This window comes from Myiozetetes cayanensis, unplaced genomic scaffold, assembly GCF_022539395.1.
Source record: "Myiozetetes cayanensis isolate MyiCay16 unplaced genomic scaffold, myiCay2020 scf5-8, whole genome shotgun sequence".
Lineage (NCBI taxonomy): Eukaryota > Metazoa > Chordata > Aves > Passeriformes > Tyrannidae > Myiozetetes > Myiozetetes cayanensis.
In genome coordinates, this window is record NW_026087742.1 from 115,729,296 (window position 1) to 115,870,216 (window position 140,921).

General features: G+C 49.8%; 5 protein-coding genes across 7 annotated transcripts; 1 reads left to right on the forward strand and 4 right to left on the reverse strand.

Moving 5' to 3' along the window:
* The first annotated feature begins 2,529 nt into the window (after nucleotides 1-2,529).
* On the forward strand, nucleotides 2,530-11,217 carry TMEM50B (transmembrane protein 50B). Its single transcript, XM_050332893.1, has 7 exons — nucleotides 2,530-2,633; nucleotides 6,301-6,471; nucleotides 7,381-7,493; nucleotides 8,024-8,091; nucleotides 8,773-8,865; nucleotides 9,073-9,130; nucleotides 10,550-11,217. Exons 2-7 carry the CDS (start codon nucleotides 6,373-6,375, stop codon nucleotides 10,593-10,595), a joined length of 477 nt encoding a protein of 158 aa, XP_050188850.1. The 5' UTR covers nucleotides 2,530-2,633; nucleotides 6,301-6,372; the 3' UTR covers nucleotides 10,596-11,217.
* An 863-nt stretch (nucleotides 11,218-12,080) lies between these two features.
* Nucleotides 12,081-26,968, reverse strand: IFNGR2 (interferon gamma receptor 2). Its single transcript, XM_050332862.1, is given in 8 exon segments — nucleotides 12,081-13,395; nucleotides 13,397-13,492; nucleotides 18,172-18,326; nucleotides 19,054-19,216; nucleotides 20,214-20,362; nucleotides 21,823-22,001; nucleotides 22,456-22,576; nucleotides 26,765-26,968. Coding segments are annotated over 8 exon segments (1,095 nt in total). The 5' UTR covers nucleotides 26,853-26,968; the 3' UTR covers nucleotides 12,081-13,251.
* A 9,055-nt stretch (nucleotides 26,969-36,023) lies between these two features.
* On the reverse strand, nucleotides 36,024-54,886 carry IFNAR1 (interferon alpha and beta receptor subunit 1). 2 transcript variants are annotated; one of them, XM_050332822.1, is made up of 11 exons: nucleotides 54,630-54,886; nucleotides 49,152-49,272; nucleotides 47,429-47,613; nucleotides 46,041-46,198; nucleotides 43,912-44,059; nucleotides 42,638-42,752; nucleotides 41,405-41,604; nucleotides 40,849-41,003; nucleotides 39,919-40,072; nucleotides 38,686-38,813; nucleotides 36,024-37,641 (listed from the first exon to the last, which is right to left on the reverse strand). In XM_050332822.1, exons 1-11 carry the CDS (start codon nucleotides 54,871-54,873, stop codon nucleotides 37,414-37,416), a joined length of 1,836 nt encoding a protein of 611 aa, XP_050188779.1. In that variant the 5' UTR covers nucleotides 54,874-54,886; the 3' UTR covers nucleotides 36,024-37,413. The 2 variants fall into 2 exon arrangements, with proteins under 2 accessions (XP_050188779.1, XP_050188778.1); XM_050332821.1 differs by having other exon boundaries at nucleotides 38,686-38,840.
* A 5,728-nt stretch (nucleotides 54,887-60,614) lies between these two features.
* Nucleotides 60,615-73,279, reverse strand: IL10RB (interleukin 10 receptor subunit beta). Of its 2 annotated transcripts, XM_050332867.1 has the most exons (7): nucleotides 72,992-73,279; nucleotides 70,788-70,911; nucleotides 69,309-69,478; nucleotides 66,427-66,605; nucleotides 64,471-64,621; nucleotides 64,073-64,230; nucleotides 60,615-61,612 (listed from the first exon to the last, which is right to left on the reverse strand). In XM_050332867.1, exons 1-7 carry the CDS (start codon nucleotides 73,038-73,040, stop codon nucleotides 61,406-61,408), a joined length of 1,038 nt encoding a protein of 345 aa, XP_050188824.1. In that variant the 5' UTR covers nucleotides 73,041-73,279; the 3' UTR covers nucleotides 60,615-61,405. The 2 variants fall into 2 exon arrangements, with proteins under 2 accessions (XP_050188824.1, XP_050188825.1); XM_050332868.1 differs by lacking the exons at nucleotides 70,788-70,911; nucleotides 72,992-73,279 and adding an exon at nucleotides 69,605-70,350 and having other exon boundaries at nucleotides 60,616-61,612.
* Nucleotides 73,280-74,464: 1,185 nt separating this feature from the next.
* On the reverse strand, nucleotides 74,465-87,276 carry IFNAR2 (interferon alpha and beta receptor subunit 2). The gene is given in 11 exon segments (XM_050332833.1): nucleotides 74,465-75,299; nucleotides 75,301-75,848; nucleotides 77,398-77,516; nucleotides 78,212-78,374; nucleotides 78,600-78,772; nucleotides 79,906-80,075; nucleotides 80,394-80,523; nucleotides 80,839-80,880; nucleotides 83,487-83,583; nucleotides 84,758-85,056; nucleotides 87,141-87,276. Coding segments are annotated over 9 exon segments (1,521 nt in total). The 5' UTR covers nucleotides 83,530-83,583; nucleotides 84,758-85,056; nucleotides 87,141-87,276; the 3' UTR covers nucleotides 74,465-75,166.
* Between the last annotated feature and the right edge of the window lie 53,645 nt (nucleotides 87,277-140,921).

The window sequence follows — 140,921 nt, forward strand, 5'->3', positions numbered from 1 at the left end:
TTGTTGGTGAACACTCTGGGTCTTTTAAGCCTCTGTGTTACAGCAAATTAGTCCTGACAAGATTTAGGAAGGAATTCCTGGCTGTGGGGGTGGCTGGATGGGGCATCCAGTGCCACCCCTGCCATGGGCAGGGACACCTTCCACCAGCCCAGGCTGCTCCAAGCCCCATCCAACCTGGCCTTGGACACTTCCAGGGATCCAGGGGCAGCCACAGCTTCTCTGGGCAACCTGTGCCAGGGCCTGCCCACCCTCCCAGCCAGCAATTCCTTCCCAATATCCCATCTATCCCTGCCCTCTGGCAATGGGAAGCCATTCCCTGTGTCCTGTCCCTCCATCCCTTGTCCCCAGTCCCTCTCCAGCTCTCCTGGAGCCCCTTCAGGCCCTGGAAAGGTCTCCCTGGACCCTTCTCTTTTCCAGGTGAACCCCCCCAGCTCTCCCAGCCTGGCTCCAACAGCTGTGTCTGTTTATTTCAATAATTTATTTTTGTTTTGAATGAAAACTGTAAATTAAACATACTTTTCTGGAAGTCCTTTGATATAATAATCTTTAAAAGATTGCATTTAGCTTCTCATTATGACCTACAGGAATTGGATCTGAATTACTGTTTAAACCACTCCAGTGGGAGATCTAAAGAGCAAACCGAATTCATTGCACAAGATAAACAGAAACGAGTTTGCAGTAAATGCAGCCTTGCTGGAAAACAGTTTGGCTCCTGCTGAAGTGAAGCATCAGCAGTTTCAGTATTGAAGTTGGATTCAGTATTGAATGGATGAATCAGCAGAGGGGGGGATTTTTATGTTCTTATTCAGACTCCTCAGGTTTAAATGGAGGTTTAAGTGCTGACCTGACTCCAGCACTTTAAATCAGCCTGACACTGTTGTCATCAAAACTGCCAGGCACAAAAATCCACTTCTTCAACATCTACGATGAAGAGGGAAAAATAATTTACATTTCTATTTTCCCCAGGTGTGTGGAGGAGTACATTTTTTCAGGGCTGGTCTATAATTTTGTTGCTCTGAGCTCACAAAATCTTCAGAACAGTGTTTAGTAAATCCTGCTAGGACAAGTATTTAGTAAATCCTTCTAGGACAAGGAATGCTAACTGCTGTGGAAGAAGAAGCCAGGAGAGAACAGCCTTCAGAAGGAATTTTTCGAGCTGCCATAGCTTGAATTTGAATTTGAAAAGTGTTTTATCATTGACCTCAAAAGGGTGAAATCACTGCTGATTCCAGAGCCAAAGACATATTGATTGTCCCCAGAATGTGTTGGTTCAGTGACCTTAATCCTCATTCCTGGCAGTGTCCCAGGCCAGGTTGGACGGGGCTTGGAGCACCCTGGGCTGGTGGAAGGTGTCCCTGCCCATGGCAGGGGTCACGCTGGGTGAGCATTGAGGTCCCTTCCAACCAAAATCATTCCATGATTGTTTAAATTCAGTGTCTGTGAGATGTACCCTCTCATCTTTGCCAGTTGACTTCGATCCCGTTCTTTTCCTTTCCTTCTCACAAGGCTTTTATTCAGCATCCATCTTCTGTGGCGTATTTGTTTCATGGTTTTAGATGGAATATGTTCCTCAGTTAGTTTATTGATGGTTTTGTGACTCCTGTTTTGCTTGGCCCTCCCAACCCAACCCCAATGGTGGATTCTCTGTCCCTGGAGGTATTTTAGGACAAGACTGGATGTGGCACTCAGTGCCATGCTCTGGTAACCACCGGGGCAGTGGAGCAAGGGTTGGACTTGATGATCTCAGACGCCCTTCCCAACCTGGCTGATTCAATGATTCCATGATTCTTTAATCCTACCAACTGCTCATTAGTTCCGTCTGCTTTTATTAAACCAGTCACGGGGCTGAGGCGCAACGGCGTTTGGGGCGCGAAGTTTTCTCTATTTTGACACGGGAGCTGCCTGAAGATATTAATGTTGTTGGGTTTTGGGGCGGTGGCAGAGGGCGGGTTCTCTGGGGCCGTGTGGGAGGCGCTGTGGGCTCTGAGGGGCAGAGGGCGGGTTTTTTGGGGCCGTGTGGGAGCCGCTGTGGGCTCTGAGGGTTCTCTGGGGCCGTGTGGGAGCCGCTGTGGGCTCTGAGGGTTCTCTGGGGCCGCGTGGGAGCCGCTGTGGGCTCTGAGGGGCAGAGGGCGGGTTTTTTGAGGCCGTGTGGGAGCCGCTGTGGGCTCTGAGGGGCAGAGGGCGGGTTCTCTGGGGCCGTGTGGGAGGCGCTGTGGGCTCTGAGGGGCAGAGGGCGGGTTCTCTGGGGCCGTGTGGGTGGCGCTGTGGGCTCTGAGGGGCAGAGGGCGGGTTCTCTGGGGCCGTGTGGGAGGTGCTGTGGGCTCTGAGGGGCAGAGGGCGGGTTCTCTGGGGCCGTGTGGGTGGCGCTGTGGGCTCTGAGGGGCCGTGGGGGGGCGGCCATGGCGGAGGGAAAGGGGCGGGGCCTGAGGGGAAAGGCGGGAGCGCTCCGGCCCCGCCCCTTCCCGCCCCGCCCTGGGGAGAGGGGGCGGGACTCGACCTCACATTGACCAATCGCAGCGCCCCGTTCCTCCCCAGCCCCCGGCTGACGCGCGGCGCTCGCTTCTGATTGGCGGGCGGGCGCGTCAGTCACGGGGCTCGGCGGCCGCAGGCGGAAGAGTCGCGCCCAGGAGCGGGTACGGGGGCCGGGGCGAGGGGAGGGATTGGGATTGGGAATGGGAATAGGAGTGGGAATAGGAATGGGATTGGGATTGGGAGAGACAGGGAGGGAGCGGGCCCGCGAGGGCGCGGGGCCGGCCCCGCGCGTCCAGGTGTGTCACCGCCTGACCTCGGCCGGGACGCGCCGCCCGTGCCGCGCGCGGGGTTTGGGCTCTGCGGGCCGGATTTGAAGGGGGAAAAGAGGCTTGTGGTGTCTGAATGACAATTTACTGCGAGCCACCGCTCCTGGCAGGGCTCTGGCTGCGCCCGGGGTCCCGCCTGCCAGTGTCGCTGCTCCCGTGCGGGTTCACAGCGGGGTGGGCTCTGGGCAATCGCAGCGTTCAGCTGATTTCTCCTGTCCGGCCTCTCCCCAGCCTTCAAACTTTAACTGCGCTCTCAAAGAGCCCTCGCTCTGCTCCGGGGCTGAGCGTCACAGTCCTGTAAAGGGATAAATCATGGAATGCTTTGGGTTGCTTTGAGCCCATCCAGCCCCACCAGCCCAGGGTGCTCCAAACCCCGTCCAACCTGGCCTGGGACACTGCCAGGGATCCAGGGGCATCACAAAGAATGTAAATATAAATACTGTCACTTTTTAATAATTTTGACACACCCCCTTGTTTGTTTTTTTATGAATTCCTTTTTTTCCTCCTTCTATCTTTCTGTAATACTTAAAAATTCACCCAGTCCAGTGCTCTGGGGTGGGGAGAACTGAAAGTGAAACTGCAGGGAATGACTGCAATAAGTGGAAAAGCCACAGTGGACTTCAGAGAAGCTTTCACAAAAGCTCCTGAATTGCTTTTCGTCATCTGTGCATGTGGGTTAAAGCACATTCTGATGAGTTGCTCGTAGAAGATGCATCTTCTTCATGGAAAACTTGAGTTTTCTTCTTGACTTGAAATTTCTTCTCTTCCTCCTTTGTGTCTGTTTTCTGTGGGAACAGGAGGTTCTGTTCTTTCCTAACCTGATGATATTCCAGTTTTCTTTGTGCAGACTTCTTGTGTTTCCTTGCAGCTGCTTTTAATATTTTGTTGAAGTGAAATCACTTCATTCTGGGAGAGAAAAAGCTGATTTTCACTGATGAAGCTCAAATGTTGAGCTGCTGTTGTGTTCTCTGCCTGAATAACCCACAGGTGGGTTCACCCTGAGTGCTGCCACCTGCCAGGGCTGCTTTTTGCAGCTTCAGTTGTGTTCAGCCTGTGGAATGTCTGCAGTTGGCTCTTGTAAATGTGTTTTCCTTGTTGGCCACGAGTGAGGAATGTCTGCAGGGGCAGTGGGAGAACCTGTCTGTCCTTGGGAAAGGGGAGGAGGCTGATTGTGGGAAGGGCAGTGGATGCCAAGGGCTTGGCCTGTTTCCTCCTGTGGAGTGTGTGGGTGGAAGCTGAAGGCACAGAGTGGGGTTTGTAGCTTTATCCAGGTAAGAAATTCCAGCTGAAAGGATCTGCCTCCACCAGAGGTGTCTGTTTGTGGAGCAGGATGGAACTGGGCTAAAACCTGTCCCTGTGTCTGTGTTAATCCGTGTGGGGACAAACCTCAGCCTGGTCTGGTGGTCATGGTGGAGCCTCAGCTGGTTCTTCACACTGAAATACAGATTATTGTTTTCTTCCTTTGTTTCTGGGGGTGTTGGGAACTGCAGATGTGGATCTTGGAATGGTTTGGGTTGGAAGGGACCTTAAAGCCCACCCAGTCCCACCCCCTGCCATGGGCAGGGACACCTTCCACCAGCACAGGGTGCTCCAACCTGGCCTTGGACACTTCCAGGGATCCAGGGGCAGCCAGAGCTCTGTAGCTGCATAAAGGGGCTCCAGGAGAGCTGGAGAGGGACTGGGGACAAGGCATGGAGGGACAGGACACAGGGAATGGCTTCCGTGGAGAGAGGGCTAGGTTGGATGGGATATTGGGAAGGAATTGCTGGCTGGGAGGGTGGGCAGGCCCTGGCACAGGGTGCCCAGAGAAGCTGTGGCTGCCCCTGGATCCCTGGAAGCGTCCAAGGCCAGGTTGGACAGGGCTTGGAGCACCCTGTGCTGGTGGAAGGTGTCCCTGCCCATGGCAGGGGTGGCACTGGATGGGCTTTAGGGTCCCTTCCATGATCCATGTGGATCCGTATTCCATGTCTGTAGTTTTGTCCCAGATTCTGAAGTGAGCAAAACGCCTCTGGTTTGTCACTCGTGTTCAGAACCCCCCAGTAATGCAGACAGGGTTTGTGCAGCGTGGGGAGTCCACAGGACATTGCTCAGCACTGAGTGTGCAGTGGGGAGGGCTCTGCCAGGTACTCATGAGTCACTCTGGGGACTGGAAGTTGCCTTAATTACACCAACATTCTGTCCCTGCAGTGCCAAACCAAACAGTGTCTCCTTTCAGTCCCAGAAGGGAAGGGCTGGCTTTTGTGTGGTTCCAGTGCCTTTGGAGTTGGAGCAGTTCTGTACCAGTGAGAGGAGCTCTTCCCTCAGTCCCCCAGGCCTGCCCAGGTTATTCCTGGAGTGCCCCAGAGGGCTGAGGGGGGAAGGCCCCTCTGGAGAGCACCTGGTCCAGCCCCTGGTCCACAGGCTCACCCAGAGCTGCTTCCCAGGCTTTGTCCGGGTGTTCTGGGAATGCCTGCAGGCCGGGAGAGCTCCAGGGGTCGTTCTGGATGATGCAATGTGTTCCCAGGTGAGGGAATCACCTCAGCTGTGCCCAGTGGGGACAGGAAGGCACAGGAAGGGCCCAGGGGAAGGGGACAGACACATCAGTGCTGGGAGGAGGGAGAGAGTCCAGATGGAGCTGTTTGAAAACAAGGAAGGGCCAGATGGTTGAGCCCAGATACTGCACAAATGAAAAACAGGGTTGGAATTGAGGGGCTGTGTTTAAATTTTGGTGTTTAAAGCAACATCACAACTTTGGGTTTCTGGAACTGCATCCAGGAGGACAGGCTTTTTGATCCTGTCCACAGGAGGTGACCTGTGTTTGTAATTAGTCAAGCTGTTTATTTATTCATTTTTATTCCATTTCTTAGTGCAGGGTTTCTAATTGTTGATATTAGCCAGGAATATGTTCTCCATCAGCCTGGGCTGTAACATAATCCTGAAGGACATTTGTTGTTAGTCTTCAACAAATGGCTGGAAATGAATTATGGAGGCTGGCAATATTAAACCCAAATAGAATGGTGCTGAAGGAGCTGTGAATCAGTTAATTAACTTTGCTTTCCTCTTCCCATATTTAAAGTTCTCTGTGACCTTCTCTGCAGCAAGACCTTCCTTACCCTTGGTATCAGCTGATTTGCTGAGCTGGTTTCTTTTTGCCTGTGTTAGAAAGGCACTGTATTATATTATCTACCGATCTGGAGACTGGAAATGTTAGTATCGAACTCAGAATCCTTGACATGACTTTAAGCCTTAAAGTTTTGGGGTTGTGATGATTACAACAGATTTGTAATTCTGTTGAAGGTGGGTGGTTTTTAAAATGTATCTCAATAAAGCATCCATGGAGTTTGTCATGGAATGGGTTGGGTTGAGAAGGACCTTAAAATCATCTCAATCCATGGGCAGGGAACCTTCCACCAGAAGGTCCTGGATGAAAGACTCGACCCCGTGAGAACCCCCGTGCTGTAAAACCACTCAGGAGAGCTGTGGATGTCCAGATGTCACTGATTTGTGTTTGGCTGCATTCCAGGTGCTTGGGACACTGTTGATGGAAAGGTTCACGTGCCAGCACCGAAGGAGCAGGGCAGAGTAAGGGGAGGCGATGGCCGGGTTCCTGGACAACTTCCGCTGGCCCGAGTGCGAGTGCATCGACTGGAGCGAGCGCAGGAACGCCCTGGCCTCCGTCGTGGCGGGGGTGCTGGTGAGCTGGGCTGGCCAGGGCTGGGCACTTTGGCTGCACCTTTGGTGGTTTCACCCTGGGCTGCCCCCCGAGAGCGTCCACGAGGTGGGGCAGGGCCTTGATTTGTGAGGACACTGAGGGCACTTGGGGTGTTCAGCTGGAGGAGACTGAGGGGAGACCTCAGTGCAGTTCCAGCTCCCTGGGCAGGGGCAGAGGAGGGGCAGGACTGAGCTCTGCTCTGGGGGACCAGGGAATGGCTGAAGCTGTGTCAGGGCAGGCTCAGGTTGGAGCTCAGCACAAGGTTCTTCCCCCAGAGGGTGGTTGGCACTGCCCAGGCTCCCCAGGGCAGTGGGCACGGCCCCAAGGCTGCCAGAGCTCCAGGAGGGTTTGGATGATCCTCTGGGGCACAGGGTGTGACCCTTGGGGATGGGCCTGTGCAGGGCCAGGAGTTGGACTGGATGATCCCCTTCCAACTCAGCATGTTCTGGGATTTTGTCAAGTGCCATTCTGTGATTCTTTAATGTCTTGTGGGATTGTCAGCAGCGTTTTTATGAGTCCTGTGATGTTGCTGATGATAAACCATTTCTGCTCCCCTTTAAAAAAATATTCCTCATGGATTTTCTGCATAATTAGATCAGTTGGAACACCCCTGTCCTGCATCATCTGTACCTCACCTGTGTTTAGAGGATTCTCCTTCCTAAGGCTGCACAGGGAATTTCATAGGATCACAGAATGGTTTGGGTTGGAAGGGACCTCAAAGCCCATCCAGTGCCACCCCTGCCATGGGCAGGGACACCTTCCACCAGCCCAGGCTGCTCCAAGCCCCGTCCAACCTGGCCTGGGACACTTCCAGGGATCCAGGGGCAGCCACAGCTTCTCTGGGCACCCTGTGCCCTGCCAGGCTGTCACAGTGGTGTGTTTTGCTGGCAGTTTTTCACAGGCTGGTGGATCATGATCGACGCTGCCGTGGTGTACCCCAAGCCGGAGCAGCTCAACCACGCCTTCCACACCTGCGGGGTCTTCTCCACGCTGGCCTTCTTCATGTGAGTGGGGCAGGGGGGTTCTGAGCGACTCAGCACGAGCTGTCCAGCCCAGGGTGTACAGGACAGATGTCTAAGTATGGACAAATCACAGGATCATGGAATGGTTTGGGTGGGGAGGGACCTTAAAGCCCATCCAGTGCCACCCCTGCCCTGGGCAGGGACACCTTCCACCAGCCCAGGGTGCTCCAAACCCTGTCCAGGTTGGCCTTGGACATTTCCAATGCTTAATACTTAATACATTTGACTGCATTTCCCCCTGTTTTGTAGCAATTTTTACACCTGTTCCTTGCCCAGAACTCCCTCAGATGGGAGAGGTAATGGCCTGGCTCTTGTCATGGAGATGTCAATCTGGAAGCTCAGGGGAGAAGTAACAGCTTTTATTGAATCACCCAATATTGGCAAGAAAAAAGGAGGAATTGGGGTTTGTGACTATACAGAATGCCTAGGAATTTTTTTTCCAGAATTTATAACTTGGAACTTAAATTGATTTTCTAATAACCTGAAGTGTATCTACTGTTTTTTGTCCCTAGGATAAATGCTGTATCAAATGCACAGGTGAGAGGAGACAGCTACAGTGATGGATGCTTAGGAAGAACAGGTAAATTAACTCTGAAAGTCACACTGAGCTGAAGGACTGATTATTTCTGTGCTGGTTTTTTTTTACCAATTGGTGGTGAAACAAATAATCTGAAGACAAGGAGTAGGAGAGAATTCTGTGAATTAATTTCTTTACAGAATTAACCCTTGGAGATAAGGTCTGTCTTTATTAAAAAGGTGAACTTGGAAAAATTCAGCTGCTGAATATCTTGGCTTCTTAAACTTTCCTCTGCAAATCCTGGATGGCTGCTGGGAGAAGTAAATTCCTGCCTTGGGTGGGCTCTGGAGCAGACATTCCTGAGGAATGGGTCCCAGCCATCCCACTCCCTCTGTGTCACCTGCTGTGTGGTGTCCATGGGCCTGCTCTCCCCTCTGCTTCCATTCATCATTCCTGCCCTGTTTCCCATGTGGCTCCCAGCAGCCTTTTCCAGGGGATCTGTAAATGCCTCAGAGGGAACCTGGGGGGATTTACTGAGAGCTGAACTGGCCTGTGATGCTTTTCTTTGTGTGCCATTCCTGAACCAGCTCAAGACAAAAGGAGAATACTTTTCCTTTCCCGTGGGCGAGCAGGTGGATATGTTTGCCCTTGATCCAGGGTTTAACCATCAGCAGGGAGCAGCTGGGTGTCTGTCCCCATGGGTAACCACCCCCACCTTCTCAGAGCTTCTGATCTGCCCTGCAGGTGCTCGAATCTGGCTCTTCATCGGCTTCATGTTGATGTTTGGATCCCTCATTGCTTCCATGTGGATTCTCTTCGGAGCTTACGTCACACAGAGTAGGTTGGGTTCCTTTCACCTCTGGAAAAGGGCTTTTCCTGCCAGCTTTTTTGGCAGGCAGTCCCAAAGCATGGAGGTGTGTGTGGTGTCTGACAAACCCAAGCCACAGGGTGCAGGTTTCAGTCAGAGGCCACACTGTGAGCTGTGTCAGACCCCCCTCCCAGTGCTGAAGAGCTGAACATTTCCCTTTGTCCCTTCCTTTGCAGACACCAATGTGTACCCTGGCTTAGCAGTCTTCTTCCAAAATGCATTAATATTTTTCAGGTGAGTTAACTGGGCAAACTTCCCTCCTTCCAGAGGGGCTTACCTGCTTCCCAACACCGAGACTCCTGGAAAGGGAGTTCTTTTTTTTTCTACTCCCTTTGCTCCAGAGCTTAAAACCAAGGTTTGCTGTGCCCCTTCCCAGCCCATGAGGGGCTCTGCCCTCCCCTCACGCTCCTGTCAGTGCAGCTCTCTCTGCTCTCCCTGAACTTCCAGCTCTGGAATGTGGGCCCAGCCAGTTTTCTGGCTGAGATAGTGCCAGTGCCTTTGGATAATGGCAATCACGTGCTGCAAGTACCTTGGCATCTCTCCCAGCAGAACCAGGTGGGAGATTCAATTGCCCCTTCCCAGCCTATTTCACACCAGTGGCTCAGTTAGCTGATGGTTGATATTACCTGTATTTCCTTCCAGTGGCTGAGCTTTCAGTTATTGAGAGTGATAATTCCATTTTCTAAGAGCATGATGCTGTGTTTTGTAACAGCACACTGGATTTATTTCAGTTCATATTGTTAAGTCTCTCATATAACACTTTGAACTGATTTGCTATCTGTAATAACTGTTTAGATGGAGAATGCATTCTGCAATCCAGGGATTTTATTAATAAAAGGCACTGAAAACATTAAATAGTGAAAATCAGTCACTGAAAAAATTCCACATCACCTCCTTTTTTAAACTCCTGTGCTGACCCTTTTCCTTCCAGTCCCACATCCAATGCTTTGCAGGGAATGAGGTCAGTGGGCTCTGGAGCAATGCCCTGGCTGGGAAATTGGGGATGTTCCTGCAGGAAACAGCACTTCCTGAATCTCTTCTGGGATTGAAGTGGGAAATCGCTGGAGGCAGATTTTGAGAATAGTTTCACTGTGCCTGAAATCTTTTGTCTTATTTAGAGTCACAGACTGGTTTGGGCTGGGAGGGACCTTAAGGATCATCCAGTGCCATGGGCAGGGACACCTTCCACCAGCCCAGGGTGCTCCAAGCCCCGTCCAACCTGGCCTGGGACACTGCCAGGGATGGAGCTTTTGTAATTTGGATCTGCCTTCTCCCCCACAGGATCCACTTTCTTTCGGATTGGCTCATAAAAATGGAATTGCTCTGATTTTAGCCCAGCACGTGCCACGCTCAGCTTGGTTCCAGGTGCCAGGCTGAGACTTGCTGCTCTGGAGCTCTGTGGATCAGTCCCAGAATTCCATAAATACCAGTTTTTCCCTTCAGAAGGGCTGTGAAACTGGTTATTTTTTGTTTGAGCTTCAGCTGGCTCCCAAAGCTTCAGCCATGCACAGGAAACAAAACACAGATAGCAGCCCCAGCCACTGGCTGGAATGCAGGTGCTGGGCTGTTGATTTACAGGGTAAGGTTGAAGAATACTGTTAAAAGTACCTTATTTGTGGTCTGATTTTTATTCCTTTGATTTTTTCCCCTCAGTACTCTGATCTACAAGTTTGGAAGGACAGAAGAGCTGTGGGGCTGAGCTCCCCCCATCTGCTCCATAGTCACCACCTGGTTCTCTGTGTGTAGATAATTTACAGTTCCTTGGTCCTGGTTTGCTTTTGGACTGAGACAAATTCCAGGCTCTGTAAGAAGCTCCTCTTCTCCCAGGACACACTTGTGAATATGTACATAGGACTGGATCTCTTCCAAAGGGAATGGCAGCCTGCCAGGCTTTCCTGCTGGAATCTCCAGGCTTCTTCCTTCCCACCCGTGGCTTTCCATCGTTTCACCTTCCAAACCTCCTCCTGTGTCTGAGGCTTCAGTGAACTGTTAGTGAGCAAACAGGACAAAGCCCATCCCTGGAGCAGGGGCTGTGCTGGGATAAGAGCTGATTTTAAGAATTTTATATAATTGTTCAGGTAAACATAAAGTAGCTTTTTTTTTTTTTTTTTTTTTGTAAAAGGTTATGGTTTTTAAGTGAGTCCCTACACTCAGCAGGTTCTGCATGGCAAATCAAACCACTCCTGACTTGTGATGGCTCTGGCACAAAGGACATTTGCTGGCACCACAGTCCTTGGAATTAATTTCATGCTGCTCAGTGTAAGAGATAGCAGTTGGTATTTAATGTGTTTCCTGGTATTAGAATAAAAAACTCCAACAAACTGCTGCCAGTCATACTTCAGGAATATCAAGAATAACTGGGGGTCAGACCAACATCCTTCTAATCACACAGGGGTCGTTTTCTCCAGGGGAAGCTTTTTGCTCATAAATGAACAGTTTTCCTGCACTTTTCCCCTTCTTACCTAAAAGGTAAATGTTTCCAGTGGGGATATGGATTTACTTACTGTTCTCAGTCTTACCTTGAAATAATTGCCAGCTTTAGGGCTGCCCTTTGCCCCAGTTAAAATGTGCTTATCTCACGTTTGAAATGCAGTTTGTTCTGTGTGGAGAGCACAGAAGGAGGAAGAGGATGTTTTATGGCTTACACCACGGAGGAAGGACCACCAGGCTTTTGGTTTCAGCTTTGCTGGGTTTCTTCTACGGGAGCCTGGGAATGCTGGTTGGGTTTTTGCAAGGTGAGAAATGAGGGTGGCCTAAAACTAATCCCAGTGACTGGACCTTGTACCTGAAACTGGAACTTCAACAAGGCAAGGACGGGCTGGGGGAGCTGGAGGAGCTGGAGGTGCTCACCTGGAGGAGGGAAGGCAGGGTCAGATGGGAGATTGGGAAGGAATTGCTGGCTGGGAGGGTGGGCAGGCCCTGGCACAGGTTGGCCAGAGAAGCTGTGGCTGCCCCTGGATCCCTGGCAGTGTCCCAGGCCAGGTTGGACGGGGCTTGGAGCACCCTGGGCTGGTGGAAGGTGTCCCTGCCCATGGCAGGGGTGGCACTGGGATGGGCTTTGAGGTCCCTCCCAACCCAAAGCAGTCTGGGATTCTTTGTGTCTTCTTCAGTACCCCAAGCAAGTGGTTTCTGACTTTGGCCTCTTTGTGTAACAAAATTTAATAACTTGGATCCCTGACAGAAGGCCAGTGTAGGGTTTATTCAGGGACAGATAGATAGATAGATATACATATATATTATGTGTATATATATATATATTTTGCCAGGAGATGTTTAACAGTCGTGCCCTCTGCTGGGCATTGGGTTGGTGCTGCTGTGAGCTGTGGCTGCCCAGTTGTGCCCAGCCCAGCCCAGGGAACAGGGCTGGTTAAAAGCAGATGCTCTGCAGCTCCTGACAGTTCCTCCAGCCACGAATCATGACTCAGGCTTCACACAACTCCCTTGTGTCAGCAGGTTGCCTAATCCCAGGGGATTACATCAGTTCTGCAAGGAAACACCTGATAAAGCTTTTGGCCGCTGGCCTGGAGTGTCCCTGGAAAGGCTGGGATGGCATCACCTCAGTTACCCCCAGCTCTGACAGGGACTCCAAGGAGTGATTTGCAAACAGACAAGCCCATTTTCTTTTCTTTCTTTGACACAATTTCTATCAAACCCGGGAAAATCATCAATTAAACCCCATCTTTTTAGTACAGAAGTGGCTCCCTTGTTCTTTGTGCTTTATTGGACACCTCCCAGACCCCCCAGGAGGCTGAACGTGGGCCCTTCTTTAAGGCACTCCAAGCATCTCTCTCAGTCAGCTCTCCCTTTGCTGGAGGTGAACAAGAGGTTTTAGTGTCTGATAACGACTGATTCATGTTGTAAGTGTTATTTTCCAGTCTGTTTGGCTGTGCAGGACACTGGGGTGGCTGCAGGAGCAGATTAATGCTTCCAGGAGGCTGGGAGGAAGCAGACAGGAGGAGGCCTCTCTGGGAGGAGTTTCTGGCACAGCTTCATCCTGAGCAGCGGAAGGACCAACAAATCTCTTTTTAGTTTGCCACGCGCTGCAAATGATTCAGAGAAGCGGAGTGGGGTGGATATAACAAGAGTATTATTGCCAACAAAAGAAAATCCACTGTAAAAGGAATTCACATTGCAGTGATTCACTCCCTGAAAAATCCCACGTTCTCCTCCATCCTCCTGTAAAGTGCTGCTATTCCTCAAAGCTTTATTCCAACCTGGGGTGGGAATTTAACCTTTTTTAGGACTTTAGTGTTCGTTTCCCTTCCGTGTTCCTCCTTCCAGTGTCTTTGGCAGAATGAGGTGCTGGGGGAGCTCAGGAGAAGCCCCTGGAACACATCCCAGGGTCCGTGTCCTGCTCAGGATTGTCCTGGCAGCAGCCACGCCACAGGAGCAGCTGCTGGAAACCCTGGAGCAGGTGACACTCGCTGGGGTGGCTCTTCAGTGGTTTCCCTGGGCCTGGAGGTGCTGGATGAGGAGTCGTCACCCTGGGCTGCTGCTCCAGGCTCGGATTCCTTCTCCAGTTTCAACAGCCTGGGGATCATCCTCCATGGAATTGTCCAACTCCTCCAAGCCAGGCATGCCAGGGTCCCTGAGGAACTGGAAGAATCCAGAAAACAACAGTTCAGATCCCTGTCCACGTGTCAGAAATTCCAGAGACATCGAGTTGCTTCATGTCAGGATCCACAGCTACGTGAATATTCCCCCTGGACTTCCTTGGAACTACGCTGACCCAGTTAAAAATCCCTTATTTCTGGGGGGGATGGAATAAAATCCATCACACAAACATCACTCCAGTGAGTTAAAGCAGCTGCAGGTCCTGGTTGGGTGTTTTGGGGGCTTTTTTATTACATTTTGGCCAGTCTTTTCACGTTGGTTCAAGCACATCCCTCTGAGTTCTGAACCTCCAGCTGCAGGAATCCAGCAAGCGGCTGCTGGAGAAACGGGATCCCAGGGCCTGCTTTGCTCCAGGTCAGGCAGAGCTGCACCTTCCCCTGTCCCCACAAATCCCTGGTGCCATCCCTCCCTGGCTTTGGCTCCTCTCTGCTCCCCTTCCCTCCCACTCTGAGCTTTCCCAGGATAATCATCACATCCCAGATAACAATCACATCCCAGATAACAATCACATCCCAGATAACAATCACATCCCAGATAAAAATCACATCCCAGATAACAATCACATCCCAGATAATCATCACATCCCAGATAACAATCACATCCCAGATAATCATCACATCCCAGATAATAATCAAAGCACAGAGCATCAGAAAGGTGGCACAAAGTTAACTTGGTGGCTCCCAATTAAAGATCCACTTCCTCTGCACTCCCCTCAAGGCTGATGAACAAGGGGATTATTTTTCCGGGTGTGTTATGAACATATAAATAAATTAGAATAGAAACATTTTCCATGTGTGTTATAAACATATAAATAAATTAGAATATAAACATTTTCCAGGTGTGTTATGAACATATAAATAAATTAGAATAGAAACATTTTCCAGGTGTGTTAAAAACATAAACCCCCCCAAACCATCCATTTCAGCAAAGTCCAGACAGAAATGAACCTCAGGGTGGCTTTTGGGCTCCTTGGAACGGGGACCCCGAGAGCTCAGATCCTGCTGGGATCCCAAACACCTGCAGGAATCCCACGGGACTGCCCCGATCCACGGGAATTCTGCACCCCAAGAGAGGCCTCTTGGAAAGGCACAGTTGGGAAAGTCAGCACATTGCCTTGTTCTCCTTCATTTGTTCCACTATTTTATTACCCTGCACAGGGTAATAAATTTAATTTATTTAATTTTTAATATTTAATTTTTAATTAAATTATTAATTAAAATATTTAATTATTTAATATTTAATAATACACTTACAAGGATACACTTACAAATATTTACATATTTAATAATAAATTATAATACACTTGCAAATATTTAATATTTAATTTTTTAATTAAATTATTAATTAAATATTTAATTATTTAATATTTAATAATACACTTACAAGGATTTTATTTACTATTTAATACACTTACAAGGATTTTATTTACTATATTCATAATCAGTACAGGGATACTTTACTATTTAATACATTTACAGGGATATTTTTTTTTTTACTATTTTAATACCCTACAATTTTTTTTTACTGTTTTAATATCCAATTCAATTATTTTTTTTTACCATTTTAATACACTCACATGGATTTTATTTACTATTTAAATACACTTGCAAAGATTCTAGTTACTATTTTAATATACTGTGCAAGGATTTTTTTTTTTACTATTTAAATACCCTGCAGAGGAATATTTTTACTATTTTATTACCCTCTACAAGGATTTTTTACTGTTTTAATACCCTGTACAAAGATTTGTTCACTATTTTAATACACAAGGATTTTTTAAATTATTTTAACACACTTAAAAGGATTTTATTTACTATCTTAATCCATGTAAGGATTTTTTTACTATTTTATTACACTTACAAAGATATTTTTACTATTTAATACCCTGGAGAAGGATATTTTTACTATTTTAATACACTTATATGGATTTTATTCACTGTCTTAATGCCCTGTGCAAGGATTGTTTTCACATTTGAAATCATTGTACAAGGATTTTTTTACTGTTTAAAACTCTGAACAAGGATTTTCTTACTGTTTAAATATATTACACTTTTTTTTTTACTATTTCAATACCCTCTACAACTATTTTTTACTGTTTTAATACACTTATGAGGATTTGATTTACTATTTTAATACATTTTTGAGGATTTGATTTACTATTTCAATACACTTATAAGGATTTTTTACTATTTTAATACCCTGTACAGGAATTATTTTTACTATTTTAACACACAAAGATTTTATTTACTATTTTAACACCCTGCAAAAGGATATTTTTACTATTTAAATACCCTGTACAAGAATGTTTTTACTATTTAATACCCTGTACATGGAATTTTTACTATTATTTTAATACATTTACAAAGATTTTTTTATTATTTCAATACACTTACAAGGATTTTTTTTATATTTTAATATCCCTTACAAGAATTTTTTTACTTCTTTAACACACAAAGGTTTTATTTACTATTTTATCACCCTGCACAAGGGTATTTTTACTATTGTAATGCACTTAAAATTATATTTTTACTATTTTAATACTCCATACAAAGATTTTTTCACTGTTTTAATAAACTTATAAGAAATTTTAAATTATTTCAATACACTTACAAGGATTTTATTTACTATTTTAATACCCTGTACAAGAATTTTTTTACCATTTTCCTTACTATTTATCACCCTGCACAAGGGTATTTTTACTATTTTAATACCCTGTATGAGGACATTTTTACTATTTTAATACTTAAAAGGATTTTTTATTATTTTAATACCCTGTAAATAAATTTTTACTATTTTAATGCAATTGCAAGGATTTTTTTATTATTTTAATATCCTGTACAAGAATTTTTTTTACTACTTTAACACACAAAGACTTTATTTACTATTTTAAACACCCCATTACCTTCTACATGGACTTTTTACTGTTTTAATACCCCATACAAAGATTTGTTCACTATTTTAATACAAGGATTATTTTCAGTATTTTAATATACTTACAAGAAGTTTTTTATTATTTTAATACACTTTAAAGGATTTATTATTTTAATACACTTACAAGGAGTTTTATACTATTTTAATACCCTGTACAAAAATTTGTTTTACTACTTTAACACACAAAGACTTTATTTACTATTTTACCACCCAGCACAAGGGTATTTTTACTATTTAAATACCCTGTACAAGGATATTTTTCCTATTGTATTACACTTACAAGGATTTTTTACTATTTTAATACAATTATTTTATCATAATATTTTATAATATTTTATAATATTTCATAGTATAGTTATAATAAATTATAATATAATATTTATTATATTTTATATTATATTTTATAATATATTTTTATAATATTTTATAGTGGTACAATTAATTTATTATTTAAATACAATTATTATTTTTAATATTTTATATTATATAACATATTATAATATTAAAAATATTTTATCTTTAATAATATAAATTATTTTATAACATTTTATACTAGTACAATTATCTTTACTATTTAAAGACAATTATTATTTTATTATTATATTGTTATTATAATATTTACAATATTTTATATTGAATAATATAAATTATTTTATAATATTTTATACTAGTACAATTATCTTTACTATTTAAATACTATTATTTTTATAATGTTTTATATTATATAACATATTATTCTAATATTTACAATATTGTATATTGAATAATATAAATTATTTTATATTATTTTATACTAGTACAATTATCTTTACTATTTAAATACTATTATTTTTATAATGTTTTATATTTATAATGTATTATAATATTTACAATATTTTATATTGAATAATATAAATTATTTTATAATATTTTATAAGTATGATATATGTATTATATTTATTATATTTTATATTTTAGTATATAAATTATTTATAATATTTTACACTAGTACTATTGTTATTTAAATACAATTATTATTTTATAATATTTTATATTTATAATGTATTATTATGATAGTTATGATGTTTTATATTTTAGAATATATATTATTTTATAATATTTTATACTGGTACAATTACTTTTACTATTTAAATACAATTATTATTTTATAATATTTTATATTATACAACATGTTATTATAATAATTATATAAAATTTATATAAATTTATAATAATTATAATAATAATTACAATATTTTAACTTTAAAAACATCAATGATTTTATAACATTTAATACTGGTACAATTATCTTTACTGCAGGACGAAGGGGAAAAGCTCCCGGAGAGCCCCTGTTTGAGAACCGAGGGCCGAGCCAGGCCAAGGAAGGGGAAGGGGAAGCGGCTCGGGGTCAGCCTCGGGGCTGGCAGGAAAGCCCAGCGGGGTTTGTGTCAGCACAGGGTAAATGATCACCCTCAGGAACAGCAGAGCAGGAGCACCCCGAGACACAAGAGCTGTGTCAGCACAGGGTAAATGATCCCCCTCAGGAACAGCTCCAGGAACAGCAGAGCAGGAGCACCCCGAGACACAAGAGCTGTGTCAGCACAGGGTAAATGATCACCCTGCTCAGGAACAGCTCCAGAGCAGCAGAGCAGGAGCACCCCGAGACACAACAGCTGCTGTTCCTGTTGGGCAACAACTGCCCTGTTCCTCTTCCCTCTTCTAGGGCACAACCACAGAACCTCTGCACGTACCTCTTCGAAGTGTGAGGGGATTTTCAAGGGTGGCTGAGCCCACTGTTTGACTTTCTGGCGGTGTTTCCACAGGAGCAGCAAAACGGCTGTCGCCAGATTTACAAGGACTAACCCCAAGAGGCACAGCAGGGTGATGTGTCCAGCTCTGGTTGCCTCTGGAAAACGACAAAAAAATCTGTGTACCCATGGTGGGTTCATCCTTACGGAATCACAGAATGGTCTGGGTTGGGAGGGACTTAAAGGATCATCTCATCCCACCCCTGCCATGGGCAGGGACACCTTCCACCAGCACAGGCTGCTCCAAGCCCCGTCCAACCTGGCCTTGGACACTCCCAGGGATCCAGGGGCACCCACAGCTTCTCTGCCCAACCTGTGCCAGGGCCTGCCCACCCTCCCAGCCAGCAATTCCTTCCCAATATCCCATCTGTCCCTGCCCTCTGGCAGTGGGAAGCCATTCCCTGTGTCCTGGCCCTCCATCCCTTGTCCCCAGTCCCTCTCCAGCTCTCCTGGAGCCCCTTTAGGCCCTGGAAGGGACTCTCAGGTCTCCCTGGATCCTTCTCTTCTCCAGGTGAATGCCCCCAGCTCTCCCAGCCTGGCTCCAGAGCTGAGGGGCTCCAGCCCTGGGATCAGCTTCAGATTTCCAGAGGGGCCAAACTCCATTTTCCCACATTCCAGCAGGATTTATGAAGGAAAAGGACAAGGGGAAGAGCACAACACAGACCCTCAGTTCCTGACTGAGGAGTCCTGATTATTTTGCCGTTAATGACAGCTGTGAGCTCCGTGGTCCCTCGGCACTCCTGGCAGACAGGGAGCAGCTCAGGTGATCCAGGACTCACGTTCTACCTCATCCCCCTCGACACAAAACCCCCCAACCCCACATACCACTGATGGCAGTTCTGTGACACTTCGGGGCGCTTTCCTGTCCTAGCAGGTTGCCAAAGACTCCCTCAAATTCTACTTGAAGGCTAAAGCAATAAAGTGTCGATTCCTTTAGTTTTTCAATTTGCAATAGTGTCCTGTGTGCCTCTTGTTCCTGTTCAAAAGACTGAAACACAAACAGGTGTTACTGTAAACCCAGCCTTGTTCCCAACACAGACATCCTCCCTCATTTACATTTCCCATTCAAAAAACTCAGTGGGTTTTTTTATTTCCATCACTCAGCTCTCCCACACAAGAGGAGCAGTGAAATATATTCCAGCTTTCCTGGATGTTCTGATGCAGCAGCTCAGGCAAAGAGCAGAATATGGGGGAGGTGGGCAGGGAAAAATTAAACCCTGAGTGGAGCCTTCCCCATTTCTTCCCTGCCTCTCAAATGAAGGTACTGCGTGTGTGTGTCAGAAAAATAACACATGGGTGCAAAACAGGAAGGAGAGGGAGGTGACTTACTAAGGTCTTTGAAGCAAAAGGGTTTTTTTTAAATGTTGATATTTCTCTTAAATAAATTAATATTTTTCTGCTTCTGCTTTTTAAATATTTGACTTCAGAATGATGTCATCTGGAAGCTTCTTCCTCCTTTTTTTTTTAAACTTAGCACCTCCCCTGCAGCACTGACACAGTTCCCAAGGCCCCAGGCAGCAGCAGGAGCACAGGATGGGACCAAGTCTCAGGATGAACAGGGCCAGCTCATCCCAGCATGTTTCCAACAACCTTCTCTGCCCTGGGAACAGGCACATGAGGCCCCAGCAGCTGCTCCTGCAGCTCCCAGCACAGGAAAGGAGGGAGGAGATTCCAGTTTCCCACACTTCCCTAAGCAAACTCTGGAATCAAAAGTCACCTTTGACACAGATTCTCTACCCTGATCTGCCATGGGATTTAGCCTTTGTTCCTAAAGGAGGAGAGGAAGATGGGGGGTTAAGTTTGAGAATGCAGCAGCACTTGTGTCAAGGCCAAATTAACCTCCCAAGACTCCACATGGTGACACTCATTGGTAGAGACAAAATACAGGCATTTTCTTCCTCCAGTTGTCGTTTTGCCAAGAGCCACTGACTCACATCTCGGTCTCCAAGGCACGAGGAACAAAGGAAATAAGAGAGAACTCTCACCTTTCTCGTGGTACTTGTTGAGTTCTCCCAGTAGAACACACGGTACTGAAAACTGTCCCCAGGCTCGGGTGTGAAAGGGGGGCTGACACTGAGGAGCAGCGAGTCAGAGCTGGCACTCACCCTGTTCACCTTGGGGGGGCCCAGAGTGGCTGGAAACAAACACAGAGAGAGCAGTGAACCCCCAGGATGAACAGCAGCTCCTGGACTGGCTGCAGCTCCACAGGATCCCTGAGGCTGGAAAAGCCCTCCCAGCCCATGGATCCCCCTGTGCCCCATCCCCACCCTGTCCCCCAGCCCAGAGCACTGAGTGCCACGGCCAGGCCTGCCTTGGACACCTCCAGGGCTGGGCACTCCAAACCTCCCTGGGCAGCCCCTGCCAAGGCCTGACCACCCTTGCCAGCAACAAATTCCTCCTCCTGGCCAACCTGAGCCTCCCCTGGCACAGCTGGAGGCCGTTCCCTCTCCTCCTGTCCCTGTTCCCTGGGAGCAGAGCCCGACCCCCCCCGGCTCCCCCCTCCTGGCAGGGATTGCAGAGCCAGAAGGTCCCCCCTGAGCCTCCTTTTCTCCAGGCTGAGCCCCCCCAGCTCCCTCAGCCCCTCCTGCTGCTCCAGCCCCTTCCCAGCTCCCTTCCCTCCCTTGGACACTCCCAGCAAACACAATACATTTCAACAGCTTTCACTCAAGAAAGGGAAAACACTTCCTCATGTACTTAAAACATTTACAGTGTTTATCTAACTATCCCCAGTAATTTAGTAAACATTAACTAGAAAATCCCCAAGTTCATTTGAAGTTACCGGCCATTTTTTTCCCTTTGCTCAGCCTGCCACAAATTCCACGTTCCCTAAAAACCACAGTGCTTTGAGTCAATAGATTGGAAGAGAAATAACTGCTTTACCCCTCCTTGATTTGATGTCTCCATCTGACCTGCATGGTAAACATGATGGTTTCCTTTTGTGAAATACTTTTGAGGTCTAAATCATGAAAAATACTAATAGAGTACTGCCAGTGGTACTTACTAACAGCAAAATCACTCCTGGCATGGTCTAGTGGAAGGTGTCCCTGCATATGGCAGGGGGTGGGACTGGATGAACTTTAAGGTCACTCTCAAACCAAACCAATCTTGGTTTCTATAATTTAAAAAGTGTCCTTGACACCTCTACACTGCAGTCAGGACAATTTCTATTTATGAGGACAATTCACATTTATCAGACCACTGCTATTTATCAGGGCAGGGATCTGTTCAGCAGAAGCAGGTGGGTTTGCCCCAGACTGCCACGAGTCCAAGGGGTTCATGTGGGAGGAGCTCAGTGGGGAAATGAGAAAATGGAAAACCCTCCACCAAAAGAAGGTTGTGGCTCCGGGAAGGCTCAAACCCCCCCTCCAGGAAACTCATGTTTGTCTCGTGACACCTGCTGAGACAGCCCTGAGCCACCACAGCAGCACCAGGGGAGTATCAAATCCTGCTGAGACCTCGCTGTCTTTGTGGGCAAACACCTCCAACCCTCTCCCTTTGACTCTGCACGACAGAGCCAAAAATGCAGAGCGGTTTTCTCAAAGAAACCTCCTCGGAGAGAGAGAGACAGACACTGGCAGCAAACCCAGCACTCACTGTCCCTCTCTGCCACGAAGGGCGGGGTCTCCACCCAGTCGGAGCAGTCCTGGCCCTGCTCAGCCCTCACTCGCAGGAGGATCGTCCAGCGCCGCTTCCGAATCTCCAGGGGGAACTCACACTCGGTCTGGGGGATCCGGGTGCAGTTCATCTCATTCCAGACAGGAAAGGCCCCTCTGCTGTGCCAAAAAAGCACGAGTAAACCACCAGCAGAACGGTGCAAGCACCTAAAACACAACCCCTCCCGCCCAGATGATTTTGGCAAGAAAATAACACGTTACAAGACCACGGCTTTCACCTGGGCAGAACCCCACGGCCCTCTCAGCATCTCCATCTCCCCAGGGAAAATTAAATTTAAATGGGAAAATTCAAATTGAGCAGAGAGAATCAGACTAAAATTCCGCAGGGAACTGGTCGACATTTCTGGCTGCTCTTCATGACTTCAACCTTTCCTCAGCTCGGTGGACACATCACAGCCTCTCAGAAGCTGCTTTCGAAGACACATCAAAGCATCTGTGACAAAAACATACTCTCCTTTCTGTGCTTATTCATATTTACACTTTTCAGGGTTCTAAAACCAACTGTGTTACTGAACTGGGACAAAATGAGCTGCTTTCAGAACTGTTTACTCACGTTCTATAGTGCACTGTGTATAACACCGAGTCTGTCCCCCCTGGAGACCATCTCAGCACACTGTGGAAGTTGTAGGAATAAACCTCCACATTCTTTGGAGCTGCTAAATGGGGAGAAGGTTCTAAAGAAAGAAGAAGAAGAAAAATAATTATTGAAACGTTCAAGCGCACGGTGACCAAATGTTGGTGTCCATCACCGTATGCCACAGTTTCACTGCTATCATCACGTGCCACATTTGCAGTACTATCACCACACACCACCTTTCACTGCTTCTCAGGCAAAACCATTTCTCCTCCTCCTCCTCCTCACCTCGTTTCCAGCTGCTCTGGTACTGATACAATTCAGTGGGCAGGCCCTGGCACAGGTCGGGCAGAGAAGCTGTGGCTGCCCCTGGATCCCTGGAAGTGTCCAAGGCCAGGTTGGACGGGGCTTGGAGCAGCCTGGGCTGGTGGAAGGTGTCCCTGCCCATGGCAGGAGTGGCACTGGGTAATACTTAAGGTCCCTCCCAACCCAAACCAGTCTGGGATTCCCTGTTTCCATGAGCTGAACTCCCTGGTTTTATTCACTCCATGCAGAACATAATGCTGAAAGTACCAAAGTACCAAGTCCAGCACCAAACAACAAACCCCACCCAGCCCCATGAAACCATAAATTAAGCTCCCAGAATCACAGAAACAAGGCTGGAAGAGCCCTCCAGGCTCACCCAGTCCCACCCCAGCACCACCAGGATCACCCCAATCCACGTCCCCAAGGGCCACATCCAGACACCTCTGGGACACTCCCACACACAGGGACTCCACCACCTCCCTGGGACACTTCTTGCAAGGCCTGACCACTCCTGCAGGGAGAAATTGTTTCTGATCTCTTCTCTGAACCTGCCCTGGGGCACTTTGAGGCCATTTCCTCTCCTCCCTTCCCTTGGGATGTGGCAGAAGAGCCCAACCCCCCTCCCTGCCCTTCCTGTCAGGGAGTCAGAGAGAGTGAAAAGCTCCCTCCTGAGCCTCCTCTTCTCCAGGCAGGGGTGGCACTGGATGGGCTTTAAGGTCTCTCCCAACCCAAACCAGTCTGGGATTCTCCCAAAGGTTTAATTAGGTGTGTCAGTAATTTCTCAGCCTCAAGTCTGAGTGCTGCTCTCACAAACCCACAGGGCCCCAGGCCCCACTACCTCCTTCAGCACTGCAAGTCTGTTTGAGATTCCTTCCAGCCCCCGACACTGTTGGTCTCCTGGGTGCTCTAAAGGCCCCAGGAACCTTCATTCATGAGAGGTTTTCACTTCCCAGTCCCACAGATTCTCTCTCTCACTCTCACTGCTGGTGTGGCATGTGGTGAGGTATCTCACACCATCAGTCACTGTGCTCTCAGAGGTGACACTCGTGTCACCAAATCCCAGACAGCTCTGAGAACGAAACCCCAGAGGCAGCAATTCACCCCCTGTTAAACAAAGACAGAAAAGACCAATGAAGGGTGAGGGACAGATGGGATATTGGGAAGGAATTCCTGGCTGGGAGGGTGGGCAGGCCCTGGCACAGGTTGCCCAGAGAAGCTGTGGCTGCCCCTGGATCCCTGGAAGTGTCCAAGGCCAGGTTGGAGGGGGTTTGGAGCACCCTGGGCTGGTGGAAGGTGTCCCTGCCCATGGGTAATACTTAAGGTGCCTTCCCACCCAGCTCAGTCTGGGATGCCATGTCTGCACACGGGCTGCTTTGCCCCACATTAGTGTTCAGAAACACATCATTTCCCCTGCCAGCCAAAAAACCCTGACAAAGTCATCAGAACTCTGGCTGTGCAGTTGAACACGAGGATGCCTCGTGCCAGGGGACCCTCACTGCTCCCTGAGGAGCTGCTTCCACAACACACCCAGGGAACTCGTTCGGATTTCCCTCAGATCTCGCCCCCTGACAAGGGCAGTGACTTCATTGTCTGAAATCACACACTCAGCTCCTTCACCATCTCTGTTTTCCATAATTAACAAAATAACAAAATAAATTACCCAAAATAACAAAACAAACACTTCAAACCCAGCACCTACAGACCCGGGAATCCCAGAAACCCAAACTACCTCAGGCAGAGAAAGGCTGCAATGCTCCCTCCTTCCCTTCTGCCCAGAGACGGGGGGGGGTTTTCCCACACCTGATTCTTTCAGAGCAGCTGCCAAACAATGTTCAGATTGTTTTTTCCTGCTGCAGAGACTTCCTGAGGCTCACACCACAATTCAAAGCTTTCACACAGCAGAGTGTGAAGCCACAAGTTACAGTGTGTGAAAGCAGCTCAGCTCCGTCCTGTCCTCAGAGATTCCTGTGCCCTTCCCTTCTCCTCGCACCAGCCTGAGAAATCAGGGTTTTGCTAAACTGGCAAAACCAGAAATCTGTGGGTTTGGGGATTTTTTTTATGGACTTTTGCTGTTCTAGAGCACCAAATCGGCTTCTCATCTCATAACATGCTCTAGTGGAAGGTTCCCTGCCCGCGGCAGGGGGTGGAATGAGATGACCTTTAAGGTCCCTCCAAACCCAAACCAGTCTGTGATTTTATGATTCTAAGAGCTCCCTGGGAAATCCCACTGCTGCTGATGGGATCCAAGTGGTCAACACTGCCTGCAGTAGGTCCTGCCCTGGCTTGCCATAGAACAGCCAAGCAGGTCTGGAACAGCAGCTGTCCCCAGACAGCTGGAGAGCCCCACAGGGCACAGCAGTGCCAGGCTGGATGGCCAAACCTTGACCAATACCAGGAAATGGGACGGGGACGTGACGAACTCATGGAGGAACCTTTGTGCCTGAGCAAGCACCAGCCTGTGTGCACACCTCACTCAGGCCCACACTGGTTTGTGCTGGGAGTGACATGAAATATTACCCAGTGCCACCCCTGCCAAGGGCAGGGACACCTTCCACCAGCACAGGCTGCTCCAAGCCCCGTCCAACCTGGCCTGGGACACTTCCAGGGATCCAGGGGCAGCCACAGCTTCTCTGGGCACCCTGTGCCAGGGCCTGCCCACCCTCCCAGCCAGCAATTCCTTCCCAATATCCCATCTGTCCCTGCTCTCTGGTAGTGGGAAGTCATTCCCTTTTGTCCTGTGTCTCTATGTCCTTGTCCCCAGTCCCTCTCCAGCTCTCCTGGAGCCCCTTTAGGCCCTGCAAGGGGCTCTCAGGTCTCCCTGGGGCCTTCTCTTCTCCAGGTGAGCCCCCCCAGCTCTCCCAGCCTGGCTCCAGAGCAGAGGGGCTCCAGCCCTGGAACACGGCACGTCCCAGCAGCTCTTCCGCACTCCCTGGACATGCATTTGGAGCCGGGATTACCCTGCTGAGCTCCATCCCAGACCCGGCCTGCAGAGCAAACCTCCCCCACTGTGGCAAAGCATTTCCATGGAATCCAAATCCAATCCTAGCGTCGAGCCATGAAATCGGAGTTTAATGAACGACCAGGCGCCACCTCACAACCCTCAGCCGCATCACCGACACCGAATCGAGCCCCTCCAGGCTGGACCCGCACCGGTCAGCCCGGCCAACAGCGGGGTTTTTGGGAGGAGCATTCCCAGGATCGGCAAAGACATCCGGGCTCGGCCCCGCTCAGCGCTCCGGCGGGGCGAGACCCCCCGGACTGCCCCTGTCCTCATCCCCATCCCCATCCCTATCCCCGTCCCCATCCCCATCCCGGGGCCGCTCCGGGCACGGGCTGAGCCCCGGCCCCGCTGCCCCCGGCCCAGCCCCGGAAACCCGGCGGGAGGAACCGCGCGGGGAAGCCCCGGGCACGGGCACGGGCATGGGCACAGCATCGGGAACGGGCACGGCATCGGGAACGGGCACAGCATCGGGAACGGGCACGGCATCGGGAACGGGCACGGCATCGGGAACGGGTACAGCATCGGGTACGGGCACGGCATCGGGTACGGGCACAGCATCGGGTACGGGCACGGCATCGGGTACGGGCACAGCATCGGGAACAGGCACAGCATCGGGCATGGCCACGGGCATGGGCACAGCATCGGGCACGGCCCCCAGAACGGGCACGGCTCCACATCGGGCACGGCCCCGGGAAAGGGCATGGCATCGGGCACGGCCTCGGCCCCGAGCAGCTGGACCCGCCCCCCTCGCTCATCCACCCGCGCCCCGCCTCCCCCCGCGTCCCGCACCCCCTGCACTCCTCCGCACCCCCGCACTCCCCCGCACTCCCCTGCACTCACCCCGCACTTTCCCCGCTCCCCCGCACCCCCTGCACTCCCTCCGCACCCCCCTGCATTCCCCCGCTCCCCCTGCATTCCCCCGCACCCGCCCGCACTCCCCCGCCCCCGCCAGTGTCCCCCGCATCCATCCCCGGCACCCACCTGCGCCCGCGGCCCGCGCCGAGCCCAGGAGGAGGAGGATGCGGAGGAAGAGGACCAGGAGGGCTCGGAGGGGCACCCGGCCCGGCATGGCCCTCCTGGCAGCGCCCGCCGGTGCCCGCGGAGCGGCCGGGCCGGGCCGGGCCGGGCTTGGCTGGGCCGGGGCCGCACGCTACCCGGGCCCGGTGCGGGCGGAGCGCGGAGCGGCAGCTCCGTCCGGCTCCACCTCCGCCGCCTCCTCCTCCTCCTCCGCCCCCGGGAGGCAGAGCCCGCCCGGGCCCCGCCTGAGCCGCTCGGGAGGGGCCCGGTGGGAACCCGCGCTGAGCCGGGATCGGCGCTGGGGTGGGATGTGCCACCGTCCGAGCGCTGCCCCTGCTCCGGCCCTTGCCCCTGTCTCTGCCCTGCTCCTTGTTCTGCTCCTTCTCCCTTTCCTGCGTCTGCTCCTGTCCCTCCCCTGTTCCTATCCCTGCCCCTGTCCCTCCCCTGTCTCTATCCCTACTCCTATCCCTGCCCCTGTCCCTCCCCCGGCCGCTCTCCTTTCCCTTCCCCTGTCCCTGTCTCTCTCCCTGCCCCTACTCCCTCTTCTGCCCCTGTCCCTGTCCCTGTCCCAGCCCTTTCCCCTTCCCTGGCTCCTGTCTTACCCCTCTCCCTGCCCCTTTCCCTGTCCCTGCTCCTGCCCCAACCCTTTCCCCAGCCCTCTCCCCAGGCCCCGTCCCGGTCCCTGCCCCTGCGTGCGGTTGATGTGAGAAAATCTCGCCATGAAGTGGTTGAAGTTCCCCGCTTTTCTCCGGGTGCATCGAGCGTGACACCAGCCCGTGGTTACCCCCAACCGCACCCCTTCGCTGATGCTGCTGATAACCCAAGATTCGGGTTAAAAACGCCGGAGGTGGAGCCGGGAGGCTGCGTTCCTCCGACCATTGCTGCTTAATAGACGCGTTGTTTTAGAATAATCACTAGCAGGGCTTTTAATTTTTAGGTTTTAAATCAGGTTTTAATGTAAGAGCTTTGACGCGGCTTTAGTTAAAAGCACCATAAAGCAGGGGGGCATTTCATGTGTCTCCTGAACAAAGTCGAAATACTCTCAAACACTTCAGAGAGAAAATATGGGCGGTTTGTATTATTATTACTATTATTATTATTACTATTATTATTATTATTAGGCAATCATCAGGATTGCCAACAGAGGAAACCGCGCAGGGTTAGGGTGCTTAAAACATCTTTAGTTAGTACAGATGATGTTTGGCTGCCTGAATTTCCTGAGCAGAGCTGGCACAAGGAAAGAGCCTCGTGGTCAGAGCGCTCAGCTTTGATTCCCAAAGGAGCTCGGATGAGTCACCCGATTTCCGCCGTACTTCAGCCCTTTCCCCATCGCAGGAGAGATTTCTCCCTTTCTCTTAGCCCTGCTCTTATCTCCTGCAGCTCTGAGGGCAGAGATCCTCCGTCTGCAGGGAGCAGCAGGAATAAATCAGGTCAGAACCTCAGGCAAAGCCTTTTAACGCTGACACAAATGGCGAATGTTAGAAAAGAGAACTTAAAAAAAAAAGGGGGGGAGGGAGGAAACACTGCAAAATGACGATTGATTGGTTGATGATCGCCATCAAACGAGCCGAAAGGCGATGATGGAGATTACAGTCAGTCAGTCAGAGCCTGAGCTTGTTTTCTCCGCACTCCACATGTCTGACCTTGTCCTGAACCCTTCTGGGAAGATGTGATTCACCTCTCTGAACGGTTCTGCCGAAACCGTCTGCTCCAGGCGCTTGGCGTTGGGATTCCCCTGGCGCCGGGGCTGTGCTGACACGGATCCTTTAATCACCACACTCCCCGCTGGAGCCAGCGCAGCAATTCCAGCCATTCACCCTCGGAGCGACCGCAGGGGCAGTGCTGGGACAGGCGCCCAGGCCGAGCTGTGACAGCCACTGGCAGCTTCCAAGCAGGAACATTAAACAGCAAACCAGCGTGTTCAGAAGGCACATTAATTTGAGTGGCATCTCAAATTCATGCACTCAGATTTTGATTCACAGAGGAAACGTGGAGCAACTCGAAGCTAAAGAAACTCGAGGGGTGACTGAGGCAGTGGGGTTTCCCTCCTCCCTTCTGCTGACAGACACTGTTTGTTACAGAAATCCCAGAACTTGTCGTGAGGGTTTGCCCTTTGCCAGCCCAGAGAGGAAACTTGGGCAGCCTTTGGGTTTCCTCCCAGCTGATCTCTCTCTTACCTTGAGCTTCCTCAAGCCAAAGCCCAAGAAATTACTCTCTGAGGGTCTTCTCTGTTAGAAGGGACATCTAAATGGTTGTGCCTTCATGAAAAATTGGAATATGTGGTGGGTGAGGGATGGCTCAGTGGATGAGGGATGACTTCTTAAAACTGGGAGCTGAAGGAGAGCAGAGAGAACAGAGAATAAAGGCATTTCATGGAGAGAAGAGAGAGCTGGAGGAGATGCAACATCTGATCCTGACATTGTGAACCCAGGAAATCTGTAGAACCTACAGATTCAGAGATAATTCTGTACATTGCTTTATTTTCCCTGAGCTTAGGGAGCAGAAAGCAAAGTCAATGTCAAATCAGATAGGAAGGGATAAATGATCTTGGGATTTTTCTGCAGCCAAATTTCTGGTGCAGAACCTTGAAAATATATTTGAATTCAGGAAAAATAAGGAAGTTCTCCAAAAATAACACACGGATAAAGCTGGAAGGAATCCACTGACAGACTCAGGGACACCTCTTACATCAGGTAGAGATTGGGAGGTGAACAATTTTAGGATCACAGTGGTTTGAGAGGCAAATCAATCCCTTCCTTGTGTTCCTCCTTCCCCCTCCTCTTCCAGACATCTTGTGTAAAGAACCACACTCAGTTAAGAAACTGAAATAAGGAAGCAAATAAAGCAGAAGAATCTCCTTCCTATTCAAACCACACTTCAGCAAAGCCTTAAACAAATTCCAGACTCAATTAACCAAAAGCTCTTCAAACTCTTACCTCATTAACAGCAACTCCCGGTGTTTGCTGCTTGGATTTTCAGTCTTCTTCCTGGAAGAGAAATGGAACTGAGCTGTTTGATACCGGCCTGACACGAAAAGGAAGGGTCTTACAGAAAACCCAGACTGGTCTGGTCAGCCTCAAACCCTCCCCCTGCAAGCTTTGCTGTGGTGGCTCTGCTGAGGTTTGTGAGAAAGCTGGGACGATCTGGACCCTCCTCTGCCAACTGGGGCCTTTTGGAGGTCGTGGAAGGGTATTTAGATGTGTAAAGGGGCATCTCCAATTCAGCAAGACATCTTGGTTCCAATATCCCATCCATCCCTGCCCTCTGGCAGTGGGAAGCCATTCCCTGTGTCCTGTCCCTCCATCCCTTGTCCCCAGTCCCTCTCCAGCTCTCCTGGAGCCCCTTTAGGCCCTTTAGGGGCTCTCAGGTCTCCCTGGATCCTTCTCTTCTCGAGCATTGGAAAGTTCTACACCTAAAGATACAGACAATTCCCTGTCACCCCAGGGAAGAGATTGGAGTTTTAACTGGAAAGTTGGAGCTGCCACACTTGGTATTTCCATGTGGTGGCAAAGGGCAGTGTTTGTAACCCCAGGACACACCAGTCAGCAGCTGATATCCAGGCAAAAGGCAGGAAATACTTGTATTCCTTTAGCAGTTAATACAAATGTGTCCCAGCAGGAGCTTGGCCCTGCTGAGCTCCAGGTTCTCCTCTCCTACTCCCAGGCACAGCAGCAAACTGGACCTGGAGGGACAGGACACAGGGAATGGTTTCAAACTGCCAGAGGGCAGGGATAGATGGGAGATTGGGAAGGAATTCCTGGCTGGGAGGGTGGGCAGGCCCTGGCACAGGTTGGGCAGAGAAGCTGTGGCTGCCCCTGGATCCCTGGGAGTGTCCAAGGCCAGGTTGGATGGGGCTTGGAGCAGCCTGGGCTGGTGGAAGGTGTCCCTGCCCATGGCAGGGGTGGCACTGGATGGGCTTTGAGGTCCCTCCCAACCCAAACCATCCTATGATTCCATGATTTCATATGAGGCTCAGGTAACACTCTTTGTGCCTGTTAAAAGGAGAGATGACAAAGGAAAAAAGCAACACATCCCTCCCTGTGTTCTGAACCAGAGCAGGATTTTAGATGTTTACTGGTAAATTGAGAACTAGAAAAGGATTTCCTGGAGGCCTTGAGCTTCCAGGAGTATCTGCATTTCAGCAGGCTGGGAGGCTTAAAATAAAAAAAAAAAAAATGTTTTTAGTGATTCATTTACAGGAACTCCTGATGAAATCGTCTTCTTGAGACAAGGAGGAAGTGCAGCCAGTTAGTCATGCAAACAGCCTGCTCAGAGCACTTTATATAATCAGCAAACCCAGCTGGACTTATGGGGAGAGACGAACACCCCATATCTGCTGGAGATAAACTTGGCTTGCAGATCAAAATTTCTAAGAAGAGGCATGTCTTGGTGGCTGAAATGCACCCTTAATTTAAATGCCCAGGCACCATACTGAGAGCTGTAAATAGCTGTTGTGAAAAAAAGACCACAGTGGCTGAAAAAAGCAAGTTCCTCAAATAGTGACATTTAGAGAGAGTCAGAATCAGGGAAGGTTTGGGTTGGGAGGGACCTCAAAGCTCACCCAGTGCCACCCCTGCCATGGGCAGGGACACCTTCCACCAGCCCAGGCTGCTCCAAGCCCCGTCCAACCTGGCCTTGGACACTTCCAGGGATCCAGGGGCAGCCACAGCTTCTCTGCCCAACCTGTGCCAGGGCCTGCCCACCCTCCCAGCCAGCAATTCCTTCCCAATATCCCATCTATCCCTGCCCTCTGGCAGTGGGGAGCCATTCCCTTGTCCTGTCCCTTCATCCCTTGTCCCCAGTCCCTCTCCAGCTCTCCTGGAGCCCCTTTAGGCCCTGGGAGGGGCTCTCAGGTCTCCCTGGATCCTTCTCTTCTCCAGGTGAACCCCCCCAGCTCTCCCAGCCTGTCCCAGAGCTGAGGGACTCCAGCCCTTGGCAGCATCTCCACGGTCCCTCTGGACAAGGATCCCATGTTAATGCAGAATTGCACTTTCTGGTGAGGGAGTTTTCAAGGGGACAGGGTAGGAGCTGAAAACAACTTAATTAAAATCAAAGAAGGTGAAAAGAAATGAATTAAAATCAGTTTGAAGAGCACACCCTGAGGCACATTCTCTGATGACATAATGGTTCTGGTAATGAAAGGTTCACAGTCCCACACCACCAGGATCACCCCAATCCACGTCCCCAAGGGCCACATCCAGACACCTCTGGGACACTCCCAGACACAGGGACTCCACCACCTCCCTGGGACACTTCTTGCAAGGCCTGGCCACTCCTGCAGGGAGAAATTGTTCTAATATCTGATCTGAACAAGAAAGTGAGAGATGAGGGAAAATTGATCACAGCAGCAGAGCTTTCAGGAGGTCACCAAGGGCCCCACAACAAAAAAGAGGCATTTTATGAGGAGGGTGTGAAAGGAAATTTGCTGTTCAGCAGAACTGAGAGGAGGTGGATGCTCCTCATTTTATAAACATGGACAGCCAGGAGTGAGTGATCCAGGCAGGGGAAAGGAGAGTCCACCCAGCAGCAGCTGCCTCTTGGGGCTGGAAACCTGGGCTGATTTGGAGGAGAATTTAGATTGTATTCCATTTATGCATTTACAGCCTCAATGCCAACACAAGTTTAAAGAGACTGTAAATGCATCATCCCTCCCACAGGGAAACATCACCAAACCACCACCATCTTCCAGATTTTTCGTCTTTCCAACCATGGGATTTTCTGGGGGTGTTTTACCCCCAGGGAGTTGGTGGAGTCACGGTCTTGGAGGTGTTTTCCAACCTTACTGATCGTGGGATATGTCTGACTCAGTTTATGTGTTCAAGACTCAGGGATTCTCTGCTGCAGGGCACGGATTTTGGACATTTATTTCCAAATATCAGAGTCCTCAGGGCAAATCCTCAAAGCAACAGCTCTGAAGGAGAAATTAAGCAACAGCTCTGGAGGAGACATTAAGAAACTAAAAGTCCTATGAGTCAGGGTAAAAACTGGCCACATGTGCCCAAAGCAGCCACATGGTGTTCAAATAATTGACAAATATCTGTGGTTGGCGTTAGAGAATAGTAATAACCACTACCAATAACCCCCTTGGTGCAGTTTATGGTATTTGTGTGCAGAGCTATACCTAAAGTACTGGTTTCTGTCCAAAATCAGTAGCTAAAAAGAGGTGATTTCAAACAACACAATACATTTATACACCAGCCTTGAACCTCATTTGAAATTCTAGAAGGACAAGAAGTGAAGAAGATAATCAGTCCTGTGATACACTTTAAATAACAGCTCTGCTTGACCCCACAGCCAGTCCTCCATAAATATGGAATACAGGCAAGAATCTAAGCATTGGGGCACAAAATCCCTGCCTAGGTTGGGCATTTCAGTTTGAAATCGGTCTCTTTTTAAGCGACTTTCACGGAGCTGGTTTTTAATTTGCCGTTGCAGGGTCAGCAGAGGGAGCTCAAGGTGTCAGGTACCGGCGGAGCTGCCGGGCAGGTGAACCCCCCCTTTCCTGGCACTGGAGAGCAAACCCGAGAGAAAGAAATCCATCCAAGGAGGAGAGGGAGTGGAGCTCCAAAGAGCTAAACCAGCTGCCACTGACACCATCCCTGCTTAGAATACGCTCTGCTTTTGCTGCCTTGGGGAAAAGGCATTGCCAAGACAACAGGCTTGGATTTGGGATGGTTACGAGGCTATTTCTGTGGTGCTGGGAACTGCAGGAAAGAGAGGACGAGTTAAAGGTCCGGGACTTCCCAAGCCTGGCGTGTCCACGAGGATTTGGTTCTGCAGCACATCAACTACAGCCCGTGCTGCTCATCCCGCGGGGTAATCACTGATCAGTCATCCTGCACTCACTGACACACCCTGAGATGGTTCAGCATCCCCAAACTCCCCCAGGCCTGCCCCTCTTTCTGTTGAATCAGGATTTCCTGATATTCCACGAGCTGCTGGCCAGGGATTTCGAGACCTTCTGGATCCTGCTGTAAAACCAGGACACAAAGTTTTCAAGTCTGCCAAGGTATTTTCCAAGAACCTGAATGAAATAATTTGTCCTGACAGCCCACAGTGCCAGGTGGGGTTTTTATGGGATATTAGTTAGCAGGGACAGCTTTAAGGGCTGTGGGGGGTTTTTTTTGCCTCAGTGGAAAATAAGACTGGAAATACCATCTGTGGTGAAAACAAGAATTTACCAAGGCCATCACTACTCAAAGGTAACTCCTGCTGGAAAAACTGCAGCAAGTCTTGCTCACATTCCTGGAAATCTGCCTGAATCCATGATCCATCACTTCAAGTTTTCAGGAACTTTGGATTACCCATCACAGACAGCAATGGCAAATAATCCCATCTGGCAAAAAGTGGCACTTCTGGTACCTTGGGATCCTTAAAGCATATCCCTGCAGTACTTCTGTTATATAGAATATATATTTATAGATAATATATATTAATATAACATTAAACATACATGGTAACATTATGTAATATTATATATAATTATATGTTGTGATCACATAATTTATAATAAATGTTATATTAATAATGCATTTATTAATATAATATTATATATAGATATATAATATAATACATATATAATACATTATATATAATATAATACATATATTAATAATACAATATATAAAGATAACAAATTGCATTATAATATATAAATATATTATTATAATTATATTATAATTTATATATTGTGTATCATAATATATAATTTGTTATTAATTATATATTATAATATATAAATATTATTCGTTATAATATTCAATACAGCTATATATAATTAGAAATATATTTGAAACTATTATATCTTAAAAATATATAAATTAATAGTATGACAAATGAAATTTAAAATATATTTTTAACATAATAGAATAAATAAATACAAATATATTGAGTGTGTCAGTGCAGAGCACAGTCACATTCTCTGCACAATTATCCTTCAGCAAAGCACCCCTATGAAAATGAGCCAATATCTCACGAGGATTTACCACCCAGGGGGTTCTCCACTATGGATTTATCTGTGTGTTCTTACCTGGCTTTCACCATCAAGCAGATAAGTCTGAAATAATAAAACCTAGTAGATAATAAAGACATAAATAACCTCTAATAAATTCCAAATAAATAAACAAACCATAACACACTATAAATAAAACCTAATAAATTACAAATACCCTCCCAATAAATTATAAATGAATAAAACCTAATAAACATAATAAACCCCAGTTCCAAAATCCATTCCAAAAGCAGGAGTCAGGGGAAAGTCAGGGAATCTGGGACCAAACATGGGAAATGATTCCCAGATGTTGGTTCCCCTTCAGCTGATCTCACCCTCATCCCACAGATCCACCACGGGTGAAGGGGTTTGCTCTCCAAAACTCGGACTTTGGGGAACCTGCTCGTGATTTCCCCCCAGGAGGGACAATCCCATCTCCTGAGCTGAAAGGACTCAGCTGTCAATGGTTATCACCTCCCCCCACGGGATGGCTTCAGAGCAGGGAATCCCAGAGCCACCGAGGCTGGAAAAGACCTCCAAGGCCACCTCGTTGGGAATATGGAATGAGGAAGAAAATCACTCCAAGGGCTGCATTTTCAGGAGGACTTTGGGAATTGAACAAAATCCACTGAAACCAAGTTCCCTTCTGCACCCTAACAAAGAGCTGTGTGGAGTGAACTGTAACATTTCCAGTTCTTTCCCAAGTATTTCCTGGATTCATCTGAAACAAATCAGAAGGAAGTTGCCTCAGGTATCTGGGAACTGAAGGTTCCAGTGTAAATTCAGTGTGTTGTGTCAATGAGTGTCTTCATCTTACAGCTCTGCTTTTGCTTCTGGTACCACTAAAGGAGCTGATACAAGATTTTCTGTTACTCATCTCGTTACCAAACTCAAGAGCATACATGTATGGTCATTAGCATCTCTTTGGTTCTACATTCCCAAGAAAAATGTGGATTGCTTGGAAAATATTCTGCCTATTTCAGAAACTTTTGGTTGCTTTGCTTTGAAATCTGACAGTGAAACCTCCACCTTAAATAGAAGTTGTCCAAATCATGCAACACTCCTAAGATTAAATTATAATTATGATATTCTATGACATCATATTCTATTATATCCTATAATATGATATTCTACGATATCCTTCACGTTGGGTTTTTCAGGAAGGACAACTGAGGACTCCTGGGAACTTCCATGGCACAGCTTCATCAAAAATACACAGAACCAAGAAAGGGATAAAGAAATAAATGTGCAAAATTTATTATGTTCTTCAATGAACACAAGGAAATTAAATTTATAAAGTTAGGCAACATATTCAAAATTAAAAAGATATATAAACACCAAGAGTTCCTTGTCAGAATAAACTAAAGTCCACATGATGCTCAAACCCAGTTTAATCCAAAGCGATTTCTTCATAAAAAAATAAGCTACTTAAAAAAATTACTCCAGCAGACAGAGGTATGTAAATTGAAATGTTATTGGAGCATATCCTGATCATTTGTACACAAAAAACTCTGTTGGCAAGACAAGACAGAGCTGCAACAGCTTTGAGTGACAAACACCCTGATCGCTCTTAAAAGGCATCTTCTAAATTCACCTTTGGTCTTTCTAATGACAGAAATAAGTTACACCCTTCTCAGGAGATTGTTTCTGAGTGAAATCCAATTAGAGGTCAGCATTTTGCCCTTTAGGTTACGAGGCAGTGGGGGGCACACACCAGTCCAGGCTGTGCCTGACCCTCTGCAGCCCCACGGCCGGAGCTCCTGCAGGGAGCTCCTTTGGTCCCACATGCAGGACAACTGGACCCAATCACAGAGGTTCTACTGCGACATTTCCCTTTCTAGCCCAGTGAAGATCCTTCCTGCCTCCTCCCATCCCTATCCTTGCCCTGATGACCCTGTGCTCTGGGAGGATCCCAGAGGAATCACGGAATCCCAGACTGGTCTGGGCTGGGAGGGACCTTAAAGCCCACCCAGTCCCACCTCCTGCCACGGGTTGGGACACCTTCCACCAGCCCAAGCTGCTCAGAGCAACATCCAACCTGGCTTGGGCACTTCCAGGAATGGGGAGTAGGATACTGAGCAAGGAAGTGGGAATTGCACATGGAGCCTCAGGAGCCCCTCGCTGACATCACTCTTGGCACTTTGTTCTGGACCTGCTGAACCAACAAGCACAGCCCCTGAGGGGCTGGAAGAGAATGTCCAAGAAGTCCTTAGGATTGTATCCGGCATGGATATCCTCCTGCCCGTGTAAACACTGGGAGAGCAGACACCGGGACTGACGGCGATGGCCCGGCACGCACCGGACCCAACACAACCCCCTGGGAGACAGAGAGAGACAAACTGTGCTGTGGAACACGCAGGCTGTGCTGAGCCAAGGCCTTCAAGTACAGAGAGCGTCCAGATCTGCTCCTCTCCATGCAGAAGGTCAGTGTTTGCTCACGTGGGGACACATCAGTGCAGTCCATCCAGTGACTCGGGGTGATTTCCAACCAACAAAGTGCAGATCTGGAAGCCCAAAGACAACGATCCCAAAAGTCACAGCGCCTTCCTCAGGCTGTGACTCCCAGAGTAAAGAAGTTCCACCAAGCTGCCGGCCCCACAGATGAGTTTTACTTTCCTCAGAGCTATATTATTTCCTTTTCCAGAGTTTCTGCCGAGCCTTTGCTCCCTGAAGTGTTGTCCTCGTTGGAGTAATTTCCTGAGTCTCGACTGCTCTGCTTGGAATGTTTGTAGTCTTTAAAATCAATCTGATTTCCTTCACACGTGACCATAGAGTCAATTATAGAACAGTTCTCTATTGGTTCTTCTGGAGCTGACAGATAAGGGCTGGTGCAGAGCTGTCCTCCAAACCCCTGAGAAACAGAAGGAGAAAAGGGAGGGATGAACATTCAAACACAACATTTATATAATGATTTAAATAATTTAAAAAGTGATTCTGCTTAACACCACAGCTGCACAAATCTGGTTTATGGGATTCTTTACTGTGAGGGTGGTGATTAGGAAGGAACTGCTGGCTGGGAGGGTGGGCAGGCCCTGGCACAGGTTGCCCAGAGAAAGCTGTGGCGGCCCCTGCATCCCTGGAAGTGTCCCAGGCCAGGTTGGAGGGGGCTTGGAGCACCCTGGGCTGGTGGAAGGTGTCCCTGTCCATGGCAGAGGGTGGGAATTAGATGAGCTTTAAGGTCCCTCCCAACCCAAACCAGTCAGGCATTTTGTGATCAAGCTGTGGAGTATCATGAGGTTTTCTACCTCTAACAGGCCATTTGTTACTCCAAGTTCAACAACTCAAAATTAGGATGAAGTTTAGTTCACAGAATCCCAGAATCCCTGAGGCTGGACAAGCCCTCCCAGCCCATGGATCCCCCTGTGCCCCATCCCCACCTTGTCCCCCAGCCCAGAGCACTGAGTGCCACGGCCAGGCCTGCCTTGGACACCTCCAGGGCTGGGCACTCCAAACCTCCCTGGGCAGCCCCTGCCAAGGCCTGACCACCCTTGCCAGCAACAAATTCCTCCTCCTGGCCAACCTGAGCCTCCCCTGGCACAGCTGGAGGCCGTTCCCTCTCCTCCTGTCCCTTGTTCCCACCTCATCATCCCATTCATACACTCAAACAGTAAACAACTCAAACATTAATCATATCTCATTTGCTATGCTCATAGTTGTCCATCACCTATAGAATTGCAATATTTCATGGATTGGAGCCTTAGGAGGCCACACAAGAACTGAAGGAAAATCTGGAAACTGGAGACAACACCTGCCCTTGTGGAGAACCATTGTTAAAATCTCTATAGTTAATCCTGGCATTCCCATGAGACCAGGATGACAGGGAAACATCCATCCATAACATTTCTAGTTCATTTTCCCAAGAATAATCTGTTCAGTGAAAGAAGTGTGAGCTCACCTCGATGTTCAGGGGAGGCTGGCAGGCTGGGAAGAACACATACTTGATTTTACTGTAAGCCTGGTAGAGCACAAACACCAGAGGCAAGGCCACGAGCAGGACAGCAACCAGGGCAACGATGAACGTGGCTAAAATGATCAGAGGGAAAGCTTTCTCTAAAGAGAGGAACGAAAACCATTCAGTCCAGGCATTCATCACCACCAAGGATTAAAGAACAGGTTAGCTCCAAATCTGCTGCAGGATTATATCACAATATATTCTGCATTTCCACAGGGCTACACCAGCCACGGTGATCGTGAAAAACTGGTGCTGTCCCAACACCTTAGAGAATTGTACTTCAAAAAAGGATCAAATACAGGCACACAGAACAATCAAGGTTGGATGGGCTTTAAGGTCCTTCCAACCCAAACCACTCTGTGATTCTCTGCCTTTCTGTAATAAACTGAAGCGAGTCTGAACATACTAAAATTAACAGATACCAAGAGACACTCTACAAATAATCATAATTACAGACAATCAGGTCCTTTTTTATGATCAAAGAATGAAAGATTTCCACTCTGGGATGTAAGAACATGTGGGAAACACAGGGCATGATCTGTCCTGAATGTACTGCTTGGTCTTACATAAGATCATTAAAATAGAAGGATATGGGAAGACTAATAACTAGTAAAACAGATTAAAGAATTTATCTAATGAAGGTAAAAAAAGTAACATTTGGGTTGTTTTAGGCTTGATAAAGACACAGCAGGACCACAGTATAAATGAATCCTAAAGGCTTATGATGTGCTGGAGCATTACTGTTATCACATTTTCTTAAACAGTTTGGATATTTAGCAATTTTTCTAGAGTTAATAAAATTTCATCTGGCCAATTCTCTTCACCATGAAGCTCTCTCTTCTGTTCTGAGGGAGTGGAACCCACCCAGCCTCACTTGGCACCAGGGTGAGCTTTGGGCTCTGACGAGCCAGATGATTTGTCTCCTTACACTGCAGCACACCACTTGTTAAAGCTGAATTCATTCACAAAAGAACTGTGTAAATTCCAAAGGTAAAATATTCCTGAAAACAGGGCATTTAGTGATTCCCAAAAATATTTTACAAGCACTGGGAATTCAAGCTCTCTGCCCAAGGAGGTCTTGCTGCCAGGAGTTTTTAACCAGCCAGAGCTGCGAAGGGCCATGAAGGGTCAATAACTGGACTTGCAGAGGTGGATCAATCCCCAAGCTTCCCCTACCTGCAGGGGTTTGGATGCACTCCTCCTGGCTGTAGCCACTGCTTTTGTTGTAAGCTTCTGAGAAGGCCTGCACTTTGACACAGTACAAGGTCTCGGGCGCGAGGTCGGGGATCGTCGCTACGGTTTGTTTTGTCTCCTTCACTTTGGCCTCCTCCTGAAAAGTCCGAGATGGGAGAATCAGATGCACGTGAACAGTACAAGAATCACTCAGAGAGGTGAGAATTTCAGCCTCTGATGAAGAAGTCGTTCTGTAAAACGTCACTGCAAGCACAGAATTCCCAGAATCGTCAGGGTTGGAAGAGACCTTTTGGGCTTGTCCAGTCCCGCTGTCACCCAGCACCCCTAAACCACGTCCCAAGTGCCTCTGGGACACTGGTGACTCCACCACCGCCCTGGGCACTCAGATTAAATCAAAGGAACCACCCAATTATCTCCCCAGCAAAATTCAGGAAACACTCGTTGGCAAGAACCAACTGCTGCCAGCACTGTGACACTTCCCAGCTCCAAGTCTGTGCAACACGAAACCTCTTCCTGCTGCAGTTGGTTTCCTTCTCTTCCTCCACCCTTTCAGCCACTACTGTAAAATATTTTACTGTAAGAAGTGTTTAAATATGGAAAAAACTGTGAGCTAAAAGCACACAGGACTTTGCTGTTTCATGACACACAGAGCTTTTACATCCCAGCTTACACTGAACACGGCCCCATCCATGGAAACAGATTAAAATCTCACTCACTGTGTGATAAAATCACCTTGATCAGATTTTCAACAGAACCTTTCAGAAAAAAAACCCAACAGACTGACTTTTTTTTCAGACTGATACATCATATCTGCGCCTCTCTTGAAAAGAAGCTTCTCGAGGAGAACTCGAACTCGAGATTTAAGTCATAAATACTTATGGCTGTGTATGAAATTTGTTAACCAGTTCAAACCTCATCATTTGATGAGTTCTTCCAGTACAGAATCCGGTAAGACAAGACATAGTTGTTCCTCATGACTTCCCCCTCAGGTCCTCCAGGAGGAGAAATCTGGATGTGGAGCAAAGTATCCCCGATGTCCAGCTTTACACCAGGAGGGCCAATTTCATCTTAAAAACAAAATTAAAAATACAACTTAAAAAAAACCAGATAAAAACACTGCATAAAATACTGTCATTGAAACCTATGATAATTTTTTAGAAACACATACTTAAAAGTCTGACTTCATACCTTTATGCAGAATCTCAAGTCCTGAGAAATATTTCAATTATTTTCAGCCTGGCCTTGGGCACTTCCAGGGATCCAGGGGCAGCCACAGCTTCTCTGGACAACCTGGGCACCCTCCCAGCCAGCAATTCTTTCCCAACATCCCATCTATCCCTGCCCTCTGGCAGGGGAAAGCCATTCCCTGTGTCCTGTCCCCAGTCCCTCTCCACCCTCCTGTAAGTCGATAGTGGCACTGGGTACCAGTTTTTGAGAAATGAAAATTTAGGAGAACACGTTTCCTTACTGGTTTTCAGAGGATCTACTTTGACTTCAGTGGACAGACAGGATCTGTTGTGGCCAGCCCTGGCCTGCACACGCAGGTAATAAAAGCCGGTGGTGGTGATGACCGAGGAGACGTCGCACTGAGTGCCAGCGGTGTCCCCACAGCCAGGGACACTCACCCACTTCCCAGAGTAATCCTCGTTCAGCCTCTTCAGATACCCACTGCAAGACAGAATTCACCAGTTTTGATATGAGGCCCATTGAAGCCTTTGGGGCAAAAAGCAGATTTGCCAGCACTCCACAGGCTGTTTTCCTGCTGAGGGAACGATGGAATGACCAGGAGACACTTCTGACCCAAACAGCGAAGGGAAGCGGGGCAGGAACCACAGATCAGTGCTTTGATCAAGCCCCGAGGTAAATCATGTGCTGGTTTTGCAGGTCCTTAAAATCCCAATTAAAATTTCTCACGTTCTGTGAAGTCAGTTATTTTCCTGGCACGCCAAAGGAATTCCAAAAGAACCCCTGAGGGAACTCTCCTCTTCACTGAGGTACTGGCCTCAATATTTGGGTGACAGCTGGAGATTGGGATACAGGTTTATGGATTCGTGTCTTGACAGGGTGGCTTTTGATGTGATCCCTTTTTTCAATGTGACACGTTTGGCTTTTTTTTTAATGTAATCCCTTTTTTTGATGTAAAATGTTTGGTTTGTTTAAATGTGATCCCTTTTTCTGATGTAAAATGTTTGTTTTTTTTAAATGTGATCCCTTTTTCTGATGTAAAATGTTTGGTTTTTTTAAATGTGATCCTTTTTTTTGATGTTATATGATTTTTTTTTAATGTGATACAATGTTTTTCTGATGTGCTAAGACAGGGTTTTTTTCCATGTTTGGATCTGACCAGAAGAAATCAAACCTGTTGACAACTGAAACCTCAAGCACCTGCATTTTTCTCCCTTCTAGTCATCGAATTTTTTCACACCCAGTAAGCTACAAAGCAAAACTTCCCAGCTTTTAAAAATATTATTTAGCATTTAGAAGTCCCTTCCCTTAGGTATTAAACACTATGAAAATCATCTCAGTGCCCTGAAATTCCAGGGTAAGATATCATGGAATCCTTTTAACAGATGAACATTCCCACTACTGCATTAATACACTTAAATATTTCATTTTAATTTCCAGAAGACGCTGGCACAATAAAATACATGGCATCTCAAAGGACATAACCTGCAAACTGAGGTGGAAATTTTGGACTCACATGAGGTACTGGACGTTGTAGCTCACGGGTTCTTTATACTGATTCTCCCAGTGCAGGTGAAATTCCATATTCAAACCACGGACTCTCAGATTTCTTGCACAGAGAAGGTCGTTCACTGCTCAGAATCAAAAGGAAACCCCAAAATAGCAAAAAATCGATATTACAGACAGATTTCTCACTGAATGGACATTTCTCATGGTGCACTTCCAATAATGAAAATATAAAGATTGTCTGTTCATTATAAAGGTTGCAAATCAGAAAGTCAGGGTGTTGTACTAAGCCTGAAATAACAAAATCAATTCAGAAAAAGTTAAACTACAGAAACACTGAGATGAGCAGCAAGAAACTGCTTTGGCAATAAATCGAGGAGAAAAATGTGTAAAATACACGTGTATTTGTTACACATTCCAATATTTTAATGTTTAATCCTGTATTAAAACATGCAAGTGCCAATTATTTTAATATTTATTATGATACACATGTTAATATTTTATTTAAAAGCACATTAATCATTTTAATGTTTCACTAAAATGCACATGTATTATTTAGTATATTTTTAATTTAATATTTTTGTATAAAGTAATTTCCATGTACCATCAATTAATTACTCCAACTAATTTTGATTTTGATGTACCATCTACCAACTAATTTTGATGTCCCATCCAGGTTGGTTCTATATTTGATTTTCCTGAAGTTATTTTTTTTTCCTGAAAGAAACATTTAGAAGTACCTAAACTGACACCCGAAAGCACACAAAAGAATTTAAATTTAGACATGCAAACCAAGCAACTGGTGGCCAACTGCCACTGTGCCTTCCTCCAGAACCTGGAACAATCAGTTCCCCAAGGATTACGTAAAACCAGGATTTTTTTAAGCTTAGTCCAACTTTCTGTGCATTTATTTACTGTCAAGGGCACAAAAGGCTTTTCTTTTGCCTCCACACACCCCCTTTCCTCCTGATTCAAAGCCACTAATTCAAAATACAGAGAGTTTTCCGAAAATACAGAAAGAAGCTTTTGCACTCCAAATTAATTGATTAGGCAATAATAATTTGCCTGGTGGCAAAACCCCTTTTTGTACAATTAAAACTCTACTGCTGCCATATCTTACGTTGACTGAGAAATGTCATTAACTGTTGTACGTTACGTGTATTTTTTCATCCCAAAATGAGGAGGAACTTGGCAGTTCTGCACATTTTTGTTGCTTTAGACCAATCCACTTTGTGACAGTTTAAATTCAATCCTCATCTGCAGATAAACTGATTTTCCTCTCACCTTTTTGGGTGGTTTTCACGCAGTGAACGGGACTGAACAGCCCTTCTTTGCCCTCCACAGGAAGATTTGCTTGAACTTTAAAACAATAAGTGGTGTCTGGTGCAAGATCCTCGATGGTGTCAATGGGAAAAATATTTTTACTTCTGGGCTGGAAGAAACAACCACAAAGAGCCTTTGAAGGGACTGTCCCTCCCCAGGAGCGGGGTTTGGGAAGGATCATTTGTCCTCCCAGGATTTCAGCCCATTTATAGCAAAGACCACCAAAAAAGCTAAAATAGAAAAAAAAAAGGGCAATATTTGAGGTGGATAAGTGTTAAAGGGAAATTTCCAATTAATGTCACTCAGAGGAAGGAACATTTTGAGCTCCTCTGCCACATGAAAGTGGGATGGGACTGTGGTCTCTGCTTGACGTGACGTGGAACTCACCCCACAGATGTTCAGCTGATACTCCAAACGAAACAGGACACTCATCCCTCCCACTGGAACATCCCCCTCCCCCTCTGCCACCTCCCTGCTTTTGGTTTCCCAGACTTTATAGGAGTGACCTTCGAACAGGAGGTGTCAGAACAGGTGATTTCCTCCTCTGAGGTGCAACCAGAGAAACCTCAGGGTTGGGAGAGCCCTGCAGGGTCACCCAGCACCACCACGGCCACCCCTAATCCACGTCCCCAAGGGCCACATCCAGACACCTCTGGGACACCTCCAGGGCTGGGCACTCCAAACCTCCCTGGGCAGCCCCTGCCAAGGCCTCACCACCCTTGCCAGCAACAAATTCCTCCTCCTGGCCAACCTGAGCCTCCCCTGGCACAGCTGGAGGCCGTTCCCTCTCCTCCTGTCCCTGTTCCCTGGGAGCAGAGCCCGACCCCCCCCGGCTCCCCCCTCCTGGCAGGGATTGCAGAGCCAGAAGGTCCCCCCTGAGCCTCCTTTTCTCCAGGCTGAGCCCCCCCAGCTCCCTCAGCCCCTCCTGCTGCTCCAGCCCCTTCCCAGCTCCCTTCCCTTCCCTGCACACGCTCCAGCCCCTCAGTGTTCCTATTGTAGTAATGACTGTGACCTGACCTTCCAAAAGAACAGATGGCCCTTCAATTCCTACCCTAATTCAGCTGACACCCCTTTCCCTAAAAAGATAAATAAAGACTGTTCCCACCCTGATCTTTCCAGAGGGGCCCTGGCTGCTGTGTGAGACACACACTGTGGCTTGGAAACCTCCACAAGGACAAGACCTGAAAAGAACATCCATGTTGGGGCAATCCCAAGCACAGGAACAGGCTGGGCAGGGAATGGATCATGGGCAGCCCTGGGAGAAGGCCCTGGGGGTGCTGGTGGGGCAGAGGCTGGACATGAACCAGCCCAGGGCCTAAAGGGGCTCCAGGAGAGCTGGAGAGGGACTGGGGACAAGGGATGGAGGGACAGGACACAGGGGATGGCTTCCTACTGCCAGAGGGCAGGGAGAGATGGGATATTGGGAAGGAATTTTTCTTTGGGAGGGTGGGCAGGCCCTGGCACAGGTTGGGCAGAGAAGCTGTGGCTGCCCCTGGATCCCTGGAAGTGTCCCAGGCCAGGTTGGACAGGACTTGGAGCACCCTGTGCTGGTGGAAGGTGTCCCTGCCCGTGGCAGGGGTGGCACTGGATGAGCTTTAAGGCCTCTCCCAACCCAAACCCTCTGGGATTCCATGAACTCCAGCCCATGGCCCAGGGCAGGGCACTGAGGGCTGTCCTGAAGCTGCTCTGCCTCAGCAAGACCAAATCAGACTCTGCCCTGTCCCCTCCTTCACATCTGTCCCTCCCTGGAAAAGCTTCTTCCCTCTGCCTGGAATTCCTCCGCCTCCCTATTCCTGCTGCCCAGGGGTGCCCTCTGTCCCCACACACCTGAGCTGCTTTCATTTTCTTCGTCTTGCACTGGAAAGTGGCTCCAGCATTTAACAGAAACAGAAACCCTTGGCACATAATATCTAACTCAATCCTATAGCAAAAATAAAACCAAAGACACCCCAAAAAACACCTCCCCCAACTTTTAAACTGCATATAAACAGAGACACAGTTATAGACTCAAACAAATGCATTTTAGAGCATGACTGAATTCCATCTCTGACAGTTCTGGTAAGGTTAAACATTAAAAAAAGTGATCATACCTGAGAATTTGATGAATTTTCCCAGAAAACAAGATTGTATTTAAAGCTTAGATCATTTAACCACATTTTTCTGCCCTGATTTGCTTCTGGAGGAGAAATCTTAATTTTTATGTCTCCATTTGTGGGCTGCAACTCTATTCCTGGTGGACCAATCTGAGCTGGAAATATATAAAGAAAAACAAAGTTAAGCAACAACTACGTGGAGCAAAACCATCCCAAAAGCAGTTGACATCAACAAAACCACAGTACCTACCTATAGAATCTTATTTTTGATTCTCTTGAGGCAGTAACAAGATCACAGTGATCACCTACAGGGTCTCAGTTTTTGTGACTCCCAGGCAGTTTTTAATAGAAATCCAACCTAACAACCAACCACCACGACCTGGTTCTAAAAGCAGCTAAAATGCAACTGTTTTCCAAAATCTACTGTAAAAGTCAGTATTTCTAAAAAAGGCAAGAAATGTTGCTCAGACCAATAAACCCAGCACTGAGGGAAGGCTTCAGTACCACATTGTAACTACTGAAAAGTCCCAAAGTCAGGAGAACATTTCCAGAGGGAAGGAGTTTGGAGCACCCTGGGCTAGTGGAAGGTGTCCCTGACACGGCAGGGGGGACTGGATGAGTTTGAAGTTCTTTCCCAGTCTGGCATTCTATGAAACCAGCATCACTCACAGCATTTTCCCTTTCCAGGAAAGGCAGAATTGCACCATTCCATGACCTGCAGATACCTGAGTTATGCTCCTGCTGAGAAAACCACCATACCCTGCTGTTATGGGCAGCACAAACCACAGGTTTGTTCCACAGTCCCAGAATTCTAGATGGGTTTGGATTGATAGGAACCTCCAAGCCCATCCAGTGCCACCCCTGCCACGGGCAGGGACACCTTCCACCAGCCCAGGCTGCTCCAAGCCCCGTCCAACCTGGCCTTGGACACTTCCAGGGATCCAGGGGCAGCCACAGCTTCTCTGGGCAACCTGTGCCAGGGCCTGCCCACCCTCCCAGCCAGCAATTCCTCCCCAGTCTCCCATCTCTCCCTGCCCTCTGGCAGTGGGAAGCCATTCCCTGTGTCCTGTCCCTCCATCCCTTGTCCCCAGTCCCTCTCCAGCTCTCCTGGAGCCCCTTTAGGGGCTCTCAGGTCTCCCTGGATCCTTCTCTTCTCCAGGTGAGCCCCTCCAGCTGTGCCAGCCTTTCCTCCCAGCAGAGCTGCTCCAGCCCTGGGATCCTCTTGGTGCCTCCTCTGGGCTCTCTCCAGCAGCTCCCTGTGCTCCCTGTGCTGTTCCCAGGGCTGGAGCAGCTCTGCAGGGGGGTCTCAGAGGGGCACAATCCCCCCTGCCCTGCTGGGTAAAGGACATTTCACTGCAAATCCACAGCCCAGACAGGGTTTGTACCTTCGTGATCCGGGACCATTTCCAGGATCCTGGACCAGGGGGACACTCGGCCCCCTTGCTGGGCCCTCACACGCACAAAGTGGGGGTCATAATAGTGAGTTATGGCTGAGGAGAAGTCACACTCCGTGCCAGAGACGTTCCCACAGCCAGGCAGCTCCTGCCACTCTGCTGCACTGCTCTCTGACCTGCAAGAGAGGAAACACCCCCAAATTAACACCAACCCACAATTTAAACCTTGGGATTATTTTTCTTTGCTTCTTTATCCCTTTTTATTTCTCTTCTTTATCTCTTTTTTTTTTCTCTTCTAATCAACAACACCCCATTGATGCCTTTCTATCCCCAGCAGCAGTGTAATCAGTGCCACCTCCTTAGGAATTCTCCTGAAATTCGTATTACCATTTAATTAATTCATTTTAACTATTAATTTACTGGTTAACAATCAGCCTGCAAAGTCTGATAGCAGTTTGCCTTATGCACCATGTGAAGACACAGGGTCAGAGAACACCACCAAAGAACAGCCAAATCATAGAATTACATCAGAATTTTTACAGAATTGTTTACCCTTAATATTATTATATTCTCCTAGTCTGGCTAAGATTTTTTTAATTCATTGGAAGACATTTAAAAATGTCTTGATGGAAGTGTTTAAAAGAGCATAAAAGCAGCAAAAAGCCCTCAATTTTAACGTGAGTCAGGAATGGAGATCAGGGGGAAATAAAAACACAAAGGTGACAACTGGAGTTCAATAATTAGTTTTACATAAACTGTTTTTTTCTGGTGTTAACAGACATCCACACCTTAGTTAAGAAAGAGACACTTCAGGGAGAGATTAAAAACATCCTGACCTAAAAAAAGAGGCACAGACTTGAATTAGTCATGGTTTATCCTCAGCTCCTACCTTGCCTTCTTATTTTTTAAAAGAAAACTGTCTTCAAAGCAGCTGTTTCTCTTTTACACATGGAGGAAGAAGAGCTATTTTTTAAAAATCCATAATTACAGAATCGTGGAATGGTTTGGGTTGGGAGGGACCTTTAAAATCATCCCATTCCACCCCCTGCCATGGGCAGGGACACCTTCCACCAGCCCAGGTTGCTCAGAATTTGAGTAACTTTATCTTAGAAATGCTTTTCATTATTTACCTTGCAGGAAAGTGCCAAAAAATACCAAATGTATGTGCTAATGCAAGCAAAAATATTGGGGTGTGAAACTAATGCAGAAAAACCAAGCAAACATTTAACAACAAAACCAAAATTGTTTCATCTGGGGATTAAAACTTGCAGATGAGAAATGTGGATTAATGATCAAATTAGTCAAAAGCTACACTGAAAATTCCCTGAAATTCTGTGTGTGTGTGTGGCCACGATCAAAAAAACCCCAGAGGAAAAAATCATATTAAAAATAAATTACATAAATTAACTTTCCAAGAGTGCCAGTTAAATCTTCTCAAAGAACCACTCCAGAATTAAGCATTATTAGCAGGTGTGCTTGCTGTGTGTTTATCACTGTATTTATCACAGGTCAATCTACTTTTACACATAAATTACAGACAAATTAGGGCCAGGACTTGGATCCTGCTTCATTTCAAGATTTCCCCTTCCCGCCTTTCAGGAGGTCTCCACAAGTGGCTGCCTCAGGCAGCAAAGTAATTTAAATTTTTTATTAATTAAAATGCTCCTCTGCACACGGCAGTGTCAAGAGTTCTGGCTCCCAAATCACCCCTCACCATTTGTACTGAGCTGAGAAGGTCACCCCGGGCTGGCTCCCCGAGTGGCTCCACCTCAGGCTGAAATTGGTGTTCACCACGTGCACCTGCAGGTCCTGGGGGCTCTGCAGAGGAGCAAGGCCTGCAAACAACAGCACAAACAGAAATTGGGATAGAAAAATGGGCACAGCTTTAGTTACATCATTATTATCAATATTATTATTGTTAAATTCAGGTATCAAAAGACAGGTGAGTAGCAACACTGCGGGAGAAGGAATTACTCTGATACTTCAGAAAACGGACTTTTCTCTGGTCATTTAACCCATGTTTTCAATTACTTCTCAATCACAATCAGGGCTGCAAGGGTGGCCTGGAATGTTTTCCAGCACAGAGGGAAAATGGGAAGGCCCAGGAATTATATGGGAACTGAGGAAGCCTCACAAGTCACTAAAATGATGCCAAACCTCCCCCCCAAACAGTCCAGTGCAGATTCAGAGAGTTTAAATTTCTCAGTCCCTCTGCCTGGAGTCCACACAGAACATGGACAATTTAGACCTCTCTCCTCTGACTGGAAATTTCTAACACTGCAGGGGGAAGAAACAGAATCAACAAAATAAAATGCAAGCATTTTAAAAATAAAAATAAAATATGACTAAATACTTTAAACAAAACAAACTACAACAAAACAAACTACAGCAAAACCAAAACACACCCTTTGGACTTGACCTTCCCTTCTCCCTGTTCCGTGTCACTTTATCAATCATTTCCCAATGGCTCCAACTTGTACAAACCTGTCTGAAAACCCTGAAATTGCTGTGTGGTACCAGTCTAATATTTGATCATGTCAAGAAGAAATCAGAACAAGTAAATCCTCTTTCACCTGGGCAACCAAAGTCTGCTTGGCCATCCAATGGCTTATCCTGAATTTGATTTTAGGATTCCTTGCAAGAACTATTTCATAGTCCAGTTCCCTTTATAATGTATAAAACATGACCAATTCTCTTTATAAAAAGGAAACAAGTGTGGAAAAGCCAATTATCAAGCTCAAGTCTGCAAAGTCCTCCTGGAGAATTAAGTGGCACCAACAGATGACTGATTTTTGGAAATAACTCCCGAAAGCAAAATAATTCACTAAAAACCTCGTGGATCCCACTCCGGGATTTATTTCCACAGGACATGAATTTGTTACTCTTCTGACAGAGCAAGGCAAACCCAGAGAATGCCAAGGTACATTTGATCAGAAAATAAGAAAGCAAAGGAATAACTGGGGTTTTTTGGTAGATATTTATCCAGCAGATGCAGCAGTTCAGCCAAAAGGCTTCTGACAACAAGGGCACCTACAGAGCTCCAAGGCTGCTAAAAACACAACTGTATTTGAAGACTATTATTTTTGTTTGCCTTGGGTAGAAAATCAAATACTTGAAGTATCTTTCCCATGTTTTGAAATCCTGAAGTTCTACATAGAAGGAAGCTGTGAGGTGATTTTTATTAGAGAGGAAAAAGGAAGTTTGGAAAAATGGAAGAAAAACGTGTCAAGGTTCATGTTCTAACCAAACACACCAGATAACAGGTTGATGTAAGACATCTATTTAATGTTTTAATCCAAGCCAGTGCTTTCTAAAGCTGTAAATACCCCTGGAAATCAGCATTTCCTCCCTCTGGAGACAAACAGCATCGTTAAAATGCAGTATTTTAATGACAATATGACACTGGGAAGGAGAGTCACGATTCCAGTCTGGGAGTATGATGAGACACAGTGAGTTAAAATCATGGAATCATGGAATGGTTTGGGTTGGGAGGGACCTCAAAGCCCATCCAGTGCCACCCCTGCCATGGGCAGGGACACCTTCCACCAGCCCAGGGTGCTCCAAGCCCCATCCAACCTGGCCTTGGACACTTCCAGGGATCCAGGGGCAGCCACAGCTTCTCTGGGCAACCTGTGCCAGGGCCTGCCCACCCTCCCAGCCAGCAATCCCTCCCAGTACCCCCCCAGTCATTTTAAGGAAATGAGAAGGGATTTATTGCAGAACTGCTGTGGTGAAAGGCCCAAAGGACGACGGTCACGGCTCTCAGGTCGAGGGAAGTTCTCCAAGAGCTTCCTCGTGCCAGTTTGAACAGGCTGGGCTCCACCTTGGCATTCATCCCCTTTTAATCCTCCCCAGAGCAGGTGAAACCAGGCAGCAAGAGCTGCTTTCAGTGGCACGGGGCAGGACATGAACAAACAGAAACGAGCTCTTCAGAGGCATCACCCCTAAAATCAACTTAACACCCACTACAGCATTAAAAGTAACTTGTGCCAATGATTCAGGCAAAGCCCTTCAGCTCGCAGGGAATTTTCACTAAGCTGTTCAGTATTATGTTCAATAAATGTGAGCACCTGCAGCCAGTGCTCAGCATGAGTCAAAAAAGGGGCCAAAAAGTCAGAAATTTATATGGAATTAAGGGAGTAAACCAGAAAATTTAATGCCTTTATATAAATTCATTATAGACTTCATGGAATCCCATGGTTTGGTTGGGAAGGACCTGAAAGCTCATCCAGTTCCACCCCCTGTCCTTTCTGGCTCTTGTTACTAAAGCACATTACTTTTTATGTCAGATATATTTAAAAACTGTATTAAACATGACTCATAACGAAGAGAAAACCTGAATGGCAGCAACCATTCTTTAAGTTTTCCTTCTGAGCTGAACTTCCAGCTTCCTGAAGGAATTTTATTGCTCTCTTTTCTGTTCTTTCCAAATGGTCGAACTTGCTTGAAGCAGTGTAAAGAAAGAAAAAAAAAATCAGAATAATCCAGCTGAAATGAATTCATGTAAGCTATTTTATAAAACACACAACCTTTCCCTTCTAATTAGCCCTGCCCCAATACCTTTGGGGTTTTCTACAGAAAAACACAACACTCTCCCCCCAAAAAAAAGATGCAACACAACGTCTTGGAATTTACTGCAGAAGTTTCTGCCAGAACTGACATTCTGACTGTCCTTTGCCATCCTCTCCCAGCCCTGCCCAGCTCCTTGTTCAGCACCCCTGCACCTGCTTCCTGCAGGATTTATCCACTTTGCCAGGATATTTCCCCATCCTACACCAATAGTAAACCAAAATACAGGGAACTGGAACTCCTTTCATTTTAGAATAGCAGAAGTTCAGGCTGATTTAACATGACATTGGTTCTCAATACTAAAGACGTGATTATGTGATCCACCCACCCATCCTTTCATACATTTCCCTATTTCCAGTAAGTTTTGCGTTTGCTTCCCCAAATTATTTCCTTAAATCCCAACGAATAACTAACCAGGAATGAATTTCTCTGCTTAATTAGCAAGAAATTCAACGATTTAGACAATAACCAGATATGCAAAGTAATAGCTAAAATCAAGGCTCCTTAGGTTATTTTATTAATGATTAAAAGCCAGATCTTTGAAATTATTCCTATTTATTCACTTAGAGCATGATGACACTTTGTTGCTGAGGAAACCATTTTAAGGGATTAGACTTTTATGGAAAGAAGAGACTAAAGAGCAGAAATGCTTTTACACAACTGCCCATCTCCTTCCCCTGCCAAATTGTAATAAACTAAAATAAACACACAACTGCTCTAATCAACAAACAGCACTACTTAATTCATAATATTTAAAGCAATACTGCTAATAAATATGGTTGAAAACAACGATTATATAACAAAATATATTAAAAAAACAACAACAAAACAAAACAAAAGAAAGCAAGCGTTGGCAACACAGAGACACCCCCTGGGGAGATGGCGCAGGGGAAATCCCAGGAAGCAGCACATGATGCTCAACATTTATGACACAAACGCGTGGAGGAACCAGTGGAAACTCTTAAGTCAGCGTTTCGAAGCAGAAGGAAGGGGAGGCCCAGCACATGTGACCCCAGGAAAGGCTCTAGAAATCCATGGAATGGCACAGCTTTATCCAGGAGCAGCAGAGAGAACTGCTGGGTTTGCCACACAGCAGGTGAGAGGGCACTGCAGCAGAGCAATTGCTTTGAATTCCATAACCAGAACCCCAGGCTGGCTGTGGTGCTGCATCATTTCACGACACTGGGTTGGGTTGGGAGGGACCTCAAAGTCCATCCAGCGCCACCCCTGCCACGGGCAGGGACACCTTCCACCAGCCCAGGCTGCTCCAAGCCCCGTCCAACCTGGCCTTGGACACTTCCAGGGATCCAGGGGCAGCCACAGCTGCTCTGCCCAACCTGTGCCAGGGCCTGCCCACCCTCCCAGCCAGCAATTCCTTCCCAATCTCCCACCTAACCCTGCCCTCCTGCAGTTGTAAACCATTGCCCCTTGTCCTGTCTCTCCCTGCCCGTACAGAAGTCCCTCTCCCTCCTTCTTGTCAGCTTTGTATTTTATACGAGTTCCCCTTTAAACAGAAGGTTTTGTGCAATAGTTGTTTCTTGCTGCTCCAGGACAAAACAGGAGGCACCACGTGCTGTCCTGGACACATCCTGCCCCCTCCTGCCGTCCCTCCTCTCCTCTCCTCATCCACACTCGGGGCTCTGCCACACTGAGGCTTTCACGCAAAACATCGCTATTCAAAACTCGTTTGGCCCGCACTTCACACACCATTCACCCACCTCACCCACAGCTCACCCACCTCACCCACAGCTCCCCCACCTCACCCACAGCTCCCCCACCTCACCCACAGCTCACCCACCTCACCCACAGCTCACCCAGCTCACCCACAGCTCCCCCACCTCACCCACAGCTCCCCCACCTCACCCACAGCTCCCCCACCTCACCCACTGCTCCCCCACCTCACCCACGGCTCCCCCACCTCACCCACAGCTCCCCCAGCTCACCCACAGCTCCCCCACCTCACCCACAGCTCCCCCACCTCACCCACTGCTCCCCCACCTCACCCACGGCTCCCCCACCTCACCCACAGCTCCCCCAGCTCACCCACAGCTCCCCCACCTCACCCACAGCTCCCCACCTCACCCACTGCTCCCGGCAGAGCTGAGAGGGTTGAGGAGGAGGCAAAGGCAGAGCTGACCTGGGGACGGGAGGGACTGTTCTGATGGGCAGGGGGGACAGGACGGGGACCTTAAACTGAAGGAGGGCAGGGTCAGATGGGATGTTGGGAAGGAATTGCTGGCTGGGAGGGTGGGCAGGCCCTGGCACAGGTTGGGCAGAGAAGCTGTGGCTGCCCCTGGATCCCTGGAAGTGTCCCAGGCCAGGTTGGACGGGGTTTGGAGCAGCCTGGGCTGGTGGAAGGTGTCCCTGCCCTTGTCAGGGGTGGCACTGGGTGGGCTTTGAGGTCCCTCCCAACCCGAACCCGTCTGGGATTCTACGAAAACCCCGTAAACTCGACATTTCCGAGCCCCGCTCTCACAGCCCGACACCGCCCCGGACCCGCGTCCCCCTCGCCGGGAGAGGCACAGACTGCTCGGGGCAGGGAACCGCACCAGCCCCCGAGCCGAGCCGAGCCGGGCCGGGCCGTGCCAGCCCCACCGATCCGCTCCGGGCTCCCCGGACTCACCCGCGCAGGGCAGCGGGAGCGCGGCCAGGACGAGGCACAGCAGCCCCTTCCAGCCCCCGCCCGGCACCGCCGCTCCCCGCCGCTCCGGCCTCCGCTGCCTCAGCTCCTGCGGCCATCCATCCCGCAGCTCCTCCGTCCATCCATCCCGCTGCTCCTGCGTCCATCCATCCCGCAGCTCCTCCGTCCATCCATCCCGCTGCTCCTCCGTCCTGATCCATCCCGCTGCTCCTCCGTCCTGCTCCATCCCCGCTGCTCCATCCGCCCGCTCCGCCGCCGGAAGGCCCGTCCGGCAGCGCCTGGGCCGGGCCCGATGGAGGGGGCGGACCGGGGCAGGATGGGGCGGACCGGGGCGGATCGCGGGCGGCGGACGGGGCGGATCGCGGGGCGGGTTGGTGTGACCGAGCTTGGGGCCCGCCCGTCCCTCCCGCGGTGACAAAGGGAGCTGTCGCAGAGCCACCGAATATCCCGAGTTCATGGGGTGCGACGGGATCGTCGAGTCCAGCTCCTGTCCCGGCACGGAACAGCCCGTGGCACAAACCCGGCGGGCACGGAGGCGCTCCCAGGGCTGGAGCGACCCCGCTCTGGGACAGGCTGGGAGAGCTGGGGGAGTTCACCTGGAGAAGAGAAGGCTCCAGGGAGACCTGGAGAGACTCTTGGGACAAGGGATGGAGGGACAGGACAAGGGGAATGGCTTTAAGCTGAAAGAGAACAGATTTAGAGGGGATATTGGGAAGGAATTGCTGGCTGGGAGGGTGGGCAGGCCCTGGCACAGGTTGCCCAGAGAAGCTGTGGCTGCCCCTGGATCCCTGGAAGTGTCCCAGGCCAGGTTGGATGGGGCTTGGAGCACCCTGGGCTGGTGGAAGGTGTCCCTGCCCATGGTAGGGGTGGAACTGGGTGATCTCTACGGTCCCCCCAGCCCAAACCAGTCTGGAGTTCTGTGATTCTGTTCTAAGAATCACCCCATGTGCCCGAGGGCACTGAGGTGCCGGTTCAGGCAGAGGCAGAGGGAGCGAGGTTGGGCACTGAACTCTGGAAAGCCCCATAACTGTGGGTGTTTCCAGGTTCCAGCACCCCTGCCCCGCTCTGTGACAGGGCAGCAGTTCAGGACAGTCACCCAGCACACGGGGCTGTCCCTCAGCTGTCCCAGGTTGCCCCAAGGCCAGGCTGAGCCTGTGAGTGGGCAGGAGCCAGGGGCTGGGCAGGGCTGCCCCCTGCTCTCAGCACCCATGGGTGCTGGCTGTGGGCCAAGGAACACAAACTAACCCCGCTGTCAGTGTGTGCTGCTGGCCTGGGGCTGGCAGGGTTGGTGCTCAGTGTCGTGGTTTGTGCAGGGCAGGGGGAGTGGCTGCACAGCTCCCCCTGGTGTCTTATGTAATCCCAAATTTTTTGGGGTTGGAGGGGACCATAAAGCCCATCCAGTGCCCTGTTCCTGCAATGTTTGATTGAATGCTCAGTGAATATTAAATGAATGTTACAGCCCCTGAAGTTGGGCTTGGCCCCAGCTCCCTTTTGGCAGCCAGAAGTGTGATCATGAGACTAAAGAGCTCGTCTTCTCCTTTTTTGTTTCGTGTTTTTCATGCTCAGCTGCAGGGCTTGGGAAGGTAAAGTCGGGGGTTCACCTTTCACTTCCCACCCCCTCAAAGCAACCAGCTCCTCAGTGGTCAGAGCAATGTACCCAGAGACGAGGATTTGAAACTGTGGTAGGCAAAGGTCTGTGCCCTCAGCCCTCTGGGTGTGAGACACGTGACAGCTTTTGGTGCCTGAGGAGAGGACAGGCTTTCCAGCCACACTGCTGCAGACAGATGTTCCTGGCTGCTGCTGCTGCCGCTTTCACTACGAGGTCCTACACGTACTCTGGGCACATCAGTGATTTCAGGCTCTCAGAATCCCGGAATCCCAGGATGGGTGAGGCTGGAAGGGCCCAAAGTGTCCCACCTGGTCCCACCTGCCTGTCCAGAGCCCATGGCACAGGGTTGTGTTCATATATCCCCAGGGAGGAGATTCCACTCCCTCTGGACAATCTGTTCAGGGCTGGGTCACTGCCCAGCCAAGAAGTTCTTCCTCCTGTGCAGGTGGAACTCGCTGGGCATCAGTTCCTGCCTCTTCCTCTTGTGCCATTGCTGGGCCCCCCCGAGCAGAGCCTGGGCCATCCTCTGCCCCCTCCCTGCAGACCCCACAGACCTGGGGGAGGTCCCCTCAGTGCCTGCTCTGGAGGCTGAACAGCCCCAGCTCCCTCAGCCTGTCCTTGGGATGCTCCATCACTGCATGACCTGTTAGGGTTGAGCCTGGAGAAGATAATTCATGGCCATAACACGATGCTGAGGGGGGAGAGCATTGCTGGGCATTTCTGAGCCTGGGTCAGATTTATTCCATGAGAAACTGTTACTTCTGCTCAGACAGTTGACAGGGAAGCATTTTAAGGACAAGTTATTTATGTAACCACACCCCAGTGTAACCATTTTGGCCCTCACCGTGAACTGCAGCTGACTCAGCCCTTTGTTACTGGTACAGGTATTTACTAACCCAAATATACCCCAATATTTACAGTTTGTCTTCTGGTAAGTTTGAATACAACTGCCTGGGTGACGTTATAGAAGAAAGAAACAGAAGCTGGTGCTGCTCCAAGCTGTGAGGAGCAGCTCTATCTGCAGCACACAGGCAGAGGGAAGACAATGCGTGCGCCGGTGGCCGTGGGTGTCAATCCCAAACACTCGTGTGACGGGGGAAACTGAGCCACTCGGGCCCTGCTGGATTTGTTGCCTTTGGCTGACAGACAAAGGAGACATGGTTTGCTGGTTTCTTCTCATGTCAGCTCTGGAACAGGATAAAAGAGGCAAACACAGCATTTCATCTCATTTGAAAAGCGTAAAAGCACAGGTGCAGGAAGGAAGGTCCTCAGGGAGCCCCCGTGGGTCCCTGTGCAGCCCCAAGGAGGGCCCTGTTGTATCCTCCTCTTCCAGTGGACTTTGTTTTAGATCCACCTTCTCAGGCAATGTCTCCTCTATTTTTTTTTCTGGTTTCATCATTAGAAACCTTTCTGTTCCCTCTGTTTTGTTGCCATCGTGTCGCTGCTTTCACCTCTCTCATGGACACGAAGCACAGGTGAACAGTTTCCTGGTTTCAGAAGCTTTTCACATCTTTGGAGCCTTTCACATTATGATGCCCTCAGACTTCCTTTCCCAGCCCACACAAGATCACCTCCCTTCACAGGGTGTGTTTCTTGTCCTCCCAGGACTGTTCCCAGCACTGGACCCAGCTCTCCACAGGCCTTACCTGTGCTGCAGAGCAGGAAGGATTATCTTTCTGATCAGGTATTGGAATAAGTTGCCCAAGGAGGTGGAGGAGTCCCTGTCTCTGTGTTCAGAGGTGTCTGGATGTGGCCCTTGGGGACATGGATTAGGGGTGACTCCGGTGGTGCTGGGGGACGGTGGATGATCCTGAAGGGCCTTTCCAGCCTTGGGGATCCTGTGATGAGGTTTTGAAGGACAAAAGAGCCAGAATTTGCAGCAAACAGGCTGGAAGGATGTGCAAACCTGTCACCAACCTCTCTTTTTACCTGTGGAGACCTACCTGGTACCTTCAAAATGCTTTGTTGGAATATATCTTCAACTTTCGTCTTCATAGATAATATTTAGAGTCATAGACTCAGAAAATGGACTCAGGGACCTTAAAGATCATTTAATTCCACCCCTGCCATGGGCAGGGACACCTTCCACCAGCCCAGGGTGCTCCAAGCCCCGTCCAACCTGGCCTTGGACACTTCCAGGGATCCAGGGGCAGCCACAGCTTCTCTGCCCAACCTGTGCCAGGGCCTGCCCACCCTCCCAGCCAGCAATTCCTTCCCAACATCCCATCTAAATCTGTTCTCTTTCACCTTAAAGCCATTCCCCCTTGTCCTGTCCCTCCAGCCCTTGTCTCAAGGGACTCTCCTGGAGCCCCTTAAGACACTGGGAGGGGCTCTCAGGTCTCCCTGGAGCCTTCTCTTCTCCAGACTGAAATTCCATTATGATCAGCAAGCTGTGCTCTGTGGGGGGAGTTCCAGAGCCTGGGTTCACCTGTAGGTCAGCAGGGCTGAAAATCCAGCCCCTGTGCAAAGCTCCTGATGTAATTCAATCGTCTTTGTCACCACGTTCCTCACACAGACTGGAAAAGAAAGTCCCTGCTCTGAGGAACTTCCAGTGTGGTTTCAAAAAGCGTCACATAAACAAGAGGAGCAGAGAGAAGGGAATAGAAATCAGAGGCGAGAGTTGAGTGATGGGAAAATGGGAGAACTGGGAGTCATTGAAGGCCTTCCCTGCTCTGGTGCTTTCTCTGGGGTGAAATCCCGGTGTCCCCGATGCAGGTCCTGCTGCTGGAGCGGGGTTTCCTCTGCAAGGCTCCCCCAGGGGTGTCTCAGCTGTCTTTCCCACACCCTCACCGTGCCAGGCCCGCAGTGTTCTCCACCAAACACGCTGGGTTCCCTTCGGGGAACGCGGGCTCCGAGGAGGGAACGTTGCCAGTGCATTGCACACGGATGGGCAGCCAAGCCTGGGGGTTATTCCCAGTTCTTCCTGGAAAACAGCTCTTCCCACCTTTCTTTTTGCAACGGTACAGGATCAAGGGAAGGAGCCTCTGTACCACTTACTCAGTAACTGAAGAATCCGAGAAAATGCCGTTTTGCCAAGTAATTAACGGCTGCTGCCCAACCCCCCTCAGGAAAACAGGCGTGAATCGCTACCACAAATCCTTATCCTGAACTTCTGGTTAAGAAGCAATTTAAAAGCCATTTCTACAGCTCGTGATGGGTATTTCTGAAAGCCTTTCTGGCTCTGCTGCTCAGTGGGACTCCTTCTGGATTTGTCTTGGCAGCCAGCCAGCCTTTCCCAGAATCTCCAGGACACCAAAGTCACCAATATGGAGAGGTGAAGGATGTGGAGCTGGAGGGTGTCCCTGGTCCCTTGGTTGGTCCTGGGCCCTGGTTTCTCTTTGTCCCTGAAGTTCTCCCTCCCCTCCCTTGAGTGGAACTGGCTGAACTGTTCCTTCCCTCCCTGCCTTCCCTCACTGCCCTCCTCTAGGATCTGTTTTGCTCTCCACAAGCCCAGACTTCTCTCCCAATTTTTCCCATCTCCCTCTTCTTTAATCATTCTTCTCTACTTTGCAATTCAGCAAATACATTTGGAAATGGCTTTCCAATAGCTCCCAGGCCTTCAAATTGGTCTGTTTTCCTCCTCCCTTCGCCAGGACCCTCCATGCCAGAGGGAGCAGCTTCCACCTGTACTTTGCAGTTTAAATCCTGACACAGTTCACCTGGTTTATTGAGTCATTGCCATCGTGGTTTCCACAAGCTCAGCTCAGGATTAACTCTCCTCTAAATTATTGTCCTCTGAAGAGGCACCAGGGGGGCCTGTGGGGCCACACAGCCCATGTGGGCACAACCAGAGGCCACCTTGTCCCCAGTGCCTCTCAGGGAAGCTGTGGCTGGAGAAAAGGCCTCTCACCTAGAAAGGATTTCCTGGCAGGACTTGCTTTGGGACAAGAAGGCTTCTGAAGCAAATCAAACTGACTGCAGGTCAGCCTGAAGGAAAACATCTGGACTGCTTTTAGGAGCTCTAAATCCCTGGAGGTGCTCAAGGCAAGGCTGGATGGGACTCTGAGCAATCTGGGCTAGGGGAAGGTGTCCCTGCTCTGGGAAAGGGCTGGAAGGGCTCCCAGGTCTCCCCAGGGCCTTCTCTTCTCCAGGTTGATTCCAATCCATTTTGGAATTCACCCTCTGAAGGCTTTCTGGGGATGACACAGGAGGTTAGGGATGAGCTCACATGACCTGCAGCCCCCTTGTTTAACAGACCCCATTTTAACATTCCTTACCAAAGACAAGTCAAACACACAAAGTGTGGGGACAAATCCTCCCTGTCCCACAGGGCTGGCTGTGCTGGAAGAGGAAGCAGCATTCTGAGAACCTGGCCTTGGGCACTTCCAGGACTTGTACCCTTGGAGTAGTGACCCAGACACACTTCACTTTTTGCTGACAGCATTTAATTTTTCACTCTCATTTTGAGGCAATAACACACAAACCCCAGTTAATGCCACTCTCTGCCCCAGTGCTGGGTATCACCTTTATGTAAACATTTATATAACCTTGGCTATAACCCTGGGCAGGTGAGGCTGCTTTGTGTCCAGGGAGTCCCAGCTCCCCAGATTAACATTTTTTTGTAATTAAGAATACACATCAATATATAAATAAAACAAACCTAATTTAACTCCCCCTTTAGCTGCCAAGTTTTCCACAGACTCCAGTTCATCCCATCCTAAAAACTTCACAATTTTGCAGCAGGTAGAACACAATTCAACAGAAGGATGATGCCTCCGGGGACATCCTTAAAAACTCAGACAATTTTTCATTAGAAAAAATAAATCAGGTCTTTCTTTACAAAATATGCTTTTCTCTTACAAATATTTCTCTTAGTTTTTGCAATAAATAGTTCATCAGAGTTAACTAGTATTTTATATATATATATTTTTATATATATATATATATATGAAAATTGCTTTTTAATGTCATAATCAGTGCCAGGTATTGCCACAACTCCTTAGGGAGCCACAACCAGCAGTGGCAAAAATTGTGTATTATTTAGTTCCTCATTTACAGCCAAGTTTCTCGTACTTGAATTAACAAATAAAATTATTCTGTCTATGCTCAGGGCATGGTTATCTCTGTCTGTGGGTTTTCACTGCCAGAAGAAAGGAGCAATAAGGAGATGAACCCAACAGTCCCTTTGTTTCCTTCTCCAGAGCAGCATTTAGGTCTTCCCTGAAGCTGTTCCAACTCCTGAGTCGGAATCTCCTTGTTCAGAGCCCTGAGGGTGCTCTGGTGTCTCGGACTCATCCTCAGCCTCATCCCTGGCATTCTGGGAATCTTCTGGAATGACAGTCAGCTTGTCATAAAGATGTTCTTCTTGTGGGAGTGGAAAGAAGGGCTCTGGAGCAGTGGGAGATTTGCTCAGGAACTGTGGAAAAAAGAGGAAATGAGAATTCGGTTGCACTGGCTGGACCATCCTGCTTGCTTAGAAATCCTGCTACTGTTAAACCACAGATATTGTTTTCCACATATTCACTGGTTTTCTGAACCCCCAAAAGTCCCAGAGGGGCAACAGTGCTATATCCTTTCTAACATCCTGTTCCAGGCTTGGGAGCAAACTGGAAGTGCCTTTATTTGGAAGAATAACCCCAGGGGTGAATGACTTCTTTGGGATAGAAACTTCTTGAAAAAAGTCAAATACCAAGTTTGATTTGAAACAAACACTAAAAACTGTGATTTGCCTGTAGGGGAAGGAGCTCACAGAGAGATTTGTCAAATAACTCCAAGAAATGTGACTTGTCTGTGCCACCTCAGAGAGCAGAGACGTCAGAGTGACGCTTTAAATGTCACCTTGAACAACAACCCTCTTGGCAAAGGTGAAAGAGGGGGATGTGCAGGGCCACGGAGTTCAGCGAGAAAATGACTTCACTTTGGTACTGAAAGATGACAAATCCTCCTCCTGCCTGCTCTGGGACGGGCTGGAGCAGCCTGAGCACCACCAGGGGCTGTGGAGGAGGTTCCTGGCTCCTGGGAGCTGGCCCTGCCTGTTCCTGTGCTGCACTGTACACAATCCCAGGATCCCAGACTGCTTTGGCTTGGGAGGCACCTTAATGCTCATCCATCATCCCTGCCATGGGCAGGGACACCTTCCACCAGCACAGGCTGCTCCAAGCCCCGTCCAACCTGGCCTTGGACACTTCCAGGGATCCAGGGGCAGCCACAGCTTCTCTGGGCATCCTGTGCCAGGGCCTGCCCACCCTCCCAGACAGCAATTCCTTCCCAATCTCCCATCTATCCCTGCCCTCTGGCAGTGGGAAGCCATTCCCTGTGTCCTGTCCCTCCATCCCTTGTCCCCAGTCCCTCTCCAGCTCTCCTGGAGCCCCTTTAGGCCCTGGCAGGGGCTCTCAGGTCTCCCTGGATCCTTCTCTTCTCCAGGCTGAACAATCCCAATTCTCTCAGCCTTTCCTCAGAGCAGAGGGGCTCCATCCCCCTGATCATCTTTGTGGCCCTAAGAAGAAATAATTCTGAATTGAATTTTGCACAGGAAACAAGCTGCTCTATCAGGAACCCTGCTCAGTGTAAGTAAAAAAATAAGCACAGGTATTATTACTATTGGACTATCAGATTTTTCTAGCACACTGTGATTTGAAATGTTCTGGCACTAACCTGCAATCACAAACATTCATGTAGTGAAACCACTGCCTTGGATGAAACACAGTTTAGGTGCAACTGACCCTTGATTGCTGGGATTGGCCACTACAGCACAGCGTGAAAATCCTCCCTTTCTTTAGAGCAATGTGTGAGCAAAGGAAATTTCCCCACATCCTGTTTTGATCAGAGCAGAGCTGTCAGTCCAAGAGCTGAGCTCCAGCTTCAGCAAAGTGCAGGGCTTTGCACAAGGGATGGAGGGACAGGACAAGGGGAACGGCTTCCCACTGCCAGAGGGCAGGGTGAGATGGGACATTGGGAAGGAATCCTTCCCTGGGAGGGTGGGGAGAGGCTGGAACAAAGTTCCCAGAGAAGCTGTGGCTGCCCCTGGATCCCTGGAAGTGTCCAAGGCCAGGTTGGACGAGGCTTGGGCTGGTGGAAGGGATTGGGATGGATGAGCTTTAAGGTCCCTCCCAACCCAAACCGTTCTGGATTCCGGGATTCCAGGATTCCATGAAACTCCTGAGTGCTGAGTGGGTGCTCAGCCTGAAGCACCAGCCCAGTGCTGAGTGAGCTGCAGAGCCTGGGGCTGCTGAGCCCGGGCTGAGTCCCAGGGAAAGCCCCGGAGGAGCTGCAGGAACCTCGGGAGAGCCCAGGCTGGAATGAGAGCAGCGCAGGCAACACTGCACATCCCTGTTTGTGTTCTCTGTGTGTAACAGCGTCAGTGGCCAGGTGAATGTTCACTGCCTCCTTTCAGCTGGAATTTCCAGACGTCAGACAATCAGAGAGTGCCAGAATGGTTTGGGTCGGAAGGGACCTTAAAGCTGCTCTGGTTCCACCACCTGCCCTAGCCCAGGTGTCTCTGGTACACGTGGCCTGCCCCAGGTTTACTTCCCTGCACTCTCTGCTGAAGTTAAAACTCGTTACTGCACTTGTGACAGGAGAACAAATGTGCTATTTTAAGCCCAAAATGAGACAGGAGAGACAGAGATCTCAGTGGCTCACTAGTTAAATGAGGAACTGAAGTTGACACCTGTCATTCTCTCACTTTAAAATGAAGGAAAACATCCTGTTTCTGAGCCACATAAAGCTGCTTATTACAAATTGCAGTTTGCAGATCAGGTGCAAATGGAACAGGGCAAAATAAAAGAAGGTCTAAAGGTTTTGGCAGCAAGAGCCTTGGAAAAGCAAGTGGTTCTGCTGAAAAGGCCGATTTCCGTGTGTTAGGCAGAAAACAAACCTCTTTCAGGTGTTGTGGGAAAATATATGCAGGGCAGAAAACATGTTTGGTGAGTCGAACTAGATAAAAGAAGGAGAAGAAACAAACGGGGACTGCTGTGGCAACGGCCAACATGGATCCTATGAGAACTGTCACAACGAGCCACACAGGAGTTACACCTGCAAGAGACAAGGGGAACGTGATTAAAACTGCACTTATCCATTTCTGAGGAATTACTTTCAAATTATCACTTTCCCTGTGGAATGCCCCTGGATCCCTGGAAGTGTCAGGCTGGATGGGGCTTGGAGCAACCTGGGCTGGTGGAGAATGAGATGGGTTTTAATGTCCCTCCCAACCCAGCCCCACCCTGTGTGTAATTCCATGATTTCCAGCTCCCCCTGTGCCGCCCCAGGCATTACCATTGTGGGTGGTCTTCTCACACAGCTCCCCGCTCAGCTCCCCTGTCTTGTTCCACTCGGGAATCACCACCTGCACCTGGACACAGTAGCACGTCCATGGCTCCAGCTGGGACAGGATTGCAGAGCTGTGTTTGGTATCCAGGTGAGAGACCTGCAGACAGAGAACACACCAAATGGGAAGGGCAGGAGAGCAGTGACTGGAATAGCTAAGGAATTAGCTAAGGAATTACAATTACAGTTACAAAAGTACTGTGAAACCACTCTCACCACTGGCCTTCTGGCTGTTTCCAGCAGCAGTAATGAAGTTTCAGGCTAATGAGATAAATGAGATACATTTGCAGACAGAAACTGTCCCCCAAGCAGATGAGATCAACTGAGAGCACTGCTACAGACAAACATCATCTAACTGGAGAGGCAGCAAGTGGGGTGGGTGAACAGGACAAGAGGAAACGGCCCCAAGCTGTGCCAGGGGAGCTTTAGATGGGAAACTAAAGTAGGAAAAATCTCTTCACCAAAAAAGTTGTCAAGCCCTGGCACAGGCTGCCCAGGGAAATGGTTGTGTCACCATCCCTGGAAGTGCTCAAAAACGTGTGGATGTGGCACCTGGGGACACGGTGTAGGGGTGAGCACAGCAGTGCTGGGTCAAGGGTTGGACTTGGTGATCTCAGAGGGCTTTTCCAGCCTTCACCATTCTGCGATTCTGTGATCCAGACAAAAGGAAAACCAAAAAAAAGAGAGAAAAAGGCTTCTGGAGGCTGTGAGATGACTGACAGAACCTGCTGTTTAGAGGCACAGCTAGTCATGTCCCTGTGACTGCAGGGGAAGGAGTCCCTACAACATGTCCTGTTGTGTAGTAACAGATCCTTTCTCAGCCCCAGGACACTCTGTAGCCAGGTTTCAATCTCTGAGCAATCAATCACACACTTCAAAGATAAACTGTGAAGTTACACAGCCTCTGCCTTTTGCTTCTTTGATCCCCAGAAAATCACAGATTTCCCCCCTGGAGTGTTACTAGCGCAGATCCTGACTGCAGGTCCTGCTTCCTCTGGTACATCCCTCTGAGTCTGCATCCCACAGGCAGAAATACCTTCCTTTCCAGGAGGATGGGAACTGCAAACCTGGGAACTGCAAAAAAAAGTCTGCTTTTTGGGAAATGATGTTTCCTCATTTTCTGGAACTGAATGTCAAAGAATTGGGCAGGGCAACAATTACATACCAGAATTATACATAGTGGAGCCCCATTCTATGAAAACTGTGCTGATGTGAAAAGCACCAATTAGACTATGACTGGTGTCTGCTGGTCTAAGGCTTCCTGTTTTCCTGTAATAGAACACGTGATCCTGTAATTAATGTATTATTTATGATCTTTCTCCATGCACTGTGTATGGAGAAGCCTTTTGGGCTGAGTAACACATTTGCCTGTGGAAGAGACTGTTCATGAGAGGCAGAAAGTGAATTACAACAGGCAGAAATGGAAGAGTGCAGGCGAGCACAGTTAATGTAAGGCCTCACCCATTTTGGGGGATTCAAAGCCCAAAGTTTCCTGAAGAGGGAATAAACTGGCATGATGTAGCAGATTTTGTAATTCTGGAAGCAGAAAATTCCATCCACGCTGTTTAACTACACAGCCACCTGCCCTGTGCTCTGAGTCATTGTTGCAGTGTCTGGGCTTCATTACACTGTAATTAGTAGAGATCCATTTTTTACTTTAGAATCCCAGAATTCCAGACTGGTTTGGGTTGGGAGAGACCTTAAAGCCCATCCAGTGCCACCCCTGTCCCAAGGCAGGGACACCCTCCATCAGCCCAGGTTGCTCCAACCTGGCCTGGGACACTTCCAGGGATCCAGGGGCAGGCACAGCTTCTCTGCCCAGCCTGTGCCAGGGCCTCCAGGAGCTTTCAGAGCCTCCCCAGGATGGTGTTTTACCAGGAAAAGCATGGATCAAAGCCCCAGTACCCTGGGAGCAGAGGTCAGGTCTGTGCCTTTCTTCCAGTAGAGGATCCTGTAGCTCCAGGGGCCATAGTATTGCCACAGAGGCCACTTCTCCTGCTTGTGCTCAGCAAAGGGGCCGGAGAAATTCATGTGCAGGGCCCCAGACTCCGACTTCACCGTCACCTCAGGGGGCCCAATCACTGCTGGGGGGAGGAAGAGAAGAAAGAGGGGAGTTCAGCTTCACATTCATTTCAATCTGACACTTTTACACAATCCATGATGATTCACATTTGAAATAATTTTGTCTATTGGAAGAAAGCGATGTCTTTTCACGGGTCAGGCATAAAGAAATCCTTTCCTTATGGAGAGGCTTGGAAAGGGGGTTATTTTGTTGTGGTTAAACAACAGACACCAACACAGAGTCCATTCCCCATACCCTGGACTGGCTCAGTTCCCTTTTGCCAGCTGTGGTGACTCCTGGGAGAGGAAGGACTATTTCCATGGTTATTACTCACTTCTCCTTCTGGGCCAAGCTGTCACAACATCTGTTTTTCCTGAGGAGACCCTCTAGTAAAGTGTTTTAATGTGGTTTTTTTCCACTGTGATTATTTTGAAAACCAGAAACCCTTGAATTATTGCTGCATGTGCTACTGACTGTGTTCCTTAAAATGAAGATTATGTCCTTGTCTCCTGTAAATGGCTTGTCCTTGTTATGGCACTGTGGCACTACCTAAATTATTTCATCATAACATAATTCCATAAATCCCCTGTAATTCCAGCAAACTGCCTTGGTTGCCTCTAGATGTCAGGTGGATCACAGGGCTGTAAATTCCTACAGTGCTCATGAATATGTTCTTGAACTCAGGACAAATAACATGAGGACGGTCTTGGTGCCCCTGGTTTTGCCAGGCTAACCCTACCACACAGTGTGGAATTCCTTAGGGAAGCACCAGCAGAAATAGTAACAGAATGGTCAGGGCTGGCAGGGACCTCTGGAGATGATCCAGTCCAATCCCCCTGCCCAGGCAGGGTCACCTGGTGACACAGGTGACACAGGGAAATGTCCAGGTGGGGTTGGAATGTCTCCAGAGGGGAGACTCCACAGCCTCCCTGGGCAGCTGTTCCAGGCTCTGCCACCCTCCATGCAAAGAAGTTTTTCCTCTTGTTGTGTTTTAGTTTCTGGCCATTGCTCCTCGTCCTGTCACTGGCACCACTGAGCAGAGTGTGGGACCGTCCCCTGACAGCCCCTGGGGATATTTGTACGGATTGATGGATCCCCTCTGAGCCTTCCCTTCTCCACACTGACCAGGCCCAGCTCCCGCAGCCTCTGCTCACCAGGGAGATGCTCCAGACCCCTCATCATCCCCATGGCCCTCCTGGACCCTCTCCAGCAGCTCCTTGTCCTTCCTGGCCCGTGGAGCCCAGCACTAACACAGCACTGCAGATGTGCCTGCCAGGGCTGGGCAGAGGGGCAGGATCCCCTCCCTGACCTGCTCCAGTGCTCTTCCCAATGCTCTCCAGGACCCCATTGTGCCCCCAGGGCACCCTGATGGATCACTGTCCCCTTGTCACCCCCAGGGCACCCTGATGGATCACTGTCCCCTTGTCACCCCCAGGACCCCCAGGTCCTTCTCTGCAGAGCTCTGTCCAGCAGCTCAGGCCAGCCCAGCACAGGGAGGAGTCACAGAAACAGAATCTCCCATGTCTGTGTCATGGCACCCTCTCAGAGCAGCTGTGGCAGCACTGACAACCCTCATGCCCTCCCTGGAGATTTTCCCAGCTGCCCAGGGCTCCCAGGCTCTCCTTCCAATAGTTTCAATCCCTCACCTTCCCATTTAGGATTAATCTGCCTTCCCAAAGCCAAGCCGGCTCTCAAGGCCACAAGCTCTTTCAAATCTATGTCAAACAACAGCTCTGTTAATGATTTACTGGTTTGCTCTCCACTCTGAGAACCCACCCACACTTCTGATGGCATTTTCTTCTGGTTGTAGTTTATACCTTTGGAACTGTAATTTCTCCACACCGTGTTTCAGTGCCTCTGTTCTGGGCACGTTGAATTGTGTCACAATTATCTCTTTTAAAAGATAACCAACCTTTGGAAAGACAAAGCTGTTAACCGTAAAATTCCACTCGGAAATCCAAGAATGATGAAATTCAAGCAAGTGGAGGTGGGGCAATTAAAAACCATATTTCTAAAGGTTTTTCTCCAGGCTGAGAAGCTTCCAGTGGGATTTTGTATTAATGGCAGTGAGAAGAAAAAAGCACTGGGTAACATTAACTAAATAATCTAAAATATTTTTGTTTTTGTTCATGATTAGAGTAAGAATGTACAAACCACAGGATAATCAGTGGTAAAACCCACTCTCACTCCCAACCTCAGCAACACAATTAACATCTGTGCTGTGCACTCTAATCAAGGCAAAGCCTAAATCATCCCTGCCAGAAGACTGTAGAGCTTCACTAAGAGAATGGCAATATTGTGTATATATTGTCCATATTGGGCAAGCAAGATTCCTTGACTGAAAATTAATCTTTCCCTGTGAAACTGGGGTCTTTTGAATTAAGAAAAAAAACTAAAAGAAAGCATTTTGCCTGGAAAAGCAATGAGGAAGGAAGGAGGCCAGTTAATTTAGATATATAGGAAGTATGATTCCTCAAAGACAACCTCTCCCCGGCTGGAAAATCGAAATGCTCCTTATTTTTAGGGGGGGGAAAGATACTTTATTAGACAAATCTCCTCAAAAGAGATTTCAGGTCGCCAACACATAACAGTGAACCTGCTCTGCTTTTCTGTCTGCAAGCGCTACAGCTCTGATTGCCAGTGGGGTTCAGTTCAGAAGGGACCTGCAGCTCCCCTCGGGGTGCCCAGAGCAGGCAGCAGAGGGGGCAGGGCAGCAGAGCCTTACTGTGGTCCAAGGGCCTGAAGCGGAGGGTGACCCAGGGCGAGCGGTGCTGGCCCAGCTCGGCGCGCACCTGCAGCTCGTGGTGGCCGTAGGCGGGCAGCGAGGACACGTCGCACCGCGGCGCGCTCAGCCCGCTCCCCAGCGTCTCGTACGCCGCTCCCGGGAAGTGCACGCTGCAGGGAGGAGAAACAAGCTGCGTGGAGGGTCTGCATCGCAGCTGGCCTCCCTCCCAGCTGGCTGCAAAAGCAGCACCTCTCTTGATACAGCCAGTCCGGACTCGTGAACACGAAAATACAGACCCGGGGTGCCAGAACCGCGCGAAGGATTTCACGTGCATCTGTAAATCTGGGATGAAGTAGAGGTTAACACTGTGATTCAGTGAACAGGTGCCCCTTTCCTGGCAGCGGTTACAACACTCGATTCACCACACAGGAGTGATCAGAGAAGTCTGCAAACATTCAGCCAAGTCACTGAGCAAGGCACTGCTGCCCAGACGGGAATTGTTCAGAGCTGTCTCCGAGATGTGCAGATATGGAGAAGTCAGAGGAAACAGAGCCTGACAAGTGACCAGGAACCGTTTAGAGAACAGAGTCACAGAAGGTTTGGGTTGGGAGGGACCTTAAAGCTCACCCAGTCCCACCCTCTGCCATGGGCAGGGACACCTTCCACCAGCCCAGGGTGCTCCAAGCCCTGGCCGACCTGGCCTTGGTGAACATATTATATGGTGTTTAATACATGATATTCTTTCTGGTTTGCATCAAAAGCCCACCTGGGGAGGAAGTGATCAAAAAGTAATGGCTACCAAAACCCAGAAAAACCTTCTTTAAGCTAAACATGAACAGAAGGCTCCAGGGAGACCTGAGAGCCCCTCCCAGTGTCCAAAGGGGCTCCAGGAGAGCTGGAGAGGGATTGGGGACAAGGGATGGAGGCACAAGACAAGGGGGAACGGCTTCTCACTGCCAGAGGGCAAGGATAGATGGGATATTGGGAAGGAATTGCTGGCTGGGAGGGTGGGCAGGCCCTGGCACAGGTTGGGCAGAGAAGCTGTGGCTGCCCCTGGATCCCTGGAAGTGTCCCAGGCCAGGTTGGACGGGGCTTGGAGCAACCTGTGCTGGTGGAAGGTGTCCCTGCCCATGGCAAGGGTGGCACTGGGTGGCTCCATCTGAGAGGTCAGGGAAGGAGCAAATGCTCAGCAGGACCCAGTCTCTTGAGTCACAGGTAACAGCTACACAATAAACCACACGCAGAGTGAATGACATCCATTCTTGAAAGATGTTTCTGGTTCCAAAACTAAAAGGTCCAAAGCTGCCTTGGGTGTGAGTGCACAGAAAATGCCTCTGCCCTGCTCTTAGCTCAGCAGAGAAGCCTCTCACAAGCTAAAACAAAGGGACCGTTCCTGATCATCCTCTGAAGAGAAAACAAATCACAAACACACAGAGCTGTAAAAGGTGAATTAAGGAAAGCACAACCCCCCAGACCCACCTCTTGGAGCGGACAGTGTAAGTGATATTCCCTTTGGGGACCCTCGGTGCGTCCCACTGCAGAGTGCTCTGCAGATTGACTGAGGTAATCCTTGCGTTCCTGGGCCTTGGCACCCTTCCAGCCACTGTGGGAGCAACCCAAACAAACAAACTTTCAGTTCCTCCAGCAGTCACCCAAGCTTTAACTGCAGCCTCCTGCCTCAGATGCTTGCTTAGAATCAGACCTCCATAGATTAACTTACATCCTCGTGCCTCTCGTGCCCTCTCAGCTTATGCAACACAAACAAATTACCAGCAGCAGCGACTTCCAGTAAGTCTTTATGACACCATCATTTACTGTGCATGGCTGACCTGGCAATGCCCAACGCTCAGGGCATGAACTCTCCCTGAGATGGGAATAACAGGGTGTGGGGAATGATAAACAGAGATAAACCAGAAACATCTTTGAAGGTAAGAGTTATTAAATACAATAATCATTAATCAGCACTATTCACAAGTGACAAGAACAGTTGTTTTCTTTGCTTGGAACTGAATAAAAGAACCCCTAAAATAGTGTAAAGTATCGATGAACAGTCCATTACTATCATGATTTAATGATCTTTAAATAATTTCTGGTATTAAAACTGAAATAGAAGAGACTCTGGCTCGTTATTGCAACGCAAATGAGCAAGGCAAACAAACCCCAGATGAGTTCAGTCCTTACGTGTCACAGGTGTCAAACCTGATGACAGGTGTTGTGAGATAAATAACACAGTGTTTGTGTCTACAGTTCACAGAATCCAGGTTGGAAGAGACCTTTAAGGTCATCCAGTCCCTAAACCATGTCCCCAAGGGCTGCAGAAATAAATGAAATGAACGTGTCATTTACCCACCTTGGGCAGATAGGAGTTTCAAATCTAAACCCAGCTTAAATAAAAACTATTTCAGCCTCAATCCCTACAGCGTTGACCTTGCACCCAACAAATCAACTCAAACACACTGCACATCACAAACACAGAAGTCAGAAACACAGAAGGGTTTGTGTTGGGAGAGACCTTAAAGATTATCTCATCCCACTCCCTGCCATGGGCAGGGACACCTTCCACCAGCCCAGGCTGCTCCAAGCCACTGTCCAACCTGGCCTTGGACACTTCCAGGGATCCAGGGGCAGCCACAGCTTCTCTGGGCAACCTGTGCCAGGGCCTGCCCACCCTCCCAGCTAGGAATTCCTTCCCAATACCCCACCTAACCCTGTCCCCTGGTAGTGGGAAACCACTCCCCCTTGTCTTGTCCCTCCAGTCCCTTGTCCCCAGTCCCTCTCCAGCTTTCTTGGAGCACTGCCCCTGCTTTCAGGATGAGGTCTGAGATAGGCATGTAAATTCCCAGGAAAAGGCAAGGCTCCCTTCCCTGATGGCACTTCCTACCTGAACAAAGTCCAGGTAAACTCTTTTATTGCGCAACGGGGACATGGCAAGATTTGAAGAAATACTTCAGAGGGTTTAAGGTTTGTGCACAGAATCTCAGGATCCCTGGGGCTGGAAAAGCCCTCCCAGCCCCTGGATCCCCCTGTGCCCCATCCCCACCTTGTCCCCCAGCCCAGAGCACTGAGTGCCACGGCCAGGCCTGCCTTGGACACCTCCAGGGCTGGGCACTCCAAACCTCCCTGGGCAGCCCCTGCCAAGGCCTGACCACCCTTGCCAGCAACAAATTCCTCCTCCTGGCCAACCTGAGCCTCCCCTGGCACAGCTGGAGGCCGTTCCCTCTCCTCCTGTCCCTGTTCCCTGGGAGCAGAGCCGGCCCCACGCTCCTGTCAGGGACAGTCGCTGTCCTACAGTGACACCAAGCCCTGTCCCGTACAGTCACACCGAGCCCTGTCCCGTACAGTCACACGCAGCCCCCGGAGTGCGGCTTCTCCCCCCTACGCGCCTTCCCCGGCCGGGACTCGCCCCGTGTCCCAGCCCAGGCAGGACCGCTTCCCAGCACGGACAGAACCGCGGGGCGATAACGCCCCTGGGTGCCCTGCAGATACCCCGGGCTGTCCCTGCTGTCCCCACAGGGCACATCCGCTCCGGGGCTCTCGGCTCCTCACGGCAGCGGCGACCCCGCCGGCTCAGGCGCCCCTGGCTCCCGCCTCGCCCGGGGCACCGCCACCCCCTTCCCCGCGGCGAGGCGGGACCGGGAGGTCGCTCCGTCCCTCGGGCCCTCCCTCCGGCCCGGCGGACTCACCGCACAGCAGGAGCCCGACGAACAGCGCGCCCCTGAGGGCGGCGGCCATGGCGGGTCCCGGCGCCTCCCTCAGCAGCGGCGGGGCCGCCGCGCCATTCCTGCGGGAGCGGGGCCGCCCCGAAACCCTTCCGCTTCCCGGCGGGGCGGGGCGGGCGGCGGGCACGGCGGCTCCCCGGGCGGGAGCTCACCTGGGACACCGGGCGTTCCCTTGGGACACCGGGACTGCTCCCTCAGACACCGAGGATGTTCCCTCAGACACCAGGACTGCTCCCTCAGACACCGGGACTGCTCCCTCAGACACCGGGGCTGCTCCCTCAGACACCGGGGCTGCTCCCTCAGACACCGGGACTGCTCCCTCAGACACCGGGGATGCTCCCTCAGACACCGAGGATGTTCCCTCAGACACCAGGGGTTCCCCCTCAGACACCGGGACTGCTCCCTCAGACACCGGGGATATGCTCCCTCAGACACCGGGGGTTCCCCCTCAGACACCGGGGCTCCCTCAGACACCGGGGGTTCCCCCTCAGACACCGGGGGTTCCCCCTCAGACACCGGGGCTGCCCCAACTCCGTAGCCGTGCGGGTCCCCTCCGCCTTTCCAAAGCCCCGTTCCCTTGCCGAAGGACGCCGGGCGGGAGCGGGGAGCTGGTGGGCGCTGATACAGCGTGTTATCTGCAGCTCTGAGGCCTGGCAGCGGGGATAGGAGAGGGGAGGTCAGCATGAAGTGGGAAAATAAATAAAACATACACAGACACAGAGTCAAACGTGACGTGGAATGAATTTCCCACTGCAAATGTTTCCCGAGGAAAGCTTTATCTTCTACCTGCAGGGTCTGGACCCCACCAAAGATGCCCACACCCCTACATGGAGAACCATGGAGTGGTTTGGGTTGGGAGAGACCTTAAAGATCATTTAATTCCACCCCTGCCATGGGCAGGGACACCTTCCACCAGCCCAGGCTGCTCCAAGCCCCGTCCAACCTGGCCTTGGACACTTCCAGGGATCCAGGGGCAGCCACAGCTTCTCTGGGCACCCTGTGCCAGGGCCTGCCCACCCTCCCTGGGAAGGGTTTTTTCCCAATTTCTCACCTAAATTTCCCCTCTTTCAGTCTGAACCCTTTAATCCTTGTCCTGTCTCTGCAGTGCCTGACAAAGAGAACTTCTACCAGAACATCCCGCCCAGCAAAGGGAAGGGAGGGGCTGTTTTATTACTCAGGGTAAGAAAGGGTTCTTCCTCAAGCTATTACTGAAAATACCAGTTTTTTGTCAGGGTTTAATCCATTTGCCAGCCATGGCAGCCAGAAACTGCTTGTGGGCAGAAAAGTAGGACCTAAGAGATCAACACGAAGTGAAAAAAGTGGGGTTTTTTCCAGCTATGCAATAGCTAAAACCCTTTACACAAGGAGTAAAGACATAGCAGGCTAACTCAGGTTTTCTAAGGCAAGTAGGAGCCACAGGAAAAATTCAGGCAGGAATATGAAAAAAGTCCTATTTATGAAGTACAAATGTTAAGTAGGACTGTACAGCACAGGAACTTTTAAATGCCATAAAAATATTTTAAGAGTATTCAATACTTGCACAAAATGATATAAAAAATGTATTTAATGCCTCGATTCACTCTTTTGTAATACTGTAAGTATTCTCTGCCCTTTGTTATTTCCCTTCATCTGCTTTCTCTACAAAAATACAGCAAAACATCCAGCAAAACAGGTTTCAGAGAAATCCAGTGGCAGGGCTAAAGAAAAAAAAAATTGAAAAAGTGGTCTGGTTGAGAGACCACCCTTCCACCAGCACAGGGTGCTCCAAGCCCCGTCCAACCTGGCCTTGGACACTTGGCCAGGGGCAGCCACAGCTTCTCTGCCCAACCTGTGCCAGGGCCTGCCCACCCTCCCAGCCAGCAATTCCTTTTCAGTATCCCATCCAACCCTCCCACATTCCCTGTGTCCTGTCCCTCCATGCCTTGTCCCCAGTCCCTCTCCAGCTCTCCTGGAGCCCCTTTAGGCCCTGGAAGGGGCTCTCAGGTCTCCTTGGAGCCTTCTCTTCTCCAGCTCTGTCTGTAGGGCAGGTCCACACTCACAGAACGTTGATAAGAAGACAAGATCTGTATGTTTAGTCCAGAAATAAAAGTTGGACAATACTGACTTGTATGCTGTAAAGCATCAGTGGCTCTCCCTCATTCACCTCCTCCTCATGTATCCCGTTACTTGGTCCGTGTCTGACTCAGATGAGTCGCTTTCCTCCTCTGAAGGAGAGTTCTGCCACTCCTGGAAGTCATCAGCACCTGGTGCTTTCTGCACAGTCCCCTGTGTCAGCCTCTGCTTCCAGGGCATGGGCACACTGCCAGTGCCCCTCGAGCTGCGGGGCAGGCAGAGCCGCTGCAGGGCTGTCCCCGCACTCCTCCAGGCTCCCCAGCAGCACGGTTTGCAGGTTGATGGTAAAGCAGGTGCTGCTTTGCCCGGCAGGGCAGTGACAGCTGAGCTCGGGGAAGGGGCTGAGCAACTCCCCACCAGAGTCTGTGTCTCCTGCCAGGTCCTCGTCTCCCGCCAGGTCCGTGTGCTCCTCAGCCCCCGCTGGCTCAGGGGGTGCGGGGTCAGTGGCCTGGGTGCCCTCACAGGGCCTGTTCTCTGAGTACTGCAGGTGTGGCGTGCCAGGGGCAGGGGGGGCTCTGCTCAGCACCTCCCTCCTCGTGTAGTTGTGGTCCCACGGGGCGCTGCTGTCACTGTCCTCGCCGTCGCTGTCACTGCTGCTGCCACCGCACCCGCCAGCCTTGGCTTTAACCTCTCTGGGGATGACCTCCACAGAGTCTACTTCTTCTGATGGGAATATCCAGGACAGGTAGACCAACCTCCTGATGGACTCCTAAAGGAGTAAAGGGAATTAAAAACATCAGCCAAACCTGCAGCTGTGCACAGGAAAACATGAGCAACAACACCCCCAGTCATGAGGTGGTCAAACAAATGATTCCTTCTGTGCCACGTTTTTGGGTTTTTCCACAGAGTTCAGGGCATTTAGGATTGTTCCCTCTTCTCCATTCCTGAAAATCACAGAATCCCAGACTCGTTTGGGTTGGAGGGACCTCAAAGCCCATCCAGTGCCACCCCTGCCCTGGGCAGGGACACCTTCCACCAGCCCAGGCTGCTCCAAGCCCCGTCCAACCTGGCCTGGGACACTTCCAGGGATCCAGGGGCAGCCACAGCTTCTCTGGGCAACCTGTGCCAGGGCCTGCCCACCCTCCCAGGAAGGATTCCTTCCCAATATCCCCCATCTAACCCTACTCTGTTTCAGTTTAAAGCCAAAACACGACAGCCTTCACTACAAATCCAGGCACACTGGGCAGCCACAGAAACAAATGACAATAGTGCCAATGTCAGGTATGTAATGATTTAATTCTAATTTCTGAGGTCTCTTTCTAAGACTAAAAGCTCATTTTAGAAACACATCTTTAACCTGAGCCAAGTCTTGCAAATCTCTCTGAGCTCTTGCAGCTACCTGATCCATTTTATTGTCCTCTAGAAATTACTATTTGAAGCAATTTTAACATCCCAAGCCCCATTTTCCCCCTGCACTTCAGAGGATTATTTAATATCCAAAGCATTGAGGGAAAATGTTGACAGTAAATAAAAAAATAAACCTTAGACACTGCTTGGCAAAGTCATGTTCAGCACTTTTAGGGACGTGAAGGTAATGATACAGCAGAGAACAGAAAAAAGGCAAAAAATCTTAGAAAAAGGTGAGACCAACCTGCTCTGGGTATGTTTGCAGAAAATGGAAAATATTTATGCTGAAAAACCCCACAGAATTAAATGTAAAATCAATTGGTCTCTTTCTAAGGCTATAAAAATAAAACAAGCAAGCAAAGATGGATCGAAACATTTCTGCTTGAGATCTAGTGGCAGTTCAGTCCCTCCTATGAAAATAAAAGATTAGCTGGCTCAGGACTGGCTTCCTCAAGTGCCAGAACACTTGGTCACAGAAAAAGAGTGATTATTTTATTCAAAACAGTGGCCCAGTTCCTCCTCCAGTCTCTCCTCCCAGGGCAGGTTCTCCACCCCCAGGGCCCTGCTCTGGACCCTCTCAGGTCTGTCCACATCTTTGCTGTGCTGTGGGGACCAGAACTGGGCAGGGTATTCCTGACAAGTACCAGTAGTAGGGGGTGATTCTCTATCTCTGTTGGTAACGTCACAGAAGGAGAAAAAATTGGTCTTGAGAAAGACTGAATATTTGTTTTTAAGATCAGACAAGGCTTAGCAGCCTGCAGATTATCTTTGACAGAGATAAATTAAACAAACTGCAAAGTAAACATTCTGTGTTCTTACAAAACTTGTACCTAATGCACAGGATTAGAAATCCCAGGAGGTAAAATTTCTCCTCCCAACCAGAAAGGTTAAATCCCAGAATTATTACATACCAAGGCACGTGGCAGTGATTTGCTTTGAAGAAAATAACCTCCTGCATGCAGACACTTCAAGGCAACAGCTATTACCAGTGAGACACACACAGCACCTGCCACTGAAGCTACATGATAACCTGGGGAGGAAAAACAATAAATAAACACAAGTGCATGAAGTGCACCATGACCACATTTCATACTCCACATTCACAACAGCTATGGAGAATAATTTTGGTTAGAAGGGACCTCTGAAAGTCAAAGTCAAAACAAGACCAAGTCTCAAATTAGATTCAGGAGTTAAAAAAGAAATGACACCATCTTTGATCATTTTGCAGTGAGCGGAGGTTTGTGTGGCTCACAGGACTGCCAAGAGATTTACTGCCCCAGGGTGGATGGGGTTTTGTGTTTCACTTCCAAATCCTCACAAGGTTTATCTCTTGGAAGGTCCTTTCTCTCTGACACTGAGGTCCCACCTCTGCTGGCTGGGACAGGGACAGCACCCAGGGAAGGGCTGGAGCTGTGCCAGGGCAGGCTCAGCTTGGAGCTCAGCACAAGGTTCTTCCCCCAGAGGGTGGTTGGCACTGCCCAGGCTCCCCAGGGCAGTGGGCACGGCCCCAAGGCTGCCAGAGCTCCAGGAGCGTTTGGGCAACGCTCTGAGGGACAGGGGGAGTGTTGGGGTGTCCTGGGCAGGGCAGGGCTTGCACTGGGTGATCCTTGGGGGTCCCTCCAAGCTGAGGATATTCCAGGATTCTATATCCCCTATCATTGTCCATGACTGAGTTGTAAATCTCCCCCCACCATCCATCCACACAACCCCTGCCAGCACAGTTACCTGGTCGAGCCATCGAGTCTGAAGGGACACATTTCCAGGGTGAAGGGATGTAACGTTTGTTCAGGGATGCAGTGACCACAACAGACACACAGTAATTCCTACTTGGATACAATTCCTCAATGACAGTACTAAAAACTTCTGCAGTGGTTTTCTCCCGTGGTGTCTGCCAATGAAAGTCAATGTTTTAAAGTCAGTTTGGCCTAAAAAGAGATCCCTGGTCGCTCTCCCACACCTGCTACTCTGTGGTAGAAGATTATGCTGGCCACTGTCTTTCTTCTAAGAACACACATTTCTATGTTTTCTTTTGCTTCCATTCCCATATTTGCTCACCGTTTTCTGCTTTCTGTGTTTCTCCCCTAAAGCACAAATAACCCCCAATGTTCTTTACCTTATGCTCTCCATCTTGTGATTTCAGTGTTATTTCATAATCAAGCTCTTCATAGATATCAATTAAAGAGAGCAGCTTTCCCTTTTCTCTGTAGTGAGAGGTTGGCAGCTTCATGGTGACATTTATGCAGTTTAGACAAGGAGTGATATTAACTTCTGGTGGTCCCAGGAATGCTATGGAAAAACAAGAAAGGAGAAAAATGATGGAAAAACTATACACTATATATTCAGTGCCAACTGTATTTTGGTGATGGACATGGAGCTGACTAAGATTCCAGAGTATGCCACTGCTGGAATTCCACAAGGTCTTGGAACATTTAACTCCCAGAGTCAAATTATAATTTCCCACAGGACTAGATTTTAAATGCAGAAAGGAGTAGGGGGGAGGGAAGAAGCAGAAAGGGGTCAGAGGTTTTGTTTCAGCTTTACAGAGATCTGACCCTTGTATCTACCTGGGAGAAAAGCTGAGGTTAATGCACAGAATAGAATCCCAGACTGCTTTGGGCTGGGAGGGACCTTAAAGGTTGGATGGACCCAGTGCCACCCCTGCCATGGGCAGGGACACCTTCCACCAGCCCAGGCTGCTCCAAGCCCCGTCCAACCTGGCCTGGGACACTTCCAGGGATCCAGGGGCAGCCACAGCTTCTCTGCCCAACCTGTGCCAGGGCCTGCCCACCCTCCCAGGGAAGAATTTATTCCCAGTATCCCATCTGTCCCTGCCCTCCTCCAGCCTAAGGCCATTCCCCCTTGTCCAATCCTTTCTACCAAACCCAGTGCTGAGGGGCTCCAGGTCTCCTCCTCAGGGATGTTCTCAACCCCCTCAGTTCCCCTTGTGCCCATTCTCCCATCCCCTCCAATCTGCCCTTATTTCTGAGCCTGGAAGTGGCCACAGCAGCTGCCTCTGGGCTGAATTCAGGGGAACGTGACCTGTTTCTCCTCCATGGTCCTCCAACTTTTATGGCACTACTCCAAGACATAAAACCAATGTGGTTTTATTTTTAAGTTATGTACCTTTTGCATTTCAGAGATTTTTACTTTCTGTTTGGCAATACTTGACACAATGCTATTTCCTTTATATTTACATTTGTGTATTTTATTTCAAAACCAGATTTTTAATTTTGAGTCCGTTTATCAGAACTATTATCAGCCACTAATTTTAAAAAAATTAGGTCTGTAAGTGACTTATATCATATACAAATAGCCACTGATGCAGTTAGTTTGGAGTCTCACTGCAAAGGCAGAATATAATTTATACATCAGCTGTTGAGAAAAACCTCTAAAATGAGAAATGCAGACAGAGAACTTACTCTGACTTAATGGTGCAAAATGCAGCATGGAAGAATTGAACACCTCAGTTCCTTTGATGCTCTGAACAAATACATAGTACTCAGAGGACCTGTGTTTGAAATCCTCTGTCAGGTCACAGGAGAGCTGAGCAGTGCCTGAGCACTGCCTGGCAGTCGTCCAGTTCGAGTTCCTGTCAAAAAGGACAAAACAATCTCAATTCTGATACAAGAAAGCACAGGAGTGGGAGGAAAGCATTTCTCAGTGAAAAAGGAAGAAAACCTCAGCCTTAGTACTTTCACAGAATCCCAAAATCCCTGAGGCTGGAAAAGCCCTCCCAGCCCCTGGATCCCCCTGTGCCCCATCCCCACCTTGTCCCCCAGCCCAGAGCACTGAGTGCCATGGCCAGGCCTGCCTTGGACACCTCCAGGGCTGGGCACTCCACCACCTGCCTCCTATTTGAGCCAATAAACAGCAAAAGCTGAATTTGTGCCTTATTTTCTAGACTTGCCCGTGGTGTCTGTACAGCACATTGTAGGATGTTGGCACAGCTGGGTCATTCCTTGCCTGCCAGGACAGAATGTGCTGGAAATTGTGCGACTCCATCCGCAGGTTGTAGGGAGGCCCTCTCAGAATTCTTTCTAGAAAATTAAAAATAACACAAACAAACCAACAAACAACACACCAAAATGATGGCAAACAAGTGTGAGACTGCAACAATTCTACTAAACAAACCCAACCAGAGCAGCTCAGTACATGCCCCCAGAGCAATAAAGCAACCAGAGGACAGAGTTCAGCACAACAGACACAGCAATGCAAGGGACAGTGCTCCTGGGCTACATTTCTATCAAGTTCCTCCTTCAAAAAGCATGAAGTTTTAAAATGAAGCTTGGTGAGGGTGTGCAAGCTATGAAATGTGTTAGGAAAAGCACTTGAAAGATGATAAAAACTCTTACCAGGTGAGCTGCAAACAGCTGCAGACAGAAAGCTGAGGCACGCTGGAAATTGAAACCTGGAGTTAATGCACTTGTGTGTCTGCAGGATGTCACTTTAACCACTGCCAGTGCTCACTGCAACACATCCAGTGTTCCCTCAGGGGCACTGTCACCTTCTTTCACATCTTTCTCCTACTTTCCTCCACACTTCCCTCCTGCAGAGCCTGGGAGAACTGATCCCTGTCACTAATCCAGGGCTCCAAGGAGCTGTTCTTGGATCACTCCACTGTGCTTGGGCTTGTGCTGATCCCTCCAGATGGGCTTCAAAACTCAGTGTGAACCAACACACCCAAGATGTCCTTGTCAAACACTGTCTCAGAGGGCTCTGACTGTACCCCAAGTCCCTCACTCTGTCCAATAAACACCATTTCGAGTCATGACAGGAATTTTAGAACTGAGCTGGGAAAAGATTCTGTTATTGCTGGAATCATCCCCATGGATTGTAGAATCACAGGATGGTTTGGGTTGGAAGGACCTTAAAGCCCATCCAGTGCCACCCCTGCCATGGGCAGGGACACCTTCCACCAGCCCAGGGTGCTCCAAGCCCCGTCCAACCTGGCCTGGGACACTTCCAGGGATCCAGGGGTAGCCACAGCTTCTCTGGGCAATCCTGATATTCCAGAGGTTTCTTCATCCTTCTGCATAAGCTTCCTAAGAGACTGCTCATTCCCCCAGGGTCTCACTGTATCCAGACTCTTTTCCTTGACAACCCAGCCTTTGATCATTCCTGTCTTTTCAACGTGGTGCTTCAAAACACTCTGGAAATTATTATTCTGTTTGACCTTTCTAGTTTTTCTTTTCCTCAAGCTCCTCCAGCCTCCCTTTGCTTGCTGAGTGCAGCCAATAGAAACTGTCTGTCTCCATTTTAAGGCATTTTGTGGTAATTCCTCTGGCTCATGAGATGCCAACTCCCACACTCAGTTGACCAAGGAAGTTACTACTATAATTTCAAACATATTTTTTCTCATGCTTTAGATGAATTCCATGGAAAAATCAGCCAAGTTACTTCATTATCTTCCCTAAAACTCTCTTTTCTCTTGACCTGACATATCAGCAAGATGTACCACAGTAAGAATGACTGGGAAAAGAGAACAGAACTCTGGGACACACATTAAAAAATAAAACCATTTAGGGAGACCCACAAATAATGGTTAGGACAGGACTATCACACGGTGGTTGAGGTTGGAAGGGATCCCTGGATTCATCTCCTGACTTTGTGAAACACAGAACCAGAATACAAATTCCTGGTGGAGGGGATTGGGAGTAGTTGTGTGTCAGTGGGAACCCACGTGCTGGGAGGATTTCCTTGGGGATTAATGCACCTATTTCATGATCTTTGGTTACTTTTGCAGAGAGAACTGGAAGAGGAAAGAAAGCATTTCCTACTTGATTAATTCAAGAGATCTCTGCACAGATTCTTTCTGGCCACAGAGAAGTGTCTTAAGAATTGCCCTTTCCTGAGTGGTGGCACACCCAGAACACACAAATCCACCTGGGCCACCTGCTGAAATCACTTGGGAAGGACACTCAGCCAAGTGTCTCTGATCAGTGTGTCCCACAAATTAGGCTGTGCCCCCAGCAGCCCTTCTGAAACGAGATGCAAAGACATCAAGCAGCAAACTTGAGCTGCACACGCAGGAAATTTATATTCCCACAGGGCAGGAAAGTCGTCTCTGAAGTTTCGTTTTGCCATTCAAACCACAGACATCCTCTTTCTCGTCCTTGCACTTGTTCATCAACGTTAACACTGAACAATAACATCCCCTTAGAGAACTGCAGTCAGAAGCAGAACAATTGATTTCTTTCCAGGTAGTAACAGATCACCTACATGTGAAAAAGCATCCAGTGGGGATGACTAACAAAGCAAAGTTTTAACTGTTATTATTCTTTAGCTGCCACAAGCTCAGATCTGTAATTATCCGTGCCAGTTGCCTTGCTGTCAGTAGTTCCTGCTGACAGAAATGTTTCTCTGTTCTGTCCATATTTAATGTTTCAATGCCTCTCCCCATCGACATCAAACTCCGGCCAGCTGGAGTTCAAACGGCCTCTGAACTTTGTTTCAACAAACATGTTCAGCAAAGAAAGCTGAATAGTTGCAAAACTGTTTATGTTACACTGTTACATAAGAGACACAGATAACAAAAAGCCCCTTCCACCAAAGAACTGAGAAAAACTAAGACTGGGGAAATGGAGATGGTTTGTGAACTGAGGGGGGAATCTTCTTTCCCATCCTGGAGTTTCCAGTCATCCCTGAAGTGTCCCAGGCCAGGCTGGACGGGGCTTGGAGCACCCTGTGCTGGTGGAAGGTGTCCCTGCCCATGGCAGGGGTGGCACTGCATGGGCTTTAAGGCCCTTCCAACCAAAACCAGTCCGGGATTCTGCAGTGATGATCTTACTATGTTTACACAATTAAATGATTCTAAGAAATCACCTTCTCACCACAACTCCAGCTCAGGCAAACTATGCTTTATCTGCTAAAATGCTAATCCAGAAACCAAGGAGTGCTGAAAAAATTAAGGAAGGAATGAAACCCAACATGTCCAGCTATTCCCTGGACCTTCAGAGAGGCCACACCACGGAATAGTTTGGGTTAGGGTTCAGGTACTCACCAAGCTGATAGAAAGGCATTGGCACATCCATCAGGGTTCCCATGGACGTTACCAAACAACTCCCCCTGCTTGGAAAACCAACATTTTGCTTCTGTACCTACAAATACATGAAAAAAAAATCATCACATTCAGCAACTTATCCTAGGAAATTATCCCAGTAAAGTAATAAATAAACCAACACCACTATACAGTTATTTTAACCTCCCTAATGTTTGGGAGAGGACAGTGGTACTGAAAGAGTTACAGCTTTGGGGGAGGACCACGATCCTTAAAATTTTATTGACAATTTCAGTCAATTTTATGGCAAGAGCACTGCCTTTTTTAACATGGAAACGGCTCTTACCACTTCAGATAAAGACAGAAACCACTGTATGATTATTTGTATTAATTCTGCATTAAGAGAGCATCTGGAAATTTTATGCCACTCACTCCAACTTTGTAAATACAATGAAGATAAACATTGGTTGGCTTTGTCTGAAACAATACAAGAACTCATCACTTGCAAAAAGTGTTTCCAGAAAGAGAGTAGATGAGGAAAGAAAAATTAATTATAAAGAAGTTAGGAATTTATATTACAATTCTTAATGCATAAGATCTGTTAAAATATTCCTTCTCTTCAATATTATTATTCTACTCTATTTAATATCCTCAGGGTATTAGTATTCACAGGATCTGGTTTTGAATTAGCTGGGCAAGGGTACAACTATTTCTTAAGAATCCCCTCCCCAAGTTTTAAAAAATAAATTGCTTTTTATTTAGAATGGTTTGAAAATACAACTGAAATTATCTTCTCTGCAAAACAAACATCTTAAAATTGAAAATCACGATAGAGCATATTATGGTCAAACTTCTGTTTACATACCCATATATTAACACAGTATACAATCCACCTGTTAAAATAAAATGAATTAAAAGAACCCCTTATCTGGGCAGTCAATCTTCCTGTGCTCCAAGTTGTGGCCCAGCTGGAGGAATTCTCTGGCTGAACGTTGGGAACTTGCACCTGTACAACCCAACAATTCCATAGACAAAGAGAACACTCTTGGCCTTCACTTTGGTTCCTTTCATTAATTCATTCAAGCATGAGAAGCATTCAAACAACAGCTGCACCTGCAGGGTGGGATTTTCCAGGTGGTTCACAATTCTCCCGTGAGGAGAAAGCCTTGAGGACCCTGAATTCATTTACCAAGTTATTTCCTTTATGTGTTAATCCCTGCAATTAATCCAGGCCACGTTCCAAGCACTCCGGGAGCGGGGTTGGATTTACATACCTTGGATCCTCGCTGGCCATGCTGTCAGGAATAACAACTATCCCACTCTTGGAATCTCAAGTGGCTCCTGGAGGGCTCTGGATGCTGAACAACAGCAGTGTCTCACATGCTGCATATTCCAGGCCAAGCTGAGTGCTCAGCACCATCAAACACGTGAGACAATGTGCTCTCTAAAGGTGATGTCCTCTGCACACCTATCAATGCCAGGGAAACTCCAGGGCAAACTCCGGGGGAAAACCATGTCTGTTGGAACACTGCTCATCTTCTGTGACTCCTCCTCTTCAGAGCTGCAGGAATCCCTGCAGAGAAGCCATGGAAACACCAGGGATGCAGCTGCAGCCTCTCATCCAGCCTGTGTTCCCAGGAATCCCCTGGGGAGCTGCCTGGAGCCCCTGGCGCTTCCAAAACTGTGTCTCACACTTCCACATCATCCACAGCTGGAGTTTGGGGCTGGAAGGGACCTTAAAGCCCATCCAGTGCCACCCCTGCCATGGGCAGGGACACCTTCCACCAGCACAGGGTGCTCCAAGCCCTGTCCAACTCTGGCCTTGGACACTTCCAGGGATCCAGGGGCAGCCACAGCTTCTCTGGGCACCCTGTGCCAGGGCCTGCCCACCCTCCCAGCCAGCAATTCCTTCCCAATATCCCATCTCTCCCTGCCCTCTGGCAGTGGGAAGCCATTCCCTGTGTCCTGTTCCTCCATCCCTTGTCCCCAGTCCCTCTCCAGCTCTCCTGGAGCCCCTTTAGGCCCTGGAAGGGGCTCTTAGGTCTCCCTGGAGCTTCTTTTCTCCAGCCCTCCGATCAGCTCAGTGGCTCTCTGAGGTTGGTTCAGAACTCTCAGGTTCAGGCTGGGTTGGGTTCCAGTCAGAAAACAAGAAAACAGTTCACAAGTTTTGAAAGCCACTGGCTCATATTTTAGAAAAGCTCCGCCTCGGTTAAGCAGAAAACACACCCTGTTCTTCCAAACAAGCAGATGGTGCTTTTATTTACAGAAATCTACTTATGGTAATATCGAGACAGAGACTGACAGCACAGGAGATGTTCCATGTAGGGAAATCTGCTGGGGAATGTGTTAAACCTACACAGGTAAATCCCGGAATAGCTGGGGTTGGAAAGCACCTCTGGAGATCACCCAGCCCAACCCCCTGCCCAGGCAGGGTCACCTGGGGCAGGTGACACAGGGAATGTCCACGTGGCGTTGGAATGTCCCCAGAGACTCCATACCCTCCCTGGGCAGCTGTTCCAGGCTCTGCCACCCTCTATGGAAAGAAGTTCTTCCTCATCTTGAGGTGGAACTTCTTGTCTTTTCGTTTATGGCCTCTGCTCCTCCTCCTGTCACTGGCACCACTGAGCAGAGTGTGGGACCGTCCTCTGACAGCCCTTGGAGATAAATACAATCACCTTTTACCACTGAAACCACATGAACCAGGGAACTGCACTGAGGGCTGTGGTGTGATTCCCACACTGTTGCTGCGGGACTTTGGATAAGTCATTTCTAAGGATATCAAAATAATTTAACCTTAATAATCCAAGTGCAGTAACCAGCAGCCACCCATTCTCCACGGGCTGCCACAGTGCTGCTGCTGAGGGCACAGCTCCCAGGGGAGGCTCAGGTTGGCCAGGAGGAGGAATTTGTTGCTGGCAAGGGTGGTCAGGCCTTGGCAGGGGCTGCCCAGGGAGGTTTGGAGTGCCCAGCCCTGGAGGTGTCCAAGGCAGGCCTGGCCGTGGCACTCAGTGCTCTGGGCTGGGGGACAGGGTGGGGATGGGGCACAGGGGGATCCATGGGCTGGGAGGGCTTTTCCAGCCCCAGTGACTCTTTTCTATCATCAAGGTCATTGAAGAAAAGATGGAAGTGAAGCAGAAGGAGAACAGACCCGACAGACCGTGGGGGATCCACACTCAGCACAAGCATTTCCTTTTGACAGCCACGAATGAGGAGCCCACGGAGGGACCAGCGTGGGGCACAGCCGGGCACTGCCCAGGCCCCTCGGGGTGCTCCGGCGTGCCGGGGGACACAGCAGTGTGACCACAGCCCAGCACTGCCCGCCTGTCCTCACAAACATCAGCCGTGGGGCAACAACCCACACCCAACCCCCCACCTCGCACAATCACCGGCCTCAGTTCCGCGGGCGGTGACACCCCGAGGGCAAACCCCGGGGGTTTGGGGCTCAGTGTGCGGTTCGGGCGGTGTCACCTCCCGAGGCGCCGCGGGGACGCCCATTCGGGCCCCACTCGGCGCCCACAGCGACACTTCCAAGAACCCCGGAGCCCCGAGCGCGGCTGCAGCAGCCGGGCAGGCGCCCAAAGCCCTGCCCCGCCACAGCGCAGCGTGAGGGCGAGCGGGGGGCACCACAGGGCTCACGGTCCTGCTCTCTAGCCGTACCTCGCAGCGGGGAGACCCCGCGGGCTCCGCTCCGGCTCCTCATCGATCGTCATCGATCGTCATTGCTCCTCATCGTTCGTCACCGACCCTCCGGACCCGCCACAGCCCCTTCATTCCAGCCCGGGCCGGCGCCGAGCGGCAAATGGCGCCGGTGTGGGCACGGAACGGCCACGCCCCCGCGCCAGGCCACGCCCCACCAATCGCAGCACCTACTCCGCCAGGCCACGCCCTCAAACACGTCAGACCACGCCCCTCGATCAGACCACGCCCCCAGATGTCAACAGGCCACTCGTCCATATCGCAAGGCCACGCCCCATCCCGTTAGACCACGCCCCCGGCCAAACAGACCCCGCCCTCATTCCACAACGCCCCACCCCCCTCGGCCTGGCCCCGCCCCCAGCCCCTCCTTGGGGGGTTTCCATGGAATGTGTTGGTTTTTCCTGGCTGTTCTATCCGAGGTGAATTCGCTGCCTCTGCGCTCCCAGGGTTTCGTGCTGCAGACGCTGACATTGCACTTTCCTCCCCTTTAACATTTCCTTCTCCCTTTTCCTGTTCATCCCCCGCGTCTCCACAGCTTTAAACTACAGACACAGCAATAAGTGAGATCTTCAGTGATTTTAGGGTGACTTACGGGTAGTTCTTGTAACTAGGATTAAACTCAGGAATGGCTTTTTTGGGATTATCCTCTGTGTTGGGGGCAAAGTAGAACCAGAATTCAGTTTTCACAAATTTTTAGACAAGTGACCAAGTTGTAGCAGTTACCAATATAAATATAAATTACCTCTCATTATGATCTGTCTGGGACTTAGCAGTGAATATATATATTATAAATATAAATATTGCTCCCACTCACAGCTGTTCCTGACTCTGGACACTCAGCAAAGGGCTCTGCCTCAGGAATGGACCCAATGCAGGCAGGGAGGGCCACAAACCAGAGTGAAACCCTGCCTGTGGAATCTGGAGTGCAATGGGGAGCCTGGCCTTGGGCTCTGCTGTAGGAAACACTGCCTTTATTTTCCAAAGAAAACCGGAAAGAAATTGCACAGCTTGTTATAAGTTAGTATAGGAATTTAGACAACTCAATTCCAATTAAACATTGATAAATTTATTAAGCAAGCGATAATAAAGCAAAGACAGCGCTGGGTGGCCTGGAGGGCAAGTGCCCTGCCCGAGGCACACACCATCATGTAATAAATGTCCCCTTTTTATACATTTTCAAGTCCCGGGTTTTGAATGCGATTGCTTTATGGCTTGAGTTAGTGGCTCGTTGCTGAGTGGTCATCTGGGATTTGTCAGAGTTAAAAGCTGCAGTTCTTATCAGCTGTAAATTTTACCGGTACTGATACTTGTTTGTTTAGCAAGATGTCTGCAATTATTTTTACTGACACTTGCTTGATTAGCAAGTTGTCTGTGAAACTTATCTTGTTTAATTACAACAAAAAGTTTCTGACTCCCTCATACACATAAGATTTTATGAACAAAGTTAACCCTTCTGTTACACAGCTGACATTCCCTGGCCTTGCAGACAGTGAATATCCTTAGCTCTGCTGCTGCTGTGTTTGTGTGTGTGCACAGGGATGAGGACAGAAGGCTCTGGGGAGTCTTTTCTGGGGACTTCCAGTGCCCAAAAGGGCTCCAGGAGAGCTGGAGAGGGACTGGGGACAAGGGATGGAGGGACAGGACACAGGGAATGGCTTCCCACTGCCAGAGGGCAGGGTCAGATGGGATACTGTGAAGAAATTCCTGTCTGGGAGGGTGGGCAGGTCCTGGCCCAGGTTGCCCAGAGAAGCTGTGGCTGCCCCTGGATCCCTGGCAGTGTCCCAGGCCAGGTTGGACGGGGCTTGGAGCAGCCTGTGCTGGTGGAAGGTGTCCCTGCCCATGGCAGAGGAGTAGAAAGGGAGGGTCTTTAAGGTCCTTTCCACCCCAACCAGCCTTTGTTTCTACATAAACCCCTGTTTCTGTGCCTGTCCCTGGATGAGCCGCTGCTCCCTGAGGAATATCCCCTGTGGTGCTTGCAGGAGGTCAGTGCTGGGTGAAGAGCATCTCGTGACTCGTGAAAGGCTGACCCTGGGGGCAGGGAGGTGTTTTGAGGAAGCAGCTGAGACGCTGAATTTCCTGTCCAGCGAAGGCCTCTGCCCTCTGCTTCCCAGCTGCTCTTGTTGCAAAACAGGATGCCATGAAACAGCACGGAGAGCTCAGTGTGATTTGGCTGCTCAGTGAATCAAAAGTGATTTTGAATCATTTCATGGTTTGGGTCGGGAGGGACCTCAAAGCCCACCCAGTGCCACCTCCTGCCATGGGCAGGGACACCTTCCACCAGCCCAGGGTGCTCAGTTTGTGCTGCCCTGGGCAGAGAGCGGGTTGCTCTTTGGGGCAGCAGCAGAAACATTTCCCTCTGTGGTTTTTGTACTTTGTGAGTGAATTTGCAGCAGGAATTTGTGGTTTGTGAGGGACTGAATTTCTGCTGAGAGCTCTTTCTGCTTGCACCCCCCAGCACGTCCTGTTTGCTGCTGCCCTCTCTGCCTGCTCTGGTTGCTGGGGCGTTCAGGGGCAGGATAAATGCCACAGAACTTGGCTCCTGGCAGGTTTGCTGGGAAAACTGTTCTGAGCTCAGCTGTGGGGACTCTTATGCAACTTGAGTGGATCCAAAACTAGGACACACTGACCCTTCCCTCTATTTTATTTTAGATTTCTGTACAACCCTAGAATTTTTCTTTTTTGAATGTTCATGTTTTGCCAACTGGGATCAGAAAGGAATTAAAAATGAGCAAGGTTTTCAGAAGCATTTTTTTAAGGCTTTCCTATTCAAGAAATTGGAATGTGTCTTCTTTTGGCCTGAAGGTGATGCTGTTTCTCTAGGAAAAAAGTGCTGGAAAAGCCACTTAAGAGGAGTAATTTGGGAGTCTGGTAGAAAGTGCTTGTGTTAAAATTCAATATACACCTATTAATGCTCTTTGAGTGTGTTGGCAAGTTTTCATCACCACTTTGGAAGACTGAGACCTCCCTTGGCAGAACTCAAAAGTACTTCATGAAATCTTCCAGCATAGCATGGACCACTAAAAGGAGAAGTCAGATTAATTATTGTTATTCATGTGTATCTTTACTCTGTCTGCTTGTGTTGGTTGCATTGTCTGCTGTGGTTAGAGGTTTGTTGGTGGGAGGGAGGTGTGATTCCTGTGCAGGTCCCCCCAGAAAAGCCTCTGCTGCTTTGTTTTGAAGGGTTTCACTGCTCAAGGCGAGAGACCAGAGCAGGTTTCGGGTGTTGCTCCAGTAACGACTCATTTCCATCAGCCTTTCCCACCTCCGGGCTGCCCATCCTCCAGCTGTGATGCACAGGCACAGTGCTGAGCTTTGGCCCAACGTCCTTGTCCCTTTCTTGTCTTTGCAGCCTGGGGAGAACCTCCTTTTTTATTGAGAACTATTTTGTTTCTCAAAAGATTGCTTAAAATCCCATTCCAAATGGGAGAGTGGGAGGAAGTTTTTGGCTGGGAGGGTGGGCAGGCCCTGGCACAGGTTGGGCAGAGAAGCTGTGGCTGCCCCTGGATCCCTGGAAGTGTCCCAGGCCAGGTTGGACGGGGCTTGGAGCACCCTGAGCTGGTGGAAGGTGTCCCTGCCCATGGCAGGGGTGGCACTGGATGGGCTTTGAGGTCCCTTCCAACCCAAACCTTCTGGGATTCCAGTCAATGATTCTATGATTGTATATATATCTATCCATATCTATATTTCCCAGATGGATTTGCAGGAAACAGAGCTTGTCTTTGACACTTCCTTTGTTTGGGAAGATGTGGCCCCTTTCCCAGTGGAAAATTATCCTTTCCTTTCAGGAAATACTGTATCCCCCTCCCTAAAGATGGTGCTCTCTGAACTCCTGGAAAAAATTCCAAGTTGCCACAAAGGACATTTTCACCTGCTGCTGCACATTTTTAAACTTACTCTGAGTGTGTTGTATGGAATGAATCCAAATCTGCTTTTCTTACTCCAAGTAGTATTAATTGCATAGAGACAGTTTTTATACAAACCAGGTAATATGTGAACCCTTTTCCATGGAATATGTAACTCTGTTCCACCTCTGAGCTCTGGACATGTCTGTTTGCAAGCCAGATGCACAGGAAAGTAGCTTAGATCCCTTCTTTTTTGATGGTTGAAGCTTGAATTTAAATCATGGGGTGTTTCATTATTGACTGAAGGCAGCGTTCCCTTTCCCAGCCTGTTGATGAAATCCTGTTTCCTGCTCGTGAGGTTTAATAATACAGAGAAGTCTTAAAAAGTTCTGGTTCAATAGTTATTAATTGGAAGATAGATTACAGACAATTACTTTGCCAGGCTGATATTATTAACTTGCCCTCTTTATTAGGATGGTTGGTTGCTTGTGCTGCCTTGATATATCCTCTAAGATCAGCTGAGATGAGATTTGGTGTCCCACCACCAGTGAATTTGGTACCTGGCCCGTGGTTTTCACTGCCTGTCTTGCAATTAAAAAAACTGTTTACAAAATATCTATATAATGGTATAAATATGACTTCTTAAGTCAAACTCTTGATGAATTTGTGCTGCCCCAGTGAAGTCAATGAAACCTCCCAGGGTTTGCAGTCGGGGGTGCAGAACCTGCTCTCTGGTGATTTCTAGTCATTAAAAGTCAGCAGTGAGCTAGAGGACTATCAAATGCTTTCTGGGGCTGCAAAACACTCAGGAGGGGTTGGGTTTTTTTGCTCAGAACACTCAGTTTTGGAAGAACCTCAACTGACCTGTCAGTGATCAGCACCTGGCAGGGCAGAGAGCTGCACAACGCTGCAGCTTCTGATGGCATTGTTCCCAGCACGGGACCACTGGCTGCACACTTCTCCCACATAAATACAAACACAGGAACATGGAATAAGTGTTCCTCAAAGCAGACCCTGCATCACCTGGGACTTCACTGTCTGCAGGCCCTCAGTGGCTGCAATAACACGGGGCATTACCCAGGAATTGAGGAATTTAAGCATTCTTTTGTTTTTTGCAAATGGCAGGACAAACTTCTTAGAGGAATCATGTGGAATGTCATTCTTTAGTCTGGCTCCTATCCTTTATTTTGGGGAAATACTGCTTAGCTTTGCCAGAAGATGGCAATTGGAAACGCTTCTTGTAAAACTCTGTTCATTTAATTTTACAGTTTGAAACACCTTCTAATAAAGGGATTTGGTTTGTAGTGGGGATGTGTTGTTAATTATCATTAGACCTCTGCTTTTGATTAATGCTGCTAATTAGTCTCTGCCCTTGACTTTTTGCAATTAAGGAGTGGATACCTTGGTGCTAAACATGTGGGCATATTATCTAATTAGATGGAAGAAACATGGGCTCTCTTTCTAGATAATTATTTTAACTTGCAGGAGTTGCTTTGCTCTGACCAGAGCTGGGTCTGGCTCTGGGTGATGGCACAGGAAGTGTTGAGGCTCCAGTGAGCAGGGGATTAGAGATTAGAAACAATTTCTCCCTGCAGGAGTGCTCAGGCCTTGCAAGAAGTGTCCCAGGGAGGTGGTGGAGTCCCTGTGTCTGGGAGTGTCCCAGAGGTGTCTGGATGTGGCCCTTGGGGACGTGGATTAGGGGGATCCTGGTGGGACTGGGTGATCCTGGAGGGCTCTCCCAGCCCTGATGATTGTGGGATTCTGTGATTTAGACCTTCAGCAAGACAACCCTTAACCCTGATCTCTCTTTACACAACCCACTTGGGAACATCTGCAAAGTTGCACCACACAGGAGCTCCTGTGAAACTAAATATTGACTTACATCGAGTGTTTGTTTGAAAGCAACAGTTTTTTTACCAGTTGGATTTATGAAACATGCACATCATGTTAAATACAGTTTATTTAAGACTGCAGAAATGTGGTTTCCTTGGGCATTTGACAACATAAATCTGAGTGGCCAAAGTGGCCATTTCTTCAGAGAACTCTGAATTCCTTGTATGGGAGCTACTATAAAAGTGCAAATATTCCCATGGTAATGGTGCATTGTAGTGGAATTTCATGATTCTGCATATAAAATCAGAAAACTACCATTTTCCTTGTTTGCATAAACAACTCACTTTACACTTCTAAGTAATGGATGGAAATCCAAAGAGGATTAAACTAAATGAAGGAACAGATCATTTTCAAAGGCTAAAGCCTGACAGATCCTGAAGTTCCAAAGCATGAACTAACCACGCTTCTTCAACTTTATTGTAGAGAAACTTAGCATGTCTTTGCTCTGAAAATGAACTTTACCCAAATCTATATGCTTGCAAATAATGGTGCTGGATACCACAGAGTCAGTTCTTTGTATATTTGTCCAAATTATCAATTTATATATATATATGTAATTTATATATGTTCTATATATTTTCATATTTTTATATGATGTCCTGATTTTGCAGCTTTGCTCTTGAGCAAGGTCTCTCCTCATGGAGATTCCCAGGGATTAGGTTGCATGTCCTGAATCCATCACACAAGCAGGGTACAAGTAATCATAGAATCACAGAATGGTTTGAGTTTGGGAGGGACCTTAAAGGTTGGATGGACCCAGTGCCACCCCTGCCATGGGCAGGGACACCTTCCACCAGCCCAGGCTGCTCCAAGCCCCGTCCAACCTGGCCTGGGACACTGCCAGGGATCCAGGGGCAGCCACAGCTTCTCTGCCCAACCTGTGCCAGGGCCTGCCCACCCTCCCAGCCAGGAATTCCTTCCCAATCTCCCACCTAACCCTGCCCTCCTGCAGTTGTAAACCATTGTCCCTTGTCCTGGGAGCTCCTCTCAGCTGCCAGACACGGAGCTGCTGCTGGAGCTGCACATCTTGGGTCCTTTGCAGTGCACTGTTCTGGATTATGCAGCTGGATTACATCTCCTCCCGATTCTCCTGATCAGGAATTCTTCAGCTGCCCACAGACTTTCACCTTTGTCCTATCGACTAAAGCCAACCAACGGCCCCATCAGTGAGTGACAATGACATCAAAAGTATATTCTGTGGAGCTGTTTGGGTTACCAGCCATGGCAGTGTCAGTGCACTGCACCCTCATTACCATACACATGGCATTAAATGCAGATTTCCAGGGAGGGTAAGCAGAAGTTGGTGCTCAAATCCCCGGGAACAATGGTGTGGGATTTGTGCAGCCCCCTGAACCTGTCCCCCGTAGTGGATGTGAGAGCATTAACTCCTCGTGGGTGAATGTGTTATTGACTCTGAGTAAACAGCGCTTTCTAAAGACCCTGCAAAGTGTTATTGGGCAGTAATACACAGTAAACAGACAAAGAACGACACTGTGACAGTTGGAACAAAGCGAGGAGAGAGAGGGGTACAGATAATGAATCATTAATGACCCGGAGCTGTGTGCTGCTTTCCGAGAGTTGCCCGAGGGAGGTGAGCGGGAGGGCTGAGGCTCCTCCACGTGCTGTGCTCCACCACCTCCCTGGGCAGCCCCTTCCAGGGCCTGACCACCCTTCCATGGAGAAATTCTTCCTGAGAAACACCCCGTGTAACCCCCAACAGGTCCCATGCACAGATTTCATTACTCACAATTTCACTCTGTAAAATTGTAGTTTTGCAAATTTAAAATGTCAAAGCCCCCAGTGTGAGTTGTGTGCAGAAAAGGAGTTATGGACCATTATGGTGAAGGTAAAAATATGCTGGTTTCCTTGTTTAGGGGTTCAGATATTTAAGGGATTTTATTTATTTTCTTTAAGCTGAGAAAAAGGTGAAGGACAAGAGTAAGACAGTGACTGAGTTTGAAAGTTAGAAGATGCAGAGTCTGAAACAGGCACTGTCTTAGCCAGGGCTGATAACAGCAACAATTACTGTCATTTTGGCAGGGGCTGCCCAGGGAGGTTTGGAGTGCCCAGCCTTGGAGGTGTCCAAGGCAGGCCTGGCCGTGGCACTCAGTGCTCTGGGCTGGGGGACAAGGTGGGGATGGGGCACAGGGGGATCCATGGGCTGGGAGGGCTTTTCCAACCCCAGGGATTCTGGGATTCTGTGAAAGAGGCACATGGAGACTCACTGATGGTTCCTGAGCCTGGCGGGCAGAGCTGTGTGTGGGCTGGACAGTGAAGGGAGGTTGGTACCTGGGGAAGTGAGGAGGGTTCCTCCAGCCCCACAGAGAAATCCCTTCATGCTCCTCGCCCTTCTCCCTGCCCATCTGCCTTGGAGCACTGCAGAGTTAACTTTGCAGCTCTTCCCTCTGAGCAGACCCAGGAACCACGCGTGCCAGGACAGCCCAGGTGAGCTCTACCCAGCGGCCGGGAAGGGGCATTTTCCTGGCAGGCTCTCAGTCCTGCCCTGCAAGGGAAACGTCCTTGGCCTTTGGGTTCCCCCTCTAGTGCCCGGCCCTGGGCCAGGCCGTGGTGCCAGGCTGTGATGTGGGGGAGGCAGGGGGAGCAGGGAGCCAGGGACACCTTTGGCTGGCTGGCTGTGCTGAGCGCAGGGCTTTTCCTGGCTGGGCCGGTGCCCTGCGCCGCTGTGCCGGGGCCTGGGGCTGCTCCTCGTCTGCGTGGTTAATTAAGCCTGGCTGCCCGGGAAGGCCCATCTGTTCCAGGTAAATGCTGTTGCTATTTTCTTCTCCCTTTGGCAGGTGGACAAAAAGCTCTCGTCAGTTCTTGCAGAGGATGGACGGGCGGTCTCGTGTGCCAGGGTTTGCATTCCTTCCCTGCCTTCCTGGAGGCACAGCAGCCAACATGGAGTCACACTGAGAGTGCCATGTGTTGGGATAAAATCAGGGTACCTCCCTCCCCATGGCTGAACATGGAATGTTTGCAAAGCATCCGCTCCTCCTGCTCTGCTTCCAGGGGTTCCCGTGTCCTTCACTTTCTCCGACATCTCCCCTGGCTGCAGCTTCCCAGAATCCCAGAATCCCAGAGTCTCCGAGGCTGGAAAGCCCTCCCAGCCCATGGATCCCCCTGTGCCCCATCCCCACCTTGTCCCCCAGCCCAGAGCACTGAGTGCCACGGCCAGGCCTGCCTTGGACACCTCCAGGGCTGGGCACTCCAAACCTCCCTGGGCAGCCCCTGCCAAGGCCTGACCACCCTTGCCAGCAACAAATTCCTCCTCCTGGCCAACCTGAGCCTCCCCTGGCACAGCTGGAGGCCGTTCCCTCTCCTCCTGTCCCTGTTCCCTGGGAGCAGAGCCCGACCCCCCAGCTTCCCCCCCATCAGGTGGGCTCTGTGTCATAACCCTGGTCCCTCACCTGCTCCCAGCCTTGTTTGGTGCTGCAGAGAGGGCCCTGGCAAAGGAGCTGTGTGCCCGGTGTGCCAGTGTCAGTGAGCTCGCCGTGTCCCCGTGCTCACACTTGGGTTGCTGCTGCCACAAGAACTACAGGGTTATCTTGGCACCACCTGCCCTGGCACGTACAGAACTGCTCTGTGCCCCATTTCAGGGGCTGGCAACTGAGGCACTATAAGGGCACAAGTCACCCCAAATCTATGAGGTGTGATCCCAGCCTTCCCAAATCCTAGAGGATGCCTGGTTTCCAACCCACCTTTGCTGTTCCTCTGCTTGAAAAATCACTAAGGCTGGAAGAGACTTTCAAGATCAGCCAGCCCCACTGTCACCCAGCAGCACCATCACCACCCCTGAGCCACGTCCCCAGGGGCCAAAACCACATCCCCACGTGCCCAAGTGCTCGGTGAGGGCACTGGAGGAGCTCACAGCCATTGTGGACAACTGAGCACTTGTCAGCTGCACTGTCAGAGCCCCTTGTCAGAGCCCCAGCGTGTCTGTGTGTCCTCTCTGAGCTCTGAGCTCCCCTCCCTGCTGTGCCTGCTGTGAGCAGCACTCACCAGCGAAGGAGGAACAGCTGGGATATTCCATGATTCTATGATTAGGCCAAAATAGTAAGGGGAGCTAAGAAGTGCAATCTAAGTCCTACAGAAATTGGATAGGGATGTTTGGACTGACTGCCCTGCTCCCATCCAGTGCAAACTGGGCGTGCTGGGATGGTGCCAGTTGCAGTTTGGTTCCCCTGTGCCAGGGGAATGTGGCCACCCCTGGAGATGGGGAGTTAAAATAAAGGAGTTTTAAGAGCTTTTCTTCATCCCATTTGAAGGTCTTGTCAGGGACTTGTCAACCTACTGCTGGCAACACAGCTCCTGCCCAGGATGCTTAAGAATATCCTGGGATGGAAGAGCTTTTAGCTGTTTTTAATTTTTAAAAATTGATTTTCATTCTGAGCCAAAGGTACAGTAATGTGTGAGGGCACTGCTGTTGGCTCCCAGATTGAGCTGGAGATGAGAAGTTCTTCACATAACCCAAGTACATCAGAGGAACAGATTTGGAAGGATGTCAGAATCATGGAGTCTCCTGAGTCAGAAGGGACCCACAAGGATCATCTAAGTCCAACTTCTGACTGACTTTACTGACACTCCTAAGCAGGGGGTGCTGTAAACAGAAGAAAATGCAGCACAAATATTGCCTGGAAGGAAAAATACGAGTTTGGCACTTTTAACAGGAAAAAAAGTCTCAGTTCTAGATGTCTAAGTAGCCTGGAGAAGGGACCATCACTGTGTGGGTAATGCTTCCCAAAACTCCTGGACTGTGCTCTGAGCAGCTGCACTTGGAGCCATCAGCCCCAGTGAAGTGTCACCGTGACTCTGCTTTTGGGCACAGCTCTGCCCATGAGGTGACCACAAAGCTGCATTTCCACCATGGTGGGGAGCTGGGTCTGCTGGAAGAAGCTCCAGCCGGCCTGGGCTGGCTCTTTGTGCTCAGGTGTGAGGGGCTGTGGAGGTTCTCAGGCTCTGCCTTCCCTTGGCTGGGTGTCCTATGACATCAGCACAGCTGAGAAACCATAAACCACCTGTTTCTACAACCATGCAGCAGCTTTCTGGAAAGCCTGGGGACGCACAGCAACACCTGTGGTGTTATTTGTGTGCATCCCCCGCTTGCTGCTCGGGGAAGAGCTCTTTGCTTTGGCCTGTGCAGCAGCTGGTGCTGCTCTGTGCCTGCACCTCAAGGTGCTCCTTGGGTCCTGTAAAGCCCCTGCAATGGGGAGTCATTGAATCAGAGAAGGGCTTGGGGTGGAAGGGGCCCTAAAGATCACCCAGTTCCCTTTAGGGAAGTCCATAGAAGTGACATGAGGTCGAGAGATTTTGCTGGTGGGGAAAGGCGAGAGCTACCGAGAACACACCAGAACAATAATGCATTTGCAAAACACAGGATTGCCCAAACCTCAAGCCCTGAGTCATCCTGAGGTGCTGGGCTGCACAGACTCTCTCTGCAGGCTCAGTGGTATCCTCTTTGTGGTCTTGGTGTGTGAAAGACTCGGTGGTTTATGCTCAAGAGGAAAGGTTGAAGTTGTGTGTGGCTGGAAGTGTCGTGTGTTCTTTGTAAAACATGTTTTGCTTTTGCAAGCTGCACCCATGGTCTCATAGAATCAGAGAATTAGAGAATTGTTTAGGTTGGCAAAGCCCTCCCAGCCCATGGATCCCCCTGTGCCCCATCCCCACCTTGTCCCCCAGCCCAGAGCACTGAGTGCCACGGCCAGGCCTGCCTTGGACACCTCCAGGGCTGGGCACTCCAAACCTCCCTGGGCAGCCCCTGCCAAGGCCTGACCACTCTTGCCAGCAACAAATTCCTCCTCCTGGCCAACCTGAGCCTCCCCTGGCACAGCTGGAGGCCGTTCCCTCTCCTCCTGTCCCTGTTCCCTGGGAGCAGAGCCCGACTCCCCCCGGCTCCCCCCTCCTGTCAGGGATTGCAGAGCCAGAAGGTCCCCCCTGAGCCTCCTTTTCTCCAGTCTCAGCATCCTCAGCTTTCTCTGGAGAGACAGTCACAGGTTTGGGTTTTGCTGTTTGCTGGTCCTTCCTCCCCCACAAAAGAGAAATGGAAACCTCCCCTGTGTGTTGTCAGCGTGTCAGAGAGTAATGAGCAAACCAGGTATTGCACTGAGCCACGGGGCCTGCAGCAAAACATCCCCAGGTCTGGGTAGGAAAAGGTTTGGGTCTGAAATTTGTTTGCCTAAAAATGGAACAACTGATTTTTTGGGGGCTGATACGGTTGACCATTTTCTGCAATCAGTTTCCCTGTCCCTGTGAATGGTTTGGGAAGGAAACAGTTCCACGGGAGGTGTTCAGATCATGCTGGCAACAATCAGCACATGTTTTGAATGAATAAAATAAGGACATTCTTGCCAAGTAGTTTCACAAATGCTCAAATATAGTCAAACAAAGACTTAATCTGGGCTCAAAGACACGTATCTCAGCAGATGTGTGTAAACTAAATCAAATCCCCCGGGAACAGTACTTAGGAGTTATTCTTAGGCGTCGGAAGGACAAGGATGGTCCATCTGTGAATTTATTACACGAGATGAGAAGCATCATATGAAAGTCATTGCTGGCCTGGAGGACAGCGGAGCTGAATTTTCAGGAAGTTTAGAGGTCATGCCTAAAATCTCTGTTTAATTAAAATAGAATCCCTCAGAATCTGAGCAGAAAATACCACGTGGAGCCCCTCTTTTACTGAGGTGTGGCTGGTCAGTAGAACACAGGTAATTTTGCTACTGGGTTCAGGGGGACCAGGATTTTGTGGAGGGATTGGATCAATACAGAAGTTTTTACTGACTCTTTTGATATTTCCTCCCTTGCCATAATAAATCTCTTGAACTGGCAGGAACAGAAATGTTATAATAATTGATGATTTAAGATGTTATGTGAAGATTCTGGTGCAGAGATGCCACTTTGTGGTGCAGAACTGTCCAATCTTATGAGTGATTTTTTCATTTTTCCGTGAAAGGTGTCAGATAGGAAAATGAATTAAGAAAATACCCAGAACTGTAGCTGTTAAAAATCCTTAAAGGCCCTGGGAGTGCTGGTGACAGTGACTGGACATGATATTCCAGCTTTCCAGCCACTCTGCCCCAAGCCTGGAGCATTCCATGGGGTTGTTGTGACCCGAGGGCAGGACCCAGCCTTGTTGACCCTCACACCACTGGACTCAGTCCATCAATCCAGCTTGTCCAGATCCCTCTGGAGAGCCTTCCTTCCTTCCAGCAGATCATCACTCCCATCCAGCTCAGCGCCCAAAGGAATTTGAACCTGGGTCTTTCACCATGTTGCTGAACACACTCAGGACTATTCTGTAGGCCTTCCAGGATGGGGGTTAGACATGTTAAAGGACAAGTGGGTGTTAAGATATTTTGGTAAAGAGAAAGTTGACAGCATTTTAAATGTGTGTTTTGGTAGAAACAGATATTTGAATCTCTGTTTCATGTTGTAGTAAGTGCTCAATGCCTGAGCATCATGACTATGGCCCTCTCAAAATAACAGGCACCCAGGAACTGGAAATCCCAGGTAACAGCAACCTCTGCACCTTCTAGAAGACCAGCCTTATCCACCCTGGGGCAGGACATCACCTGCCATGCTGAGCAGTGCAGGGAAATACAGCACCAGTGGCTCGAGCTTGCACTCAGTGACTGCAAGTGTCCTCATCCCTTTCCCTTGCAAAGGGAATTGTCTCAAGGTGTCCTGACTGGGAGGGAGTGTTCCAGGCAAGGGACCATCACTGCTGTCCTTGGCTTTGTCTGTGGATGGGCAGTAATGTGGGTGGCTTTAATTCTGGGAGGAGGATTTGTCCTCCCTCCAGACTGACAGAGAGACACGGTGCCAATGGCCCAGGGCTTCCCCTGGGATCCTTCTCACTGACTTTAGAGCAGGAACAGGATTTCTAGTGACAACTCTTTCCATAATGTGTTTAGAACTGTTTAGGTGCTGGAAATGCTCTTTGCATTCTTATTGACAACCTGCTCATTGCATTTCCAGTGTGGGGTGGAAGCATCCACCTGTTCTGCTGGTGAATTAGGGATCAATTTTCAGGAAGAATTTTTCCACTCAGGAAGAACTTTTTCACTGGAAGGGTGGTCAGACATTGGTCAGGCACACTCCCACCCCTGGAGGTGTCCAAGGAAGGACTGGATGTGGCACTCAGTGCCCTGGGCTGGGGGACAAGGTGGGCATGGGGCACAGGGTGGATTCAAGGGGCTTCCAACTTTAATGATTCATTGATTCCTTTTCTTTATACACTTTGCCTGGCTAGGGAGAACAGGAGTTTAGCTCAGGGCCCCTTAATGATTCTTACACCAGTGTCCTCAATAATCTGGCAGCAGAAAGAAGCAAAAATCAGCAGCACACTTGATTCTGCTGTAATTCTTCAGCATCAGAATAATTCTTAAACTGAGAAATGGGAAGGAGTAGGAGAAGCCAAGCCTGTAGTAGCAGTTTCTTTATATTGAAAGAAGTATTTTTATTTTGAAAAAGTATTTTCAGATCACTGTCAAAGAAAGAACCTTCAAATTGTCCACAGAGTTTTACTCAGAGAGATAATTCTGACTGGGACAGACTTGAAGGAGGCTCTGATATGTTTTGTGGGGTTTTTTGTTTCCATTTAGGTAAAAGCAGTAATCAAGACTAATTACACCTTTCTCAAAGGCAGAGGCTCAGGAGTCAGCCCTGGCTGCAGCCAAGTTCATCCCTGGTTCTCTCCCAGGAGATCTGGACCCGTTGCATGTTGACTGATGCTCTTGGCCGAGCCCGGAGGCACTTGGAGCACACGGAGCCAGGCAGTGCCAGACCTGCCCCTGGGAGGCTTCTGTGCCTTTAGGTCTCACACTCTCTTATTACAGTTTATTGCCAGGTTTAGAACCGCTTTGAAACTCTCGTTGTGGAAGAAAATTATTATTTGCTGTCCAAGGGATTTCTGCCTGTTCCAGGGCCATCCTTGAGGCATGAGTAGGGAGTGACATGGGCAGCAGCCAGAGGGAGTTGATGGAGTGCAATCGCTGCCTCATCCCACAAATTCTTCTTGTGACACTGAAACTGCAGGATCAGGCCCTTTCCCTTCCTCTCTGGAGAGATGGGAAGGGGGTGTTTGTCTCCAGGGATTTCTGTGTCACCCTGTGCACACACCTGCTGGGAGGGAAGCTGGCCCCAGACCGTGGTGTTTGTCATCACTGTGTGTAGGATCACAGAGTCACAGGATATGCTGAGTTGGAAGGGACCCACAAGGATCATCCAGTCCAACTCCTGGCCCTGCACAGGACCAAGGGTCAAACCCTGTGCCTCAGAGGATCATCCAAACCCTCCTGGAGCTCTGGCAGCCTTGGGGCCATGCCCACTGCCCTGGGGAGCCTGGGCAGTGCCAACCACCCTCTGGGGGAAGAACCTTGTGCTGAGATCCACCCTGAGCCTGCCCTGACACAGCTCCAGCCATTCCCTGGGGGCTGTCCCTGGTCCCCCAGAGCAGAGCTCAGTCCTGCCCCTCCTCTGCCCCTGCCCAGGGAGCTGGAACTGCACTGAGGTCTCCCCTCAGTCTCCTCCAGCTGAACACACCAAGTGCCCTCAGTGTCCTCACACGGCTCCAAATCAAGACCCTGCCCCATCTCTTTGCCCTCCTTTGGACACTCTCCAATGGCTCAATATCTTCCTTATATTGTGGTGCCCCAAACTGCCCAAATACTCCATGTGAGGCCAGGATGTGCTGAACGCCATCGGTCTGTCCAACACTTTGCTGCCACAGAGCAACGCAGATGATTTATTTTTTAAAAAGAAGAGGTTTCAGGGTGGTTATCTGCAGTGCGGGGTTTTTCAGCCCGGCCTGCCCCCTGCATGGCAACCACTCGCTGTGGTGCCTCCTGGGGCTCGTGGGGCCGGCAGAGCCATGCCCAGCCCTGGCAGTGCCCTGGGTATCCCATGGGGATGGGATGGAGCCTGTCCCAGCTGAGGGCCCGGGCAGAGAGCAGTGCAGGGATGGAGCCCCTCATGGCTGAGGGCCTGGGCAGTGTGGGGATGGAGCCCCTCATGGCTGAGGGCCTGGGCAGAGCATGGTGTGGGGATGGAGCTGAGGGCTGGGCAGAGCGCGGGGATCGGATGGAGCCCCTCATGGCTGAGAGCCTGGGCAGTGCGGGGATGGAGCCCCTCATGGCTGAGAGCCTGGGCAATGTGGGGATGGAGCCCCTCACGGCTGAGGGTTGGGGCAGTGCAGGGATGGAGCCCCTCACGGCTGAGGGCCTGGACATTGTGGGGATGGAGCCCCTCATGGCTGAGGGCCTGGGCAGAGAGCAGTGTGGGGATGGAGCCCCTCATGGCTGAGAGCCTGGGCAGTGCGAGGATGGAGCCCCTCACGGCTGAGGGCCGGGGCAGTGTGGGGATGGGATGGAGCCCCTCATGGCTGAGGGCCGGGGCAGTGTGGGGATGGAGCCCCTCATAGTTGAGGGTCTGGGCAGAGCATGGTGTGGGGATGGAGCTGAGGGCTGGGCAGAGCGCAGGGATCGGATGGAGCCCCTCACGGCTGAGGGCTGGGCAGTGTGGGGATGGAGCCCCTCACGGCTGAGGGCCGGGCAGAGCGCAGTGTGGGGATGGAGCCCCTGACGGCTGAGGGCCAGGGCAGTGTGGGAATGGGATGGAGCCCCTCATGGCTGAGGGCCGGGCAGAGCGCAGGGATCGGATGGAGCCCCTCACGGCTGAGGGCCGGGGCAGTGTGGGATGGAGCCCCTCACGGCTGAGGGCCGGGCAGAGCGCAGTGTGGGGATGGGATGGAGCCCCTGACGGCTGAGGGCCGGGCAGAGCGCAGTGTGGGGATGGGATGGAGCCCCTCACGGCTGAGGGCCGGGCAGAGCGCAGTGTGGGGATGGGATGGAGCCCCTCACGGCTGAGGGCCGGGCAGAGCGCGGGGCCGGGCCTGGCTGCGGCGCGGGCAGGAGGCTGCGAGGCCGCGCGTAAACAGAGGCAGCTGGTGACACAGCATGGAGCGCCGGGCCCAGCACCGCGGCAGATGCAGCTTCAGCTGTTATTGGGGACAGAGCGGCAGCCCCTGAGCCTGGGTCACACCAAGGACCCGCTTGCAGCGTGACAGGCCCGTGTCAAACTGCCAGTCTTCTGCTGAAGTCCTGCCACATCTCCGGGGCGGCACAGCCCCAGCCCGGGGTTCACAGGCCAGGGGACAAAGAGATCACGGCTGGCAAGGATTCTGCGTGTGCACTCAACTCTGCAGTTCCGCCTCAGCTCGACTTTTGGAGTTTACGACTTCGCTCAAAGCTCTTTTTCTTTTTTTTTTTATAAAAAGGACAGTTCCACTGCAGTTAATGTGTGCAAAGTGTGGCTTCGCGTGGCTGCTCCGAGCTCTGAAACAGCAGCAAAGGAACCAGAGGGAACCAGCTCTCCACATCTGACGCTCTCTTAGTACATCAGTTTATTAACAGCTTTTAAAAAATTGCACTCTGCAGGGTGATCAAAATATTTTAGAGAGAGCTTTCAGTGTTCTGGAAAACCTGCCAGAATTTCAGGCAGCGAAGTGATGCCGATAATCACTGACCCTGACTCAGTTCAGTGCCTCTTACAGAGACACTTCACAGTGTTAAATTCCTTTCTCTCATCACCTGCAAAAGGCAAACTGAGCTAAAACTCTGTGTTGTTTTCAGTGTAACACGGCAAAATTCAGATTTATGACGTAGTGTTTCTCATTTTGTGACATACAGTATATAGAGATTACCCACACTGATTTTTCAGTTGCTCACATTGCAAAATGTAACGTTTTAAGAAAGTCTTGGAATTATAAAAGCAGTTTTTTACTTCATTGTAACACTTTCTCCTGTAGAAGTTAATCAAGAGGCTTTGAAACATCCCAGGAGAGTGTTTTTGACACTGCCCTGGAGGATAGTACACAGTGAGCACAGTCCTCCTGCACAAAAGGATACACCCACTCAATCCTAAAAAATGTAAATGTTTCTAAAAAATAAAATATCTTACTCCTCCTTTGTCAGGATAATCTTTAACTGAGTAAACAAACCCACAAAAGGAAAATAAAGAGAAATCCCAGGCAAGGCAACAAGAGAAAGGATTGTGATGGGCCAGCTTTAGGTCTGCAACTTAAAAGGCAATTTCTTTAGATCCCTTGCATTCAAGGGGCTGTGGTTGTATTTACTGAGGGATCAGTGCTGGGAATTGTGGATCAGGAGGAACTGAAGCCCGAAGCAGCATTGCTACCCTGCTGCTGGGGGTGTCTATAGAAACAGATGGAAAAAGAGAAAGGATAATAAAAGGGCAATATAGAATGATGTTCAAAGAGCATCCAGCATGAGATGTTCCTGCTCTGACCTTTACTGAAAACATGGGATGGGGGAAGCCAGGAGGCTTGTGCTGGGACTGCCCAAGTGGGGTCTGGCACAGGGATTACTCTCTAATCCTGGGTGCACCGAGTGAAGCCCAGGAACTGCTCGTATTTTGATGCCTAAAGAAAAGCTGTCTGATATTTCAAGGTGTTAAATCCTCATTCCATTTTACCTCAGCACATCTGAAAATCAGGTCAGGGTTTGAGATCACCAGCACAGTTCACTCCTATTTAACTCCTGTGTTTTAAGACAACACATCCACTGGAGCTGGGTTTAAGAGGATCAGCCTCCTCTGTGGATCACATCCCTCACTGCTGCTGTTTTCCTCCCTGACTGTCATCCAAGAAATGTGAGGGGTTTGTTTGTAAAATGACCCAGCAGGATAAGCTTTAAGATCCCTTCCAACCAAAACCAGTCTGGGATTCCCCAACATTTCCACTGCAGAAGACGACGAGTAAAACTCGTGAGAGCTCCCAAGCACCATTCCTAAACCCCTTCCCATTTTGCCCTGCTGCTCTTCCACCCTGGGCTGCTTCCATGGACGGACTTGATTAAGTCTTGGGAAAAGACCTGCCCTGGATTTTCCCTGCCTTGAGGCAGGGGCTGGACACATGTGGGGCTTGAGACAGAGGGTTTACTTTAGATTGGAAGTGTTCCAGAAGGTTTCTGGTCCACGCCCTGCCCTAGGCAGGCTCAGACCAGGCTGCTCAGGGCTTTGCTCAGGAACGTCTTGAAAACCAAGGATGGCCCCTGCACAACCCCACTGGCCAGTGGCTTAACCCAGGGAAAGATGCCCAAGGGCAGGAGAGGAGGAGTGATGGGGGTCTGGGGTGTCCTGACGTCTGTGGCAGCACCTGGAGGCTGCAGGGAGCAGGGACTTGGGAAAAGGAGTCTGAAGGAGCAAGTTGTATTGCAGCCCATGGGAAGTTGATTCCTGAGAGAGCAATTGTCTCACCATTGCTTTAATATCTGTTTTGGGGGAGAAATCTCTTGTTTTCCAAGCTTCAGAGTCTCCATGGAGAATCCTGGACCAGGAAAACCCTGAACCCAGGCATGGGGAAGGGGGTGCTGATGGAAAGAAATCGATCCTGAATGGTGGAAGGGCATTGTGGGATAATAATGAGGGAGATGCAGATTAGAAACCACCTATTTTCCGTAATATCTGTGGATTCTTTAAAAAAAATAAATCTCAGAACACGCTTCCAGTGTTTCTGGAAATATCTTACACGGGGTATGGGAAAATTCCATTACGAGTACTAACACTGATGGGCCATGCACAGAAAAACTTGTGAATTTTGCCCTGCTTTTCTTTTTGACATTATTCCCTGTTGTAATTGTTCTGGTTTTCCCTTTGACATTATTTGCTATTGTAATTTATCTGGTTATTGAGGACTATTGTAATTTAATTTTTCTTGTTTTTTGAAAGACTCGTCGTAATTTACTTTGTGCTCTTTTCAGGCCACCACTCCTCAGGAACTGCTTTGCAACGTGTGGACACGCTGCGTGTTTATGAGATCTGTGCAAACTGGGAATTTCCCACTTATGTTGCTGGATGCTCCGAGACTAAAGGCTGGGATTTGCTGGGAACAAAACGCCCGACAGCAGCAGTTTATGTACAAACATCGATGTCAAAACCGCAGCGGCTCAATTTGTCCACTCCCTCTCACCGCCGGCTCCCTCTGGAGCACCTTCTCCTCCAGGCTCTGTCCCGTCCCCTCCTCGCAGGTGACGGGGATTCTGCCGTGGGATTCGCACCGCGGATTAATGAGCGGCACAACTCCCCATATGTTGGAATGATGTCCCCGCTCCCCCCTCCCGATGTCAATACGGTACCGGTCGGTTCCTGCTCCGCTGACACGCGGCGGGACGAGGAGCCTGCGGGCTGAGGAGGCCAGAGCGGCGGCGCCCGAGGGAGCACACGGTGCCTTCGGGCGGCGAACATCGGGGCCCGACGGGCTGCAAATATCGGGGCTCTGATGGGCTGCAAACATCGGGGCTCTGTTGGGCTGCAAACATCGGGGCTCTGATGGGCGGCTCGGCCGCGGCCGGCGCTGCTGCCGGGGCTGTCCCCGCGCTGTCCCCGCGCTGTCCCCGCGCTCGGGCCGTATGATGGCAATTAGGAGCAGTTAGTGCCCAGATGAGGCTCGGCAGTGGCAGGTGGTGGGGACGGCGCTCAATTAACCAGCACGCACCGAATCCCCCGCTAATGAGGCTGGGCCGCCCCCCCGGGTGGTGCTGGCAGGAACGGGGGTGGGTTCGGGAGGGGCAGGAACGGGGTGGGATCGGGAGGGGCAGGAACGGGGGTGGGACCGGGAGGGGCAGGAACGGGGGTGGGATCGGGAGGGGCAGGAACGCTCAACAGGTGCCGGGGTGAGGAGAGGAACCTTTGCAGCTCAGCGGTGCTGGGATTGATGGATTTCGGTCGGGAAAAGAGGGAGCCGAGTGCTGGAGCGATATGCCAGGAATCACTTCTGAGTTTAGTGTTTGAAGGTGTTTTGTTTTGTTTTCTGTTTGTATCTTCCTAGGGACAAACAAATATTATTCCTTGAATAACTCAGGGGGAGGGAAAAGAGGGGAAATCTAGGTGGGATGTAAAGGAGGAATTCTTACCTCCAGGGCCTGGAAGGACAAGACAAGGAGCAATGGCTTCAAATTGCCAGAGGGCAGGGTTAGATGGGATATTGGGAAGGAATTGCTGGCTGGGAGGGTGGGCAGGCCCTGGCACAGGTTGCCCAGAGAAGCTGTGGCTGCCCCTGGATCCCTGGAAGTGTCCAAGGCCAGGTTGGACGGGGCTTGGAGCAGCCTGTGCTGGTGGAAGGTGTCCCTGCTCATGGCAGGGGTGGCACTGGGTGGGCTTTGAGGTCCCTCCCAACCCAAACCATGCTGGGATTCCATGAGGAATTCCATGGAAAAACTTCAGGAGGTTTCATGTGGAGGCTTCTAAAAATCCTTGTACCTAGCATTAGGGTTGGACTCCATGACCTTAAAGGTCTTTTCCGACCCAAATTGTTCTATTATTCCATGATTCCATGAAGAATTTAATTTCCCCTTCCTGCGAACTGGCTGAAACTTTTTCTCTTCCTTATGTCCTCCGTGCTGGGAGAGCTGCAGCAACAATTACAGTACAATGGGAACTTGAAGATCATCTCTCTGTGTTGCCAAAATACTGATATGAAAGGCAGTGGATCTCAAAAAAACCCCATTAATTTGCTTGGCTTTCAAATTAGATCATTTTAGATGGGTGTAAAACAGGTGTTACATAACCCCCTGGCTGTTTTATAAGGTAAATTCTAGTATTTATTGCCTTTCTATGTTACACAGCAGTTTGCAGTTAGAGAGGAGTCCCAGATAACCCCATGAAAGACTTTTAGTTTCAGCAGGGCATAAATCAGCGTATTTTTTTCAACTGAATGTAATTGTGGAAGGTGCTACTTCTAATCCAATTCTCCAAATGCTACCTGCTTTATTATTTTATTTTATTTCCTATCTTTAATTTACTTTATTTTTAAAAATTTTTTATTCCACTGTTCCTTTTAAAATGCTTTGCAGATGGGGGTATATTTACCTGTGTTGGGTACAGTGTCTAAAATTCTGCAGCACAGAATTTTCTCCCAAGATTTGGTTTTCCCCAGAATATTTTTTCAAAATAGAGGGTATTTTTCTGTTGTTTGAATGCCACGGGCATTTTTTACTGAGAGATAACAGTTAAAGCTTGAATGTGCCTGTGTCAAAGGCAGGTTACTCTTTGCATGGAATGCCTTTAAATTATCTCAGAATAAACCCAACACTTCCTCACCACTTCAGGGGATTCTGCACTCTGGAGTATTTTTGGCTCAAAAGCCCTTAAGCCCTTTTGTTTGTGTGAGGCTTTCACAGGGATGGGACAAAGAAAAATGGATGTGCTCATTTCCCAACCCACCTGTAGGACCTGTTGTAAAAAAGATCATCTTTGGGTTTTTTTTTTTTATTTGTTTTTTCTTTTTTTGTGGAAACTGAAATTATATAGAATAGTTTTGAAATAAAAACTGCTTCAAGACTCCTTGGGGTTTAGACAATCCCAGTGTAAAGTAAAGACTTTGGCCCCAGTTTTAGGAGAAAATGGTGCTCCTTTGTTGCCATGTCCTGTCTTACCTTTCACCCAAGACCAAGGAGAGTATTTTGGCTCAGTGTGAGATTAAAATAATGACATAACTGTGGGGAAATAGGGGAGGATGGACATTGCTGACCACTGCTTTGAGAAGCAGAGGGAAAGGCTCTGGAAGGAAAACTCCCCCGTGGAAACTTTATCCCACACTGTGCTTTGAGGGGGAAAGCTGGAGGGAGATGACCACTGAAGGACAACCCTTGGCAGCACAGACTGCTACAGGAATAAATGATATCATAGGCCAGGGGTGGGAAGGAGCCTGTCCAAAGGCCAGCAATAGAGAAATGGCAATAAATCACATTATAACACACAGTGCCATGTCCTGAAGGGTCTGTACAAGTGTTTGGCTCCAGCCCAAACAGGTCTGAGTTTGGCAGCCCCTCCTGGGGGTTTAACTGGGGGGGGTTTAACTGGGGGGTTAACCAGGGGGTTTAACCTGGGGGTTTTACTGCTCCCCTTCCCTGGGCAGGGACAGCCTGGGCTCTGCATCCCAGCCATTGCTTGGCACTGCCCAGCCCGGGGATGTTCTCCGGTCCAACCCACGGGAGGAGACAGGAATGGGCAGGAGTCACAGCCCGGCCTCTGTGGGATGGGATCTGTTCCTACTTTGACATCCTCAGACTATGGAGCCTTTTCTGGAGGTCAACACCTTCTCTACCCCAGGAATTCACTGTCCTTGGTGGGTGGCACGTGTGCAATGGGCCACGAGAAATGGTCACAGTGTCGGGATCAAAATCACCTCCCAGGCTACAAGAAATGTAATAATTAAAATTAATAATTAAAATTACATAAAAGGTAAAAATTATAAATTATTTTATAATTATTTTATATATTTTATAAATTATAGAAATGTATAAATAAATTATATTGTTTGTACACAATATTATATAAAATTAAAAATCGTACATATAAATTATTATAGAAATGCTATAAAAATTAAAATATATTAATTATTATATTACATGTATAAATTATACTTGTATTTTAGAAATTCTATAGAACATTCTATAAATCATTACATAGATGATATAAACTATAAATGTAGATTACTATATAAATTATTATAACTTAATTGGAGATTATTAATGCATTCTTCCCTCCACTTGCATAGATTTGATTTCTGTTCTTCCCTTAACACGTCCCGTTAGAGCAGGTGTTAAACTGAACAAAACCACATCCTTTTGGGTCAAGTATTAAACTAAACAAAACCACATCCTGTTAGGTGTTAAACTGAGCGAGGCCACACAGAATTTAAGGAGAAAAGTGGGCATTTGGCTAAAATCCCCCTTCGGAGGGGAAGTTGGACGGTTTTACTGCAGAGTGATAACACCTGGAGGTGTCACAGCACGGCAGAGGGAAGGAGAGGGAAAGGGAGACATTTGTACCAGTAGTACAGAGGGGTAAGAAACCAGTGGGGGAAATCGGTGTTAAATCTCCTACTGGATAGTAATGCCATAGATTGAAAGGATGATAATCTTACAGATGCTGGAAAGTGTTTCAAGAATCAAGTGCTCCTTGTGCACAAGTAATTGGGGAGTTCTTGGCTGTGCTGCTTTCCACCAGCTCCGAGCAAGACGTCAGAAAGGTTGGAAGTTATTTGGCAGAAAAGAGAAAACCGGGAAGGGGAGGGGGCACAAATCATAGGGAAGGGTTTGGATGAACAGCCGAGTGAAGTGAACTCAGCAGAGGAGAATCCAGAAGCTCCCGAGAGGTTCTGCATTCAAGAGGAAGGGGATTCTGAGGGCTTGGGGTCACTTTTTTCCTCGTTAGGTTTCTATTCTGCGGTGTAAAAGTGTTAAATATGTTCTGGGTGACGCACTGTTAACTCGGACTTTCCGTCCTCGGTGCCGTCCCCTCGTGAACACCGTGGGCACTGACCTCCCCCTGGAAAAGGTGAGAAACATGTCCACAGCCCCAGATTTAACCAGAAAACACGAGGGTTTTCCCATCCCTTCCCCACCGCTCCCTTTACTTGGAAGGGTTGAACAGCACCCAGTGAAAGCTTTGATGGAAAAGCCTTTGCTTTCGGAGACCTTGGCCGGAGGTGAGCGAAGAAAGAGCCGTGTGAGGGGGGGTTTGCACATCCCTCACTCTGGGAAGGGCATGAAAAAAAAAAAAAAAAAAAAAAGAAAAGCAGAATTTCTGGTCGCTTCTGCGCAATGGAAACCCAATTCACAGAAAGTTTCGGCTCAACTGCACTTCTTGCCTGTGAACAAGCTGTCAAATTATCCTGGTAGGGAGCTGCACCGGGGTATTGTCCTTAATTGCTCCGATAATGCTCCGTTTTGACAGCTCCAATACCTGGCTCAACACGGCTGCTCACAAAAAAGTCCCCCATTAAGGATGTTTTGTTAAACAGTGACTGATAAGTTGTTATCTTTCAGCATCTCCCGCTAATTAGACACCACGAGTCAAAGTTAATTTGGTGGAAAACATTTCTCGACTTAATGACATTTATGGGCAATTAGGCATGTGGCAGCAAGAACACACATTTACATTTCAGCCTATTTCCAGAGCTTAACAAGAACCCACCTCGTTCTCCACTGGAGATTTCGTGCTCTCCGGGGGATTCTCCCGGTGCAGACACCACGGGTCCTCTTGTTTTTCTGGAAACCAGCTTGTGTGAAACGAGCTACCGCACAGTAATGAGGCCCAGACAGAGGGGAAATGAGGTGCAATAAAAGCATTTTTACACTTGTTTAGGCTCCTGCCGTGTCATGGTCAGAACTGGGTTTTGCTCCACGGTAGCAGGACATCGACTCTCTGGGAAATGTTATAGAATCAAGGAATTATTTATGCTGGAAAAGACCTCTGAGATCATCGAATCCAACCTGTGGCCAGTCACCCCCTTGTCAATTAGAGCAGAGCATCGTGTTCTGGAAGTTTTAGCGCAGCGTTTGACAGAGGATTTGGAAAAGCAACACAGGAACTTCCAACCTGTCCCCCCATTACTGAGGGTGACAGGATGTCATTGGTTCCTTTCCTGTTGCCGGGGGCTGAGGGAAGCCAGGAAGGAATATGGGCAGTGGTCCTTGCTAGTTATGGAATCATGGAATCATCAGGGTTGGAAGAGACTTTCAGGATCATCCAGTCCCACCACAATCACCCCTCATCCATGTCCCCAAGGGGGGTCGGGCTCTGCTGCCACATCCCAAGGGAAAGGAGGAGAGGAAATGGCCTCAAAGTGCCCCAGGGCAGGTTCAGAGCAGAGATCAGAAACAATTTCTCCCTGCAGGAGTGGTCAGGCCTTGCAAGAAGTGTCCCAGGGAGGTGGTGGAGTCCCTGTGTGTGGGAGTGTCCCAGAGGTGTCTGGATGTGGCCCTTGGGGACGTGGATTAGGGGTGATCCTGGTGCTGCTGGATGAGGGTGGGACTGGATGATCCTGAAGGTCTCTTCCAACCCCGATGATCCCGTGCCTCTGTGACCTCCAGGACAAGCTGGAGGGTCTCCAAAACAAAGCTTCTTGCAAAACTGTTTGATGGATGCAGCGTGGGCAGATTGGGGTGAAAGCACCGTCCTCTAAAGTGCTCCCTGTGATTCTGGACAGGTAACACCTGCCAGGAACACACGGGGGGGTTCTGGGCTCTCCCACATCGGGATTTTCCTCTAAAACCGTGTTATTTTTAGAGTGTGGATTGGCTGAACAAGAACTGTAGTCTGTGATACCTACAGCTGAACGCTGCGACTGTAAAACTCGCTGTCACTGCCTGAAAAACCGACTTATTTTAAACCAGATCCCTGCAAGAAATTTGTCCGCGCAGGGGTTTAGCTCTGCTGTGCTCAGGCAGGATGTGTCTGCCGTTATCCATTGCTTTGTGAGTCTGTTTGTCCCGCACTGATGGGAAGGGAGAACACCGGGAGAGGCGCCTGGGAGAGGCTGAGGCGGAGGAGGGCGGAGGGGAGCGCGGAGGAGGGGAGGGGGTCCCGTGGGTCCCGTGGGTCCCGTCCCGTCCCGTCCCGTGGGTCCCGTCCCGTCCCGTCCCGTCCCGCCGGCAGTGGCGCCGCGGGGCCCGCAGAGGGCGCCGGGGGGCGGCGGCTCCGGGACCGGGGGCAGCGAGAGCCCCCCCAAAAAACGGGGTCAGAGAGCACCTCCCCAAAAACACGGGGTCACGGAGCACCTCCCCACAAACACGGGGTCACGGAGCACCCCCCAAGCACACGGGGTCACGGAGCACCCCCCCAAAATCCCGCAGCACAGGGCATCCCCCCCTCCGAAACACCGATCCACAGAGCAACCCCCTCAAAATCCGGGCTCATAGAACACCCCCCTCCCCCCCCCAAAATACAGGGACATAAAACATCCCCTTCACAAACTCCGGGATACCGAGCACCCCCCTCCCAATCCCGGGACATGGAGCACCCCGTCCAGCACCCTGGGATACAGAACATCCTCCTGCAAAATCCCGGGACACAGCACAGACTGGGCGGGCTGGGAGAGCTGGGGGGGCTCACCTGGGGAAGAGAAGGATCCAGGGAGACCTGAGAGCCTCTTGCAGGGCCTAAAGGGGCTCCAGGAGAGCTGGAGAGGGACTGGGGACAAGGGATGGAGGGACAGGACACAGGGAATGGCTTCCCAGTGCCAGAGGGCAGGGAGAGATGGGAGATTGGGAAGGAATTGCTGGCTGGGAGGGTGGGCAGGCCCTGGCACAGGTTGCCCAGAGAAGCTGTGGCTGCCCCTGGATCCCTGGAAGTGTCCCAGGCCAGGTTGGAGGGGGCTTGGAGCAGCCTGTGCTGGTGGAAGGTGTCCCTGCCCATGGCAGGGGGTAGCACTGGATGGGCTTTGAGGTCCCTCCCAACCCAAATCATATCTGTGACTTTATGATTTTATGAATCACAGAGAATAAAACACAACACTTTATAACTTCAGAACAAAACACAGAACTTGTTGCTTAATGCTCTATTTCCAGTGCACTTCTCAGGGGAGAAAAGGGGATAAAGCCCTTTGCTTCCAGGGACATTTTAACACATCCAGTGGAGGCAAGAAAAAAAGTTCTGCAGGCAAAGCTTAACCAAGGAATTGGTGAAGAATCCAAAAATGGGGAAAGTATCGAGTAACAGGTGCACAAACAGACACCAAATTTTGGCTTGTGGTGTGATCCTGGGTGAAACACTGAATCCTGCCCTCTTTCCCCCTCTGTTTTCCATCTGCACAATGGACACAAGAATTCCCATAGCTGGTGTGAGAATAAATCCTGCTGGGTTTGGACAGTGCCCATATACCCTGGAACAGGGGTTGGGTAACTCCACAGAGGTATTACTGGATAACTCCTTAGATACATTATGTAGTTATGGGCTCCATGTGATTTTTGGTTGCTTGTTTTCCAGCCCTGGGTCACCGATAAAGATCCTGAATTCCAGGCACAGGAGCTGCATCCTCAGCTTTGTGTCAGGAGGGCAGGGAAGGTGCTGCAGGAACGCTCCAGCCACTGCAGCTGGGAAAGCAAACTGGACAAAGGGAAGGTAGGATTTCCTCCCAGGGGTGGCTCAGATTTGTCCCTGGCAGTGAAAAAGTTAAAACTCATAGGGTTATTCATGAATTCCGCTTTTTAAAAACACGTCCCATTAAAATGCAGATTTAGCCTTCCATTTGCAAAGAACATCGTTATTTCAAATTCTGTATGGGAATCCTTTTTGTATTTGTATCTTTTGGGTGGAAAGTCCAGCTGCCTCTTGTGAGATTGCACATATCTCTTCAGATGTCAACAAATCATTGAAAAGTGTCAGAAAGGGGGAAATGAAAGATAATTATTCAAACCATGGAGAGCTACTTTGAAAGTGAATAGAATCTGTCAGATAGTCTTTTGAGAACAGCAGTTGGCTGCTTGTATTGGATATATTAAATGGACATATCTAGAGGCAAGTGATGCTGTTTTAGATTCAGATCAGTGGAAGTCAGAGGATTTTTCTGGTTGGAGGGAGCTGAAACCACCAGAAATTATTGAGGGCAAATCAGTTGGGAAGGTGTTTTATAGAGTTACGGTGACATGTGAAAAGAAAGAGAAAGGTCTGTAAATAAAGGCAAAGAAACAGGAGCTTTAATATTTGTCTGTTCTGCTTTGAAACTGTAGTGGGATGGAGGGCAAGGAGTGTTTGACTGAAATGGAAATAACCAGGTTGGTGGGAGTGTAAAAGGGCACATTCCTGACAGAAACAGGTCCCAAACGGGGAAATCACCACCACACCTGACCAGCACAGTGGTGTTGGGAGTTTGCTCAGGCCAACACTCCCTGTCCTTACGAGCAGCCACTGAGCCCTGAAGCTGCAAAACACTGTCCCTGTGGGCAGCGTTCTGGGGCTCAGTGGGATCTCCCACAGCTGCAGTCTGCAAGCAGGCACAAATGTGCCTCTTTTTTTCCCCTCAGGAACATGAATAGATGGTATTTCCCAAGGAACAGAGCCCAGCTCAGCTTCCTGACCCTGCAGGCAGCACTTGCTCTTGTTTCTCCTCTCCTTTAACACTTCCCTCGTTGCGATCCACAGGGGTAAAGGAGAAATTTGGCTTCCAGGTTTCAGTGCTCATCTCCAGGGGAGCTCAGAGCTCCTGTGGGTTTGCAGTAGGAATTTGGGGCTGAGTGACAGTCACACTCCTGTTGGTATTTTGAACTCCTTGGCAACGAGCAGAAATAGCCTCTGGAGCCCTCGCTACCATCCTTGCTTTCTTACCTGCAGAAACGGGACATTGGAGGCTCAGGCTGAGACTTCCAACAGTTTATGTCCAAGGGAGCAGCTTTGATCAGGGAGTGACCCCCAGTGTGCAGGATCTCTGGTCCCTGCATTTTCTCTGTCTCTTCTCACACCCTGCTAAAGACCCTCCACATCATCCTCTGCCCACTCCAGGCCCTGCAGAGCCAACTCCAGCCCCTTTCCAGTGGAGAGTTTCCTACACAAAGCTGGGATCACTTAGGTGTGGGTTTGCAGTTTAATGGTTGGAAATTTTCCAATTGAAATTTGAATTGGAAGTTTTGAATATTTTGAAATTTTGTTTCTGTTGTGCTGACAAAGTCACTTTCTCAAAGCTGAAGGCAAAAAATAAACCCTTAAAATACCTTTTTTAAGGAAGGAGGGAAGTTAGAGGTGACCTAACTTGTTTTTAAGCAGCTGAATCCCTGTCCCTGCCCTCTCCAGGTGTCTGGAGCTCTGCAGTGGCTCCACCAGCCTCCTCGTTGGTTCCTTCCCAGATGGGCACAGGGAATAGTGACACTTGTGGAGACCTTTGGGAATCTTCACAAGGGGTTCCTGTCCCCCTGGGGAACTTGTTGTGGTGTGAGATGCCTCCCCCATCCCTGGGAGTGTCCCAGGCCAGGTTGGGCAGGGCTTGGAGGATCCTGGGATAGTGGAAGATGTCCAGGGTTGGTTGGAACTGGATGGTCTTTAAGGTCCCTTCCAAGCCAAACCATTCCAGGATTCCAGGATTGTCTCCTTGGTGGCCCAGGTGTGATGAATCCAGAACACTGAGTGGCTGGAGCTGCAGTCTGGGAGGGAATCAGCTCCATCCCAGCTGTTCATGGTTCTACAGCAATGGCAAATTTGCCCCTTCCCCTTCCCCTGCTTTATTCATTTGTATGCAAATGTTGTGCTAATTCTGAGGTGATGGGAGTTCCTGCAGATTTTGGGTAGCACACAGGAGATGCAGGGCTCAAAGTAGTTCAGGTTACAGCTCAAAGGGATTAAAACAAGCGACAGAACAGAAAGGGAAGAGCTGAAATGAAAGAAGTTTGAAGAAACAGCAAAAAAAGTTGCCTTTGGGGAGCTCTGTCCTTTCTCCAGGGACTTTTCCTACCAGATAATCTTTGAGATGGTGGAACAAGGTATTTAAATCTCTGTTTCAATACAGGAAAAGGAAGAAGAAAGTAAAGAGAAAGCAAAAGGTGTCTTTTTTCTGTCAAAACAATCTACCTCTTACTTATTAAAATAAGAAAAAGAACTTGCTCTATCCTACTGATAATTGTCTTCAGCAAATGGGATTTTAAATTCCAAGGTATTTTTCTGCTGAGAAGCAAACACTTGGCCTTGAATAGTCTTCTTCCAACCTAATCATCCTTTTCTGTGCATATATATATATATATGTATATAGTACTTGAGTTTGGGATGTATTTGAATATTTGCTTTTTGGTGGGAACTCTGTCCTTGCCTGTAGAGGTCAATCTGTCCAACCCCCAAAAAGCATCAGTAAGAGCTCCCTGTGGGTCCTGGAGCACTGTCACTGTCCCTGCACCACAGGACAACCTCCTGCAGTGTTTTTCTGGGTACCATTCCGGGATTCAAAGAGCCCTGTGGGGTTTTTAATGCCAGGTGTTTGTTGTGTGGTTGAGAGGCCTGGAAACCAACATGGGGTACGGAAGTTCCCCCAAAATGCAGCTCCATTTAATGGTCTGTGTAAGGAGAAATTTAATCCTTCACGTGCAAGGTTTGTAATTCCACAGAGGATTAAGAGCCTTTGCCGTTGAAAACTCGGTGTTGGGAACTGACTTTTTTTTATCTTTTGGGCTTGCAAACTGTATTTTCATATGAAAAGGTGGAGTTTGGGTATTCAGGTGTTTGAGTTAGGAACACTCCTACAAAGGCACTTTATGCCTGAGGGGAGGAAAAAAGGGAGTAAAAAGTGGTCAAAAGAATTTCTGCCAAATTGAAAAGAGAGTTTTGAATCAGTCCCGAATTCGGTTCCAAAGAGCCAAGATAAAACTGGGCAAGATAGTTTGGTCCTGATTTCATCTTCATTTCACTGCCATTGCAGCTCTGATGCTCTGAAGTGGCTGCAAAGGCTGACCTGTGCCAGGAGGATGTGCTGCTCCAGGCAGGTGCTCTCAGTGGTCAGGAACAAAGCCTTTTCCTGCCTGGCTTTCCATCCTGGCAGTCCCAGATTTGTCCAAGTTGTGTCAATGGAATAATTCCCTGGCACAGTGCAATTACTCCCCCTTTCTCTCCTCTCCAACCACCCTTTGCTGGCAGTGCCTGTGAAGCCCCAGGTGTGACCCTGTCCCAGGGATGTGCACTCCAGGGACACCCCCGTGCCTGGCAGAGCCCCTTCCTTGATCCAGCTTCACTAAATGGGCATGGGGCTCCTGCTGCTCCTTGGGGTTCCGTGCAGAGTTCCCACAAAGCTGGCAGTGCCCACACAGGGGGTTTGTCCCTGTGAAAGGACTGGCCTCTCTAGCTGGGTGGCTCTCGCCCTTCTGGGCCGTTTCTCTGAGGGATGCAGGGACAGAGCGTCGCAGCAGGGACCGTAAATCGCCCCCTTTGAGGACACGGCGCCCCTGCCCTTGACTGGGGCCCTTTCTCGGGTCCCTGGGGTGCCCCATTCAGGTACAGCCACGCTGAGGGCGCCTTGTTCGAGCTCAGCAATGGTTTGTGAGGCCGTGGCACACTCGGAGTGCCCGACTGGCACCGAGCAGAAAGAGGCGCTTGTTCGGCCGCTGTCGGAGGGGGGAGGAAAGAAGAAGGGGGCCAGTGCAGGTGGTGCCCCGTCAGTAAAACCCTGTTGGAAGAAAAGCTCGCAGGTGCTGGCTCTGAAAATGGCCGGGTGCTTCCTGGGCCCGGGGCGAGCCGAGGAAGGGCTGCCAAGGCCAGACAGAACCGCTCTGTTGCCTTAAGAGTGCATAAAAAAAGATGTTTCAATGCTGTCGTCGGCTCTGGGTGGTTTGCCACCGAGGACAAAAAGTCTCCTGTAAAATTGGATTTAAATAGTCCTATCTCACTTGTGCTCTGGGCGAGCAGATTCCATTGTGCCGGTGTCCCCTCCGCAGTATGATATCATAGCTTCAGAGGAAGCCTTTATTTAGAGGTCACATTAGTTTGTCCTGGGGATGTAATCATTTTTTGTGTCACGGACAATGTTTTACTGTGAAGATATGGGCCAGATGGCTCAGCCACTTGCAGTCCAGAGTTAAACAGGCTCTTTATTGTGGGGGAATAAACAGAACCTATTGTCCCCTGCTCGTGAAACTCTAGTGTCCACCGCCGGGGAAAGATGAAGTATGAAATTTGCACGGCTGAGGGAAGGATATGTAAAACAACAAGTCAAAGGGGGTGTGAGCTTCCAAAACATTTCCTCATTGTCCCTTCTGGTTTGTTCCTTTGGTAAATATGAGGTATTTCCATGCCTTGCCATTGTCTGGGGTTGCTAAGCGCTCGGGTCCCCCTCGTTCTCTGCCCCCAGCCCGGGGAGCATCTTCCACCCCGACGCCCCCGCGGCTCAGGAGCATCACCCCAGCAACTCCTGCTCCCCGGGCCCTGGGCAGGTGTGGTGCCTGGGCAGGTAGATCATTGCCAAGTCCATGTCTCATTATTTATTGTTCTGGATCCCTGGAAGCTCCCCCTTGGCCGTGGCTCTCCCGTGAGCTGGAAGCACACGGACCGATGGCTGGCGAGTAGAGAAAAAGGTATTTTCCTCTGCACCAAGGAGGCAGATCCTTTTTTCTCCCCGTTGTTTTTTCCCTCCAGGCCTGGCATAAAACCCCACAGAGGTTTTTTTTCCCTACAGGAAATGTCCATTTCAGTTTAGACTCACCCCATCCACAGCTTCCTACGTGGCAATGTCACAAGCATTTCTTTCCTCTCTCTAATTGCAACCAAAGCCAACCTTGACTGGCAAGGAGAAAGTCCCTGACAGGTTTGGGCTCAGTCCAGACCTTCTCAGAGAGTCTGTCAGGCCACTGTTTGACAGTATGCAAATGTATGCAAATGAGGGGACACTGGCCGAACACCTGCAGGACGTGTCCATCCCCACTCCCGCTCCGCTCTACCTCCTCTGCTCGCGGGGCTTTGAGATGCCGCTCCATCTCCCCGTGCCGGTGAATTTGTGTCGGTCAGCAGAACTCTTTGTGCTGCCGGAGGCGCAGCCCGTGCGCAGGGGCCGGGGCCGGGAGCGGGGCCGTGGCTCCCATCCAGCCCTTGCGAATCCTCCGCGCTGTCTTTTAGGACCTTCCCTTCGGCATCCCAACCCTTTCGGGGTTGCCCGTGTCAAGGAAGGCCTCCTGTTTCCCCGGGAGTGAAGGCATCGCGCCGGTGGATGCTCAGCGGAACAGAAAGGCTGTTCTGGGCAGCAGCTGGAGCAGCGGGGCTGGGCTGGGACCTGCCGAGGGACGGAGGGGAGGAGGGAGGGAGGAGAGGCACCTTGAACGAGGCAAAATTGGCAGCCACGTTCTGCCTGCCGGCTGCCACAGCCGTGGGACCAGCCGTGGGTGTCCTGTGAGCCCCGGGAGCAGCCCCCAGGGCAGGGTGTGGTGGGCTCCGTGTGCGGGGGAAACACCGGGTGCTGTGCTCCCCTGAGACTCTGCAGGGGGAAGGAGAAGGATGGAAAGAATTTTGGAGGGCTCTTTAAATAGAGAAGGGCTGCAAAACCAGGAAAGTTTGGGACTCAGACCCTGCATGGGAGAATCAGCTGGGTTTTGAGGACATGCTAGTTGGATCAGTGACACATATCCCACACCAGCTGCTGGTCAAAGTGGGGAGTGAGCCCCTCCAAAATCCCCTGTGGCAGCTTCAGTTGTATAAAGCTGAGCCTCCAAGCCAGTGGTGACTGTGCAGTGGGCTGCACGGGGACATGGCACAGCTTCCAGAGAGCTCCTGCCGAGACTGGACCCCAACCTGAACCAACTCTGGCTCTGCCAGGGCAGCAGAAACCTTCCCCTGAGTCACAAGTTCAATTGGAATCATAAATCATGGAATGTCCTGAGCTGAGAGGGACCCCCAAGGATCATCCAGTGCCACCCCTGGCCCTGCCCAGGACACCCCAACACTCCCCCCTGTCCCTCAGAGCGTTGCCCAAACGCTCCTGGAGCTCTGGCAGCCTTGGGGCCGTGCCCACTGCCCTGGGGAGCCTGGGCAGTGCCAACCACCCTCTGGGGGAAGAACCTTGTCCTAACAAACCAGCTGTGCTGCTGGTGGTAGGATCTTTGGTCCGTGGCTCACTGTAGGAGAAGCCAGGTCATGCTGCACTTGAAACCCAGACTTGAAATCCACGCAGTAAAACATCAGTAAAGACTGCAGGACATGAGGCACCATACAGACACCACAGCCCGCTGTAGTGCAGAGCTTTGAGGGCCAAAGGCCTGCCTTTGGACTGCTGAAATATGAAAATCATCCCTGAGTGTTGGGATACCAGTGATCTTGGAAATGTAGGCGGGCTCCTGCTCAAAGCCAGGTGGACTGAAAGTGATTGGTAGCTGCTCCTGGGGCCTTCTCTTTGGCTGGGGATGACTAAAAACAGGCTGTAGTGCAGGGCTGGGGATGGGCAGTTCATGGGGTGTCCACCAGAGCTCCCCTGGCACTGGTTTCCTCATCTGCCCCCCTGGAATGGGACACACAGAGGGACCTGCCCTAATTCTCCCTGCTCCGTATGGAAATCAGCTCCCGCTTTCTCTGCAGACAGAATATCAGCTCTCCTGCCTCCTGCCTTTTTTGTTTTGTTTTTTTTTCTTCTTCTTACACTTTGGAGCCCAAGGTAGCTGCATTTAGCAGCTTTAGTGTCCTTTCATTGCTGCTGCTTGCGGGGTTGTGGTCACTCAGGCAGCAGTAACTTTGAAAAAATGACCCGTCTACACCCAAACAATAACAGAATCCCCCTTTTTATGTTGGCAACGCCCACCGCTTTCTGTTCCCTTCAGGACTCCCCACGTAGACGCAACTGTTTGACCAGCCTTCCTCTGAACGACTTAATTAAGCAAAAGAAAAAGTGTCACTTTCTGCCAACCCCACAGAAACAGAGCTGTGGGGGTAAAAAGGGGCCGCGGCACCGGCCCACATTCCTGCAGGGCCGAGGAGGGCAGAGCCTGTGCCAGGCTGGGCCGGGACATCACCGCACACCAGGAGCCCAGAGGTGGCTGCTGGCACCTGTGTGCCCCTTCCTGTCTGAGCCAGGCCTGGGACTGAGCCCTTTTCTAAACTGTGACATAAAGGGAGCCCATTTTTCCTTCCTGGGGAACCAAAACTTTTCCGCTCCGTGGTCCTGGAGGCTCCTGAATTCCCCGGAGAGCCTGCTGGGAACACATCGCACAGGCGGGTCTGTGGCTCTTGCAGAACCTCCCTTCCCTGAGCAAAAGTGCCAGAAGAGGATAATTTTATCTCCTTTCCTTCAGGGGCTGGCTCTGCTCTGGCTGCTCCCCTTCCCAGTGACACCAAAACTGCTCCGTGCCCTGCCAGCTGCTCTCTGTCCAAGGAAAGGGATGAGGCTCTTACCACAAGTGCTTCAAGGGCCTGGGCTTTCAGGGCTTTTTTTTTTTTCTGAGGGAAAAAAAATTTGCTCTTAACCCAGCAGGGAAGGATGGAGCAGAACTGTCTCACTGAGTTATGTTCTCCTCTTCTGTCTTGATCTCCATTAAAAGAGCGTAAATTCATTTTGGGCTCCAGTTCTGCAAAGGTCAGGGGCTGCCATGGCTCTGGAATCAATGGGCCTGCTGTTCACCCCACACATGGGGGCTTTGAAGGCCCATGGCTTTATCTGGAGGAGAGTTAGGCTTGGGGTGTTCCTTTTCAGACCAGCTCCGTGTTTTGCCCCATTCTCTCCCATCCCAGCCACCCCTTTCCTCTCCTTTCCCCATGGCTGGCAGGCAGCAGCCTGTGTGTTTCTCAGCCGTCCTCCAGTCCTCAAACCAGGCTGAGAAACTTGTAAATAATGAAAATTAACAAAACAGCATGTGTCTCCAAGCCCTTAGATGCTTTGCTATATGTTCTTAGGCCCTCCCAGTCCTGATAAACCCTCTCACTTAAGAATAAAGGAAGCCAGCCGTGGGAGGGTACATTCCCAAGCAGTGCTATCTCTTGGGATGAAGGTGTTGTATTTCCTTTTCAGTTCCAAGAGGGGAACCAACACAGCATATACTGGTGGTGGGGGGGACGGGACTGCAGGGGCAAAGCCCTTTTCTGGATGTCAGGCAGCACCAGCACAACCCTCCAATGCCATCCTGGGCTGAGGCATCTTCAGACTTGCAAAGCTGCTCCAACCTGGCAGGTGCACAAAATACAGACATAAAAACACCCCCACAAACACAGAGGACACATGTATTCCACGAAGGATTTCTGCACAGAAAGGGTGGTCAGGCCTTGGCAGGGGCTGCCCAGGGAGGTTTGGAGTGCCCAGCCCTGGAGGTGTCCAAGGCAGGCCTGGCCGTGGCACTCAGTGCTCTGGGCTGGGGGACAGGGTGGGGATGGGGTACAGGGGGATCCATGGGCTGGGAGGGCTTTTCCAGCCCCAGGGATCCCGGAATTCTGATACAAACACCCACACAAACACATGTAAACATAGGCACAAACACATCTATACACAGACACAAGCACATATAAACACACAAACACATATAAACATCCACACAAACACATATAGATACCCACACAAACACATCCAAACACCCACACAAACAAACACAAACACCCCCACAAACAAACACATCCAAACACCCCCACAAACACACACAAACACCCACACAAACACACCCAAACACCCACACAAACAAACACAAACACCCACACAAACAAACACATCCAAACACCCCCACAAACACACACAAACACCAACACAAACACACACAAACACCCACACAAACACACAAACACACACAAACACCAACACAAACACACTGGGGAGGAGGGTGCCGTTGTCACTGCCAGCCTGGGATGCAGCAGCAGGTGCTGGGGGCCCCTGGACACCAGCACTGACTTTGGGGTGCACTCACATGCTGGTTTTACCCCATTCCACAGCCAGGACAGGCAGAGGGGACTCCTCAGCCGAGGCTGCTGTCCTGGGGAAGGCAGCAGAGCCCATCCCTGGGAGCTGTGCCGGCTTTTCACGGCGTTCTGAGCTGGGAGGGTGTTTGCTCTCCAGCCAAATGACAACAGCTCCAATATTAAAGGGTAAAGAAGGGAGAAACCTTTTCTGCAGCCTCCGACTGTTTCATTCTCTCCACACAAGGGTACAGGAGCGGCGGCCTTTCTTGTGATTAATATCTGGGAAGCTTCTTAACAAGGCTTAGCTTGATAGGTGGCTCTTGTTGGAGGAAATTTATGGCCTGGTACTTCCTCAGTGAGACTTCCCACGTTGAATTGTTGAACATTACTGACCCTGATGCCCAACACGAGGGGGTGGGGATTTACACAGATGTCTGGTAACTGTGGAAGGTGCAAAAATCCAGAAGAACAACCTGCATTACATCCATTGGAAGCGGCTGGTTAACAGAGGTCAGGGGGAGGCCCGAGCCAGTGTGTGAGCCCGCAGTGTTTTGGTGCAGTTTGTTTTTTGATTAGTGCAGTTCATGACCGGGCCATCCCACCTGAATAACAATCAGCGTGATTCACAGCGGGCCGGGAGAGGGCAGGGCCGCCCGCGGTGCCGCCCATATGGAGCCCGGCCCTGGGAAGCGCAGAACCTTCCCAAACCCAGATGGTTCTGCTTGACGGCTCTGGCAGGGCCCCAGCAATAACCCCTGACGATATGAAATCATCAAGATCTTGACCCCCCCGCTCCTCCTTTTCCCCTGCTCGCCCCCCTCCCGCCTCCCTGCCACTGTATGTGCAGACACAAAGCCATATGGGAACGGGAGCGGGACCGGGAGCGGGGCCGGGCATTCATCAACGGGCACCAAACGGGGCCGGCACTGAGCTCCGGGGGCTGCGCCTCTTCCTCTCCTGCCCTTCATTTTTTATTGTGCAGGGGGCTTTTTCCCCTTTTATCTGACACAATATTTGCCTTCCTAAAGAAAAGGGTGAGCAGATGGGAGGGCAGGAGCTGTGGCAGGAGGCTGTGAGCGACCGTCCTCCCGTGCAGGAGGAGGTGGAGTGGTTTGGTTCGGGCACAGGGAGCTGTTCCTGGGCCTTCACTGCTGCTCCTGGGGGGAAATCTCCACCTACACCGACTGGTTCCTGTTACCAGGGACAGGCTGAATTTCTCAGGGTAAATCACAGAATCACTTAGGTTGGAAAAGACCTCCAAGGTCGAGTCCAACCTGTGACTGTCACCGTGTCACCCAGCCCAGAGCGCTGAGTGCCACGTCCAGTCCTTCCTTGGACACCTCCAGGGAGGGAGACTCCACCAGCACGAGATGGCTCCAATAACCAGCAGCTGGAAGAGCCACAGTGACACCTCAGAAATGAGTAAAATGATGTCCTGGCCACGGGTGGTCACGGAGCATCCCACTGGACTGGGGAATGGGGTGTGTTTGGCAGGTGCTGGGGGCTCAGGGAAGGGCATGAGCAGTGCTGGGTTGGCCAAGGTTCATGAGGGTCTCCACAGGAGCCTGTGGACAGGGTTTGGTTTGCTGCCAGCAGCCAAGAGACCCTGCAGTGGGGGGACAGAGAGGAGCCTTCTGACCAGCTGCTTTTAGAAGGGCATCGGTCAAAGGTGGAACTCGATGATCCTGGAGGTCTTTTCCAGCCTTGGTGGTTCTGTGATTGCAGACCTCAGAGCAGGAGGTCTGGGGTTGAGTGAACCAAGTGGCTCCAGTAAGGGGTAAGTTTTACTCAAGGAGTGCTTGTTTAGGTCTGAAGAGGGAGGGGAGGAAGCTCTGCTGAGAAAGCACCAACCTGAAGACCCCCTGCTCTGCCTCCTTCATTCTCTCATCCCCTCCCAAAGGTGGGCACTACTTTCTTCCCCCCTGCTCCCTCATGCTTGAAAATTCAAGCCTCAGGATATTATCAGTGAAACTGAGACCTGGGCATTGCCTGTGACTCTCACTGTTCTTCAGGTTAAAAAGTAACAGCTAAGTGGTGTTGGGCATTATTATTTTTAAAGGAATTCCTGCCCTCCAAGCAGGTGAATCCATAATCCCACACTTCCAAACACACAAGATGAGAGATGCTCGTCCGATGAACCAGAAGAAATCATTTAGACAAATAGCTTGTACAGTGTCCTTTGAACATTGTGCTCTAAATCTTTTTAGTCTCATGAGTATTCATAGTGTTTCTCAAATAATTTGAAAGCGATTTCTTAATGAAGGCTAAAATATCCCTTTTAAACTTCTAAGTGATGTTGTTTTCCTTTGATCACCTCCATACATTCCATATTCCCGTGCCCTTCTCTCTCTGCTGCATATTCATGTCCTTGGGATAATTTAAAGGCACACTTGCATGTGTGACAGTGATAAATAAAACTCATCCATCATATAGCAGAACCTCTGGGGAAAATGCGATATCCCCATTGCAGTGCCGTTACTGTCTGCATGATTATGAACCTGCTCCGGGGCTGCTCGAACCGCTGGCGACGTTTAATGAGCTGGCAGAATATTTGCTCTTGGGTGAAAAGAAAGAAAACCCCCGAACTTATTTTTTGGCAGTCACAAACCCCTGCTGCTGCTGCCCACCTTGCAAACCAAGCACTGGGACTTCTCCCAGGGGTGACCTCGGTGCACCCACAGAAGAGGATGGGTGGAGATCAGGGCTGTGCTCTGACTCAGCACAGAGCCCACTTGGGAAAGGTGGCAGTTTTATTTTTTATTTATTATTTTATTATTTTTTTATTTTTTATTTATATCTTTATGGGATATAAACATTTTGAGTGCCTTTCCAGTGGTGTGAAGCCATCCCAGTTCATGACACTGTGGTTGGAAAAGCATCTGCCTCTGATGAGACCTGTGTGCTCATCCTGGAGGTGCTGCTGCTCCTCAAAAATGGGAATATCAGATTATTTACCACCAGCCCTCCATGTCCCAGTAGTGATACTGGTCCCAGTCCTTACAGGAGCTCTCTGATGTGGCAAAGTAGCATTAGATCTGGACTGCAGTGGGAGAAGGAAAGGAGAAGGAAACCTGCGCCAGGCACCCACCAGGACAACCAGCACAGGCACAGTGAGTTGCCCCAGCTTGAGTTCTCCCTCACAGGTTGGTCTATCAGAAATCTGGGAGGTGTAGGGGGGATTCCCATGCTGGCTGTGTGGGGAGGCACTGAGCCCTGCCTGGCTGCTCAGCCCCAAACCCAGCGGGATGTTTGCAGTCAGGGTTTACTGGGGCAGGAGGGAGGCTCCAGTTTGGAGTGGAGAAGGTTTTATGGGCCTGGTTTGTCATCCACCAAAATTACCCCAGCAGAGCTGGCAGCCTCAAAATCAAGTCAGTGACTTGATGGTGGGATGCTGAGATGCTTTTTTGTTGGATCCTGCCCATCCTCACGTCCCAGCCTGGATGGACCAAAGAAAAGTGAAAGTTTTCTAGGGCAGGAGCTGGAGCAAAGCCACACCATGAGTTGGGGTGGGGGGGAAACAGAGGGCAGGATTTATCTCACCTCCTGCAGGGCTCCTGTGTCCCTTTGTCCATCCTAAGGCAGGTGTGGGGAAGGGTGGCCATGTCTGCACCTCCTGTAAGTGCCAAAATGAGACAGGACAGATGGTTTGGAGCCATTTTTGGGTGGTTTAAATGCAGGTGTGATGATCACAAACCTTCACGACCGTCTGGGGGGAAGATGCTGTGCGGGAGGGAGACCTTGTGGGTGCCCAGGGGAGCAAGGAAGGAGCCGAGGTGGGACAGGGGGAGGGCACAGCACAGCTGCATTTGGCCGTGCTCACCCAGCCAGAGGGCAGGTAGAGCCGCAGCCACGTAAATCACGGCCGGTGCTCCCTGGAAATTTACAGCGGGCCAGTGAAAAATGAAGCGGCCTGACCTTTCTCTGGGGGCTACAAAGGCCGTGCTGGGGCTGGCCCTGCTCCCCTCGGCACGGCCGCAGCGCCAGCTGCCGCAGCGGGGACATTCCCCCCGCAGTTGCCCCAGAAACCACCCAAGTGCCGAAGCCACCGGCGGCACCTCCCGCGCCCCCCGGCACTCGAGATGCTTTATGAGATCGCGCTGTCCGGAGGCGCAGGCGGGGGTTAAGACCTTGTCCCGTATTCTGTCCCTACTTAGCGGGATCCCTCTTCAATGCTCTCAGCCGGAGCAGGAGATGATCGTGTTTAGTGACCTGTCACACTGGCACTTCAGGCTTTTGTTGTGGGAAATTGGCCTTCCTCTTACGGCAGTGAGAGGATTTGGGCTGTGTCATGAGAGCCATCAGCCCGCCAAGGTTAAGGGAGCAAGGACAGAAAGCTGTTTCTCCAAGAACAGCGGCGGGTCTGAAGTTTCACCTCCTTTGAAGCAGAGGTTCCCATCAAAGGGGCGTGGAAGCGGCCCGGGGTGGGAGCCAGAGGGCTCTGCTCGGTGCCTGGGCAGGAAAGGAGCTGCTCCCCAAACTTCATGGGCAGCTTGCAAACCTCCACTCCGAGAGCTGCTGCCTTGGTATATCAGTGGCTGAAAAAAAGAAAAGGGAAAAAAAAGTAAGTTTTCATCTCCCAGCCGTAGCTGTAGACTCTGTTCCTCCCTTATTTAGATGTCCCTCAGCACATTTCTTCTGGAAGGCTGATGGGAGCAGGACCAGGGATTTTAGGACTCCCCTCCCAGAGAGATTATTTGAAAGGCATTGGTGCCTTTCTGTCATTTCAGGAGGGATATCAAAACAGCCCCTGTAAGAACTTACTGAGTGAACTGTGGCATCTCAAGGAACCTGAGGGCGAGCTCCTCCCCAGCCACCCTGTGTTGGGGGATGCTGGACACCCCCTTCCTCCAAAAAACCCAGTGCCTGGAGAGGGGCCATACAGGGTGGGAGGGGGTCTCCTCTGCCAGCACTGGAGAGGGGCAGCTGCCCTTTGCATGGCTTTGTCTTGCCCTGCCATGGCCTGGCACTCACCAGTGATGGGCACCTTGGGGATAGAGCCAGGGTGGGTTGTGCTCAGTGGGGTGGTGAGAGGAGAGGACAGTGCTTGTGGCAGTGCCAGTGTCCTTTTCCCAGCACTGATGGAAGGGAGTTTCTCCATTCCTTTTTCAGTTTGCAGAATCCCGGGATCACTGAGGTTGGAAAAGCCCTCCCAGCCCATGGATCCCCCTGTGCCCCATCCCCACCTTGTCCCCCAGCCCAGAGCACTGAGTGCCATGGCCAGGCCTGCCTTGGACACCTCCAGGGCTGGGCACTCCAAACCTCCCTGGGCAGCCCCTGCCAAGGCCTGACCACCCTTGCCAGCAACAAGTTCTTCCTGAGAAGAAATCTGTCCAGTTCCCATCCTCGAGGAAGGCAGCCCATGGGCCAGGGCAGCAAGTGAGCACAGCACAGTGATGTCTCAGCATTTTTGGGATGGAGTTGAACTCTGGGCTCTGTGCTGTGAGACTGACCTTGGATGCCTTGAGCTGAAGGAATAACCCTGTCTGAGGGGACCTTTCAAACTTCAGATTGCCCTCCTGAAGATTCACCCCATGAGGGGTGGGTTGGGGCCTCCACGAGGGCCTCTGCCAAGCTGCTGTTCTCCCCTCGTGGGATGAGTTGGTCATCACAGGGCACTGATGTTTTAGGTCTGGGAGTTGTTCTGTTGATCTCAGTTTGGTTGAACACAGCTCCATGGCTCCTAATCCTTTTTCTCCAGTCTCTCTACCCAGTTCCACAGAGCTGTTGCCGTTCCAGTCACTTATTCCCAAGTCCAAAACCTGTTTGTACCATGTGCCAGGCAGTGTTACAGCCCTGCTGCTGTGCCAGCTGGATTTAGAGGAGTTTTGTGTGTGTAGGGAGGCTCATACCCAGGTTTAAGGTTCAGACCAAAGGCTGAGTGTGCTTTCCACATAAAATCATGGAGTGGTTTGTGTTGGGAGAGACCTTAAAGTGCATCCAGTGCCATCCCCTGCCATGGGCAGGGACACCTTCCACCAGCCCAGGGTGCTCCAAACCCCATCCAGCCTGGCCTTGGACACTTCCAGGGATCCAGGGGCAGCCACAGCTTCTCCTTCATAACCAGGAATTCCTTCCCAATATCCCATCTAACCCTGCCCTCTGGCAGTGGGAAGCCATTCCTGTCACTCCATTTCCTGTAAATAGTCTCTCTCCATCTTTCCTGGAGCTCCTTCAGGCCCTGCAAGGCCACACTCAGGTCCCCCCAAAGCTTCTCTTGTCCAGCTGAACAATCCCAGCTGTGCCAGCCTTTCCTCCCAGCAGAGCTGCTCCAGCCCTGGGATCCTCTTGGAGCCTCCTCTGGGCTCTCTCCAGCACAGTGACTGAGAAATCAGCCCAGTCTGGAATATCTGCTCCCTCCTGATCTCCAGCCCAGCCAAACTGAGATTGTCCCTGGGCTGTCACCCCCCAGACAGCGTGTCCAGCAGGGCTTGCTGCTCCTCCAGCCCCACGTGGAGGTACCCACGGGTGGGGCAGCTCCAGCAAAGCTTTGGAACCCGAGGAGCAAAACCAGTCGTGTGCTGGGAACTTTTCAGCGACCCCCTCCTGGGGGAAGGAGGAAGCTCAGGGCTGGGAACAGTGGTCCCACACATCCCCCTTGGCTTTGCAAGAGGGACTGGACAGTGTGATCCTGGTGTGGGATCCCCGGGAGGAGGGGACAGGGGAGGTCACACAACATCAGGAGTCACACTCAGACCTGTGACGCCTCCCAGGGCTGGGAAAAACAGGGCAGTTTGGGACAGAAGCTTTTTGTTTCCATTTGATCACATCCTGTCAGTTCTTGCTGACCCTTTGCCGTGGGCTTGGGGTGTTGGTTTGTTTTTTGGTTTTCTTTTTTTTTTTTTTAGTGTGTGGTTTTTTGGTTTTGGTTTTGGTTTTTTTTTTGATAATTTTTTTTTTATACTTGAAAGAATTAAAAAGTACGGTTTCCATGAATAAATATAACTCTTAGCTCCATCTTATTAACTAAAAGCAATTTAGGGCTAAATACAGTGAATGTTAACAAAAAGCCAAGAATAGAAAATTGTTTAAGTGGCCAAAGAAACTTTCTCCCATTGTGATGCAAGCCAAGCTATGCCAGCTATATGTAAATGTATGCAGTGGGCTCTGTGCATGTGTCCACTTTGAAGTTGCCATCTGAATTTAATTCTGCCTTTGTGATTAAATCAGGCCATTACGTTTAATCTCACTTAATAGTAAGAAACGCTCTTTGTTGTTTTCTATAGGCAACATATTCTGCCCCTAACATATACAGCTTGGCATTCACACTTTACTATTAATCCCCGATGGCTGATAATTGCTTCATCTCCAAGTTCTCTGTCCAATTCACAAGGGAACTGATTGCAACTATTCTTCCCCTATACATTAATGCACTGTTTTGGTCCTACTCCTTTGGCTCAGTGAACCCTATCAAGCTGTCCACATTTTCTGGGCATGTGGGCGTATTGTAAGTTGTTAAATTAAATTCTGTGCTGACCCCCTAAACACCAGAATCCATTAGCACTGCAAGGTAGCTGATTGACAAGTGGGGCTACTTTGCCACTCAAAAAAACCCAAAAAAAACCCCAAAAAACACCCCCTGACATGAAAAAAAAATTAAAAAAAAAAGCCAACCCGTGCTAACTAAGGCTGAGTATTTTGTTCCAAGGGAAAGTCCGAGGTCTTCTGCCTGCTGTCTTTCCACTTACAATTTCATTACTGCGGCGGGATCAGTGGTGTGATTGCCGTGGGATTGTGGCATTGATCTTACACATGTCAGGCAGGCCATTTCTTTGGGAAAAAAAGACCAAGGGTCTGGGAGATGGCTTTAGTTTGCTTCAGTCTGGAAGCACACGCAGGTTTTCTTTTTCCCCAAGTGTAATCAATTCAGAAGGCTGGTTCTTATGGGGTTCCTTTTTTCCTACTCCTTTTTCCTTCCCAGGACACAGGCCTAATTCCTAACAGCTGAATTATGCCCAAGGAGCCTCTGACTGTCAGTATTTTATTTTGTCAGAAATGCAAAATAAATAAACAACTCAGTGCAGATTCCTGCAGGGAGACAATTGCAAGAGACACTCAGACACTCCAGGAACAAACACCAGCAGTTTGGGTTTCCTTTCCTTTACCCAAATCCTGCATTTGGCAGATCCACAGGCTTTTGATCCCAGCAGAAGTAGAGTGATGTAGCAAAAAGCACAAGGAAACAGGGGTTTAGTTACTTCCACCACCACCCATGTTGTGACACCATCCACGGCTGCTGAGCAGGGACTGCAGTGAGTGGTTATTGCAGGAGTGACAATCCCAGGATCCCTGGGGCTGGAAAAGCCCTCCCAGCCCATGGATCCCCCTGTGCCCCATCCCCACCTTGTCCCCCAGCCCAGAGCACTGAGTGCCACGGCCAGGCCTGCCTTGGACACCTCCAGGGCTGGGCACTCCAAACCTCCCTGGGCAGCCTCTGTTCGTGTTTCAGAGTGTTGAGGTGGTTTCTGGAGTTTCTTCACTCGGATTCGTTTTCCTTGCACTGATGAATTAAAATAGATCTTAAGTTGTCACACAAAGGTTTTGAGGTGCTGATTTGGGCCATGTGGACAGTGAGGGAATAGCAATGGCTTTTCTTAATCCCATTATTTTTAATTTCACAGGTGTGGGAAGGCTAAAATCCATCATGAATCTGCACAGACATCAACTACTAACCAATATGAAATGAAAATCATGAATGCCAGAAAGGTTTGGGATGGAAGGGACCTCAAAGCTCATCCAGTGCCACCCCTGCCATGGGCAGGGACACCTTCCACCAGCCCAGGGTGCTCCAAGCCCCGTCCAACCTGGCCTTGGACACTTCCAGGGATCCAGGGGCAGCCACAGCTTCTCTGGGCAACCTGTGCCAGGGCCTGCCCACCCTCCCAGCCAGCAACTCCTTCCCAACATCCCATCTGACCCTGCCCAACCTGGCCTGGAATGGACCAAAGGAATGTTGTATCACTGAATGCAAGGCCCTGCTCACACTGATTTGAGATCTCTCTATAATCAGTTCCCAAGTGAAGTGCTTTAAAAAACCCCTAATAAATGCTACCTTGATATGAGGGGGTTTTAATCTTCTTCAATAAGTCTAAAAATGTGAGGAGCAGAAGACAACCTGAGCCTCATCTGCTAATTTCTTTCCTCCTTTTCTCTCTCCTTGCAGTCCTTCAGTTCAGGACCAAATGTTTTATTTGCTTCATGTCCATTTTTCCTCCCCTTTTGTTTGTTCAGGGGGGCTCCAGAGATGGGTGTCACTTGATCAGAGCAGAGCCACTGTGACTGATCAGCCACTTCTAGAAAGGGCAAAGCCAGTGGCACCCAGAGGGCCATAAATTTCTGCCTCCATCAAGCACCATAAGAAGAGGGGCTTTTAGTTTTTAGTGTAGCTGCAGCTCCAAAAGTTGTGGCTTGTATTTCTCCCAGAATCTCCAGTGATTCCTGGAGTTTAGAGCCAGCTGTAATTCCATACAGACTGTACACACTGTATTTCCATAACCAGGAATATGCTCTGGAGTTGAAGGATTTATTCAGAGAAATCAGATTTATTCAGTAATTTTCAATAGTCACCTCCAAACTGGTGTCTCTAAAACACTGATGCTTTTTATTTTGGTCCTGTTTCAGCCCCTCTTTCAGCTCCTCTCTTGTGAGGAGTTTCGTGGCTCCTGTGAGGTTTTTTGGTTCATTGATTTCCATTGCTCTGTCACCTCACACTGACAAAAGTCACTTTACCTTGCAAGGTGCTGCACGCTCTGATCCTGCCCTGGGCAGGGGAGTGGCCTCGTGGGGGCTGGAAACTCAGCTCAGAGCAGCAATCTGACTCCCTGAGAGCAAGGCACTTTGTCCTGGTGGTTTCCAAGGGCCACTCTAAGGAAAACTGGTAGGGAATGAGATTAATGCTTTAATTAAATGAACAAGAAATCTGCTGGTTTTGCCTGTTTTTGTATAGCAACAAAGCCTTCAGAACTCCCACAGCCCCCCAAAGTTGAATGCTGATTATTAAATCAATAATCTGTTTAAGTTATTCGTCCATTCAGGTAATTATCTAACTTTATTGGGATTTTCTCTGAACTGTGCCACAGCATTAAACTTATTTACATTACTTTGGATCAGACAAAGCATCAGAGTGAGCCTTGGGAAGTCTGGCTTAGGTTTGGAGCTGTTTTTTCACCTGAGCTGGAAATGTCTCAGGTTAAATGTCATTAGGAAGCAATTTGGATGCTGGTAATTTGGGAAGCACCCACGGAAAATTGATGTTTCTTTTGAAAACAACCATAAAAGGTTGCTTCAAAGTTGCTGGCCAAAGAGACCTTCGAATGAAATGTGACCCCAGGAGCAGAACTGGTAGCAGCAGAGTCACAAATTAATTAATAATTAACCATATTTTTCCCTCCCTGTGCTTGAAGACTAATTTGGGTTTTGAAGTTCTCCCAGCCTGCCCTGCAGCTGCTTTGGATTTGTTCTTGGTGAGAAACAGGGGGATGATGACAGTCAGTCAAGACCCAACCCAAGACCCAAGACATTTCAGATGTCTCCCTGAAGTGCTTTTTCTTACCTGCTGCCTCCTTCGTAGGAGTTACAGAAACAAAATGATGCCAACTTTAAAGGGACTTTGAAATCCCTGTGTGCAAAATATGCAACAATGTTATCTTTTTGTTAATAACAGTAATTAATAAATATCTGTAATGTTTTCACAATCAAAATCAGGGGTGATTTTGCTGTGGGAGTGGAGAACTGTGCCAAGCAGCACCTGCTGGGGCAGGAGCGGCCGTGAGCCGACCCGAGCAGGAACACGACGGCAAGAGCGAGGCTCCCTCTCAGCTGGGCTTTGAAGAGCTGCCCTTCATTTTAAATTCACAGGCTGTGTCCCTGGAGCCTTTTACTCCTATTGCAGCAAAAGCCTCCAGATCAGCTCCCCAGCCTTTTATTGTGGGAGTGCTGTAATGTGTGCACAGCTCTGAAAGCACACGGAGCCTCCCGAGCGCCCGGCGATGTCCTGCCCATATCAAACGCTCCCAGGCAGGCCCTGAATGCCTGGCAAGGCTTTCCCTGGACTTGTTCAAGCTGCCCAACCTGCATCTCGCATCCTGCCACCACCCAAGTTGTACAATAACCATCTGGACTGGCCTTGGAGCTCCATTCAGGGCATGGGACAAAGTCACCGCTTCTTTTCCGTCATCCCTGGCCGACGTGCTGAGCTGTTTGGTGTCCAAGCTGTTCCTGGAGGATTCCTCCCTTCCCTCCAGGCCTCCAGTACTACCTTTGTTTATCCTCACGGATTCAAATGCAGAGCAACACCCCTCTCATCCTGCTGCCATCCCCTGACAGGTCTCAGCTGAGCTGCCCCCGTGCTGTCCCTGCCAATGCAGGAGCTGATGGTGGGACATCCTCCTGCCAGCTGACAGTGCCAGCACCGCACCTTTAGCAGTTAGATTTATTACAATATTTATTACAGAACTATTAAATATTACAGGGTTAAGACTGCAGAGCCACTGGCAAAAAGAGGAGGAGGAGGAGCAGCTGAGGGCACTGGGCTGGTGCAGCTGGAGCAGAGGAGGGCAGAGCTCAGCGGGGGCTGCAGCTCCTCCCGAGGGGCAGCTCCCACCTCTGCTGGCTGGGACAGGGACAGCACCCAGGGAAGGGCTGGAGCTGTGTCAGGGCAGGCTCAGCTTGGAGCTCAGCACAAGGTTCTTCCCCCAGAGGGTGGTTGGCACTGCCCAGGCTCCCCAGGGCAGTGGGCACGGCCCCAAGGCTGCCAGAGCTCCAGGAGCGTTTGGGCAACGCTCTGAGGGACAGGGGAAGTGTTGGGGTGTCCAGAGGGAGATGCCCATGGTGGGTCTGAAGGACTCTCCCAGGTGCTTCTGCCTGGCAGTTTAAACCAGTGGGAGATCATTTCACCCCCAGCCTCATAACACACAAAATCCTGCTGAGAAGCAAACGTGTTGCCAGCGCTGCTGAGAACAGAGCTGATAATGAATCCTGAACAGCACACAGGTGAGGGACTGTCAGGGGCAGCCCTCAGCAAAAATCCCCCCTTCCAAAAATCCCTCATGCTCTGGCAAACAGTAAATTGAAGACTCCTCCCTCAAAAGCCCTTTTGCTGTTGGTTGCAGTGGCAAAACCCGTGAAGAGAAACTTCCACTCCGGGAGGCAGAGGGAGAGCAAGGCTGGGGCTCCAGGGAGTTGTGCTTCCACTGTTCAGCACTTGTTTTGCAAACAGTAACATACTGCTCGTTCTCCTGGGGCTCCTCACCAAAACCTGTGCAGAAATTCAGTGCAGAGGAAAAGCTAATAAACATCCTGCAGATGAGAGAAAACAGGAGGAGGATCTCCCCTGGAAGCTGCTGGGATTGAAGTTCCCAGGGATGCTCTTTTTCACAGAATCATGGGGTGTTTGTGTTGGGAGGGACCTTAAACACGACCCAGCTCTGACTCCCTGCCGGGCAGGGACACCTTGCACCAGACCAGGAACAAACTGTCCATCTGAACAATCTGTCCATGGCATGGGCAAACCTCCCTTTGACAGGAAAAGGAGGGCATTGGCACGAGGGAGAACCTTGCAGGGAACAAACTCTTCCCTTTTTGGAGATCCTGGTCAGAGGAAGTGGTATCAGGACCTGTGAAGAACTGGGATCTTTTCTTTTTTGTCCCAAGTGAAGCCAGAGAGGGGGTGAGGATTTTAGGTCTTTCCTCATTCCCTTTTCATATTTCTCTGTTTCACAACCTGTTCATTTCTCCCTCAGCAGCACCAGGGAGTCCCAGGCAGGGTTTGGAGTCTCCTGCTGTGGGAGAAGAGCTCTGGGCAGGCACACACCAATTTTCCTTGTCCCAGGGAGTTACAGGTGCACATGTACTGGGGGATTTTAGAGTGAAAGTGCTGGGTTGACAGCTGGACTTGATGATCTTAAAGGTCTCTTCCAACTTTGATGATTCTATGATTCTACAGCTCAATATAATGCTCAGAGCTGAAAAATTCCTGCTTAAACTTCATAGAATCACAGAATATCCTGAGTTGGAAGGGACCCCAAGGATCATTGAAGTCCAACTCCTGCTGCATTGCAGGCTTTTGATTATTTTGGTTTTTTTTCTCTCCTAGAAGGGTATTTTTCAACCCTGGAAAAAGAAAAAGAAGTACATTAAAACCCAAAAGGTTTGAGTTATTGTTGCAAGAGTTCAATCCTGGTCGCCACCATCCCTTCCCTTTCTTTGCATCATTTCCCAGCTCCCCGAGAGGAAAGGGAACAATGAATGAAAGAAAGGCAGAAAAACCCTCCAAAAGAGAGCAGGGGTCCCCTCTCAGCCTCTCTCCCTGGCAGCTCCTGGCACGGGGGTGGTCGTGGGCACAGAGCCGCTCCCGCCGGCACAGACTTGGCACGGCTCTTTGTGTGCCAGTCACCCCCTGACTGCAGCAGAGAAAGCCGTTTGTGGTGGGTGAAGGAATTGGCCACCCCACCAGACAGAAGGCAGAAGGGGGAAAAATAGGCAAGAAACAGGCAAATTAGTGCTGTGGGAGGGGGGAACGACACCCAGGGAGGAAGCGGCACCGGCTGCTCCTATTCACAAATCAGCTCCTGCCTGGTGTTCTCTGGCTGCTCGGAAAGCTGTGACCCAGCCAGGCTCCAGCTCCAGCCCCGAGGGTCCTGCCAGCAGGGACACCCCCCACGGGCCCTCTGCTTTTGGGGGCCACTCACAGCTGCTGCTGGAGGGACTCTGCTCCCCCCTCCCCATGCAGGGACAACGGTGGGGCTGTGACACCCACACCCCGGGGGCACTGCACAGACACAGAGCCACACCCCCCCAACTCAACACCTGAGTGACACCCACACCCCACGGGCACAGACACAGAGCCACACCCCCCCCTAACTCAACACCTGAGCTCAGATCTGCTCTGCTGTGCTGGGGAAGAGGTGGGAATTCAGCAGGACAAGCACGTCCCTGAGCTGACACGCTCTGGAGGAGTTTAAGAGGGTGGTGTCTGTGGGAGCTGTGGTGATTTCTTGTTTTTTCTCTGTTTTCAGATTAATAATCCATTTTCCAAGTGCAGGCAGATGAGCACAGGAGCTGTGCAAAGGATGGATGGAGCAATTTCTAGTTCACACAACAGTTATTGCTTCTGTTCAATGCAGCCACTCGAAAAGCAAACTCAGATCTCAGTTTCAAAAAGTTCTGTTGAGTGATATTTATTTTTTACTGAGACATCAGTCGCTTCTTGGGATACTTCAGTAAAAAACACACATGAATAAGTACAAATATCTCACCTTGTAGCAGCTGGCTGGACTCTGTTACCCCAAAGCACCTTAATACAAAATGTATGGTTACCCACAGTTTTAACTCACCGGAAATAAATGAGGACAACTAAGATAGAGTTGTTTCTTTGTCAAACAGCCTGAAATGAGCAATCAAACTCTCATTTTAACAACGCTACATGACAGAAAATGAGTGCAAAATAATATCCAGCCTTCCAGGCAGCGAAGTCACGCCAGGGAGCTGTGAAATCTCCAGATCCCTTTCAAAGCCTTGGCTTTCCTCACGAGAGCAAGGAATACTCTTGGAGGCTCTCTGGAGTCAGCAGCCGAAGCCAAGCACCGCAGAGGGCTTACACCGGCACGGCGCAAAGGGACAATTTGCTGGGAAGGCTGTGCCTAATTCCGAGCACAAAGCCCGATGTCACGGTCAGCTCGGCCCGGCCTCTCCCCCGGCCCCCGACGATGGGAGCGCTCCTGGCCGGGGCTGCGGCGCTCGTTGGGTGTCCCAGCGGCTCCAAAGGAGCCCTTTCACAGCGACACACGGCCAAGAGCGGGCACGGAGAGCGGGGGGGAACAAAGGTGGCTCTGAAGTCATTTCCCCGCGCTCGGTCCAGCCATCCGGTTTCGCTCCCTGCCCATTGAGGGGGCAGAAAGCGGCAGGAAGAGCGGGGCTGAAAGGGAACAAACCGGCCCAACGGGCTGTGGGGAGGCAGCCAGGGCTCAGCTCCCATTCTCGCTGCCCAGAAAGGGATGAATGATTAATTAGAGGCGTCCAAAAGGTAATGGATGTGGCGGGCGGGCTCCTGGGCCAAGTTCCTCGAGCACCTGCGAAAACAGGAGGCGACGGGACACAAAGCCCCTGTCCCCTTTCTGGGAGCACAGAGGGGCTCTGTTCCCCCTTCACCTGGTCTGCTTTCTGCTGGCACAGCCTCCCTGCACTGGGGCCCTTTCCATGCCTGCTCTCTGCGTGCAGGAAGCAAACCCCTCCTTTCTGCACAGAGAGGAATCGGAGCCAGCCCAGATGCCAAAAGGTATTGGGGGGGTCTGGGATCCGGCTCTCAGTCCAGAGGATGCAGAGCTAAGATGCCAGTTCTTTTCATGCCTGCAGAGCCTGACAGCCAGGGCACGAGGCCACTGCATGCAGAGGTACCAGAGATGGGATTGCCAGAGGAACCTGGAGAGGATTAGACACTCAGATCCCACTGCAATTAAACACAGCCTGGCTGTTTGCCTCCCTTAGACACCTTGGAAAATCCCAGCCTGCCCTGTAGATCTGGCAAAGCACAGAGGAACCTGTTAAACTGAAACACAAGTTGCGTGTGGTACAGAGTAAGGGCTTGGTTACTCCTAAATCAGGGTAAAAACATCTTTGTCCATTTGGTTTTGTCAGTTTGAGAAATGTGCTGCCCGGGTGGTACTTCCCCAGGGGTCAGAGGTGTGGGGGGCTCAGGTGGAGAGCAAGAAAAGGTGTTTTGTGTCCAGTTCTGGGCTCTCATGGAAGAGAGACACTGAGGGGCTGGAATGTGTGCAGGGAAGGGAAGGGAGCTGGGAAGGGGCTGGAGCAGCAGGAGGGGCTGAGGGAGCTGGGGGGGCTCAGCCTGGAGAAAAGGAGGCTCAGGGGGGACCTTCTGGCTCTGCAACTCCCTGCCAGGAGGGGGGAGCCGGGGAGGGTCGGGCTCTGCTCCCAGGGAACAGGGACAGGAGGAGAGGGAACGGCCTCCAGCTGTGCCAGGGGAGGCTCAGGTTGGCCAGGAGGAGGAATTTGTTGCTGGCAAGGGTGGTCAGGCCTTGGCAGGGGCTGCCCAGGGAGGTTTGGAGTGCCCAGCCCTGGAAGTGTCCAAGGCAGGCCTGGCCGTGGCACTCAGTGCTCTGGGCTGGGGACAGGGTGGGGATGGGGCACAAGGGGATCCATGGGCTGGGAGGGCTTTTCCAACCCCAGTGATTCCAGGATTCTGTGATTCTGTGTGTGGGACATAAAGGTTTGTCCACAACAGCGCCTTGATGCTGAGTAAGGATGGCAGATTGGTGTGATCACCGTGGAGCTGCACAGGACAGCTCTGACTGGTTCAGGGGGAGCCTCCCAGTAAAGGCAGGGCCTGCAAGTCAGCAAGGAAGAACTTTGAGTGCTCAAGGCACTTTGTTAAATAGGATTTAGCTTTTTTTTGCCTTTTCTTTTTTTCTTCACCTTTTTGGTGAAGAAGATTTGGCCAAACAGGGAAAGTGAACACACCAAATAGTGGGAATGACCAGCCTTGTGTTGTAAGAGATTCCTCTTAATAATTTCCCTCCTTCCCTTTCCATTAACCAACCTGTTGATGCTCACAGAGGATTAACAGTGAGGCCAGGGTGTGTTTGGATACAGAGATGCTGTTGTGGTGGAAAAGGTGCCCATCCATCCTGGTCTGGACACACCTTCCTTTGCCAAACACCTCCTGCCACGAGAGCCTCTGCAGAATGCGAGTGGAGGCATCAGCACAGCAAGGCTGACTCACTTCTGTGCAGGTAAAGCTGTACAAAGCACACCTCACTCACAAATAACCCAATAATCACCTCAAAAATGAGGTGAAAGTCACTCTGAACTTCCAAGCTCGCTCTGAGTTTTTAAGCTCACTTCGTGCCTCGGGGCGGGGGGGTGCGGTGGGCGAGGG

Bases quoted from the DNA above. Each gene is read 5' to 3' on its own strand.
- IL10RB (XM_050332867.1), bottom strand. From the start codon at position 73,040: ATGGCCGCCGCCCTCAGGGGCGCGCTGTTCGTCGGGCTCCTGCTGTGC. The intron at 64,231-64,470 runs GTAATGCCTGGG...TGTCTCTTGCAG, and splicing joins TGAGAAGACCACCCACAATG to GTGTAACTCCTGTGTGGCTC. The intron at 61,613-64,072 runs GTTTGTTTTCTG...TTTTTTCCACAG, and splicing joins TCCCACAACACCTGAAAGAG to TTCCTGAGCAAATCTCCCAC.
- TMEM50B (XM_050332893.1), top strand. From the start codon at position 6,373: ATGGCCGGGTTCCTGGACAACTTCCGCTGGCCCGAGTGCGAGTGCATC. The intron at 6,472-7,380 runs GTGAGCTGGGCT...TTTTGCTGGCAG, and splicing joins CCGTCGTGGCGGGGGTGCTG to TTTTTCACAGGCTGGTGGAT. The intron at 8,866-9,072 runs GTAGGTTGGGTT...CTTCCTTTGCAG, and splicing joins CGGAGCTTACGTCACACAGA to ACACCAATGTGTACCCTGGC.
- IFNAR1 (XM_050332821.1), bottom strand. From the start codon at position 54,873: ATGGAGCAGGACGGAGGAGCAGCGGGATGGATCAGGACGGAGGAGCAG. The intron at 46,199-47,428 runs GTACAAACCCTG...ATATATTTCCAG, and splicing joins AATGGTCCCGGATCACGAAG to CTCAGATTGGTCCACCAGGA. The intron at 44,060-46,040 runs GTATGATCACTT...TGTTTCTTCCAG, and splicing joins AAAATTCATCAAATTCTCAG to CCCAGAAGTAAAAATATTTT.